This window comes from Ursus maritimus, unplaced genomic scaffold (genome assembly GCF_017311325.1).
Source record: "Ursus maritimus isolate PB19 unplaced genomic scaffold, ASM1731132v1 scaffold_24, whole genome shotgun sequence".
NCBI classification, from domain to species: domain Eukaryota; kingdom Metazoa; phylum Chordata; class Mammalia; order Carnivora; family Ursidae; genus Ursus; species Ursus maritimus.
Genome location: NW_024424897.1, coordinates 22,684,871 through 22,809,977, shown reverse-complemented (window position 1 = coordinate 22,809,977; position 125,107 = coordinate 22,684,871). Strand labels below are relative to the sequence as shown.

General features: G+C 50.7%; 4 protein-coding genes across 4 annotated transcripts in view; 2 read left to right on the top strand and 2 right to left on the bottom strand.

Annotated features, from left to right (window-relative positions):
- The window catches only part of NPEPPS (aminopeptidase puromycin sensitive), a 92,302-nt gene extending 88,561 nt beyond the window's left edge, over window positions 1–3,741 (bottom strand). The window contains exon 1 of the mRNA XM_040640730.1: window positions 3,377–3,741. Within this exon, the coding sequence (XP_040496664.1) occupies window positions 3,377–3,637 (261 nt within the window). The 5' untranslated portion in view covers window positions 3,638–3,741. The remainder of the gene's footprint in view (window positions 1–3,376) is intronic.
- A 27,062-nt stretch (window positions 3,742–30,803) lies between these two features.
- Window positions 30,804–40,363, top strand: MRPL45 (mitochondrial ribosomal protein L45). The gene is made up of 8 exons (XM_008688479.2): window positions 30,804–30,993; window positions 31,897–32,074; window positions 32,907–33,024; window positions 35,553–35,651; window positions 37,632–37,680; window positions 38,709–38,858; window positions 39,524–39,697; window positions 39,891–40,363. Exons 1-8 carry the CDS (start codon window positions 30,859–30,861, stop codon window positions 39,960–39,962), a joined length of 975 nt encoding a protein of 324 aa, XP_008686701.1. The 5' UTR covers window positions 30,804–30,858; the 3' UTR covers window positions 39,963–40,363.
- Window positions 40,364–43,789: 3,426 nt separating this feature from the next.
- On the bottom strand, window positions 43,790–59,522 carry GPR179 (G protein-coupled receptor 179). Its single transcript, XM_040640729.1, has 11 exons — window positions 58,453–59,522; window positions 57,045–57,153; window positions 54,859–54,946; window positions 54,215–54,450; window positions 53,365–53,433; window positions 52,900–53,009; window positions 52,357–52,592; window positions 52,025–52,163; window positions 51,287–51,392; window positions 50,585–50,731; window positions 43,790–49,211 (listed from the first exon to the last, which is right to left on the bottom strand). Exons 1-11 carry the CDS (start codon window positions 59,244–59,246, stop codon window positions 44,115–44,117), a joined length of 7,131 nt encoding a protein of 2,376 aa, XP_040496663.1. The 5' UTR covers window positions 59,247–59,522; the 3' UTR covers window positions 43,790–44,114.
- Window positions 59,523–65,477: 5,955 nt separating this feature from the next.
- On the top strand, window positions 65,478–96,457 carry SOCS7 (suppressor of cytokine signaling 7). Its single transcript, XM_040640728.1, has 10 exons — window positions 65,478–66,445; window positions 73,058–73,122; window positions 75,898–76,002; window positions 76,461–76,562; window positions 77,430–77,560; window positions 78,076–78,244; window positions 80,507–80,635; window positions 86,371–86,506; window positions 86,915–87,065; window positions 90,668–96,457. The coding sequence occupies exons 1-9, from the start codon at window positions 65,478–65,480 to the stop codon at window positions 87,033–87,035; spliced, it is 1,926 nt and encodes a 641-aa protein (XP_040496662.1). The 3' UTR covers window positions 87,036–87,065; window positions 90,668–96,457.
- The last annotated feature ends 28,650 nt before the right edge of the window (window positions 96,458–125,107 follow it).

Genomic DNA, 125,107 nt, shown 5'->3' with positions numbered 1-125,107 from the left:
CCAACGAGGGGCTTGATCCCAGGACTCTGGGATCACAACCTGAGCCAAAGCCAGACTTAACAACTGAGCCACCCAGAAGGCGCCCCTCAAATTTAACTTAAGACCATTTAGTGATCTAGCACAATGCTGCACAAGTTATTAATTTTATCACTTTTTTAAGTAATAAACAACCAAAATGACTGCATAGAAAATATGCAAGGGGTGCCTGGGTGGCTCAGTCAGTTAAGCACCAACTCTTGGTTTTGGCTCAGGTCGTCATCTCGGGGTCATGGGATCGACCCCATGTGGGGCTCCACACTCAGTGCAGACTCTGCTTTATCTCTCCCTCTCCTCTCCCCCTCCTCCCTTGCCCCCACACACTTACAATACCCCCTTCTCTCTTCAATAAATAAATAAATCTTAAAAAAAAAAAAGAAGAAGAAGAAAATATGCAGAATTTGGGCAGAAAATGCCATAACACAGGGTTGACAATAACATCCATTTAGGTGCCAAGTTTTAGCCTGCCAAACAAACTACTATATCTATAACTCTCCTCTAAGTGCCAATTTAGTCATCACCAACATGAATATTCTGTTGGCAAAGGCCAGGGATTGTCTACTATATCCTGACTTCTGGCCTTAAAGGATGAAGTTAATTTTTTTGGCACAGGTTAAATATTTCCATAAGAGAAAGCCCAATTACTGCATCAACCACAATACACTCATAACAAGGAATTGTAGCCACTCTCATACAAACATCTTATCTGTTTTTTAATGAATTATCCACAAAGCAAGAGAGTCTGAATTCAAAATAGTTAACAAAAATTCATTGCTCTCAAGTATCCTAACGTAAAGGGGGTGCAGGGGAAGGGTGACAATGTCCTATTTCTCTAGGCCCGTGGTAACACTTTTGCAAAACTTGCTGACCTAGACCACACACACTTATGTAAAAGGCAACTACTTTTAAAGTCAATGCACACTGACTAATTTCTTCACCTTCCCCAGGAGTCCACACCCCAGACCAGGTTAAAAATCCACTAAGTTTCTAATATGTAACCTGTACAAATACTCTGGGCTTATCATAAAATTTTGCAGCTAAAGCAACCAAGCAACTTGTATACTTTGTGTAATACGATTCCAACTGTTAGGAAACTGACCCAACACCAGTTATAAATCTAGATTTCTAGAGATATAATCCTGTCCACATTTTTAGATTTCCACAATAAGACACCATCTAATGCCACAATTCAAACTTACTGCTCCAATCCATGGATCTCAAAAACACAAATATATGCTTTTTACTACTGTTAACTTTTCACCAACATTAACTCCTTTACTCTCCCAAAGGTGGCAATCTGCACAATTAAAAAGTCCAATCATTCTTTAATAAAACCTGTTAGAATTCACTTTCATACCATCTTTCATTTGTGTGGCCACCTAGCCCGAAAAGAATTTCTGAAAAGAACTGCTCTGAAAAGCTCCTGTTACTAAAAAAGATTTATTTCCTTATATCAAATTAACAATTCCCTGTTAATATCTAGTATATTACCATGTGCTCCCTCAATGGCCCAAAGCAGCCTTCCACATATTTCTCATTACTTTGGAAAAACAAGGAGAAACCGGGTAAGGAGAAGCATGTCACTACATCTTGTTCTGTCCTAACACTTAAAATCATCACTTCCTAATAATCACTTAAAAATCTTTATTGACAATTTTTTTTCCTGAAAATTTTCTCTAAATATATATACCTCTCAAAATTATGAACCGGTGACACTAACTAATGAGGTAAAGAAATAAATGATTTTTTTCCTCGTAGTCTTTTCACATAATGCGAACTCATTCATCATAGGTCCTTCTTCCCGAAGGCTTGCCAAGTCACAAGACACACTACTGTTTACAATTCCTCCCATCTGCCCCCTGCCAATATATATCAAACACTCTAGTCACTTGGCTTAAATAAAGTCTCCCAAATAACCCTCTCAAATCCTAATTTAGACCGAAGATACACTCATTCTGATTCATATTCTTAATGGAAATTTTTAAAATCACTTGACTTTCCAAGGGGTAAGTTTTGCCTTTTGATGCAGCCGGACCCTAGGGCCCTCACGTTTTCACACAAGCACTCCATATATGACAGTACACTTTTTAATTCTACACTTTCAGACATATTTTCAATCTGAGTACTCAGCTTTCAAAGACAACTTCAAACTTTCAATTCATTCCAACACTATACATTTCTTTCATTTCACTGCTATATACACCCTGTTCTTTAAGGTTGAGGCCTACTGGTTTTTCCTCTCTGACTGCAGTAGAAAAAGAAATGAAACAATATATTTACCATCATTCTTTTTAAAAATAACTACTAAATAGTTCCCATTTTTCATCACCGACTTCACATAATACATCATATAACATAGTATGTCACAAATGTCTATTGTTCGGGATCTTTATGGGGCATCAGTACTAATAGTCTCCAAAATCAAATAATACTTCAGATAATGTTGGGGGGGGAGCATGATTCACCAAAAACTGCAATGGAGAGTAATGGAATATTTTCAACAGTGGTATGCTAAAACTAGCAGCTTCTTTCAGAGGAGAGTACTGCTAAGCAACCATCGCTGTAACAATAAATCCACCTGCTTCACAGGCTGCAAAGCTAGGAAGATGGGAGGAAAAGCGGAGATGGGGTCCTCCTTCAGCTTCTCTAGAGGTTAGGAGAGAACAAAGTCACTGCTGCACTGTCACTTGAGGGGAAGGGGAAGGGGGAGGGGGCGGATCATCTTGGAAACCCAGCCCCTGGGCCGGAGCAGGCGGGGAGAACTCAGCAAGGCTGCCTGGGATTAGCATTCTCCTTCTCACCCTCTCCCCCCTTCTAGAATCTCCCCTCCTCGCTAACGCGCGGCGGCCGGAGTCCCAGATGACCGCCCCCTTCCAATGTGTCCTCCGTGGGGCGTAGAGAGAACCAGAGAAAAGAACTGAGTCAGGAGGTTGAGACAGAGCGTGGACTCCGATGACCCCTCTGGCCTCCCCCAACAGCCTCCAGCCTCGCCCAGAACACTACCAAGCCCGGAAGGGCCAGGGGTCGGGGAGGGGACGCCCCGCACAGGTGTGCCCTCCCGGGGGGGGGATCGGGGGGGCCCTCGGGCAGGGCCCGCCTGCTCCCTCGGCGCTCCCCGCAGCGCGGCCCGGGCCCCAGCCCAGCAGGGCAGAGCACATCGGCCCGGGCGCCCCGCGGCCGCTCCAAAGGGGCGCGCCGGTCCCCTAGCCGGCCTCGCCAGCCCCAGGCCCTCAGCGCCCAGGCCCGCCGGCCCGCCCGCCCTCCGGCCGGGCCCCCAGCCCAGCCCGCGGCCTAACTGCTTGCCCCGAAGCTCGCCCTCGGCGCCCAAGGGTCGCCGTACCTGGGCGGCGGCCTCCAGCTTGCCCTCGAAGGTGAAGTCCAGCAAGTCGGGCTTGAGGCAAAGACTGTAGTTGATGGGGGAGACATCGGCAGGCAGCCGCTCGAAGGGCCTCTTCTCCGGCATCGCGGCGAGGCCCAGGCTGTGGAGGCGGCGGCGGCGGCGAGAGGAGCGGCTGAGGAGGAGAAGGAGGAGGGGAGGAGGCGGAGGGCCGAGGAAGAGCAGGCGGCGAGCGAGGGAGGGGGCGGCGGCTGCCAGCCACATCCACCGAGCGCGGGCGACCGCCTGAGGAGAGCGACCGGGGAGCCTGGGGGAGGGGGCGGGGGAGAGACCCAGCCGGAGCGCTCGGGGCCGGGAGGGAGGCAGTGCGGGAGCGGGCGGGCGGGCTGGCTGCCTACGGGGAAGGGGGCGGAGGGGAGGGCAGGGGAGGAGGGCCTGCAGGGAGGGAAGGAGGCGGTGGCGGCGGCAGCTGCGTGCGCGGCCCCGCGGGCCGGGCGCGCCCCCGCCGGTGTGCGCGCGCGCGCCGGGGCAGGGGGCGGAGCGGCGAGGGCGCGGCCGGCTGGGCGAGAGGGTTCGGGGTCGCGGGCGCGTGCTGGGGGCGGGAGGCGGCTCCCTGCGTTGCACCTGTCGGCGCCACTGGGGAGAGCGGACTCGTAGCGAGCCGGAAGGAGCCCAGAAGGATTTGAGAAGCGGAGGGAAGGCGTGTGAGGACCCACTCCCACCCCCAGCTGTACTTGGAAGTTGAAGCCTATGCAATTGGCCGATACAAGTCAGGGTAAAATGTTAAAACATCAATTGGGAGCAAAACCCCAAACTAGATTTTTACCTCCAGATCAGCAGAAAGCACTGACTGGAGGCTCTTTGGCAGTAATTATTCCTATTTTAAGTAGCAACTTCAAGAGATGGTTATGAAAAAATTTGTCAGAAAACCTTTAATAATCCAGGTTATTTAGACCAATGCGATCTGGACCTTGGAGGGAGTGATTTCGGAAGTGAGGAAGATTTTTGTTTCCATAGTTTAATGTTCAAAATAAGGTATGTTTCACCTTTTTCCCGTTTCATCTTTATTTCTGCTTTTTTAAACTAAAAGACCCTTTACCAATTATGGCCTCTTTAACTGTGGTTCCGCTAGTTCTGTAGATATCTCACAAGTTGGGCTGATACATATTTTAACATAAATGTATATTAATTATATATAAATATGTATCAGATGTTTATATTTTTTTAAGTGTCAAGGGCAAGACATTAATCCATAATCCCCACATTCCTTTAAAGAACCTTCTCATGTAGAACCCCTGAATTTCCAAAGCTCAATGCTGAATAATATATTGGACCAGCACTGTACGGTAGAAATACAATCGAGCCAACTAAGTAACTTTAAATTTTCTAGTAAAACATCAAAAAAAAAAAAAAAGGAAACAAGTGAAATTGACACATCTTATTTAACGTAACATATCTAAACTATCATTTCAACATGCAATCAAATAAAAAATAATGAATTTTTTTTTCCATACTGAGGCTCTGAAATGCAGTGTGTATTTTACATTCATCGCACATCTCAATTCTGACTAGCCACATTTCTGGTGCTCAGTTGCCCTGTGAGACTAGGGACCGTTGTCTTGGACACTGGGCCTCCCCTCTAGTCTTCTGAATCTTGCATACCTTTTAGGACATACTGAACAGCTGCAATCCTTTGAAACTAAGATGTGAGGTGAGGCCTTTTGTTACACATCTCTATGACCACTTCTAGGTCATAGAAATAATAATAAGAATAATTTTAATAATATGTTAATTGAATTAATAATTGAATGATAATGTATTGAATGTTTACTAAACACTTTTCATATTTTAATTCATTTAATCCTTTCAACAGCTCTTTTAGGCAGACACCATAATGCCTATTTTACAATGAGAAAACAGGCACACATAGATTCAGTGACTTGCCCAAAGTCATACAGCTAATTAATGGCAGTGCTGGCATCAGGACCCAGCAGCTCTCTCCCCCCAAAAATTTCACGGCAGCTTCCCTATTTTTCTAACTCTCCAGTTTCGTTTTATTCTAGTCCATCTGTATCTCAGCTTCTTATGAAGTTATTCTCATTATGCAAGTACCCATAAGGTTCCCTCTTGTCTGTTAAAGCATGTTTGATTTATTACCATTTAAGGCTCTCCATGAACTGTTCTTAGACTTGTTTTTCTTACCCTTTAACATAGATTCTCCAGTCTTAGCAAGCTAACCTGTATGCCCTTTGGCCCTTAGAGTTTGCTCATTCCCTCTTCTCTACCATTGTCATGTTTTATTGCTGGAAAGACCCCTTATCCTCTTGGCCAAACCCATACCCTTTCCTTCAAAATTCACCTTTTCCAGTAAGCCCTCATTGACTAACTCCATTCAACTCTAACCCCTTTCCTGTCAGCTCCCAAGTACTGGCTTTTGCTGATTTATTTGTACTTGTTCTGTAATTATACTTAAAAAAAAAAAAGATTTTGTTTATTTATTTGACAGAGAGAGCGCACAAGCCGGGAAAGTGGAAGGCAAAGGGAGAGGGAGAAACAGGCTCTCCACTGAGGAGGGAGCCCCAGGTGGGGCTCGATCCCAAGACGCTGGGATCATGACCTGAGCCAAAGGCAGACGCTTAACCAACTGAGCCACCCAGGCACCCTACTGTAATTATACTTTTAATTTGTTTTATATGGATATCTTTTCAAGATGTACTTCTAATTCCTTTATAACTGTCAGAACTGAGTTCTGAACAAAGTACATCTCAACTGTTATTGACCCAGCTAACCAATTGATCAAGAGAATATTTTACCCAGTCTGTAGCCTTTCCTTTATGTACAAGATTTGTGTCCCACAGAGAAATTATGTGAACCTAAGACTAGAGGTAAGAAACGATTTAAAAAACAAAAAGAAAACCTAGGGGCACCTGCCTGGCTCTGTCGGTAGAGCATGTAACTCTCAATCTCAGGGTTGTGAGTTCAAGCCTTGCGTTGGGCATGGAACCTACTTAAAAAAAAAAATAAATAAATAAATAATAAAAAATAATCACCAAGGCCATAGACTTCATAACAACATTAAATGTCACCCTGCTGAGAAAAAAAGGGAGAACCTTACCTGGCCCTATCCCTAGTCCCATGACCCAGGAAATTCCAACTCAGCAAGATAGGAATGAACCCGGATACTACCTGTAACTTGGGATTAGGGAATGGAAGGTTGTATATACAGTTCTTATAAAGAAGACTGGCTAACAATCAAATATACCCCAGGCAGTCTTCTCTGGAATAACTGAAATGAAGAACACAAGAGCTCTTGGAAATTCACTTCCCCCATGATGCTTCAAAAGGAGTGGGGGGGGGGCGGTGGAAGGGCGGTGCACAGCTGGGTGGCTCAGTTGTTTAAGGACCGACTCAGGTCATAATCTCAGGGTCATGAGATCGAGTCCCAAGTCAGCTTGAAATGTGCTTGAGAGTCTCTCCCTCTGCCCCTCCCCAGTATGCACTCTCTCTTTCTCTCTCAAATAAATAACTCTTCAAAATAAAAAAAATGAGTGGGGGGATTTGAGTAATGTCTCAAGGTCATTAGCCTTACTTCTAACAGATTTCTAGGTTTCTTGTTTAATGAAGCCCTTGAAAATCTCAATTAAAAATCCTATGCAAATTGCATACTTCAATAAAAAAGTTAAGAAAGAAAAAACTAATTAAAGTCATTCTAGGGGCACCTGGCTGGCTCAGTCGGTAAAGCATGTGATTTTTTTTTTTTTTTAAAGATTTTATTTATTTGACAGAGATAGAGACAGCCAGGGAGAGAGGGAACACAAGCAGGGGGAGTGGGAGAGGAAGAAGCAGGCTCATAGCAGAAGAGCCTGATGTGGGGCTCGATCCCAGATCGCCGGGATCACGCCCTGACCCGAAGGCAGACGCTTAACTGCTGTGCCACCCAGGCGCCCCAAAGCATGTGACTTTTGATCTCAGGGTTGTGAGTTGGAGCCCCACATTGGGTGTAGAGATTACTTATAAATAAATCTTAAAAAGAATAAAGTTGTTCTAATCTTAGGCACTTTTGTCTTTAGTTTTTACGCACTAACTAGTCTGAGAGTCTGAGGACACAGTCCCAATCTTACCACTGATTTTATCTATGGCCTAGAGCAAGTCTTATAATTTCCCTGCTGCAGTTTCTCCATTTATAAAGCAGTTAAGTGCATAATGCACGCTCTCCTCAAAGAAAAATATTACGTGACCTGTGGTTTAGGAATTTCTAAAAGAAGTCTATCATGTTCTTGGTGTCAGAATGGTCTTCATAGCAGGGAGTGCTAGATAGAGTTGGAGTAAAGGATATGTAGAACAAATGTAAATCGTTGAAAGAGATGTTTTGAAGCAAAGAGAATATAAAGGAATTGGGACAGGAAGCCAAAACATTCAAGGAGGAGGGAAATACATCCTGGCTGTGGAACATTGAAAGGGGAAGAGAAAGATGTGGAAGAATTTGGGAGACCATTACAAAACCCACCATATTAGGTCAAAACTAAGCATTACTGCTAGTATATAGCCTCCCTGACTTAGAAATTATGGCCTTCAATGTCAATTTCAAGCATGGAAATTATAACTGCAATTTCACTAATGTGAATCTTACCTGTAGAAGATAGTGAGGGGGTTCCCAAAGCCAGGGACACAAAAAGCTAGAAAGCAATCCGTAGGAGGCTGATGCCATGAGATCCCAGCTTTGACTCTTTGTAACTTAAAATGACTGTTGGAATGACTGTTGGAAAAGTGGGGAGTAGATGGAATGTTGCCTACCCATCCTGTGTTTTTCTTGAGGAAAGCAGATTAATTCCATATGCTTTAAAATGTACACTAGACTAAAAAAAAATGTATACTATCCTGATGGATACTATATATAACAGGTGATGTGCTTGTGTGTCTGCATATGTATCTAAATAGAGCTGATCCTTGAACAATGCAGGGATTGAGGCACAGAACCCAGTGAGTTGCAAGTCTGCATGGAACTTTTGACTCCCCCCAAAGTTTGCTAATAGCCTACTATTGCCTGGAAGCCTTACTGATATCAAACAGTCGATTCACACGTATTTTGCATGTTGCATGTATTACATGCTGTAGTCTTACAATAAAGCTAGAGAAAAGAAAATATTAAGAAAATCATAAGGAAGAGAAAATACACTTTAGTACTGTATTTATCGGAAAAAAAAAATCTATGCGTAAGTGGACCCACACGGTTCAAACCTGTGTTGTTCAAGGGTCAACTGTATATATATTTGAGGGTGGCAATATGACATTATGTCCATCCAAGTATGGCCCCCAGAAAAGGTCCTCGGAGTCAGAAAGAGTTTTATTTCTCTTGGTATCTTTCCATCAGGAAGTTGAAAATGTCATACTTTTCCACCTACCTAACTTCTTTCCTAGCTCCTCCCAGCTTTTTTTTTTTTTTTCCAGTACTTCAACTTCCTTTTCCCCAAGCACTACTCAAGGATTAATTACCAATCCCAAGTGACTGACAAGTACATGACTAAACCTAAGCCCTTCGTTGGTGATCTTCATATTGAAATGAGCCTCTTTGGCCGTGTGCTCTTAGGAAGGGTTAGCCACCAGTCCCACAGGAATATGAGTTAGGGAGTAAAAGCGACACCTTCTGCTGCAGGTAAGAATGCAGATGTCTGTGTCTGATGCGTGGATCTCTGGAATGCTGCAACATGTCTCATGGAATCCCAAGTCTTTAAAGGTTACAGTGTTCTAGAGCTGGCATGCCGGAATTGACTTAGCAATGTTGTTGCCTTGACTTCACATCCAGAAAAATAGTTGAAGGCTCAGGTTGAACGAGACCGGTGGAGTAGCCAAGAGGATTAGAAGTCTCAGCAGCTTGGCATCAGTCAGCCTCAGTTTCTCCACCCTTGGCTCTATTTCTGTTTGCTTTTCAAATCCCTGACAAAAAGAATGTACAAAAGGATTGGTCTTCACTCAATACTTGATGCTGTGCCTACCGAAGAGATTCATAATCTCAACCTCTGTCCAGCCCTAGGTTAAGGGTGGGGTGCAGAAAAGAGACCCAGGACATTAAGGTTTGCCAATCTGTTGGAATCATATCTTGTGGAGTGAGATTTTATGAGAGCGATTTGCTTTGGAGTTTTAGCCACAAATCTTAAATGAGTGAGGATGAAAAAAAAAAAATCTGCTGCTGCCAGCCTCCCTACAGAATTTGCATAGGAACCAAGATTAAGAAACACTTAAAAAGTGTAGGGAGAGCCAGAAATTGGCTTGTGGCCTGCTTATGCATAGGACTGAACTGAAAGTCATCTAGTCCCCAATAAACAAGTAATACCAGGGAGACTTTAAGGAGTGTATCTAAGCCTCTTTCATTTTCAGAGATTCTGTATTTTCTGGGAAAATAGTCTCAGTGTAGAGACTAGCCTTTGGGCTATGGTGCCTTCCCCCCCCCCCCAAATAAAATCTATATGGTGACATCTCTGTATTGTGAATTGACTCAGGAAGAAGCCAAAGAGACAAAAAGCAATTCAAACTGCTCAAATTCTTTCATCCTGGGAAACCATACCAGCAGATTTCTAGATATGATCTATTTTAGCTCAAAGTGCGATCACACTGTATAAAATATACATTCACTGAGAATGAGACAGAGCACAGATACCCTAGGGACCTGACATCAGGAATTAGGGCAGGCCAAAAAAAAAAAAAAAAAAAAGACAAAACTCTTTGGGCAACAAGGCACCATTCAAACATTCAAGAGACATTTATATTTTTCCTGCCCCAAACATACATTAACTATGAAGCAGAGACCACAATTTTAGGTACTCTGCGTCAGGAAACCCTGAACTCTTGCTGTGCCCTCTCCTGATATGTCTTAGTGACAAGAGATGCCAAAATGTGACATCTTTGTTTAGCCCTATGTACTTTTGCTAAAGTGATCCGTGACTGTCCTGTGTCAATTTAAGAGGACATCGCTATATGGAGGGGTGGTCACAGGATCAAAGGAAATGAGAAGGTGCAGGGCAAAAAAAAACAAGTCACTATCTCACAGAAAGTACTGTCCTTACTGTCTGAGGGGGTAAATCACTTTCTTTAATTTATAAGCCCCTTTTAATATTTTCCAGGAATTAGAATATTATGGGTTCTAGCCAGGTTAGATTCAGACTTGAAGTTTACAAATTACTTGTCCCGAAAGCAGGCACAAGTTTCATTCTCCTAAACAAGGAAATAGAATGGTAAAATCTTTAAGACCTTTGTTTTCCAAAACTTCTCCCCCTTCATGGTAAAGGGACAGAGAAACCCAATAAACCAGGTTACGCACACTAGGATTCGAACTTAAGTTTTAAGGATAGGCAAAGTAAGTTGGATATGAGTTCCTTTTTGCTCATTTTTTTTTTTTTATTATTGGTAGAGGGGGCTTCAAATAAAAGGGGATAAGAAACTGGCACAGGACAGAGATAGGTGTGGTAATATTTGCCCAAGGTTAACTGCAAGGCAGAGATTAAAGCCACGATGAGAAGCCTGACTGTTGTTCCCACCTCCTTGCCAAATATCCTTGCCGTCGTGGGTAACTGTCAGAGGACAAGTGTTGAAATATTAGAGAGATCACATGTCCTAGATTTTACAGGACAGTCCTGATTTCACCTATTCTCTCGTGTTGTTGCAGCCATGTAACTGTGCTAGAAATTCCAATATTCTGGCATTTGAGTTTTAAGAAAATGAAAGAAGCAGGGTTCCTGGGTGGCTCAGTCATTAAACGTCTGCCTTTGGCTCAGGGCCTGATCCCAGGGTCCTGGGATCAAGCCCCGCATCCGGCTCCATGCTCTGCTGGGAGCCTGCTTCTTCCTCTCCCACTCCCCCTGCTTGTGTTCCCTCTCTCACTGGCTGTCTCTCTCTGTGTTGAATAAATAAATAAAATCTTAAAAAAAAAAAAAGAGGAATCAAATATTTATTTTAAAAAAAGAAAGAAAATGAAAGAATCATGTGTCTGGGAGTCAAGGAGAAGAGGGCACATGATAGCTGGTGTCAAGCCCGGGTAACAGGAAGGAGACAGAAAGATCTGATTGCTAGAATAACCAGGCAGCTCAAATGAGGGTAACAGAATCCTGTGCCGCAGAGGATCAGCTGATGCTGAAAAGAATGCTCTCTCCATGAGCGTTTAAAACAGACTCAGCAATGTTGCTGTTTTCAACCCACCTCTGGAGTACTAGTACTCCAGCCTCCATCGGAAGCAGGCTTCCTACCTTGGAAACCTAATAGCTGAGACCTCTCTGACATAATATTAGTCTTATAAAGCAAAACAGTGTGGGTGATCCTTTAGTGAAAGGGGTGGGGGTAATCAAAAATACTTTCACACAGCAATTTTGCAGTCTTCCAATTGCTTTATAAAGTCAGGTCTGTTCGTTCCTCACTAGGAAAAGCAAACCCAGCAAGGGAAATGAGTTCTCGGGGTTGACACATCCATCTGGTTAATCCTAGGCTCTTAGCCCCCACACAAACCGTAGAGACCCAATATCAAGTATACCCTGTATTTAGTATAACTAATTCATGACCACTTGAAATAATTGGAAGTGCATTTAAAGGCTTTTCACAATATTTTTCAAAAAGTGTGACAGAGAGAGTAGAAATCCAGGAGCACAAGAAAAGTTCAGTCCTTCTCCTTTTCTCATAACTACTATTAACCTTGTAATTCCATGTAGTAACCCTAAAGACACATTTGCCTCAGCCAGGTTGGGTCTCTTGTTCTGCCCAGGGCTAGGGTTGCCGATGAAGTATAGGACGCCTAGTTAAATTTGATTTTCAGATAATACATAGTTTTTTTAGTATAAATCTGTCTCAGATATTTCGTGAGACATGTTCATGCTAAAAATACGCAATATTTGGAGGGACTGCTTATACTAAAAACTATTCATTGTTTCATCTGAAAGTCAAATTTAATTGAACATCCTGTATTTTTATTGGCTAAATCTGGCAACCCCACCAAGCAGTCTACTTTCAGATTTTGAAGATGGCAGCCAACGGCTTTTGCACTGTTTGATTTTATAAAAGGGAATTTTAAAATAGCTTCGTGTGTTTGCAAAAATCTTTTTTCTTGAGAGCCGATCGGCATTCTGTCATGTTTAGTTTTTTAGGCTATGAAACCCCCAAAAGGATTCTCTGTCTCCCTTCTCATTTCCTCGTACCCTAAGATATTAACCTTCATGGAAAACAGCATAGGTTCATACCGACTGGCTCCATTAAAATCAACTGGTCTCTTCAAACGTTTCAAATACTTTAAATACTTTTTTCTGAGATGAAATACCCATGTTCAGAATAGGGTGGGGATTGTGCCATATTTTATAAGAGAAATTGCTTGGAGAGTGATGTTGGCAGGATGGTGCGGAAGAGCAGCCAAATGCGGATCTACCGCACTGGGAAAGCGGTGAGGGTGTTTGACTTCTTTCTCTCGCCCTGTTACTATCTTGATATACTTTGAGCGTTGCCACTCACCTGCAAATGATGCAGGCAGACATTATAGACCTGATTCTGCCACTCCTGTAGCTATCAAAGCTTAACCATTTTAATGGGGGAGGGGGGAAAAACCCACTGTGAAGAATAAATATTCACAAGATTTTAATCAAGGAGGATCCCAAGAGACTCTCACATTTTACCATAACCCAGGAAAAGGAAATCTTTTCTATAATAATTAATCATTTGGTTCCTCAGAAAAATCATCTCCACTTGTTTTATTAAACATTTATTGAGTGAGTGTGTGCTCCCCTTGCTGTGTGTAAGCTTTTACTGAAGTATAATGTACAGACACAAAAATGGGCAAATCCTGAACATGCAGGTCGGTGCCTACTGACAGTTGTAACCACTACGTAACTACCGCTCAAAATAAGATACAGAATCTTTTCATCACCCTAGACGGTTTCCTCATGGCCCTTTTCAGTCAATCCCCACCCCTGCCCCCACTTCACCCAAGCAACTACTTTCTGTTTTTCTATCACCATAGATTTGTGTTGCCTATTGTTGTACTTCCTATCAGTGGAACCAGTCAGTATGTGTTTGGGGTGTGTGTGTGTGTGTGTGTGTGTGTGTCTGTGTGCGTGTGTGCACGCACATGCCTCTTTTATACAACCTAATGGTTTGGTCTACACATATTGTATGTATCAATGGTTCATTCCTTTATATTTCCAAGTAGTATTATAGGACTATAATTTATTTATCCATTCTCTTATTCATAGACATTTGGGTTATTTCCAATTGGGAGCTATTTTTTTTTAAAGATTTTATTTATTTATTTGACAGAGAGAGAGACAGCCAGGGAGAGAGGGAACACAAGCAGGGGGAGTGGGAGAGGAAGAAGCAGGCTCCCAGCATAGGAGCCCGATGCGGGGCTCGATCCCAGGACTCCGGGATCACGCCCTGAGCCGAAGGCAGATGGTTAATGACTGAGCCACCCAGGCGCCCCTCCAACTTGGGGCTATTATAACTAAGGCTAGCTATGAGCATTCTTGTACCATTTTTTGGCTACATGCCTTCTTTTCTCTTGGGTACATATTTAAGAATGGAATTGCTGGGTCATAGGTTAGATGTATATCTGACCTTCTAAGAAGCTGCCAAACAATTCTCCCACATGATGGTACCATTTTATACTCCCACCACCAGTGTATGAGAGCTCCAGGTTTTCCACCTCTTCACCAACATTTGGTGTTATCAGTCTTTCTTCAAAGCCCTTCTAGTTGTGAAATGGCATCTCCCTATGGTTTTCGTTTGCGTTTTTCTGATGATTCCTGATGTTGAGCATTGTCATGGTTTGGGTTCCCTTGGAAGCAGACTGAGAGGGAGATTAGTCAGCAGGAGGTTTTTTCAGGGCTCAACCCTGGTGGCATGGAAGACGAAAGCATGATTGGGCAGAGGAAGAGCTGAGCTGTGATGTAGTCTCAGAGGCTTCAGCTAACCCTACAGAGAGCGCTGAAACTGGGGTGACCCTTCAAAAATGTTTCGAGTTTGGGCAAGTGACCAGGATGATGAGTCATTGGATGCATGCCACTGTGTAAAGAAGGAGTGACCTTAGGCAGACCAGGGCTCTTCAGCTGAGCCAATCAAGCCCTGAGAGGAACTGATAGTTGAGGGCCATCCGTTGGCAGCCTTTTTAACAGCAGAAGAATAAGCCCTTCATTCCCAAAGGAAAATCTGGGTGATATATCACAGCATTTACCACAAGCACCCTTTCATGGCTTACTGGCCATTTATGTTTCTTTTTTTGTGTGGTGTCTACTTATGTCTTTTGCCCATTTTTTAATTGGGTAGTCTATCTTTTTTGTTTTTGATTTATAGGCATTCCTTATATTATCTGGGTATGAATCCTTGGTCAAGTATATATACTATGAATATTTTTTCCCAGTCTCTCATTTGTCTATTTGTTTTCTTTTTTTTTTTTAAGATTTTTTAAAAAAGATTTTATTTATTTATTTGAGAGAGAGAGCATGAGCAGGGGGAGGGGCAGAAGGAGAGGGAGCAGCAGACTCCCCTACTGAGGAAGGAGCCTGACATGGGGTTCTATCCCAGGACCCTGGGATCATGACCTGAGCCAAAGGCAGACGTGTAACTGACTGAGCCACCCAGGTGTCCCTAAGGATTTTATTTATTTATTTATTTATTTATTTATTTATTTGAGAGAGAGAGTGAGAAAGAGAGAGAAGGAGCATGAGCTGGGGGTGGGGCGCAGAGGGAGAAGCAGACTCCCCACTGAGCAGGGAGCCTGACACAGGGCTTGATCCCAGGACCTGGAAATCATGACCTGAGCTGAAGGCGGACACTTACCCAGCTAAGCCACCCAGGTGCCCCATCTACTCATTTTCTTAATGGTGTCTTTTGATGAATAGACATTTTTAATTTTGATGAAGTCCAATTTTTCAATTTTTTCTTTTATGGTTAGTGTTTTCAGTGTTCTGCCAAGAAATTTTTGCCTCTCTCAAGGTTGCAAAGATGTTTTTCTGCATTTTTTCTAGAAGCTGTGTGGTTCTTGTGCTTCTCACTTTCAAAAACAAAGTTTATTGTGAGGGAGTTTCTGTGTATAAAAGTATTACTTGCTCAATATAGTGAATTCAGGAATTTTAGATGAGCAATAAGAAAACAAAATGGGGGGCATCTGGCTGGATCACTTGGTAGAGCTCATGACTCTTGATCTCGGGGTCTTAAGTTTGAGCCCCACATTGGATGTAGAGATTACTTAAAAATAAAATCTTTTTTCTTTAAGATTTTATTTATTTATTTGAGAGAGAGAGTGAGCACGTGAGCACAAGTGGGGAGAGGGAGAGGAAGAGGGAAAGAATCCTAAGCGGACTCCCTGCAGAACGTGGAGCCCAATTGGGCTCAATCTCACAACCCTGAGACCATTACCTGAGCTGAAACCAAGAGTTGGATGCTTAACCAACTGAGCCACTCAGATGCCCCCAAAATAAATAAATCTTAAAAAAAAAAGACAAAATGAAACCAGATTGCATTAATAAGACATAGCACTTCTCAAAATCCTCTTTTCCTCTCTCCTTTTTAACACCTTATGCACAGGTTGATTGTTTGAAACTTCCCTCAACCAGCCCCTTTTTCCCGCTTCCCCCTTCCCTTCCTTCCTTTTCCCATCATCTCTTCCTCCCCACCCCCAGAATGTTCTGGTACGATTCGTGTCACGTTTCTGTAAATATCTACCTTTTTCAATGTCAATTAAATTAAAGCTGTATCTAATTTTCTCCAGGACCCTCATTTTACTCATTTAGCAGCAAAACATTCTTCTTGCCACGTGGGAGAGAGGAAAGTTGTGAAAACTCATCCTTATTGTATTTTTTCCTTACATATAAAGCACCCATATGAGCAAACTTATAGACAGATATATCTCCCCCCACACACATGTGATTGTTTCCTTAGGCTAAATGTCTAGAGTAAAACCCTAAATCAAAGAGCATGAGCATTTTTAAAAAGATTTTATTTATTTTTATTTTATTTTAAGTTTACTTATTTCTTGTAGTAATCTCTACTCTCAATGTGGGGCTCGAACTCATGACCTCAAGATCAAGAGTCACATGCTCTTCCAACTGAGCCAGCCAGGTACCCCAGGAGCATGAACATTTTTTTAAAGATTTTATTAATTAATTAATTAATTTATTTATTTATTTATTTATTGGGGGGAGGGACAAAGGGAGAGGGAGAGAATCTCAAGCAGACCCTGTGCGGAGTGTGGAATCCAACTTGGGGCTCAATCCCCACCAGAAGATCAAGATCTGAGCCGAAATCAAGAGTTGGACATTTGGGGCGCCTGGGTGGCACAGCGGTTAAGCGCCTGCCTTCGGCTCAGGGCGTGATCCCGGCATCATGGGATCGAGCCCCACATCGGGCTCCTCCGCTATGAGCCTGCTTCTTCCTGTCCCACTCCCCCTGCTTGTGTTCCCTCTCTCGCTGGCTGTCTCTATCTCTGTCAAATAAATAAATAAAATCTTTAAAAAAAAAAAAAAAAGAGTTGGACATTTGACCGACTGAGCCAGCGCCAGCCAGGGGACCCCAGCATGAACATTTTTTTTTTTAAGATTTTATTTACTTATTTGACAGAGATAGAGACAGCCAGCGAGAGAGGGAACACAAGCAGGGGGAGTGGGACAGGAAGAAGCAGGCTCACAGCGGAGGAGCCCGATGCGGGGCTCGATGCGGGGCTCGATGCGGGGCTCGATCTCAGAACGCCGGGATCACACTCTGAGCCAAAGGCAGGCGCTTAACCGCTGTGCCACCCAGGCGCCCCAGCAGCATGAACGTTTTTAAGGGTCTTAATACACATTGCCCAACTGACCTCCGGAAACGTACCGGTTTACATTCCTTTCAGCAATGTATGAGAATACCTGCTTCCACACCCTAGAGTGTTATTAGCTCTGTTTTCTTTTCATCTATGCCAATTTGGTAGGTGAAAATGGTACCTCATCGCTCTTTATTTTGCATTTCTTTGAAATGCAATTCAGGAAGAATTTTTTTTTTTTCCTATTGGCCATTTTTATTGCTTTGGTGAATCGCTGTGCACTTTACACTCTGTATTCTTTCACTTACACCCCCAAGTATCACATGAAGCAGATGTTACTATTCTCATTTTGGAAAACTGAGAAATGCGTGGATTAACTGACTTGCCTGGGATCTCAGTGGCTGGTGACTGGCAGAACCAGCGCAAGTACCCGAGTCAGCTTGACTCTGAACGGGCCATCTTTTCTCCTCAGCTTCTCGTGGTCTTTTTCCGTCAACTCCAGGGCTGATAGAATTCAACCCAAAGAATGGCTGGATCAAGAAAAGACCAGAGCTCAAGTTCCCATTTCGTTCTTCCCTAACACATGATGCATAACTTGGCCCACTGAAGAGCAGACAAGTTTTCATCACCTGTTTCATTTAAATATTAAAAACTTATTAATAGGCATGGATTTTCTCTTGATGGTCATCAGAATCTTCTGGTTTTCCAGCAGTCCCACCCAAATTCTTTATCTGTCTCTAGAGGCTCTCAATGCCTTAGTTTCTTCATTTGTAAAATTAGGTGTTGGACTGGATCATCTTTAAATTTCTTCCTAGGGGCACCTGGATGGCTCAGTCAGCTGGGCATCTGCCTTTGGCTCCAGAGTCCTGGGATCAAGCCCCGCATTGGGCTCCCTGTTGAGCTGGGAGTCTGCTTGTCCCTCTCCCTCTGCTCCATTTGTGCTCTCTCTCTCTCTCAGTCTCTCTCAAATAAACAACTAAAATCTTAAAGTTCTTTCTAGTTCTCTTTTTTCAAGATTTTATTTTTATGTCATCTCTATGCCCAACGTGGGGCTCGAACTCACAACCCCAAGATCAAGAGTTGCATGCTCCACTGACTGAGCCAGCCAGGTGCCCCAAGTTCTTTCTAGTTCTTAAATTATATTTTTCTATAGAAAAAGTTACTATGCTCCCATCTATCAGCTCGGCTAATGAGGGCTGCATCTAACAGTTTGTGACGTCTAGGAAATTCCCCTTAATAATAGTATCTACTGCAAGCTCTGACAAAACTTTAAAAGTTTCTTTCTGTGAAATATGATATACTCAATATCTAAATCTAAGTCAGCATGAGAGATCAGTGTTTAACTTTGGATGTTTTGTGTTTTATATTTATATTATGATGTTCGAAATGCAAGTATAACATTTTAATATTTTTCAACTTGCTTTTACAAAAGTAAATCCTAAATTACTTTAAAAAAAAAAAAAAAGAATGCTTTTTCCTTTCTGACCTGCCTTTCTGTTCTCACTGTCCTTTCCTTTCCCCTTGATATGTTGCATTATTTTCCAGAGGATGTTTCTCTCTTTGTCTCTCTGTTCCCTGGATTTGGATATCCGCCCCTCCCCACCCCAGTTTTGTTTCCATGGTCACATTCTGTGTTTCTACTTTTACCCTCTATCATTCTCTAGACTCTTTACCATCCTCCTTGCTTTACTGTTCTTCATTATTCTCTATGTTCCTCTCTGTGGAAGCTACAAGATAGCTATAAAGCCTGGAAACATAGCTAAAGCTCCCTTGCGACAGATTGAACCCCCTTGATTACTTCTTCTGGGGTATTCAGTGAAAGTGAAAGTCAAAGTTAAATTACACAAGACAAGGCATCACAGACTCATTTCAGGCATTGATAGGGAACTCAGCACTGCATGCACTGTGGACTGGCCCATGACATTGAAGTAAGCATTCCTATTGACCCTATGATGTAATGTTACTGAACACAGCATGTACGATAATATCTAGAAGCCTTTTATTATGTATATTCGCCTATGTTTCCAGGTTTCATGGCCACTTGTAGTTCAAGGGATTTTTTTTCCTTGCCTCTTCTCTCTGTGTTACCCGTATAAGTACGCTTTTCATTAGAACTGGCCTTTGTTGTAAGGATTAAACTTTGCAGACAGAACCAAATGCTTAAGTGGAGTCTATTGAGAACCAGAAGTTGTAGAACATTTCAGTTCTATTTTGGCCCTTCTATGTGTCTCTTAACGGCCAGAATTTCTGTCCCAATTAAGAGGAGGAAGTTACTCAAGAGAGGCCCCTTAGCACCACTCATCCTCCATTTAAAAAAGAGCATATCAGCCATGGCCTTTTTACTTTTTCTGAAACAGTCTGAGAAATTATTAAAAACAATAAAATACGTCTCTACAGAGTACTACTTCCTGAGGCCTTTAAATGTTTATCTGTCATTCCTGTCTTTCCTTTTTCACAATATCATTGAGAGACAAGAATGTATTATTCCCACAGCACGAAAGAGCAACTGGATGTACAGATCGGTTTTGAATTTCCAAAGCTTTCAGTCAGTTGGGCCAGATCTGAAACCAGAAACTGGGTCTCTCTGCTGGCCGAGTCTCTCGTCCGGAGCTTTTTATCCTCCGACAAGAAGCCGTCTGATTGGTGTAGAGGATGTGGCTTGCTTATTCACTGCTCTTGGAAAAGAACCTCTCTCTTCCTTCCCACCTTTTACTTCTTAAAAAAAAAAAAAGCCAGTACTACCCTCACTTTATTAAATAAGCAGGAGAAAAAATATAAAGAATCTATAGCGGCCTACCGTCTGGAATGGCTCAGGTGATAGCCAGCCACCTAGAGGAGGGAAATGGCTGCAGGCCCTGGCGAGATTTCCGGGATTCTTCCCATCACCAGCTGTCATCACAATTTCCAGAAAAACTGCCAAGAAAACGCAGGAATTCACATTTCATAGAACCCCCTCCCCCGCGCTGTTATGGACCTTGGAACGTTTCCCAACTGCCCTTTGCCCTCGTGCCCTCACCCCCACTCCATCATTCCAGATAAACAGGCAAGGTATTTGACCTCACTTGCGTTTGAAGAACTCCGCACTCATGGAGGTGCCTCCATCCTGCCAGAAATCCTTACGGAGACCTTTCCCTAATCTAGGATTGTGTTCTTAAAATCAAAACTCCCAGGGATGAGCGCCTTGTCCATACTTTCCCTTTCTCCTCTTGTCCTCTCTCACTCCAGACAATACACTCAGGTCTTTAGTACTGGGGTACTTATCACACTGTAGTAACCGGCAATGGAAGAGCTTATCTTCACCTCTAAAGCATGTGACTCATTCATGTTGTACCCAAACACAGCACAGCGCCTGGCCCATTGTTGGGACTCAATGAATGATTGTTGAATGGAACTTGCCTAAATTGGCCTTAGGCATCTCCTGAATTTCACAGTGCGCTGAGTTCCAGGGAAAATGAGACTCACTAAGCCAGCTGCTCCCTTCCTGTCTGGGGAGACCCACCCAGAGACCAGAACCGGGCAGCCACACCTCTGCAAAGGGAAAGGGCTTGACTGATGTCCCCTTCTGCCTGCGATCCCACCCCATACTTTTTCCTCTGCTGCAGGCGAAGTAAAGCTGTCCTGAAACTAGTTTTTTCCAGGCACTACTGTGGGGCAGAGCTGCTAATAGGACAGGCTGTGGGCTAGATAGGGATCAGGGTAAATACCGGAGCCTGAATTGTATCACGGGCATTGCTAAGAAAGGTTAGAATTTGATGAGGACCTAAGTAGGACTAATCTCCCAAGAGAGGTATCTATCTGTATGCAGGGGTTAAGAGCATAATCTCTAGAGGTCTCCTGTCTAGGTTCAAACAGTTTTTGCACTTTTTAAACCATGTGATCTTAGAAAAGCTACTCAACTTCTCTATACCTCAATTTTCTCACCCAAGAAGTAGGTGATACCTCATGATACCTTATGGTACCTGCATCATAAGGTTGGTGAAAGTATTAAATAGGTTACTACATGTTAGTGCTCCGTAGTGTTCTGACTAAGGAAGATGGCTTTGGATAGTAACAAGTTTACCCTGACGAGGTTTGTGCGTGCAAATGCAGGGCTGGGGCAGAATTAAGTAGGGAGTCTGGAGATAGCAGAATTACTTAGCACAAATGAATGAGAAGAATTTGGAGTGCAGGGTAGGGGAGCAATCACAGGAGAGCATAAGGAGGAGAAATGAGGGAGAAGGGAAAAATTAAAAGCAATTTCAATTTTTCACCAGTAGAATCGCAAGGTATCTTTTAAGAACAGGCCTATTTGATTTGAAATTCCTGATGTTGCTGAGATCTAAACCACCACTAAAGTAAAATGGTACAACTCCTTGGAGAGCAATTTGGTGCTATCAAAATTAAAACGTACATATCTTTTGACCCTTCAATTCTACTTCCAGGAATTTATCCTACCTTAGTACTTGCAAACAGATTCATGGCCTCTTTGTTTGTAATACCAAAAGCTTCAGAACCACCTAAGTGCCCATCAAGTGCATATCTACATTGGAATGGAATGGAATGGAATATTGGAATATCATGTAGCCACTACAAAGAAAAAGGCAAGGTTATAACACTATTCGTGGAATAGTACCCAAGCTAAAAAAGACAGCTCTATTGTGGGCAGAGTGGAAGCACCAAGAGCCAATGGGAGGAGCCATGCCAAAGTCCAAGCTAGAGTCTACATTTTAGAGGAATATAGACACATCATGTTTGGAGTGGCTGGTGGGGGTGATGAGGACTGGGTATCACAAAACCTCCCATAAGAGTTGCATGGAGGAAAGATCCCCATGAGAGCAGCTGGGGTATTAGCAAGAGGGAAGGTCTTTGATGATTCCTTTTAAAAACAGCTGGTGCTTGTGGCTATCCATATAGAAATTTGTGGTTGTGTGGTGCCTGGGTGGGTTTGGTTTGCTTCATGGGCTAGGGGCACATCAGAGAAAGGTGGTAAAGGAGCAGGAAGATGGGGCTAAGAAAATGAGGCAAAGGAGTTGTGCGTAGATAAACAGTTATGTAGATTTTTAACTAGCCTTTCAACTGAACTCAAAGGATATTGATTAAAAGATTGATATCAACAAAGAGAGGCCTCACTGTCCTATTAAACATTTTTAAAAATCAATAACTTGCATGATGATCTAGCTGGGAGAGATAATTAATAGAATGGATGACAGCAGTGAGATTTAAAATCATCTTGACAGATTGGAGCGAAGGGCCCAAATTGACAAGATGAAATTTGACAGGGATCAAGTGAAGACTTACATTTAGGTTTAAAAAAAAAAATCAATTGTACAGGAAGTAGTGGTACTGGCTTGGCAGCATTTAAAAAAATATATTTTATTTATTTATTTATTTGACAGAGAGAGAGAGAGACAGCCAGCGAGAGAGGGAACACAGGCAGGGGGAGTGGGAGAGGAAGAAGCAGGCTCCCAGCGGAGGAGCCTGATGTGGGGCTCGATTCCCAGAACACCGGGATCATGCCCTGAGCCGAAGGCAGACACTTAACGACTGAGCCACCCAGGCGCCCCAAGCTTGGCAGCATTTTATGTGAAAAAGGTTTAGGATTCACCAAACCCAATGCGGTCACAGTTTCATATGAAAAAACACCATGTCAACTCAAGAGAGGTGACAGTCTCACCGTGTTTCAAACTGGCCAGTTCTACATGCCCCATACGGAAAAAGACATCAATGAACTAGTATATGCCCACTGAGAGAACCGATTGGAGAAGGACCCAGTAACTTTACCAGGGGAGGAAGAATTAGTGGAGTTGAGAGATATCAGCTATGTGGATAAATAATAGCTGTCCTCAAATAGCTTACTTTGTCAAGTATAAGGCTAACAATAGGAAACTGACAATGTTCGACCATTGTAATCTATAAAAACGGCAATTTCATGTGCATCAACCTAAGTAGCAGAGGATGTAGCCTCATTTTATAATGTAGAAGAGAGCCAACGAGAGTCATTGGGTGACCAGGGGAAGCAAATATAACAGCAATATAGGAAGGCAATTGTCACAATCAGATGCTCACTGCCTTGCCCAGTTCTAGGTTCCCTGTCCTTGAGAGAGCCCAGGTAGAGCCGGGCGGACAGTCTACTGGGGATATGCAGAGTTTTCTGTATTTAGTGGGAGACTCTCCCTGAACCAGCCTCAGTCTCCATCTTCTCCAGCTAGACACCCAGTACAGGCACAACGTACAAGATTCCTGAGTGCCCTGGCCATCCTGCATTCTGAGACATCTTTAAGGGAGAGCACAAAATTGGAGGGGGGAGGTACACCGGGAACAAAGAATAAAGAGAAAATTCTGAGGTGGGACAGCCAGGACAGATAAGTACACGAGAAAGATATAAGAATGGGGAGGAAAATAAATCCTGGCTCAGGGTTAGGAGGAAGGGGAAGGTGTGGTGCGGCTGGGCCGGGATTTTAGGTTTGCAGATCTGATATTCTTTTCAGACTATGGAGCTTGGGGTAATAGCCCTGTAGCTTTCTTCTTCCCTTCCTATGGCTCACTCTCCCTTCCTCCCCTGTAGGCAGCCCTTATGGAAACTCTGAAACTCTTTTTCTCTTTTCTTCCAGATGGGGAGCTCTGGCAGAATGTTCTGGCCTGTGTGCAATGACTCCGTTCTCTCTGCCAAGGGATAGAGCTAAAATCTGCTTTCTTGGAAACCAGCTAATGTCTTTAGGAAGCATGACCCTAGTTAGGGAGAGATTGGGAACCTTGAATAAAGGGGAGGGTAAGAAAATAATGTCCAGCGTCCACTGGCACAGTGACTCACAAGGATATTAGGATCTAAATACCAAAAAAATGATTTAAAAATGGAATCTTCGGTCTTGAGACGTAACCTCACACAGACGACCACGCTGGTCTTCTCTGAGTCTTAGATAACTCTCAGAGCGTTTCCAACAGCCTGTGGAGGCTTTCCACGGGACAGGTAGTGACAGAGACACGTATGACACCCAGAAGCACATTACCATTGATTTCCTATTGAACCCTCGGGAATTTGGGGGTTATAAGAACTTTCGTATAGTCCAGAAAGCCCAGAACGTTGCATCAGTAACTAGGCTGAGGGAAAGAGAATGGAATTTGGGGTGGGGTTAGGAAACCTGACTTCAGTCCCCAGATAGGCCCCTGACTCACTATGTGATAATGACCAGTCACTTCCTGGCTCAGCGTTCCAGTCCCCTTCTCCCTTCTCCCCGGTCCCTGTCGCTGTCGGAATAAAACAAAAGAATGATTTTCTTCTCTCTTGAGAAAGCGAAGTGTGATTATTTCTATAAAAGCAATCTGGAAAATAGCCAATCCCATAGTGTAGCAATGTGAGAGGATTTTGTTCATTTTATAACCAATGTAACCTCCTGGGGGGGAACATAAAGCCATGAAGACCTTCTTCTTTGTTTCTGGGGATCCTCAGATGAGGATGAAGTAAGTAGGTGGTCTGCTTTCCTCTTCTGTCCCTTCTGCCTCCTGGGATGACACGGTCCTGTTGCTAAGGAGGGCTTCTGGAAAGAGATTTGGGAGATAACTGGGTAACACCCAAGTAGGTCAGGGAATGAGTCAGGGCTCAAGGACTCGATACCAACCTCTCCCACTCCTGCCAGGAAAGCTCTGGGGTGAGACAGATGAGAGAGTTGCTGAGGGGCGGGCCTCACGGCCGCCTGCCCTGAGGCCTCTGGCTTGCGGTTTCACCCTGGTTTGCCCTGCAGCTGTAACGTGTCTGCTGACACGCAAGCCCTGACAGGCCTTCCCTCCCCCTTTCCCAGACTTCTGCTCCGGCCCAGAACCAGATGGCACGTCCCACCCTAGAAGTGACTATGAGAGAACAGAGAGGAAAAGGGAAGAACAGAACCAGGTGGAGAAGTGATGTTCCAGAAGACACAGGGCAAAATACAAGAGGCTTTGGTCTCGGAGGTGAGCGGGAAGCAGAAACTGAACTCACCTCCAGGGAAAGCAGGATAACAAGAGGGCAGAAGGGAACCGTGGGCTGACACGGGAGTCTTGGGGAGGGGGCTGTAGTTAGAACGCGACTGAGGGCTAAGCCTGAGGAAGACCCAGCAGCACCTGCCTGGAAACCTGCAAGCCTCCAAGCAAAATGGCAAATGGTGACATTTCTCGTTTGGAGGTACTCAGCTCTGACAAATCCATCTCTCTTTTCCTCAGCGCCATTTCCAGTTTGTGGCAATTCTTAGAACTCTCCTCCAGGGCAAGAGCAGTGTTAGTCACCTACTGTCTACCAGTCACGTTTCCCTGTGTGAGTTCACTCAGGGCTCACACCAATCCGACGAGGTCAGTTCTATGATCCCCATTTCACAGATGGGTGCACTGAGTTTGGAAGTGGTGGGTCCAGGTCTGTATCAGTTGCCAGAGCCCTCATGGATTCCGCTACCCCAAGCTGCCTTCGATTTGAAGTCAAATCGAATCAAAATGATGTGAAAGGAGTGGAGGCTTCTGAAGCCTTCCAAGGAGCAGGCAGGTGCAGAACAGGTAAGGAACAGTGAGCAGAGATCTCTAAATCTCTGAACGTAGGTATTTGAAAATCCTGCAACAGTTAGGATTGCTAGGCCTCCCCGCAGCCTGAGATCCCAGCGCAGCCTTGGTACCCTCTAGTGGAAGTTTTCTGCATTCACACAGCTTCCCTGGCTTCAACCCCAAACTGCTGGGAGGGAAGCCCTCATTCAGTCCCTGGAGAGCGTCCCAGAAGAATGGTCAGCGGGAAGATATATGTTTCTATGTCAGGGTCTGTGGGGGGCAGAGGAAAGAATCCAGGCTGGAGGGGAGGGGTCCTGAGCTCCTGGTTGACAGGGGGCCCTAAAGGGAGTCCTCGCTGGTATATAAAGAACGCAGACCTTTACATTATTAATAGGAGCTCAGTACACAGCGCATGGGACTTTGGCTTTAATGGCTCTAGAAAGTGACTTTCTTTTAATGGGCAAAATTAGTGATCAGAGACACCAAATGACTTGCCTGAGGCCACAGCGGAAGTCGATGTCAGCAATGGTGGGGCTATATCCTTGTCTCCTGCCTCCCAACCCTGCCTTCTTTCCACTTCATCATGCTCCCCTATTTGTGGGTTGATTGATTTTAGCCGTAAGTCAGTGTGCATACAAGGATATGAAGTTGTATGTATGATCAGGGAATTGCTTTTGCCCACAATTTATTTCCCGCCCGCAATCTGTACACTTTGCCTTCTTTTGTTCATCACGTGTATAGAGTGCCAATTATTGCCAAACATTACTCTAGGCACTGCTTTTTAAGTTTGTGGACCCTTCCCCAGGGTGCCCCGGCACAGGGGAATAGGCTCCCAAGCTCCGGAACCCTAAGCTTATGGCCCTCCAGGCAGCCCTCCTGGGGCGTCTTCCCCGGGTTCCCGACGCTAAGGTGTTCGATATATTTCTGTCTCCCTCCTCCTGCAGAGGTAATCCCTGAGCACGGAAGTGGGTTAGAAACAGATTACTCTGATCCAGGGGCTTTACCCTCTCCTCCCTGAACGTGGCACTCGGGGGGGGGGGGGGGGGGGGTGCGGGTAGAGCGGCAAGTCACAAATAGCCTGAAATTCCCTTTTAGGATTATTGCTTGATTTAGCCAGCTGGGGTGAAAGGGGAGCAAGAAGAGGCAAGGTATTACTCCTAGATCGAGCTTGAACAGCAGGATACAGGGGCTTCTTTTCTGGAGGAGCCCGATGAGCAATATTTCTTCCTAAACATACCTTTAGAAATACAGAGTCTGAGGTGGGTAGAAAAAGGTAAAAGGAAACGGCCTTTGTCCTCAGCAGCGGGGATGAGCGGAGGATGGATGAGAAAGAACAGCGAGCAGAAGGTGGGCAGCACAGAAAGAAAAGGTCACTTGTGGGCTTGGGAACTACCTGCATTTTGGTGGTCTTAGCTTCAACAGAGGTGAAAACCGACACCGAGGGGAAAAGAGCTAACACACAGGGCTTCGCCTGAGGATTTCCAGTTCATATCCAGGTTAAGGGACACATCGTGTCATATCCTTGCTTTAGGGACAGTGCCCTGGGATGGACTCTGGGGGCAGGGATGTTGCCTGTGTCCAAAACAAAGGGCAATTACACTTACCAGGACTCTGCTAGGCTCTGTGTATACCTTCCGGGACCAACACGAGGCTTGGGAGCAGCGGCCATAACTAACCAGAGTGGGAACGTGCATTAGCTCATTTAATGAGTTATTAACAATTCTATGATTTAAGTATTTATTTTATTTTTATTTTTTAAAGGTTTTATTTATTTATTTATTTATTTGACAGATAGGTAGGGTATGGGCGGGAGGGGGTGGGGAGGGGCAGAGGGAGAAGCAGGTTCCCCTCTGAGCCGAAGGCAGATGCTTAAGGACTGAGCCACCCAGGCACCCCTGTGATTTAGGTATTTAATTATTCCCTTTCTATAGGTAAGAAAAAGGGGTGGAGCTAAGATTAAATTCAGGCACTATAGTGTTCTTAAGTACTATGTGAAATCTGTAGACTGTTAACTCTCAGAATGACAGGGAAGCTTTGCTAACATTGTTAGCTAAAGATTAGTTGGGAACATTTCTTGATAAGTCAGAAATCTTGGTTTCCTCTGTCACTTTATCTTGAACAACTCACTTGTTTTGCTTTTCATGCTTTCACTCAAGAGAGGGAAGTACAATATAAACACATGGCAAGCTTATTACTTGCTCCAATCCAAGTATCACATTGTTTACTGTAATCAATAAATATTGTAATCAGAATCTTCCAGTTCTCCAGAAGGATTTTCTTCGTTCAATTCAACTGTGCTTCTCCTAGAATGTAGGTCACCAGGCACAATTGCAGAAGTTCCAATCTCTGATGTCATCTGCCACTGGGAGGAGGAAAAAAAATGCAAGTACATGTCCCACTGCTCAAGGGAGATCCCAACCTCTTTGGCTCCATTGAAAAATTTCAATAGGAAAACAAGGGATTCCAGGAACCCCCTGTATTTGGAGAAACAGGAAATCAACTTTGCTCTCTGCCTTATCATATCCCATCTGGGATTCCACTCATCCATTTATTGAATAAATACATATTTGAGGGGCTCCTGGGTGGCTCAGTCATTCAGCATCTGCCTTTGGCTCAGGTTGGCTCAGGTCATGATCCCGGGGTCCTGAGATCAAGCCCCTCGTTGGGCTCCCTGCTCAGCGGGAGCCTGCTTCTCCCTCCTCCCACTCCCCCTGCTTGTGTTCCCTCTCTTGCTATGTCTCTCTCTGTCAAATAAATAAACAAAATAAAATCTTAAAAATAAATAAATGTTTGAGTGTCTACTAAGTGCAAGACTGTTTTTTGCAAGGCTGAGCTCCCAACCACCTTACTCCTTCCTCTAGTTGCTCTTATTTTGCTTTTTTAGAAATGTGAACTACTAGGGTTGTAGGATTCAAAAATATCCTTTCGGTGTTTGGTGTTATTTCTCTGACAGACAGCTCCCAATTTTCCAGGGAGTTAATGAGGTAGGAAGATAATATGAATTTTCCAAATGAGCAGCTATTTAAAAAGTCCCACTTATGATTCCTCTCAGAATGAATTAATTGCTATCAACTCCCCTTATTATTTCATCCAGGGTGATATAGAATAAGTTTGCATTCCCTGAGAAACTGATCACAGGGGTGCCCGGCTGGCTCAGTTAGTAGAGCATGTGACTCTTGATCTAGGGGGTGTAAGTTCAAGTCCCATGTTGGGTGTAGACATTACTTTCTTTTTTTTTATTTAAGATATCTATGTATTTATTTATTTGAAAGAGAGTGCACAAGCTGGGGGAGCTGCAGGCAGAGGGAGGGGGAGAAGCAAACTCCCCACTGAGCAGAGAGCCCAACAACTGGGATCATGACCTGAGCCAAAGGCAGACACTTAATTGACTGAGCCACCCAGGTGCCCCAGGTGTAGACATTACTTAAAAATAAAACCTTAAAAAAAGAGAGAGAGAGAAAAGAAAAAACAGAAAGAAAAGTAAAATCTTAAAAAAAAAAAAAAAGAAACTGATCAAAGGGCAGACAGAGGTGATCTGGGATGTATTGGCTACCATGTAAAGCCAATATAAAACTCAGTGATGTAGGAGATAATCTCGGATAGACCATCTCAGTATTCTTTTTTTTTTTATTAAAGATTTTATTTATTTATTCGACAGAGATAGAGACAGCCAGCGAGAGAGGGAACACAAGCAGGGGGAGTGGGAGAGGAGGAAGCAGGCTCATAGCGGAGGAGCCTGATGTGGGGCTCAATCCCGTAACGCCGGGATCACGCCCTGAGCCGAAGGCAGACGCTTAACCGCTGTGCCACCCAGGCGCCCCAACCATCTCAGTATTCTGTATTAATAACCACTCATCATGGAATGGAGTTTCCTCACTTTGGTAGGGAGACCAGTAAAAAAAAAAAATCGCATTTTATTTTCTGGGCATAGAGTCTGTTAAGAAATAAAGAGCTCACTCTCAGTTAAATGCATAATAATATACATTCTTTAACACATACATATAGCACCTAATTGCATGTCACTATTAATGTGTCAGGCTATAAGTTCAGGGCTGTGGCTGGAAGGGACAATCTTACCCTTGAATAATTTACAGTATAATTGAGAAGCTGAGATTTAAGGCAATCCTGAAACCCAAAAGTAATCGCTCTCCTTTGATAGTCCATAGCATTTTATCTGGACTTTCATGACAGTTCTATTCCAGCCTGTAAGCTCTTGTATGTGCATACCACAAGCTCTTAACTCATTGCAAAATACTCTAGGTAAGTGCTCAATAAACACGAATTGGCGGAATAAGATAAGAACCTACAGCTAAGTGTGGAAAGTGTTTGGCATTCAGGAATGATTACAGCATTGGATTTTCCAGGATGATCCCAACATCATAAATCCTTTAACAACTGAACGTGAAGCAGTACAGCATAGTAATTAGAGCATGGTTTCTGGATTCAGTCTGCCTGGATTTGAATTCCAGTTCCGACAGTTATTAGCCGTGTGACCTTAAATACATTACGTGTTTAATTTCTCTGTGACCCAACCTCATACCTAAGAGTATTACTCTTGTTTGTGGTGAGGGCTGATTGAGTTAATATATGCAAAAAGCTTAGAAAATTGCTTGGCACCTGGTAAACATTTCTAAGTATAAGCTATCATTTGTTATGAATAAACCCGTGCTTCTTTCCCAAAAGGAAAACAAGAAATGTTTTTGTCAGTCCATATGTCTTTTTCTTCAAAAACACAGTATTATGTTTGTTTAATAAACATTGTAGGCATTAATCTCTTTAATTTGACAGTAAGAATTTTCTTCCCACGGTTCAGATTGGGAAAAGTAGCGCTGTTTAAGGTTACACAGCATATTGAGGTCAGATACAGATCCAGAAACTAGTCATTTTCGTTCTCTCTGTGACCAAAGTAGGCACTGAAGAAAAACATTTGTCTCCGAAGGGCAATACCTTTTCATTCTTTAGGGAATGCAAGCAAGTTGCAGCAACACCCCAATCTTACAAGAATGCAGCAACCCCTAGCAGCCAGAAGGCCTGGAGCGCAGGCGCAGCTCGCGCTCCAGCGCTCTCCGGCGCGTGACAGCCGTGCGCTCCACGCCACCCCCAACGCCTCTTAGTGCGCACGCGCGCAGCCCGTTCTCTACCCACCCATTCACCCCACAACGCGCACGAGCGCGTTCGCGCCGCTCACACTTTGGCGGAGGGCGCGCGCCCTGGAAAATTCCACACCCGGGGAAGCTCCACCCCTATGCGCCCTCTCCTGTGCCCTCGGCCCTTAACTCTTAGTCCCCATCCCAGCGGCCTTTGCGGGAACAAAATGGCAGCCCCCATGCCGCGGGGGTTGTTTTGTTTATCCAAAGCTTTAGGATGGTGGTCTCGTCAGGTGGGTAGGGACCGGGTGGGTAGGATTCTAGAGGCTGGAGGAGGACCACAGAGTAGAGGGGAATACTCGCTTTGCAGTTGTCCTTCGTGGGCTTGGACGATACAAGTCACACCCAGTTACGGAAGAGTTTGTGGTCCACGGGACCCAGCTACTAAGCTAAGTGGCGGCGTGCGGAGAGCCCGTAAAGGCCACGAGGACAAGCAAGTTCTCGGGGATGAAGTTTCTACAGTTTGCTCTGGGTCTGTCTGGCGGGGAGGTATTAAAGGGGAAAGAAGTCATGGTTTAGAAGCTGGGCTTGCTTCCCCATGGTTCTTATGCATGCTCTAAATTGAACAGTTAGAAAGGAGGGAGTCTCATATTGTCAGTGTACCTGACTGAGCAAAACTCACGATCAGAGAGAAAAGAGGTCTGGCCTTTAAAGACGTTATTGATCTTTTGGGAGCTAGAATGACAGAGTAAAGTTTACAGTTAGGCTCCCAATAGAATGAGCAGGATGTAATCCGCGTAAATATAAGGAGATGCCAAGAAGAGGACTTTTCTTATGCTTTAATAATAGCATTCCTCTCTTTTAAGTGTTGGGTTGATGTTTCAGTTCCCCATGGACTGAAGGTTCTTTGAAAGCAGAAGCCTTGCTTTAATCAACTCTGCATCCCTGGGACTTGGCATAGTCGTGTACTATGGAACGTACCAGAGGAAAGCCTTTAGTAAATGTTGAGTGGTGTTAGTAAAGGTTGCTTAGGGGCTTCTAGTTAAGACATCCATGAGTGTTTCCCCCCTGATATGTGGCTTTATAATTGTTCTTAAGTCATTCTTTGGATGTGCCCTTTCTATCTTTGCTTAGAGTTTGTTCAAGATAGATTTCTTTCCAGGTCACCTTTATCCTAACCTTTTCCTTTCTTACAGCCAGTCCTGGTGACTCAGTCCACAGTTGTAGTTCCAGTGAGAACTAAGAAACGTTTCACACCTCCTGCTTATAAACCCAAATTCAATTCAGAAAAGGAGTTTATGGAATTTGCCCGGAAAGCAGGATTGGTCATTCCTCCAGAACGTTTGGAGCGTCCCTTACATCTGGCCTGTACAGGTGAGGCATGGTATTTCTGAGACCCTGGCCGAATCTCCTCCTGTCAGAGATATTCTGGAAAATGGAATGATTTGGACTATGATTGACTGTATTTAACTAACTACAAAATCAGCTCAGCCCCCAAAATGATTTACTTTATGTATACTATATTGTTAAAATATTTATTTATTTATTTTAGAGAGCATGCATGTGAACATGAGTGGGAGGAGGGTCTTAGGGAATANNNGAAAGAATCTCAAGCAGATTCCCCAGAGAGCTCAGAGCCCGATTTATGGCTGGATTCCACAACCCTGAGATCATGACCTAAGCCAAAATTAAGACTCATATGCTTAACCGACTGAACCACCTAGGCGCCTCTCTTGAGGTCATCTTTGATCTTGCTTACACACCTGTTCTCAGAAGGCAAGGGTGAAATTTCTCCATTTTGTACAAGAAGAAATTGAGGGTCTGAGAGAAGACTTAAATTATCTTATTCTGCTTTTTCTAATGTAACATAGTTCCCTCTGTGTGGAAGTCTACTTTATAGCCATGTACCTCTCAATTTTATATGACCTCAAGATGACTTTTTCCTCAATTTTTCAATGACTTCTTTTCTTCTTCTTCTTCTTCTTCTTTTTTTTTTTTTTTAAAGATTTTATTTATTTATTTGACAGCGAGAGACAGAGAGGGAACACAAGCAGGGGGAATTGGAGAGGGAGAAGCAGGCTCCCCTGCCGAGCAGGGAGCCCGATATGGGGCTCGATCCCAGGACACTGGGATCATGACCTGAGCCGAAGGCGGACCTTAACGACTGAACCACCCAGGAACCCCTTCTTTTCTTCTTTCATTACAGCTGGTATCTTTGACGCCTATGTTCCTCCAGAAGGTGATGCTCGCTTGTCATCTCTTGGGAAGGAAGGACTGGCACAGAGAAGTGAGCGATTGAAGAAGAAGGTGGCATCACAATTGTCGTAGGTGTCGGAGAAAACTGGAAATCAGTATTAGAACACAAATATCTTGTTGCTGCTTTGTTCCAGGCAGGCCATCTTAGGTGCATTGGGTTGGACATAACTCCTTTGATAACTTGACAATATATTTTTCTCTGTAGTAGAATTTAGTTAATGTAGAAGAATATGGGCTTTTTGATTCTTAGCCTCTCAGCCTTCATTGGTATTTTTGTCATATCAGGGAGGTGACTTGGAAGTTTGTAGAACACTTTTTTGATCACATATTTTAAAATTTAAAATAATAATAAAAGCATATTTATATGGGAAGTACCTTAAAGTTTAACTATAGAGAGTAAAAAGCCAAAAAGGGTCAAAAAGACAGACGTGTTTTATGGAGCTAACTAGGTCTTAACTAAGGAGCAGAAGCCAAAACCTTCGTAGTCTCTTTTTTAGTTGAAAGGATGGGAACATTTAGTATTTACTATTCAGCGGTTCTGTGGGATTGTTTATAGATTTCTGTGTAGAAGCATATTTAGTCTTTATTAATTCTTCATGTAGCCATAATTTATTTCTCTAAATACAGATATTATATCACCTTTCCATTAAGCCTCTTCTGTGGTTCCCTGTTACCTGAAGAATAAAATCCAGACTTCAGTGGTATTCACAGCTTTTTGTAAATCTGGCTTTTGTCTTCCTTTCCACGGTCATCTTCTTATTCCACTTTTCTCGTCCTAAACTTCAGCATTTCCAAACTAATTGCCAGTTCTTTGACAGTATTGTGTTATGACTCTGTGTCTTTGTGCATTCTTCCCCTTGCCTTGAAAATGTCTTTTTCCTCCTCCTTTACTTGATAACTCCAACGCATTTCTCAAGAACCAGTTGAGCATCATGTCTGCTTTTAAGCCTTCCCTTTTAAGCCATCTCCCTCGAGCTGCTTTTACTGTAATTCTAACTGTGCACTTACTATTTCCAATAATTGTACTGCGATGATTTCCTCTCATGTATTCCTCTCTGGGACTGTGACCTCGTTGGTGGTAGGGTCCATGATGATGAACACAGCACATGTGGCTTTATCATGGAGTTATCATTTAGGGGAGGAAAACAGCCATTAAATACTGATTGCACACAATTAAATAATTACAGGTATGGTGAAGTATGAGTGCTGTGGGATCACATGACAGGGAAAGATAACTTGATCTGGGAGTTCAGGGAAAGCTTCCCTGAGGAAATGACATTTAAAGCTGGGACCTAAAGGATTGCTTGCAGTTGGCTAGGTAGAGGGGTGTAGTGAGGAATAACATTCTAGGAAGACAACAGCACAAGCAAGGCTCTAAGGTGGAAAGAGAGCGAAGGGAGTGTCAGATTTTGTCAAATGCTTTTTCTGTGTCTATTGAGATGATCATGTGATATTTGTCCTTTATTCTATTGATACATTGTGTTACATTAATGGATTTTTGAATGTTAAGCCAACCTTGCATTCCTGGGATAAATTTCACTTGGTTACAGTATTTCTCATCCTCCAATATATTTAACACTTTGAAGAGATTAGAATTCCCTGTTTACGTTATTGTAACTATGAAAATACTGCTGACAGCTGAGTCGTGCAGTACATGGTCATGACTTTTCCTGCGTATTATTTTTTTTTTTTTGGAGTTAAGTGTGTTTTTGTTTTTGTTTTTCTCATTTGCTTACAGAGCCTCTAGTTGTATAAATTTCTTCTCAGCGCATTGAAAACATTAAGTATTTTATTAATTTCATCTTCAAGAAGAAATCCCTCCTGGACCTTTCTTACCTGTTTCTATCTGGACTGATTGCTCTTCAGGCCCACTGTACATCTTGGGATCTACTTCTCTCATCCTCCTGATAACTCCTGCTGTCCCTCTGGTGTTGTATTCCCTATTTCCTGGATTTTATGTCTGTCTTTCATGGTTTATTCTGTTATTTTGGTGGAGAACATTCCTCGGCAGCTTCCTGCGAAAGGGCGCATAGTAGATACGTGAGATCATCCAAGTCTAAGAAACACTCTTTTACTCTCCCACTTCATTTATAATTTGCCCAGGTGTACAATTCTGAGCTAAAAATAATTTCCTCAGTTAATAGAGCTGCTCCATTGTCTTTGTAACTTCTAATGTTGTTAGTTAGAAGCCTGATGTCATTCTGATTCTTGAGCCTTTGTGTAAAACTTGTGTTTTCTTTCTTAGTGCTTATAGGATGTTTTCTTTCATGCCAGAATTATGAAATTTCACAATGAGAAGTCTTGGTCTTTCTTTAGAATGATTTAAGTGTGAGTTAGAAGGTCGAATTTATAGGACTTGGCACATTCAGAAAACGATGATTGAATAAGTGGACAGACGTTAAAGACAGTTAACATAGCTATGAATTATGGATATTATATGAAGTCTTTAGAAATGATTCTTGGGGTGCCTGGCTGGCTTAGTTGGTAGAGCATACAACTCTTGATCTCGGGGTCGTGAGTTCAAGCCCCACATAGAGCTTGCTTAAACAACGAAAAAAAAAAAAAAAAGAAATGATTCTCATACTTAATTTTACAGAATCCGGAAGATAAGAGAACATGATCCAAATTTTAAAATAAAGGACTTCCCTGAAAAAGCTAAGGATATTTTTATTGAAGCTCACCTTTGTCTAAACAAGTAAGTGAATTCTATCTTATACCTGTTTTGTTTTCAGTGGCTGTTATTCTAGGCACAGATTTTTTTCCTTTGGTTAAGAGTTCTAGAGTGACCTAGATAGGGCTGGGTGTGTGTTTGAGCCAGCCATTCGGCCCCAGGTTCAGTTTTCAATGTTAATTTCTTATCTTAGGAATTCTTACATCATATAGGTATCATAAATTCCGTGTCCACATCTGTGTATAACGTGGGCTTAGGACTTTAATTTTTTTAGTCCCCTGCCACTCAGCCCTAGAGAGAAGCTTTATCTCTCTACTATTTTTGTAATCTTCCTTTGTTGCAGGTACAGGACACTTGAGGGTCAGAGCTTTGTGCAGGGATCTCAATTCCAACTCCCTGCTCTTTGAGGGTTCAAGGGTTTAGGAAGAGTCTGTTCCTAACCATCAGATCCTATTTCTACCTCCCTTTAATCACCCCGTATGCTGTCATGATGTCAGGTTGTATTCTTTCCATTCTGGTTTTAGTTCTCTTTCCTTTTAGCATCTAGGAAACTTACCTTTCTTGGGGACTAGAGCATTTTAAAATGTATCTGTGTTTGTGTGTATTATATTCCGTCCAACATTTCTGGATGTTCATAGTGGGAGTAGTTTCACATGAGCTCAGTCCATTATGTTGCCAGAAACAGATGTCTTCCTTTTATTTTCCGTTGTAAGTTCTATTGTAAATGGTAAATGAACTCCTAGACAAGGAAATTTATTTCTACTGAACATCTCTAGGCCAGGGTAGTGAGGAGGAAGAGTTCATTGGGAGGTGCCAGGCCCGGTGGTCATGGTGGCTGTCATCACCACTCAGGTTAGTCCAGTCTAGTCTAGTCTAGTCTAGAGCTACAGTGGGGGAAATGACCTTTTCTGTTAGGAGTAGAGGTGCAAGGGAAGCACGTGGACAGAACTAATCCCTTACCCACTCTGGGATTAGGGACAGGACTGTTTGAAGGAACAAAGATTTAAACTTCCCAGGAGGTATTAAACTGTGGGGGAAAAGTCCTGAATGTGTATCTGAAAGGTATTCACTAATTCAAGCCTGATCTTAGGTTTATTTGAAACCCCTCAGCTAGGAACCTTCTAAAATCCTGTATGTCCAGGAGCTTGGGGTTTGCCGTCAGTTTTCTTACTATTACTGCATAGAATCGGTGTGACTGGGTCATTCTGGTAGCAGTAAAGACTGGCGGATGTGGGGTGGGCTGGAAGGAAAGAACCAGAAAAGACAGCTGCTTATCTTTGGCTAAGCTCACAGATAAGAGTGTAAGATGTGGGGGGGCGCCTGGGTGGCACAGCGGTTAAGTGTCTGCCTTCGGCTCAGGGCGTGATCCTGGCGTTATGGGATCGAGCCCCACATCGGGCTCCTCTGCTGTGAGCTTCTTCCTCTCCCACTCCCCCTGTTTGTGTTCCCTCTCTCGCTGGCTGTCTCTATCTCTGTCAAATAAATAAATAAAATCTTAAAAAAAAAAAAAAGAGTGTAAGATGTGGGGCACCTGGCTGGCTCAGCCAGTGGAGCATGTGACTCTTGATCTCAGGGTTGTGAGTTTGAGCCCCATGTTGGTGGTAGAAATTATTTAAAAAAAAAAAAAAAAAAAGTATAAGGTGCAAGGCCAATCCAGTTGGTATTGATGATGTGTCTGTGGTAAGAGGAGATGAGATGAGCTTTTGATTTTTTGTGGTAGATTTGTGGGGGGTCTCTTGCCCTTCTGAGAATGTATGGTAACTTCCGAGGAACTTGTTGCTGCTCCTGAGATTCAAACATAACTTCACTCTGCAGTTAGAGCTCAGGGTCCTTTAACCCTGTTCATCTTTGTGTGCTCAGGGCTTAGCATATTAATCCTGGCTTACTGTAAGTGTGCAGAAAAATGTTTGTAAAAAGAATTGTCCATTTTTGAGGGTCATTTTCAACTTTTGGAAGGGGTATCATAAAGCAGCAGCCAGTGATCTATATCTTTTTCTTTTTTAGCTCAGACCACGACCGGCTTCATACCTTGGTAACTGAAAACTGTTTTCCGGTAGGTCCTCAGCCTCCTTCGAACGGTGGGATGCCTGAATGGGCAGATTCTAGACATCACCTCTGGTTTCTTAAGAAGGATTGGTTTCGCGAGTACAGGAAGTTTAAGGCAAAAGCTGAGGTCCCATTGTTTTTGACTGAATGGTACGGACTTGACCTGGACTTTGGTAAGGGCCATGCGGATGAGGAAGGAGGAAGTCCCACAGCGAGCAGTGCTGAAACCTCAGGCTATGGGGGCTGAGGTCAGGGCGTGGACCATATTAGGTCGCCCTGTGTGTGCCTACAGTATGATAAAGGGTTTAGCAAGCGTTCACGAGGCTCACATAGTGTGTTAACCAGGTTGCTAGGTACTTGGGGCCATGCCCCAATATGGGGACTTTGTGGTTCAAGAAGAGCTTCAGTTTCTATCAGTTCAGCGTCATCTCCCTGTGGTCCACATATGGACCCTGGTCCTTGCAAGCTAGCCTTTCTATTCCTGTGAAATCCCATTCTTCAGTGCTAGCAGGTGAGGGGGGATAAAACAACATATATGCAGTCAACAGATATATGTGCAATAACTAGCAGGTTATAAAAGTGTAAGGGAGGGGTGCCCAGCCAGTTCTGTCGGTAAAGTGTGCAACTCTTGATCTCAGGGTTGTAAGTTCGAGCCCCGTGTTGGGTGTAGAGATTACTTAAAAAAAAAAAATCTTTAAAAAAGAAAAAAATTTAAAAAAAGTGTAGGGGGTAATGGTATATTAGATAAGCTGGCATTTTGGAGTCTGGTTTTCACTGATTTGGGGAAGGTTCCTTAAGGTAGGTGGGTCTTGAGTTGTTGATTTGGATGAAAAGGGTCATTTCGAGGTTGGCTTAAGCAATAGCTTGATCAAAACTTGGGAAGGAGAGAAACAACAGGCACAAGAAAGCCTTTGGTGGGATATGTTGCACGATAGCTATAGTTATTGCCGGAGGTGAGAACAGGTGTGGAAGGACGCACCAGCTTTCCTAAAGGAAAGGGAAACCCCAGTTGACCTTGTTCTCCTCTGCCCTCAGGACATGGTCTGGGACATCACCTATAAGACCGTCCGCTGGAGCTTCATAGAATCTTTAGAGCCACCGCAGGTGGTTCAGGTTCGCTGTTCGAGTATGCTGAACCAGGGCAACATATATGGCCAGGTCACTGTCCGCATGCACACCCGGCAGGTAGAGGCACCCGTCTGCTTTCTTCCTAGCTTTTCTGCACTCTCAGGTTGGGTACCTATCTCCGGAGTCCTGGGGACAGCTTCCCAAGACTGGGCTCTAAGGAAAGGTTCACTGTGGTCTTCCTTGCTCAGTCAGCGTGCTCTACCCACTGCTAGATGTTAGCTCGGCTAAGACAGGTGTGAGCGTACTCTCTCGCACCCTTCCTGATCCTCCCCCATCTCCCCAGCCCTAGTCAAAAACCCTCCAAGAGTAAAGTGTCTGTAGTCCATCACTTATTTAGTCTAGATTCAGAATTCTGAAATAAATTTTTCTACCCATTAAAAGCTTTTGTTATGGTTGTTTTAAAATGGTTGTGTGGGGGGCGCCTGGGTGGCTCAGTTAAGCGGCTGCCTTCGGCTCAGGGCATGATCCCAGGATCCTGGGATCGAGCCCCGCATCGGGCTCCCTGGTCAATGGAGAGCCTTCTTCTCCCTCTCCCTCTGCCTGTCGCTCTGCCTACTTGTGCTCTCTCTCTGTCAGATAAATAAATAAAATCTTTAAAAAATAATAATAAAATAAAATGGTTGTGTGGCATAAAAAACGAATTAAAAACAAAGGAAAGGAAAAACAAAACAAGAAAACCAGCTCTGAGTACTAACAGGCCAGATTTGCTTTCATCCTTGCAGACTCTGGCCATCTATGACCGGTTTGGCCGGCTGATGTACGGACAGGAAGATGTGCCCAAGGATGTCCTCGAGTATGTTGTGTTTGAAAAGCACCTGGTAAATCCCTATGGGAGCTGGAGAATGCATGGCAAGATCATTCCCCCATGGGCACCCCCTAAGCAGCCCATCCTTAAGGTAAGCATAATTTAAGAGAGCTGGGGCTGTGCTTATGCCATCTTAAGCCACTCCTGTTGGGCTCCACCTAGTGGAGAGAGGTGGTGATGCAGCACCAGGGAAGGGGCATCCTCCGTGGAGGAGGTGAGGGTGAATCTCTTCTGGGTAAGTCATGGGCTAGGATGGTAGGTAACTCAGCTTCCTGCTCTTTCAGACGGTGATGATTCCTGGGCCCCAGCTGAAACCCTGGGAAGACTATGAAGAGCCACAGAGAGTGGCCCCATAAGCTTCAGCTATCCTGCAAAAATGACTCCAGGGTTGAAGCATGGGGATGAGGTGGCTGGACGCTGTGGAGTCTGGAGCTGTGAAGTCCATCATCTCTCCATCATGCTGTAGAAAGATCTACCTTTGTCCTTTCCTGTCCTGCTTGGGTGTTTCCAGCCGTCTCCTTGGCAACCTTGGCTGATGGCTGGGCCCAGGTGGGTGGGTGGCTGATACAGCCGTGAACCCACTACTTCTTCCTTTTTAAATTGTATATCTACCTTCCGAGTCTCAATGGAAAGTATGTTTCGGATACCTGTTTTTTCTGCAGCAGAGACTGTCAGGAGCAAACTGGCAGAGTTTTCTTTTTAATTACAATGCAGGGATTAGAGTTTAAAATAAAACACTGTCAGGGTGTTGGACAAACTGTGGTGGGTTGTGTACCTGTCCCCGGGCTTAGGCTAGAAGTAGACCAGAGGGCAGAAGTGGAAGATGGGCTGAACTGTGAGGGATGTGGCTTCCAAGAAATCCAGACGTGGGAAACATAATTAGTGTTCATTGAAGATTCAGGGTCTTTTCTCGTATACTGACTCACCTAATCAGCATTTGTATTTCATAGAAGAATGTAAATCCAAAGCTGTCATTTATTCTTCAGCCTTTGGATTGTGTTCTCAATTAGCTGCGTCCTAGTGTGGTCCCAGGAAGCCTGGGAGGAGGCAGGGACCATGGGGGAGGTGATGCATTTGGGAAATCCATCTGTAAGACTTTGTTCCCTGATTTCTAGCACCTCTTGGAGATGGTGACTGTTCTTTCCAGCCCCCATTGGTAAGGCAAATGTACTGGAATATGAACCTGTTTTGAGCGAAGCAACCTCGCCCCTCCTTGTTCTGAGCTCTAGCTGGGCTGTCAGGAGGAGGGTGTGGGACTTCACCTGCTTGTGTGTCCTGGGTGATCTGAGGTATGACAAGGGAAATCACTCTGTACCAGCAGCAAGCTTGGCTTGTACTATTACTTTAATCAGCCCAGTGTGGGCGCCCCTTAAAAAACAGGACCTTTATTGTCATACTTTCTATCTTCCCAGCCTAGAATTTTCTTTTAATGAGTCTGTCACTTAATGAGTCTGTTCTTTTTTTTTTTTTTTTAAGATTTTATTTATTTATTCGACAGAGAGAGATAGCCAGCGAGAGAGGGAACACAAGCAGGGGGAGTGGGAGAGGAAGAAGCAGGCTTCCAGCAGAGGAGCCTGATGTGGGGCTCGATCCCAGAACCCCGGGATCACGCCCTGAGCTGAAGGCAGACGCTTAACGACTGCGCCACCCAGGCGCCCCAGGATTAATCTGTTCTGACCTTATCCTGAGAGCAGAATCCAAAGAAACTAGAATCAGGTCAAGAATAAACTAACTCCTTCGGGTGCCTGGGTGGCTCAGTCGGTTGAGCATCCAGCTCTTGATTTCAGCTTAGGTGATTATCTCGGGGTCCTGGGATCGAGCCCCAAGTTGGGTTCCACACTGAGCAGGGAGTCTGCTTGGGATTCTCTCTCTCCCTCCCCCTATGCCCCTCCCCCCACTTACACACTCTTACTCTTACTCTTTCTCTCAAATAAGTTAATTTTAAAAAAAGAAGAACCAACTCCTCAGTCTCTCTGAAACTACCATTTCAGCAAAGCAGCCAACAGACCAGTCCTCACTGGGGAAAACTGATGTTTTTACAACAGCCACTGAGTGCAGACTACGGGAACGAGATGTGTATGCCTAGGGGAGAGACAGCACTGGTGGGTTAGTCCAAAGCAGCCAGCCACTCTTGATCGTACTACTTAAGTCTCAACCCTTTTGGCTTAAAATGTACATCAGTTTGCAGCATTTCTGCTGAAGTGAGGTTTGGCCACATCCTATTTGCCTGAGCCCTGGATTAAGGCAAAATGAGAAGGCAAGTGCTCTTGGCAGGACCCACAGCTGGGGAGTACGGAGTAAGGGGAAGTGATCCAGGGAGGGTAGGGAAGCGGAGAAATGAAAAGACGGCACTTATCGGGCACATGACCGATTGATTTCTCTGAATATGGAAAAACTGCTGCAAATGATCTGTTGCCCCCACTCCCCTAGATCTGTCTCGGGGGTCTCCGGATAATCCTGAATAGCAGCTAAGTACTAGCTGCCACCCCGGGAGCCAGAGGATAAGTGCAATTTCCATTTCCCCCTGGGATTAGATCCAGCGGAGCAAATGGCCCAGATGTAGAGGATTGGCTCGAAGGGCCGGGCAGAGACCGTCTGCAGTGCCAGCCACAGAGCTGGGGACTAGCTGAGAATTAGGCAGACCACCCCGAAGGCCTGAAGGCTGCAGTGTGGTTACCTCGGGCTTACTCTTGTTCCCCTACCTATCTACTGTGCCCGCTTAAAAACGCTGGAAAAAGAAAATCACCATAATGAATAAGCTAGAACTAACTGCAGTGGTCAAGGAAAAGCATTTTTTATTTTTTTCTCCATGGTTTATTTCACAGCAGGGGTTATAGGAACAGCTTTTCTGTTCCCAGCTAGACCAGACCCAATTAACTTGTTCTGATGTGTGGTCAGCAAAATTCTCATTGGCTTAGAAGCGGTGAAGTTAACTAGCCAGAGCCCAGAGCAACAGTACGCTTTAATTACTGCTCTGAAATCCCAGGGCAAGGGACCAGGTAAGTGGGAGGGGCTAGATACGGGAACAAGGGCATCTGGTCCCTGAAAGACTGGATTTTTCCATTCCCTGTTTTTGGAAATGGAGCATTTTGCTGCTTTTTCTGGCGAAGTCCTGAAGCTGCCCAGAGTATTTATATGCAGACTCATTTTTTTCCCCATTGGTATTTGGTCTCCTTGTTTTCTTATTCTTCCCCGTGAATGGCGTCAGGATCTATGCAGTTAGAGGGTGGGCTTACTGCCGTCTTCAGGGCCCCTGCCAAGCTCTGCCGTGTTAGTCTGCCTGCTCCCTCCCCCCGCCTCACCCCTGCCAATGCCGGGATTTTGACCAGTGCTTTTCTCCTTCCTCCTTTCCCTCTGATAGATCCTCTCATTCCAGCACTGTTCTCCAGGACCGCTTAAGCCAGGGTAGCCTGAACGGCCTTGAGAGGATCAAGCAGAGATGCCACAGAGGGCAGTTCTTGTGCCGGCTGTAAACAGGACCCGCTGGCTTGCTTCTTGGGAGTACATGGGCCTCTTGTTACTGAGCGAATGACTTGGAGTGGTTCTCACATCAGAACCAGAAACTCCCCTGGGTCTGGTTGCACTGACAAGAGAGAGGGGTCCCTTAGATGACAGCCCTGGAAGGCTGGGAGGAGAACGAGCCAGTGAGGTGAACTCGAGATGCAAAAGATGGGGCAGAAGTGGGGAGGAACCATCTGAAAAAGCTAGCAAGGGACACACTCCTTAAATGGAGAGGGTGTCTAGGAGGGAGGGCACCCCCTGGGCCAGCGTGGGGAGGACTTGGAGCCGCTGCCTTTCCTCCTGTGCTCTCCGTCTCTGGTGTTGCTTTGGATGCCACGTGTTGATAAGGAAGTGAGAGTGCTTGATTGGCTCTGCGTCAGCAGCCGAGCGGGACAGGTGTGAGGATCAATGTGTCAGGAACTGGAGATCCAAAGTCAAGATGGCAAGGTCGTTAAGGCATTTCAGGCCCCTCCTGAGCCATTTAAGTTTTTCCCGGGATTTATCTTTGAGCTTGAATTAAGTGGCTTCTCAAGCTGCCTATGGTCACCTTTACAGACTTCCTCAGTCCCTAGTGTTGCCAGTGCCTTGCGTGGTTTGGTTTCTTCTCAAAAACTAGTCAGAAAAGGAGGTCTCTTTATGAGAAAATGTGGGCTGGGCCTGCTGACTCCTTTCATCCCTAACATTGGCTGCTCAGGCAGGTGTCCAGACACAGCTCGTGCTGAGTCCTCTAGCTGGATGGGAGGATTCCTTAGAAGCAGAGGGTCTGGTCTTTGCTCTCTGGAGCAGGAACAAAAGTGGGAAGTAAAGAGAGGATGAGACTCTGTTGGGGTCTGAGCTGCACCCGTCTCGTATAGGTCGTCTTCAGAATGAGTTGACTTCTGGCCTTGTTGGAGAGGGGAAGTGGCCCAGTGTCTCTGACTCAGCTCTCCGGGAACACGTAGGACTTGGAAAGGACCTTGGCTCCTAAAAACCAGCCACCCGACGTTTGACCTCATGTGATGGAGTTGTTACTCGCAGTCCCAAGGATAGACAGTTGGAGGGGAGAGTTCTTGTGGAGCTGTAGAAGCCCCTTCTCCTTGGTCTTCAGTTAAGGAGGAGGACTCCTGCGCCTCCCCTTCTTGGAGACGTGGCTCTGGGGCTGAGCTGGTCCTCGGCCCATGTCCTGAGGCTCCTTGGAGCTCTCTGACACCTTCCAAAGTGAAAGTACTGGCTGCCTTGCTCACCTGAGGGCGGGGGCTTTTGCTTTCTGGAAGGAAGCTACCTGGAGGTCTGTGGACTAAAAGGCATGGCGGGTTCTCAGGGACCGTGGGGAAAAATATCTCTGTCTGAGTTGCTGTTAAAGCCAGAAGGCCGGATTCCTCAGATGGGGCTCCAGTTCCCTCCCAATCACAGATGTCTGCCATGGTGCCCTTTATCTTATTCCCTTCTGGGTCTGTGACTTCCCACTGACACAGCTCTGCTATCCTGCTCCCCACCCCGCTTGCTCCCTGGGGACTGCCTATGGGTTGGCCAGTGTTGGGAGCATCTGGCTGGGGGAAGGGCGCCCCCGAACCTGTGCCTTCCCGGGGGCAGACTGTCTCCTGCTCTCCGCTGGCTTTTGCTGCTTCTTTGCAAAAGTGTTCTTCAGTCCCTCCAGATGCTGCCTTTTGAAGGATCATTTCTCCCTGCCCTTGGGACTTTCTGTCCACCTCTTGTTCCAGTCCCCCTTTCTCTGCAGCTTCTTTAGTCACCTCCCAAGGGCAGATTTCCGCTTCCTTAGCAGATGGAGCCTCTTCTGCTTCCCACGGACACACTTCTGCCACCTTGGCCCCCACACTGCCTGCTGCCTCAGAACGGCCTCTGTCAGGAGCTCGCGGGGCTGGTTGTGGAGACAGCTCCCTGCAATCCTGACTCTCCCAGGGACACACCGCCTCCTGTTTCCCATCTGCCTTCTCTGGCTTCTGAACCGCCACAGCTTTGGGCTCTGGTCTTCCGGGGGCTCTCCCCTTCTCTTGAGGTTGCCCTTTTCCATCCTGGCTTGCTGTCCCTTCATCACGGGCTCTTTCGGTCACCTCCCAGGGGCAGATCTCGGCTTCGGCGCCGCCGTCTGGTTTCGGCGCATCCGAGGCGGGAGCATCCCGCGGGCACACCTCAGCGAGCCCGCCCCTGACGCTGGCCGGTGCCTGAGAGCCAGCTTTAGGTTGGTCACAGCCCTGACGGTCCAGGTCAGAGAAAGCGTCTGCCGGGGCCGTGCCTTCCCATGGACAGATAGACTGTAGCTCGTTGCTTGCTTTCCCCCCGTCTTCAGCAGTGAATTCTCCTGCTTTTGAAGATGGGTTTTTTTCTGGGAGGGAGCCCGTCTTTGGGTCTTGTGTCGGGCCCCCTTTCTCTGCTGCCTCATCCCTCACTTCCAAGGAATGTCCCTCTGCCGCTTTGCTACTCATGCTGAGGGACGAGTCTGAGACCTCGGGGCCCTGTGCAGAAGGTTCCCTCAAGTCCTTCTCCCAAGGACAAATAGCTTCCTGCCCTTGACTCAGTTTTGTCTCCCATTTTGATGTGTCTTCTCCCAGGGAGGTGAGTCTGTCCTTTTCTAGAGTTTTCTCCCCCTGCCGTGCTGAGTCACCGCCCCTCTCTTGTTCCAATCCCATCCCAGCAGCTCCTTCATTCACCTCCCAGGGACAGATCTTGGCTTTCTCACTGGTCGGCACTTCCTCCACTTCCCAGGGGCACACCTCAGCTGCCCTGCAGCCCACGTGGTCCAGTTCCTGGAATCCAGCGTTTGGTCTGTCTGTGCCCAGCGTGTCTGAATGCCAAGAGGAGCCGCCTGGATCCAAGCTTTCGCAGGGACAGGCTGGCCTGTCTGGCTTCTTTGGAGCCGTAACAGCTGTCTCACTGGGTCCAGGACGTGCAGAAGCCTTTCCTGTGTCGTTTGGAAATTTCCTAATGGCCTCAACTCCCAAAGCCCTTTCTTGCCCTGCTCCAGCACTCACCTCCCAGGGACAGACCTCAGCCTTCTCAGCAGGCATGGTGTCCTCCATGTCCCATGGACAGATCTCGGCGGGTTTGCTTCCCACGCTGCCCGACGTGTGGAAACTGGCTCTGGGTCCGTCTATGTCTTGAGGACCTGGTTGGGCGGAGGAGCTGCCAGGGTCCACATTCTCCCAAGGACAGACTGCTTCCCGCTTTTGGATCTGTCCCTCGGGCTTTTCCCCAGCTGTGCCATCTTTGATCCCTGACATTCCAGGCGCTTTCTCCTTGTCCTTTTGAGATTCTCCTGCTTTGGCTGTCTGGCCCGATGTCCAGTCCTCTCTTATTCTTTCGTTTACCTCCCAAGGACAGAGTTCTGCCCTGGCAGGTGTTACTTCCTTCAGCTGTGGCCCGGGATCTTCCCGGGGACCTACCTGCATTGCTGTGCTTCCTCCGTTGCTAAGGACCTGGCCACCAGCTTTGGCTGAGGAATTATCTAGACATGGGCTGGAGGGCCCAGGGCCTGAGCTGTGCCGGGGACACACTGACTCCTGCTCTTGACCACTTTTCTGCACCGCTTTCCCAGTTTGTTCTCCCATCCCTCCAAAGGGCCCTTTTCTGGAGGCTTTCCCCTTTTCCTGGAGAAATTCTCCCCCTGTCCCCTGACTCAGCATTTCCTTCCCTACTACCTCATGACCCAGCTCCCAGGGACAGATCTCTGCTTTCCTGATAGGAGCATCTCCTGCCTCCCACGGACACACCTCCGAGATGCTACTACCCAAACTCCCGGAGCACCCAGGGGTTCCCGGGGCCGGAGTAGAGACTGCTGAGGGGCCCCGGAAGTCTGTCCTCTCCCATGGACCAAAAGACTCCAAGTTTCCACTCAGTTTCTGTTCTTTCCAGAAGGTTGCTTTCTTGGAGGTTTCCCGCTTTTCCTGGGGAAGCTTCTTCACTCCCTCCTGGTATGGTTTCCCATTCTGTCCCTCGCATGCCTCCCAGGGACAGAGTTCTGCCTTGGCAATGTCAGGGCCTGTGGCTTCCCGCTGATGCTTCTCCACCTCTCTAGCTTCTCTCGTGCCCACCGCCTCAGACCTGCCCCTGGTTCTGTCAGAGTCCTGAGAGGCTGACTGAGGGGACGGACTCCCGGGATCGGCACCCTCCCAGGGACACACGGCCTCCTGCCCCCTGACCAGCCTCTCTGGCTTTTTCCGAGCAACAACAACCACATTTTGGGGCTCTGACTTTTCCGAGGCTTTCCCTCTCTCCCGGGAGTCGTCTAGATCTTGTCGTAAAGCCCCTTTCTCAGGGGCCCCTTCGCTCACCTCCCAGGGGCAGATCTGGGCCTTGTAGCCACAGTAAGGCTGCCCCGCTTCTGACTCAGGGACTTCCCTGGGGCATATCTCTGCCATCCCACGGTCAGCACCGCCCAGGGGCTGGAGGCCAGTTTGGGGCAGTTCCTGCCACCCAACAGGGGCTTCTTTTGCGCTCTCAGCACTTTTGTCCCCAACTGTGCCCTGCCGGGCTTGCCTCAGTGTAGGAGACCCTGCTTTACCTGCTCTGTCTACTTTCCCCTCCCCTCGACTGTGGGATGTCCTCCTGCCCCTGTCTTCTTGTTCCCTGCTGCCCTCCCTGTGGCAGACTTGAAGCATTCTGCTGGTGTGAGCATTCTCTTGGTTCTGGAGGGACTCCTCATCGTCACAGGGTGCAAGGGCGGCCTGCTTACTCACCGCCTTGGGCCGGCCTAGCCTGGGGGATCTGGGGCATGCCCCCACACCCTCTCCTGCAGCTGTGCCCTTCTCCTCTGCCTCAGGACTCCCTTCCCCGCTCTCCTTCTCTTTGTGAGAGCTCCGAGAACGGGTCAGAGCTTTGATAGCCAGGCCTAGACTGTGCATGGAACCCTGCTGAGCAGGGGTCTTGAGGCTGTGGGATTTCGAGAAGACCTTGGGCTTGTCCTCGTCCCCCTCATCAGCTCCCCCTTGGAGACGTCCATCCTTTGTGTCCACTGCATTCTCCCCAGTGCCCCTTTTCTCGACTGCAACAGAGAGGGCTCTCCAGAGCTTGGCCCGAGCTGGGGCAGGGGAGAGGCTGCTTCGCTCTGGCCCTGAGGGGCCTTCTTGAGCCACGCTTCCTTTCTTGACTGGCAGTTCTGCATTCTCCCAGGGGCAGATGAAGGTGAGTAAGCTGGGGCTTTGCGGGGGTACGGGGACTGGTGCCAGGGCAGGGACCGGGGTTGGGATTGGGGCTGGGGCTGGGGCTGGAGCTGGAGCTGGCATCAGAGCTGGAGCCAAGGTGGAGGTGGGGGATAGCATCCTTGGCTCTCCGGGCCAGGCTCCAGACAGGGCCATGATGGGTGTGGAGACCTGGTGCTGGACCGGTGGGTGAGGCAGCCTTCTCGCAGCCTCCTCCTGAAGCCTCCTGGCAGCCGTGTGGGAGCTGTCCACACTGCGGCTCTTGGCTGGGGAGGGTGGGGCTGACAGGGGGGGCCCTTGAGCTCGCTCCAGCCTCCTGGCCGATGGCCTCCTCACTGGGCTCGCCAAGGCTGCCTCGGCCTTCTTTCTCTCCTCTCGCTCCTTGGCCTGCCGGTAGGTCTCCTCCAGGTAGGCCTGGCTGGCCACGAGCAGGGCCTTTTCCCTGGAGCCTGCCACCACACTGAGCGACTTCTGCAGGGACGTGGGCCGGGCCTTGGGGAGCCTCTCGCACACCGTCAGGTTGTGGGCGCTGGCTGACCTGAAACCCAGCGCAGGGGGCCCCTCCACCGACTCGCGGCTCTCCCTGCTTTCCCTCGAGGCCCTCTTGGTCAGCTTCCTGCGCAGCAGCGAGTCGAGGAGCGGCGGGTCCTGCTCCCGGCGGTGGCCCTGGCGGTCGTGGTCATAGGTGCTGCGGGACTTGCGCAGGGCCGGGGGCCTCTCGGAGTCCTGGAGGCTGGAGCTGAGCAGCCGGCGGCGCGAGGAGCCGGGCAGGCTGCTGCGGCTGGGGGAGCCCGAGTCCCGGGAGTGCTGCCGGGCCAGGGCCTCGGGGAACTCGGCCAGGTACCTGATGAAGGAGCGGCCCAGGCCCTGGCGCGAGCCGCCCCGCTTCTTAGGCAGGTGCGGGTTGTTCGCAGCCATTTCCTTGGTCTTGTGGACCTCCAGCTGGGCGTAGAGCTTCCTCAGCTCGTCCTGGGTGGGGGGGCGCGAGGGGAGCAGAGCCCCCTGTCAGCTGGACGGGGAAGCTCTCTCCAGTCCCTGGCTGCCCTGCCTCGCCTGCCCTCCGGCCATTACTTGGACCATTTTCTCTGGAGCCTTTCTTTCCCACCAGGTTGTGTCCCTTCCCTGCTTGGAAAACTCTCAGAATCCACCCTTCCCCTCCGAGCCACACCTGCTCGGCTCTGAGGATGCGGGGTGCGCTCCTTTCTCTGGGGAAGCCACCCGCTTGGGGGGCAGGACGCCTGGCTTCGAGGCTGCTCACCCAGCCTGTGTCTGAAGGCTGTTTTCTTGAGCTCTCAGAGTCTCTGCTTCTCTGAACTGACGAGAGCTGGCTGCCTACCGCTAGCTTCCTTAGGACGACCACATGAGATCGATGGTGTGAAAAGTGCCCTGTGCAGGTGCAAGTGAGGGAATGGGACTTCGAGAGGCTTCTCCTTTGGATTTCTCCCCAGAGCCAGCAGCGGGAGAGAGACTGGGTGCTGCTCCAGAAAGTAGGAGGTGCAGGGTGACATTGCTGTGTCTGGGCGCCTCCACGCTCCCTGGCCTCCCTGCTCGACTGGGGCCTCGGTTCAGCCTCTTCCCGGGTGTGGGGGGGTGGCAGAGCCCAGACGGTGAGGAGGACGTGGGGGAAAGACAGGCGCAGGCAGTTGGGACAAGGAGGGAGTTGGGAGATGTAAACAAGTCAGGTGTACAGGGAGGCCCCAGTGGAGATGGAGGGAAGGGACAAAATGACTTCCCGAGGTTGTCCCACACCTTAGGTTTTATCAAACAACAGGCTGAGACCACCAGGTTTCCTTATTTCCTACCCACTGAGCTTCTGATCTGGGGTCTGTGACTATGACACCCCTAAGCAGCAAAAGGAGGGTAAAGATGCCCTCCTGACATAAGACTCAGGAAAAACTTCCTTTCTCTAAGACTGCCGAGTCCGGGGAACAGGTATCCCGCTGTGGAAATCTCTGGTAGCCACTAACCGCCTGAACTCCACACCCCGTAGCTGGCCCTAGGGTCACCAACTGCCCCAGTGTGCTGCCCCTCATGATGCCCCTGCTGTGTGGGACTGGAGCTCCACCCACGGCTCTGACTCTCACTTGCCAAGTGGCCTGGGCCTCAGGGATCTGGGTTCTGGGCCTCTGGCAGTCTTTCCACTTCCATGATGTGTGACCTCATCTGAACAGAGTCAGGGGACGAGGCCTGGGGCAGTGGCGGAGAAGGGAGGGAGGCAGGTTGTGGAGAGAGGGAAAGCGAGGGGCAGCGCAGGGGCCCTGGGGCGGTGCACAGCCCAGGTGGAAGGGCAGCAGTGATCTGGCCCAGTCCCCCAAAGCTAACATCCAAAGGGCGGCCCATACCCGAATGTCTCCGGGGTCCAGGCTGCGCTCACTCCAGGCTGAGGCAATGCTGCTGTCCAGGTAGGAGCCTGAGCGCTGCAGGTCCAGCTCGTCCTCATACACCTCATCCACCATCTCCTCTCGGGGAGGAGCGCCCGGCTTCTGGAACTGGCCAGGTGGGTGTGATGGAGGGGAAAAGAGTCAGCTTGGCTTCCTGTTTACTCCTATTGCCACTTGCCCCGTGGAATCCATCTTTACTTTGGGAATCTTCACCCCCTCTCTAATGTGCAATTCCGAGGGCACGAAGAGTTTTGCTCCTCCTCATGCTCCCTGATTTTCTTTAGTTCAGAGACCGGGGAGTGTGGGGTCCCATGCAGCTGCCCCCACAATTCCTAGCTTCAGCTCCCTGACCTCTCTGTAACTGCTTCCAAATTGATTTTTCAGAGTCTACCAAACCAAACTACCAGCCGTGTTACAAGGACCCCTCCAGCCCTAGCTCTGATTTCCTTTGCCCTGAGATGGGAGGCAGAGAGGTAACAGCGGCTTCCTCCCCACCCTCGCCCCCCAACCGGCTACTCGCTCAGGCTCCTGTGGCTCAGCCCGCTCACCCCAGGGTGTCATCCTCACTCTGGCCTGGGGAGGGCGCTGCGGCGGCAGCGGATCCACGGTGCCCTTGCGAAGGGGCTGGAGTCTGGCTCACGACCAGGAGGGGGAAGACCTCACCTTAGGAATGAAGATCAGAGCCAGTGTGGTGGTGACGGTGCCGTGGGTGTGGAAGAAGAAGAAGAGCAGGGTCCAGTCTGGGTGCAGGGAGGGAACCAGCGCAAACCTGAGGGCGGGAGGTAGGGGGATGTTAGCTGTGGGTGGGAGTGGCCCTTCCCCCTCACCTGTCTCACTGGCTCACCTCCCAGCCCCAGCCCCAGCCCTGATCTCTGTGGAGGTTCTGGGTGGGTTGAAAAGGGCACTTTTCCTTCTTCCTGCCCTGTGGAGGATGTAGGTCCTACCTCAAGGCTCCCATTAACCCCCACCTCCGAGAAGCAGTCCTAGACTACTCTTCTCTGGTTGCCTAGAGCACAGACTCGTGCTCCCCAGTTCTGTTATAGACCGCCCTGGGGGTTGATTCTGCCCCCACCACAGGGCCAAGTGCTTGTGAACACTCAGCGGACCTGCTGCTGCATCGGCTGAGGTGTGAGAGGGTGAAAGGCAGGGAGAATTGAGCATGTGTGGGAAGGGGCATGGTGGAGGTGCTGGAGATGTGGCTTAGGAATAAGAGAAGAATTAGGAGTGGGCATGCTTCCTCTTTTGGGGTGCAGGAAGAGTATCTGTGGGGAAGGGAGAGAGCTACAGATTGGGGAGGGGGTTGCCTGCCCCGTCCTGCCAGGGCAGCCGGGTGGCGAGGCCGGCTGTGGGATGGGGCTCCCCGGCCTGGGAGAGGCGGGGGGCCGGAGGGCCTGTCCTCACCTGGCCGCGTGGAAGGCGGCAGAGAGCAGCAGCTCATTGTGCAGGGCGATGGCCAGGTAGCGCGGCTCGCGGAAGGCGGAGGGGACGGCCCGGGTGGCGCAGCAGAGGAAGCTGCCCCCGCACAGGAGCAGCGTCTCGGCTGTGGGACCCGGGGCGAGAGTCAGGCGCCACGCGGCCCCTTTCTGTGCCGGCTGTGCTGGGGGTGGCGAGCCGGGGGTGGGGAGCCTGGGCCGGGGACCGGCGGCGAGGCAGGAGGACCGGGAGGTCGGGAGGGCGCCTGGAGGCGCAGAGTGGAGGGCCAGGGCGAGGCGGGCTCAGTGGAAGCAGCTCACCCACAACCATGATGTAGTCCCAGCGGTCGTGATGGCAGAGGTAGAAGTGACGGCCCGTGGGAGTGTGGCCTCGGGTCACCAGGGGCGTGTGGATGCCTCGTTCCAGGGCCCCCACCGTCCACACCACCAGGAAGCCCAGCACGAGCAGCAGGAGCAGCCCCAGCCGCTGCAGCAGCCGCCCATTGCTCAGGTGGGGCCCCCGCTGGGCCGAGCGAGACAGAAACAGCTGGAGCACCCTGCAAGGGTGTGGGTGGCGGACAGGGGCGTAGGCGGAGGACCAAGGAGAGGGGGCCAGGTCTCCGCCACACGTGCCTGTCCTCCTGTCTTTTCCATGTTTGGCTGTCTCTCTGCCCCCCAAAATGTTACATGCTGGGGAGGGCTATGGTGATGGGGCAGGCCTGGGGCAGGGGCGGCGGGCAGGGGGTCGTGCGCAGGGGAGTAGAGCAGTTAAGGGTCTGGCTGGGAAGAACTCCACTGCATTGCAAACGAGCTGGGGCCGCCTGGAGTGAGCAGCACCAGGGCAAGGTCTGCCCCAGACCCTACCTATAAAGCTTGAGTATAACGGTGCCGTAGACAGTGGTAAAACCCAGCAACCGGACCCAGCGGAGAGCGATGCAGCGGAATACACTGGGCTTGAAGTACAGGATGAAGACCTGGGGGGGCGGGGAACAAAAGCTGCTGTTCTCCAATGCACTTCCCCTATCCGATCCGCTGATCTTCCTAACAGCCTTCCCGTGGAGGTGTCATCACCTCCATTCCTCAGAGAAGCAGCTGAAGTATCAGAGAGGTTAGGTCATTTGTCCTAAGTCACACAGTAGGCCATAGAGCTCTTTACAGCCCGGACTCTGGCTCCAGAGCTCACCAGGCCAGCCTGCCATTTGTAGATATGAATACGGGGATGCTGAGGTCTCTGAATCTCCCTAAGAGGGCAGAAAGGAGGAAGGATTCCGGGGTTTGGAGGGTGCAAGGCAGGGATCACGTGGGGTCAGACTCTGGCCACAAACTCACAGGGAAGTAGAGCAGCAGGGTTCCAAAAAGGATGGCTTCCAGCAGGATGACTCCCGAGGCCCGGATCCTCTGTGAACCCAGGAAAGAGAGGCATGTGAGCAGGGCAGTGGGAGGGCAGAGCCTGGACGATGGTGGGGGAGAATCTCAGGCCTGTTTTAGGGGTCACTCGGTGGCCCTGGGCTGAGGCCTCACCCTGTAATATCAGCTCTGCCCTCTCCGTCCACAGCCACGCCCCCCACTCCCACCCCAGGCTAAGACCAAGGTTGCACATAGCATCTGTCCCCCAGCCGGGGCCTGGCTGCAGACCTGGGCTCCAACACAAGCTGCTGGAGCTAGAAGGGCTCTCACGCGTTCCCCCAAACTTTGAGTCAGGCTGCTTCTTTGTCTAGGTAACCTCTTCTCTGCCTGGTAACCATTCCGTTGACCTTCAAGCCTGGCTCAAATGTCACGTTCTCCAGACAGGCTTTCCCAGGCCATTTCAAGCAGGACAACTGGGTCCTTTCTCTGAGCTGCCATGGCAACCAACACACACTTCCATCCTTGCCTCTGTTCTGCTGGGTTGTTATTTTCTTTATACGCCTGCTTCCTCCGTCCAGCCTGGGAGCTCTAGATCACGTCTCCCTAGCACCTACACAGTGTTTCAAATCAAGTCCAATGCCTGTATTTTACAGGTGAGGAAACAAATCTAAGGCAGTGGGGTCCCTTGCCCAGTGCCACCTAGTGGGTAGAATTAAGACCAGAACCCATTTCTTCTGAGTTCTAGTGTTAGGGAGACTCTGGCCCCTCGTCAATGCTAGGGACCCCAGCTAGGGAGGACGCACGTAGGAGAGCGATGCGGGGCCTTCCTTGCCTTGCTCCGGCGGCAGCGGTAGGACACTAGCATGCTCAGGAAGACGGCCAGCATGCAGCAGGCCTGGCAGGCCAGCACCGCCGCCCGTAGGGCCGAGGCTTCCTCCACCAGGCACGGCGTGGCGTCCATGCAGCTGGGGCAGCCCTCAGCACACGGCTCGCACCGCAGCAGCCTCCCCGAGCTGCCGCGAGGGGAGCCAAATTGCCCAGGAGGCTGGGCGGCACCGTCTTCTGACCCTATAAAGAGCAAGGTGGGTGCAAGGAGAGAGTCGTGGCGGGGCGAGGCAGCGTCTTCTCCCACTGGTCACCATGGCCCCCTCCCTGCCCTCCTACGGTCTGTCACCACCGGGGTCAGGCTGGCGAGGGGGAAGAATGAGGAAGTGGGTGTTCCCAGGGGAGGACCGGGTAGCAGGAAGAGCTGATGCCCGGCGAGGGCTCACTGCAGGCTCAACTTGCATCAGACTGGCGTGTTATGGGCTCATTTTCGGAAGGCGCGGACACCTCTCATTGCCCTGCCTGCCTCTCCTGTTTCTCTCGACCTCCTGCCCTTGCCCCCCAAGACCCCTCCCAGTGTCTCACCCCAGCCTTTTCTCCCCAGATGCCCCCTCCCCCAGCCCAGCCTGGCCCTCACGACAGTTAACATACCCCCAGAGCGGGCTGCCCCGTAGAAGCCAGGTCGGCAGCGGCAGATGTAGTGGCCAAGGACAAAGCCCTGACTCTCCAGGGGGACACACTGTGGGGATGACAAACACCACAGGTATTTATATGGGGCTTTCCCTCCTGGGAAGACATGGAGGGTCCATGTACCTTCCTATCCACGGCACCTGCTCCGTACGAGGGACCCCCACCAGAAAGCCTCCCTAGTCCTTAGGAAGCCTTCCCTCTCTGGAAACTCTACTCTATCCCCGCCATTACCTCTTTTCAACAGAGTATGGGGATAGATCACCCTTCTATTCTGACCGGCAATGACAGGAGCCTCACAGGTCCCACTTCCCAGTGCCCAGCTGTTGCTAAGCCGAGGTGCTGGGGGAGGTGGAAATAGGGAGAACTTGGAGTCCAATCACACCTGTGTGCCAACGTCCTGCTTCAAAGGGTCCCCATCAGCCTCCTTCTTTGGCTCGCAGGTGGGTTGAAAAGGCCCCCACAGAGGAGCAGCTTCCCCTACCAGGGGCCATCTGGCTTTGGCACAGGACTGCTTTCCCCAGCCCTAATGCCAGGCTAATGCCAGGCTGGTGGGATGCCAAGGCCAGCTCTTTATTCCACCTCCGTCCATTGATGTTTGCCCAGCAGGGGACGGAGCTGACCTCAGAGCCGGGCAGGGAAGATGAGCACATGGATGAGGTCAGCTCTGCTGTGGGCAGTGGTTAGGGACAGACCTAACAGTGGGACAAAGGAAGGGGTTCGCCCTGGGAGGTTCCATATCAAGCACCTGGCTTCACCTAGAAAAGTTACAGGCTGGTACTTCTGAAATTGTGGCCCAGCTTCCCTTCTCGCCTGGAGCACTAGAACGCTCTATGTTCCTGCCACCGTCTGCACAATCAGACCAATGTGTACTGAGACGTGATGTGGCTGGGTTTAATAATGCACTGAATAATGGAGCCCTTCTCCATCCCTGGACTTAAAGTTCCAAAAACATGTGCCCTAAAGAGCCAGAGATGCCCAAACCCGCCCCACCTCCCAGCAGGCTGCAGGGCTCGCCTTGGCTTCAGTTCAGCTCAGGAACGACATGCGGTCAAGTGAAGCCGTGGAGTAGATTAGTTCACTGGCCTCCCAGTTTCTCAGTCCTGGGCTTGCAGGATTACCAGCCATTGCTTTCCATTATCCAGATTCTCTTGCATCCATGGCTTTGAGTCTGTTGGCATCTGGCTTGGGTTCTATCACCTTTACCAGTCCCAGAGCTCTTCAAGCTCCTTGTTTGGTTAGATTCCTCCCGCACCCCAGCCAACAATTACACTTAGGAACCCAGCTCTGTCGACACAGAGAATGTGGTCCAGGAAAAGGAAAGGGAATGATTAATAGGGGCTCAGGAAGTGGTCCGGGGGTGGATCCTAGAGCACCCAGTACCAAAAGGGAGAGCAGGCAGGGAGGCATACTGAGATTTCCAAGGAATGTGGGGGGCTATCTCCAGGGGGGACTGGGGAGTAGGCTGTAAGTGTCCTCACTTTTTTTTTTTTAATGTATGCTCTACGCCCAATGTGGGGCTTGAACTCAAGGCCCCCAGAGATCAAGAGTCACATGCTGTATGGACTGAGCCAGCTAGGCGCCCCTGACTTTTTTTCCCCAAGATTCATATTTTTTATTATTTCTTCAACTTTAAGTGCCTATTATGTATCAAGCAGGAGGAGTTGGGAATTTTTCAGAAATGACCATCAACATATCATTTCTGAATTTTCTTTTTTTCAGTTTTTATTTTTTATTGAAGTATTTTTTTTTTTTTTGACAGTAAGTGTCCTCACTTTTAAATAGCCTGGTATCTCAGGGCGCCTGGGTGGCCTAGTCCGTTAAGCATCTGACTTCAGCTCAGGTCATGATCTCAGGGTCCTGGGATGGGCTCCTTGCTCAGTGGGGAGTCCGCTTGTCCCTCTGCCCCTCCTCCCACCCCATGCACACACACACTCTCTATCTCAAGTAAATAAATAAAATCTTTAAAAAATAAAAATAAAAAAATTTAAAAGACTGGAATCTCATTTCCGACTCTCTCATCACTAGGGATTCCCCTGAAGCCCTGAGGCTGGTATGTTTTGGTCAGCTGCTCCTGGGAGCTGGGTGGTGGCAGGGATAGGAAAGGCGAAGGGAGGCAGGACCCGAGTGCCCCACCCCACCGTCCTTACCTGGGTGCTGTTGAGGTCGCACAGGTGTGTGTTAGAGTACCAGCCTGGCCCACTGGCACACTGATTGATGTCCACGCTCTGAAGATCTACGTCCATCTGCACCTGCCCCCTAGGGCAGAGAATTGGCAGTTAGGGGTACAGTGAAGGATGCCGAGGTGGACATGTGTCCTTGGGCCCCAGACCAGGGAGCAATGCAAGCTTTGCAAGCTTTAGCAAAGTGGTTGCAGTGTGTCCGGAAAGAGGACACACCTGCATTCCATTTCTCCAGTGCTCCTAATCCTCACTGTTCCTGTGGGCAACACTGTTCTCTGTAGGTTGTTCCCCGACATCCCTCGGCTTTCCAACATCCTAGCATTTCCTGTTTCTATTAATGGGAAAACGGAGGGGGGCATGTCAAGACATGTGAGAGCTGGGGCTTGGATGATCTGTCTGAAAGGGATTTTCACACTTATCCACTGCGTGTACACACACACACACACACACACACACACATGCAAAGGCACTGAACTCAGCTATTAACCACCCCCTCACTCTGCCCAAACCAGATCTGAACTGAGCACAGCAAAGGGACTGTGGAATGGAGCTGTGTGGCCAAAGTGCTCCCAACCCCTGCTCTGGGCTGAGTGGGGAGAGCTGACTAGGGGCCAGGCTGCTGGCTGGCGGGAGGGAAAGCCTGCTGGGAGCAATGAATAGGGACACATAGCTGGAGAAAGGATGTTGATTGTCGCCTTGCCTTGCAGTTCCGTGCCCATTTGCTGCCCCCTTCCCACCAGGGCTCCCAATCACCTCTTTATTCCGGCTGAAGGAGGAAGTCAGTTATTTGAAGAGTACCAGTCAGGGTGGGCAGGACTGGAACCTACCTGATGTAAGAATATAGCCACTGGGAGTGACCCTGGGGACCTGGTCAACTCCTAGACAGAAAGGGCAATGAGTGGTTCCAAGCTTCTCCCCCACCCTGAGAACTTTTCTTCCCTTGGAGAAGCCTCCCTTCATAGTTCTCGGTTGCTAGAGAGCAGCAGGCTTGACTCCTGGAATGCCCACCTGGTTCCTCCGAGATGTTGTGCATGGCCTGTCCCTGTCACCCACACTAAAGCCCTCTCCTGCCTTCTACCCACCACCCAAACCTGGGGCCAAGACCTATGGCCGGCTGTACGCACACATATGGATATATCTCCGTAAAAGTGGATCGAGTCCTACGCACTATGTACACTCACACCTGAATGTGTTAACAGACAGTTACGGATTCCCAGAGTCAACTGCAAATAGACACAGCTGAATGCAAATAGACGCATCTGTGCCCCCCAGATACATGTGTGCGTGCCAAATGGCCCACGCACAGCTGGCTGGACTCGGGGCCCCCACCCCCACGTACCCGCCAATGCGTCAAGGCCTGCACAAACCTACTTACCTGACCTCTGGGCTGAGGTCTGGCTTGAGTCCATAGAAGGGGGCAGAAAGTGTGATAAGCCAGCCAGGACGGAGCTGGCCCTCCTGGCATTCCAGGAAGGGAGGAGACAGCTTCACGTGCTGCATGTCCCCCACGTAGCCATCCCCCTGCGGCCACTTGGGGCTGCCAAGGCTCCCTAGGTCATTGGTCAGCACGCGCTTCTGTAGGGCAGAGGTGTCCGGGGCCCCGGTTGGGCTCTCCACCTGTGCTCTGCTCCTAGACAAGTCCTGAAGGATGGTCTCCTCCCCCTTCCGGGTGGCCTGCAGGGCCAGGGGCAGGTGGCTGGCCCCTGGTGGAGGGTCAAAGGTCAGAAAAGCCCGATATGCCCTTGGGTCCCCCTCGGCCACGCTGCGGACCAGTGCCTGGTACCATTCCACATCTTCCTCCACGCTGGACTCGCGGATGTCGTTGGCCTGCAGCAGCATGTTGAGGAAATTAGCGGCCTGGGCAAGGGTGCCTGCTGCCCTCCATAGCACTGGGGGGAGCCCTGGTCTGGCTCCTGCGCCGAGGGCTTCGTAGCGCTCACTGCAATTAGCCCCCCACAGCTGTTGGGCATCTCCAGAGTAGAGAAAAGCCAGGGCTGCCTCAGCCCCCTCTGGGGGCACTCCCGTGGGCACAGACCCCAGTTCGACTTGGGAGGACAGAGGTGGCAGAGAACGGAGGGGCCGCGGACCCCCCAGAGCCCAGCTGCAGAGGAAACAGCAGCCCAGCAGCCCCCACACGGGGTGGGGCATGACCAATGCCCTGGTGCCCATCCTCAGGGCAGCTCTCGGGTCCCCAGGGGTCCAGGCTGCCTGGGGGATCTGGTGGCTCAGGAGAGCCCAGGCAGAGGCTAGCTGGCTCCACGCCGCCTATCCTCGCTTTCTCTCTTCCTCTCTCCCTTTCTCTCTCTGTCTCTCACGCTGTGCCGTCTTGCCTGTTTTTCCTTCTCTCTAACGTCATCAGCTGGCTTCTGGATGGAGGCATGAGGGCTCTGCCCCTCCTCTCTCAGTGTGACCCCCTCATTGCAAACCCTCTTAATCCTGGCACCACCCCTCTTCCCTCCGCCTCTCATCCAGCATCTAGACTCCCTTCCCCCACTCCCCACCCCACATCAGCTCCAGAGAGAGATAAATGGGAGGGGAGAGAAAGAGACCAGTCGTCCTCTCCCTCCCTCCCTCCCTCCCTCCCTCTGCCCTTTGCTCCATTAGGAGAGATGGGCAAATCCAGGATGGGGCGCCATAGCAACCGCGGATGAGCTCGTGCCCCTCTCTCCACCCCTCTGCTCCACTCAGCCTCCTGGCAGCAATTGCGACGGGCATGATGAAGGGCCAAGCTGTGGCTCCTGGCAATCCGCTCTGGCTGCCGGTACCCCCCTGACACAGTGCTGCCAAACTGGAATTTGAGATTGGGGGTGGCAAGGGTGGGGAAGGGAGCCTCATATAACCACAACCAATCTTTGTACAAACTGTGGCAGTTTATGAACCGTTGTTCGTGTGCGTTAACTCAATGACTCTTCCCCACGAACACGTATGGAAGCTCAATATTCTTGTCCCCATTTCACAGATGCAGACACTGAGGCTCAGAGACTCACCCGAGATCACCTAGCGGCTCACTTTAAGTTGAGACTCAAACCCAGAGCTCTGGGTAACAACCACAGCAATGGTGTGTGTGTGTGTGTGTGTGTGTGTGTGTGTGTGTGTGTGATGGGGACAGGGAGAAGAGAGTGAACAAAGTTTTGCTTCTGCTTCTTCCACATTTATTTTGTCGTCCTAAGTCCTGTCTTCCTGTCTTCATGACAAGGTGCTGCCTAATCTCTCTTGCCCCCCCAGTTTTCTTATCCCCCACATCCTGCCCTTCGTCGGACACAATAACTGGTGGTCGGGGGTCGAGTTAGCACCTCCTTGGGTCCAGAAGGGTGTCAGTGCTTTTTTTTTTTTTTTTAAAGATTCCATTTATTCATTTGAGACAGAGAGAGAGAAGTACAAGCGGCAGGGAGGGGTAGAGGCAGAGGGAGAAGCCGACTCCTCACCAAGCAAGGAGCCTGACGTGGGGCTTGATGTGGGGCTCGATCCCAGGACCCCCAGATCACGACCTGAGCCAAAGGCAGACGCTTAACTGACTGAGCCACCCAGGCGCCCCAGAAGGTGTGGATTTTTTTCAGGTAGCCATAGAACAAAGCTCCCGCCTTCCTCTCCCGCCGTCTTCCATCCCTGCTGTGCTCCCCACCCCCCGGAGATCTGGTCCCACATACACAAGCTGTCTCCTGGCTTCTTCCTCTCTTGCTCTGCCCACTCCCTCACACCTTGGACGTCCCAGAGCCCTGACTAGATGGAGGAGGGGACGGGTGATGGTGTCTAGAAACTCGCCTTGCTTTACCGGTGGGCTCTGCAAACAGTTCTGCGTTGGATCCCAACTGGGAACATCAGAATGGGAGGGAGAGGAGGGGCTTGAGGGCAGCCCCCCAGCAGAACCCCTGTGATGGCAGAACTGGAATGGGTTCTAGCCCGGACCTTTCTCCGATAGAGAAGGAAACTAAAACTAAAACTGCAGGCTGGCACAGTTGACCTTCTCAAAGCCACGACGCCGGTGAGCGGAGTCAGACCCATATGGCGCATGCATAGCTCTCTCCTCGGCCCCTGTGATTCTGTGTGCTGAGAGAGAGGGACATAGGGGAAAGGACACCCATTCCAAGCTCTTGGTCTTACTGGTTACTGTTAGCGGAAGGCCACAAACACACTATACGAAGACATAATAATAATTGTTTTGGTCCCCTGAGAAGCTTTTCATAATAATAACTATTAACGTATGTGTTGTGTTTTAGCATTTCTGTGTAAGTTTTCATTTAACCCCAGAAATGCCCCTGGAGGGGGATTGTTATTGAAATCTTTTCGCCAATGAAACACAGGTTCAAAAAGACCAGATTATTTGCTCTTGGTCATCCATCCAGGAAATGGTGTGATTAGGACTCCAAGTACCCGGCAAGCTCCAGGGGGCAGGGACGGTCCCTGTCTCCCTCATCACTGCACCGTCAAGGCCTAGCCCATTGCTGAACGGCCACTGCTGAGCACCGGTTTCGGTTCTGAGTTTTTCTCCCCAAACCTTTGAAACTAGGGCCCTACCACTTCAGGCACCACCTAGATAGGCCTCAGTGAAAGAAATATGTATAGGCACAACACCCGTTCAACAAAGACACACAAATCCAACTCATACAGAGATAATACTTCTGCACTTGAAGCTTCATTTTCAGTGCTTTTTCCCAGGACGTGGGCTACAGGCCGGACACTTAAGGAAATGGAGAAAGGCAGTATTCCTTGCTCTACCTTTGAAAGAGCTTGTGTGTGTTCTCCCGTGCCTCCGTGAGCTCTGGCGCAGTGGAGATACCCCAGATGGGGACACGGCAGGAGGGGACGTAGCTTCCCTCCCAGGCCAAGGAAGTAGCTGGACAGCAGAGGGCGCTGCAGAGCTACAGACCTTGCATTCGTGGGCTCCTCTGTTCTGAGGCCAGGGAGGTTTTCCAGAGACAGCCAGGGGTCTTGGGTGGTCTTCTTAAGCCTCAGGTGTTCTTTGATCCCATAGCAATTACTCTTCTTTTCTCAGAAATCTGAGTGACACCTGCAAAGTAGGTGAAGGAGAGGGAGTGGTTTTCAACGCTACTGCACCTTTTCAAATCGTGTGAGTTTAGGTAAATAACTCTCTGAGCTTCAGCTTCTTCAGGCCCTGCAGAATTAGACATGAACTTGTGTCAGGAGCCCCTTGCAAAGCATGAGGCTGGACAACCGGCCCACGCTTATATTTCAATGGTCCACTCTGTGACAGGCAGCGTCTTCGATGGACAGGCAGTCCATGATGGGCAAAAAGCAAACCTGGCTCCTGTCCTTGTGGCATTTACAGCTTAGTAGGGAAGACAGATTTTAATCAAATAACCCCATGGAGAGATGCAAATTCACAGCTGTGTCGTAAGTGCGACAAAGGAGTGGTCTGGGAGCTGGGTGAGGAGGACGTTAAGGACCCAGGCAGGGAGATTTCCCTGAGGGAGTGAGGAGTGAGTTCAACTTAAGGATTTGTAGGCATTTACTAAGCAAAAAGAGAAGGAAAAAGCCCTTCGAGAAAAGGGAATAGCTTACGTAATGGCCATGTGTGTGTGAGCCTTGCACGGGGCTAGCGGAACTTCAGGGGAGAGAGAACAAAGTGAGGGCTGGTGAGAGATGAGGCCAGACAGAAGCAGCGGTCAGATCACACAGGACCCCATAGGAGTTTTCCCTTCAGCCTAAGGACGATGGGAAACCACAAAGGGTTATAATCACGGGTTATAGATGAATTTCCATTTTATTTTTTAAATTTTAATTTTATTCTTAAGTAATCTCTACGCACAACGTGGGGCTTGAACTCATGACCCTGAGATCAAGCGTTGCATGCTCTTCAGACCGAGACAGCCAGGCACCCCGACAAATTTCCGTTTTAAAAAGCTCTCTCTAGGGGCGCCTGGGGTGGCACAGCAGTTAAGCGTCTGCCTTCGGCTCAGGGCGTGATCCCGGTGTTACGGGATCGAGTCCCACGTCAGGCTCCTCCACTATGAGCCTGCTTCTTCCTCTCCCACTCCCCCTGCTTGTGTTCCCTCTCTCGCTGGCTGTCTCTCTCTCTGTCAAATAAATAAATAAAATCTTTAAAAAAATAAATAAATAAAATAAATAAAAATAAAAAGCTCTCTCTGGCTCCAGGACTCACACCCTCCTTGCTCCAATGCACGCTCAAGTACAAAGTTGCTAAGTTCTGCTGGCTGATCCTTCCTCCTTACCTCTTGCATCCCTCGACATCTCTCAGGAGACAACTGCTATGGTTTCCTAACTGATCTCCTTGCCTGCTGTCTCCAGTCCAGTCTTCTCCCTCCCCTCCTATGCAGCAGGCTTTAACTTATTTGATCTTCACAGCATGTCTGCAAGGAAGTGAAGCAGCCGACCTCGTTCCCATTTTGCAGATGAGAAAACTGAGGTATGAAGGTGCTGTGGAGCAGGCTCATACAGGACTGTGAAAGCCAACTGTTAAAATTTCAGGAATTTTGCTAGCCAGTTGTGAAACACAGCCACTATTCAAAATTAAATTACACACAGTTATAATCAAATGATGTTTAAAACAAAGGGAAAACAGTTTCAAAACTCATCACTTTCGAATAATTTTACTCTTATTATTTACCTTTGTTTCTGGGGTTGTTATTGTATCTGTACAATGAAACTATCACATAAGGGTATGCTACCGCTCATCTCTTTCTGACTCCTTTTTTTTTTTTTTAAGATTTTATTTATTTATTCGACAGAGATAGAGACAGCCAGCGAGAGAGGGAACACAAGCAGGGGGAGTGGGCGAGGAAGAAGCAGGCTCATAGCGGAGGAGCCCGATGTGGGGCTCGATCCCATAACGCCGGGATCACGCCCTGAGCCAAAGGCAGACGCTTAACCGCTGTGCCACCCAGGCGCCCCCTCTTTCTGACTCCTTATTCAGTAACTGTGTTCTGAAGATTGAAATCAACCATGGTGGCAGCATTTACACCACGGACGTCAGCAAATGCTACAAATCAGTGCCTTGATTTATTGTTTTGTCGATTATCTAGATTGAAGAAAGTGATGGAGGAAAAGTTAGTAATTCAGTTTTAATGTGTTATGGCTGTAGCCATTACATTGTGAATAGCACAAAAAATAAGGAAATATATTTTTTAAAGATTTTATTCATTTATTTGAGGGAGAGAGAGGGAGAGAGAGCACACGACGGGGGAAGAGGGGCAGAGAGAGAGGGAGAAGTAGACCCCCTGCCTAGCAAGAAGCCCCACTACCCCACTGCAGCTCCATCCCAGGACTCACTGGTCATGACTTGAGCTGGAGGCAGACACTTAACCCACTGAGCCACCCAGGCGCCCCAAGAAAGCGAGAGAGGAAAAGTTAGCAATTCAGCTTTAAATTTAATGTGTTATGCCATAGCCATCACATTGTGAATAGCACAAAAATTAAGGCAATATTCTTTCAGTATTTGAAAACCGTTTTCTGATTCAGCAAGCAAGTCACTCCCATAATTGACAGTTGAGACCGTCTTTATTTTTTTCACTTTCCTCTTACACTGACATTGAGGAAAACATCAGCTAACATTCATGCTGCATTCCTTGGTCAATTGAAACCAGAGGTTGGCTACCCATACAAGAGTTTGACCAAAACCAATGCGAGGATTCCTGAGAATCAGTTGGTTATAGAGCATTTGCAATTGCATACTATTATTATCATTCGTAAATTGTGTGCTATATATCCTTCACATCAGTAAAATTTATGATAAACCTATGCACATATATATATATATGCATACAATGCCCTCTTCCCCCCAGAGAGCTGGCTGTTCAACATTGGTCAGTACAACACTGGCTCTAGAACACACATTATTCATGTGTCATTCCGCAAACATTCGCTGGATGCCAGCGGAGATAGTCAATGAAGAAATGACTCGGCCACGGTCACACATGGCAAGCGGCACAGGCGGGACCACATCACAGGTACTCCCAAGGCCAGCCGCTCTTGGCCAGGACCAAACCAGGCTTTCCAGGGCCGCTCCCCCTGCACCAGGGCGGGCGGGGCGCCTTCGGCCTCAGCGCCCGGGAAGTGAAAAGCAGGGGTCGGGGCAGGGGACCAACGGCCAGACGAGAAGCAGCTCACGGCCAATAGAGGGCCAGGCTGCACTCAACGTCACGCTTCGCGGAGGCCAGCCCGAGCACGCCCTGAGGGAGGGGGCGTGGTCACAGCCTTCCGGAAGTGACGCCATCCGGGGGCGGTCCTCGGCGGTGGCGGCGGCGCGCGGCCTGGGCTCGCGCTGGGCTCCGCGCGCCCCCCGCACCCCTCTATGAGGCAGAGGCCGCGGCGGCCGTTAGCGCTGTCGCTCCGGGGGCCGCGGCGGGCGGGGCTCCGGCGGGGCCCGGCCTAGTCCCCACCCCAGCCCGGCTCCCAGCCGCCCGCCCTCCTTCCCTCTCCCCGATGCAGGGGGCCGAGCTCCGGGATGGCGAGGCGGCGGCGGCCGCTTCGTACCGCGTCCTGAGCCGCCTGCTCGGCTATGGAGAGGCGGCCCCCGAGCCAGGCCCACCGCCGCCGCCCCCGGGCCATGGCCCCCCGCCGCCACCCTTCCTCGCGCGGCCCGGCCCGCGGGGCTCCCGGCCGCCGCAGCTGATGGTGTTCCGCAACGTGGGTCGGCCGCCGGAGGAGGAGGACGCGGAGGCGGCCCCGGAGCCGGGACCCTCGGAACTGCTGTGTCCCCGGCACCGCTGTGCCCTGGACCCCAAGGCCCTGCCGCCGGGGTTGGCGCTTGAGCGGACCTGGGGCCCGGCGGCTGGACTGGAGGCGCAGTTGGCGGCCCTGGGGCTCGGGCAGCCGGCGGGGCCGGGGGTCAAGACGGTCGGTGGGGGTTGCTGCCCGTGCCCGTGCCCGTGCCCCCCGCAGCCGCCCCCTCCGCAGCCCCAGCCGCCTGCTGCCGCCCCGCAGGCCGGGGAGGACCCCACGGAAACGAGCGACGCGCTGCTGGTCCTGGAGGGCTTGGAGTCGGAGGCCGAGAGCCTGGAGACTAACAGCTGCTCGGAAGAGGAGCTCAGCAGCCCGGGCCGCGGAGGAGGAGGGGGCGGCCGGCTTCTGCTGCAGCCCCCGGGTCCTGAATTACCCCCGGTGCCCTTCCCGATGCAGGACTTGGTCCCCCCAGGGCGCTTGGGTAGAGGGGAGCCGCAGCAACCGCCCCCGCCCCCGCCTCCTCCCGGGCCCCTCCGGCCACTGGCGGGCCCTTCTCGGAAGGGCTCTCTCAAAATCCGCCTCAGTCGGCTCTTTCGCACGAAGAGCTGCAACGGCGGCTCCGGCGGTGGGGATGGGGCCGGCAAGAGGCCTTCTGGAGACCTGGCTGCTTCTGCTGCGAGCCTGACAGACGTGGGAGGCTCTGCGGGCCGGGAGCTGGACGCGGGGAGGTGAGACTGGCTGGAGGGCTGCCTGACAAAACTTCCTTTCCTTGTTTCATTTCCCTTTTATTCTGCTGCGAACGTGATTCTGACAATTCTTTGGGTGGTTTTTCATAAGGAGGCATAGAGACTTAGGGCTAAAGGTGGGGACATCGCCCATTGGGTCAGAGCTAATTGCGGGAACAGTTAAGAGTTCACTGGTTAAGAGTTCACTCTGGTGACATTTCTCAGCTGGTTAGCATCTCCCCAGTCGGGAGATGATTGAAAACCATCCTTCCACCCCCACCCTGGCCTGGCATTTAAAGTTTTCTGAGGTGTCTGTCTACCATTACATCTGGTAGGGAGGTTGCTGGAAATGTTTGGTCTTTGGGGCACAAAGTTGGTGTTGTCACCATGTTGCTTATTATTCTTTCTGTGTACCCCACCCCTTTCACACTCATGCATACAAATGATGTGACACGCTTGTGCAGTTGTAGGCCAGCAATTGTTCGGGCATCTCTATTCAAAATCGTAGTGTTTTCCTGGTTGGTTTCTTAGATACACTTGGTATCTCGAGCCCGTGTGCTGACCACCGTCTGTGAGAATAGAAAATAGTTTGCCCTAAAGCCCATGTGAGTATTCTAAGCGAGAGGTATAGACACAGGTGCACGAGTTCTAGGCCACTTGATGAAAATTCCAAACTTAGACGTTGACCTTTTTTTCTCTGCATTTCTGAAGGGTGGACAGCACTGTGGCATCCAGTGTTAGGTCTGTATATTAGTTTAAAAAGCTGTCAGCTTTTGTGTCAAGAAGTGAGACTTCCCTTGTGGTAACCGCCGTTGTGGTTTGCACTGCTGAGTGGGTTCTGAACAAAGATTGGAATTGGTTTCGGTGCAGCTCATATGACGGATTCTTGAGACACACTGGCAACCACAACCCAAGGCTGAAGAACGGGTAGACGGATAAATTTGAGAACTTTACTGGGTACGAGAATCACGTGGGGAGCTTTGGGAAAAGATCAGTATGTCTGAGGGCCCAAGAGTTTGAATTTCTACAGAGCTTCCCACATGACCCCGAAGTATGACCTGGACTGGGACCCACTCATCCTTGGACTTCTCCTTTCAGGGCAGTTAGCGTGCTCCCAAGAGGAAAGTGTGGGGTCAGTTTTGAGTTTGCTGCCCTTTCTGAACAGTTGTGCCAGGACATCATCTTGGGGATCAGACCCAACCAAATTCTCTAAAGAAATCAGTAGGTTGACGTGTGTTGCCCCCTCAGGTCGACCTATGTTTCTGCCTTTGCTTCTCACGTGAACTTATGCTGGGAGGTCAGATCTTAAAAAATGTGTGGCTGCCGAAGCAGCTTTTTTTGTTGTAGGCTCTGCCTTCAATGCTCCACTTACCAGTATAGATGAAATTCTCATCAGATGGGGGGAGGGCAGGATGGAAGCTGTGGGTAACGACATAGGACAGACTGCTAATGTTCTTGTGGTTTGTCTTGCCTTTGTTCCATATTGACCAGGACTTGGTCTAAGATTCCAGAGACACCGAATATGAGGTGGGCGTGACATTAGCTGCTACGTCTAATAGATTAGGAAGAGGAAAAGGCATATAACATTATACGGTTTTTTGCCTTTGGAAGCAGAATTTAATGGTCATTGGCTGCTCTGTTACCAACCCTCACACTAAGCACAATACAGATTTCTGCGGCAGAGCAAATTGGGCTGTAGCTCTGCAAAGAAGCTTAGTTCAGGGCACTGGAGAATTACATTTTTTGGTCCAAGGGCTTTTTCTGATGAATTGGAGAAGAGCTAGGTATTTGTGTAGGAACGAGTGGTGGCTGCTATTAGGAGGCAGCACGCGGCACAGAGAACGTGAACATCTAGAGTCCGCTCACAACTCCAGCATCTGTGGAATGTAGGCCAATTTTGTCGTCGTCTTGCTTCCTCTTTTTTTTCCATCTGTAAAATGGGAGTGATTCTTGTCTTGTTCCTGTCCTTGTAGGAATAGAGTGAAGACAAGAGAAATTGAGATGGACTATTTTGTGCTTTCGGAGGAGAAGTAATACGATTGAACTGGTAATTTTTTTTTTTTAATGCTTAGGATTTGGTGCTGCTAGATTTGCTTGTTAGCTTTTCCACAGCTTACTATGTGCCAGTCTTGTTGGCAGCCTCGCCGCTGTGAGAAACTTGGTAAGTCTGGCCAGGGTAGTTGTGATTTCTATGGATCTGCACCTCCGAAGTCCGCCCTGTTGGGAGGAAGGATGAGTTTGGAATTTTAGCTTGTTCTCTTGTTTTGATTGGTAGGGACCTGGAGGCTGTGAGAAATGTCAGTCTTTGCCAGAAGGTATATGGCCTCCCTCCTTATTGTTGGTTGGAGTTAATTATGAGTCTCTGCAGTCTTTGCTGTATAATTTGGGGCTTTTCAGTAACCTCTGGGTATGGTTCTCTTTGCCTTTCTCCACATCTACCTTTCCCACAGCTATCACTAGAAAGTACTTCCTGCCGTCATTTTATAAGGCTTAATAGTTTCCATATTTTAACATGAAGCAAACCTTTAGTTCCTTTCAGCTGCTTTAGAGTCTGGTAAATGGACCTGCCTGGATATACTGAGTCTTAAGTCTCGTGTGAATTAGCTTAGAGAACCCTTTTCAAGGGAAGGAAGAAATGGGCCCACCAACTAATCAGGTTTCTGTTCTGGAGAACTGGGCTAGGCCTTGTAACACACATATGTTGGAATTCAAAGAGCTGGGCTTGATGCCTGTGGGCCTCGGTGTGATATAGAATTGCTATTTCAGGAAAACCAGTGAAGTTCCCTTGTCTTTTTCACATATGTTGAGCTGATTGTCTTCCTTTGTATTTGCTGAGAAATAGCATTTGATCTAACCTTCTAAAATCATCACATAATACACACATGATTGGAAATGGGTACCTTGTTCGTTTTTCAAGGTTGGTTTTTTCCGAGTTAACAGTTGAGATTATTACTGGCAGTCTTCGTAATTGTCAGGTGGGAAAATGGAGAACAGTTCTGTAGTCCTTTCCTATCTATTTGTTTGGAAAAAAGATAGAATTCTGGTAAGAGAGGCGGGCTGCCTTGGCATTAGTCTGGGGCCCTGCTGTCGTGGACAGACCCGGCAGACATGAGAAAGCCTTTTCTGTTTCCTCGGGTCTTCAGGTCTAAGGGGGTCTTTTTGAGAAATAGCATGACGTGCTGAGAGCAAGATGATTTTGTGGCGTGTGCTGAGGAAGTTCTGACTTTGGGTTTGGGTTTTGGGTCCATACTCCATGGATCTTTTCAACTCTCGTGCCACAAGGTAGTTGTGGTTGGCCTCTTATCTTTTGGAATGAGCAACCTAACTTCAGAAATCTCTGTCCATTGGAGCCTGTATCTTTCACTCCTTAACATTTTCCCCGCTAAAATCATTCCAAGGTTTTAGACCTTGGACCACGCTTCTTGGCTGGCTTTTCCCCGGAAGTTCCCTCCATAGGTTCTTCGGTTGGTGTAGGATGGAGTTTTGGATCTGACCTTGCTGCACAGATGTCTGTGTATTGAAACTACAAATGAACACATGGTTTGTGTGCCTGCAGCCCATGAACAGACACTGGCTTATGACGTGTTGGAAATGGCACGGGCTGGCTGCCTTGGCGCTGTGTGCTCTAGCAGGCGCAGGGGTAAATTGTGGCCATCAAACCTGGCTTTTGGACATCCGAGTTCGGGCGTCACTGTCGAAAAGGACATGTTGAAGTCTTAGGACATCAGTAGAAGGGGTTTATGGACAAGGGAGAGGGAGGACATTGTTATTTCATGGCTTATATTTTAGGTTTCAAGGAATTTGAAAAGGGGCCAGTGGTTTTATCAATGGTTGTCGGCCCGTCTAGTCTAATGCTCGTAACACATTTTATCCCACGGATCTGTTGCCGCCCCGTTAGTAATTTGCAGAGTGGAAATGGACAGAGGCATTCTGTCTGCCGTCTGTAGCACAAGCAATGCGTGGCTGCAACAAGGAACTGCTGGCCCCAAAGAAGACCTTTGCCTCAGGTCTTCTGCTGCCCCGTCCTTTTCTGCCAGCTGAGGTATCTCCCACCAGATCCTACCCCACCTTCCCTCTCAGGTCTTTCTGCTGCTAAGACGCAAGCGGCCCACTGGCAAAGTTAAAATGACTTAACTTTGCACCCAAGTGCTTGTCAGGGTGATCTGGGCAGGAATAAAATAACACGGGGATGTAGTATAGAAGGATTAGTTAAAAATGTTACTGGAGCTGAATCATTCATGTTGCTTTCCCAAAACGGCACATTCAGCATAGACGGGCTTTTATCGTTTTAATGCTTCATATCTACAAAAGGAGATACATAAAGTGTATGTGCTATAATAATAATGAATTGCATACTTGGGTACCCACCACTAAGCCTAGCAAATAGAATGTTACCAGTATCTTTGAAGACCCCTGTGTGTTGCTTCCTCATTACATCTCTTCCCTCCCCCACGTAACCACCGTCCTCAATTTTATGTTAATCGTTCCCTTGCTTTGTTTTTTATAGTTGTCTAGATTGGTCTTTTCATGAATGACTGCCATTAGAATGCGCTCAGGATCCTTGAGACAGAAACTGCTTTGGATTTTTTAGTTAGAGTCTACCCGAAGAGAGAAGGAAGCACTTATTTTTATTATTAGCCTATCAGCCCCTAGACCTTCTACCTCTTCAAGCTTCCAGCCCTGAGGCCCCCTTATTTGCCAGAAAAAGCCATCCCAGGGCTCTCAAATGGCTCTGCCCGTGTTCCGATTCTGATGTATTTCTTTTTCTAGATCCTAGAAACTCTGATTTTCGTCTGCAAAATGCCGGGGGTGGGGGACAAGAGGAGCCGCAGTGAGAAGGCCCCCGCAAGATGTGTGCATTTGGGCACTGCCGTTCTTCCGTGCTTGGCACTGAAGAGACTCGTCCCCAGCATGGGCAGATGGCAGAGTAATGCAGCTTCCTTTGAAAAGAGGCAAACGGCCAAATGGCTGAGGTGTGAACCCTTTGAGAGGCCAGTGCTTTAGGTTTCTGCTTGCTGGGTTTAATGTTGTACCCACAAGTTATCAAATAAAAATCAGCTTGGAAGCTCTTCAGTCTTAAAGTTCATGTCCAGCGGAATTAACTTTCCATTCCAGCCCTCTGGAGCGTTGGAACTAAGCTGCAGACTGTCATGGGCAACTTCTGCAAACAGAGGACTCTGTGGTTGTGTCTTGTTTCGATGCAGCCATGTCACCTGTGTGTGCCTTGGGTGGGGCAGGCATGGAAGGCACCATCGCTAGGTGGGAAGTCTCAGCGTGGAAGAAGTCGCAGAGGGAGTGTGAGATAGGAATCCAGCGTCTTGGCTGTCTCTGAGTAAGGTCTTCACAATATGGTTTGGAAATTCTGTTCGAAGGGAGTCTCGAGAAGCTTAGACATCTGTGTTAAAACAAATGCGTAAAGATCTTCCAAAGTCAAATAATTTAAATAGGGTTTCATTTTGGATTTTCTATGCGGCTTCTCTGTTGGTGCGTTTGAAGTTTTATTTAGTCCTTCGGGTGAGAATAATTTTGGAAGGTGAGCCAGGTAGAAGGCCTAGAGTCAGGCACTCAATTCTTGGGGTTTTTTTGTTTTTTGTTTTTAAGTCTGGTTTGTTGAGGTATAATTTATGACCACCTAAAATTCACCTTTTTTTTAGGTCTCCAGTTCTATTAATTTTGGCAAGTATATGCAGTCATAAGCTCTGCCGCAGTCCAGAGAATAGCATATTTTTATCACTTCTGCAAGTTCTTTCCCTTGTAGTCAATTCAGTCATCCTGAGGTGAGCTTTTTGAGCTTAGCACATTTCTGGCCAGAAAGTCTTTGTCAGAATCTTTTGGATTTCTTTCATTTCTCACTGAAAAGCCAGTTGAAATTGGTACAAAGTGAAGTTACCTTTGGTGTATCTTTTCACAGGAGATCTGGGTTTTCCAGCTGGCTCCCTGGAGCAGCATCCGAAAGTCATGGGGAGAGCTATGTGACTGGCAGCTCAGAGAGGGGAAGGGGCCATTTTCTGTGGGAGCCAGGCAGAGCCCCTAACCTGAGGGGGGGTCCCCTTGTTAGCTGATGGCTTTGCGCCATGGCTTGGGGGCATTTGTGTAGAAATCAGGGATCTTAATGGTTGAACATTGCCTGTGCTTCTTGTGCCATTCTCAAGGCCAGGTCTATTCCGGGGTTCCCTTTGGGACCTCCTGCACCTTGGGGCAGGGCCATTGGAAAAGCATTTACTCCGAGACAGCACCTGCTCAGGTCAAGGGCCATTCTCTTGACTCCCTTATGAAAATCAGCCTTGCATCTGACTTCCTCCCTCTAGAAATGGACTTGCTAATTACCACTCAAGGTGTTTCACTCTTCCATTATGCTGGGTGTGGAGAGATCCAAAGGGATTTCTCATTGCTTTGTAGGCTGAACTTTGTAGCCAAATCTACTTAAGAAATTGCCTGAATTATTACATTCTCCCCTTTACATTTTAGGGTTTATTACAAAAGTGTTGTTGACAGTGACTAGGATTTGCTTGGTTTTTCAGTGCATCTAGAATTGAGTGTCGTGGTGACTTAAATGTGTATGTGTTCATTCCCCCATCCTCCCTTTTATTCTGTGTGTGCTTTCTCACCCCCTAGGAAACCCAGGTTGACAAGAACTCAAAGTGCCTTTTCTCCGGTCTCCTTCAGCCCCCTGTTCACAGGTAAGGGTGATTGCTCTCTTTTTCTTCTGACCTCTGAAAGCAGGAGTGTTCTGAGACCTGTCAGGGAACACTTGCAGATGCCCCGCAGAGCGAGCTTCCGGGGGCCTGAGGTCACTTCCTTCATTCCATGCCCTCTGGGTTTGGGGCGAGGCTATTTTTATGGTGTGGAATGTGTTCTTGACTTTGGAGGCTTTATAGCTGGAGATAGAGATTGCTCTCTGGTAATTAGGTGGCCCTGGCAGGTACACAGTGCTTAGGTCAGGGTCATCACATGTAAATTTAAAGTAGGAATTACAAATATATAGGCTCACAGTGCATAAAGGACTCTCTAGAAGTCCTACAGTTCCTGTCCCTGCTTCCGGGGGAGTTCATGGATGATCTGATAAACATGACCCACGATTATCTGGTCTATTTTTAAAGACTTCGGGCAAAGGGGATTACATGAACTCTTGTCTTACCCATTTTAAGGGCCAGGAGTTCTTGCAGCAACAGCTGCAACTCCAACAGGAGTTCTTCATTGTGTCTAATTTAAGTCTTTCCTCTTGCAGCAGGGAGCACAGTTGCTCAAGCAGGAAAGTGGTTGGATATTCTTTGGGCAACTGCCTTCTCCTTAATGGGGAACTTGTTCAGAGAGGGAGCCTTTTCGTGGTGTCAGTCATACACGAAGCTCCTGCTTGACTAGGCGGTAGAGAAGGTGTCTGGCACACCGCCTCCAGTCTCAGGAGCAGAGTACTCCTCATTGTTCGTGGCTCAACCAAAAAATCCTAATTTCATACTCCTTTGGAGATTGTATCCCTCAAAAAGATGACTGGAAGAATTATGATTTAGGAGTGGACATGTCCAGAAGATGGTCAGCATGCTAGTGGGACCCCCATTACCACATGGACTGCCGTGAGTTGTCAGAACAAGTGAGTTGGTGTCTGTAATAGGCACAGGTGGGGAAGGAGGCCTCCGTTCTTACCCGAAGCCCAGAATTAAAGAATCCTGTCCTGTAGCAGCACGTCTTTCTCGTTAATAATTGTTTCCTCTTTAAAGTGAGGAACGCTCACCCACAATTGTACGTTCAGGTTTGGTGTTTCTATTTCAGACAGCCCTAGCGCTCTTGAATTACATCTTTCTTTCTTTTTTTATTTTTTAATTACATGTTTTATTTGAGTGCTATGCAGTAGGGGCGCCTGGCTGGTTCAGTCGGTTAAGTGTCTGCCTTCAGCTCATGTCATGATCTCAGGGTCCTGGGATCGAGGCCTGCATTGAGCTCCCTGTGCAGTAGGGAGTCTGCTTCTCCTCCTCCCTCTGCCCCTACCCCTGCTCATGCTCTCTCTCTCAAATAAATAAATAAAATCTTAAAAAAAATAAGTGCTATACCTGTCATCCAGACCTCTCACCCTTCAGGAAACATACTTGTCTGGGCTCACTGTGTTGCGCTGGGCTGCTAGGCTCTCAGTTACTAAGCTATGTCATGAGTCTGGGTCCAGCTTCTCAGAGCTTCCACTGATGACTTTTAGCACAGATTTCTTTTTCTCCTTCCTTCCTTCCTTCCTTCCTTCCTTCCTTCACCCTCCCCTTCATCCCTCCCTCCCTCCTTCCCTTGCCTTGCCTTGCCCTGCCTTGCCTTTCCATAAGCTCCATGCCCTACATGGGGCTCAGACTCATGACCCTGAGATCAAGAGTCACATGCTCTACCAACCACACCAGCCAGGCGCCCCTGGCAGAGCTTTTCTGTTTATCTTAATTAGTGCTCACGACCTTTGTAAAAAACTGCATTAGATTCTGAAAGCCCAACTCTTGGCCTTTTAGAGATATTGGTTACCTCATTTTATTAACTGGGAAATAATAAAATTCTGGCTGAGGGGCTAATTCAGCCTCCTGAATGAGAAAAAGTTGTTGGAAATAACACCCTAAAGGCCAAATTAGAGAAATCTTGAGAGTCCTTCCCCTGTGGGTCAGACCTACCAAAACTTGTCTATCAACCTTTGTTATAAAATACCCTTTACCCTCTGGTGACTGAAGTGGAGAGAGGGTAGATGGGCATGGATGGCAAGAAGGAGGGTATAAGGCAGAGAACAGAACTGCCTGATAGGCCAGAAGTAGGAGAAACCATGTGCCATCCCCCATCGAGCTCCTCTGGAGCTTACCTGATTTGGCTGACTGCGGAAGTACTTCATTACTGGGATTATAAATGCACTTTTTGGCCTTTGTAGCCTCAGCTATTAGGAATTAGTTGATATGTGAAATGGTTGGCTCTCTTGAGTGAATATTCTGGAAAATCTAGATGTAGAAAGCCATTTAAGAAGAAGCTGGGGCTCACCTTGGGACCTTTTTCTGCATTCAGGTTACCATGCGGTTCTTACATTTTTCTGGCACTTTCTTTTCATGTCCATTTGGACTTGTAACAAGCTGCTTGTCTTGCTCCCTAAGGCAGAAATTGATGCACACATCTGTAAACATAAATGCTGTGGGTTCCATTTGAATGAAGACCCCTTGTTAGGGTTACATAGTCAGTGGCACAACCACAATTAGTTGGCCTTTCCACTGTCAATCCCATGTTTCTGTCCTAAAGAATCCTTGACCTTTAACAGGACCAAGAGATGATAGAATTTAAAATTGACTTCCCAGGTGTTTGGGGTGATTCCAGCTCTGGGAAGCATGAGGTTTTGAGATTTTTGAGAGCTGGGGACCTCTGCCCTTCCTTGCTTGCCCTTTGCTTTCCTTTGCTTTTGGCCTCAGCTGCGGGCAAGGTGCTTCCGTAACATGCTTGCTCCGTGAATCCCTCAGGTGAAACTGTGTCGCTTGTGGACGTGGACATCTCTCAGCGGGGCCTGACCTCTCCACACCCTCCAACTCCCCCTCCTCCTCCGAGAAGAAGCCTCAGCCTCCTAGGTATAGTCTCTGCCCCTCTCTGCCTTCTTGCCTTAGTGGGAGGGGGTGAGCTATAGGGACCTGTTGTTCTTTTCCAGGAGCCAGCAAGCTCCTGGGTTTCTAATAATGACCCAATTATTCCCTGTCCCTTTCTCAGCACCCTTTTCCTCTCCCTAAGCAGTTAAATGGGTCTCTTACCTGCATGCTGTAACATTTACTGTCCATACGTTGATTAGACCTGTATTTATCTTGCCCTGAATCTACTGTTCGTAGACTGCTTTAGGAATATCCTTACATTTCTGCTTTCAACAAAGGAACCCAGGTTAAGATGATTGTTGCCCTCTGTGCAAAAAGACAGGGTGAAGGTCAGGCCATCTTGCTCCAGAGGGCAGCCTGATGCTCCTTCTCCCTCTCCTCTGCTTCACCTCACTCATCTGTGCTCATGTTTCTGAACCTCTTGCTTCTGTTCTCTCTTCTAGATGATATCAGTGGGACGCTGCCTACATCTGTCCTTGTGGCTCCGATGGGGTCTTCCCTGCAGTCTTTCCCCCTACCTCCGCCTCCTCCACCCCATGCCCCAGGTTAGCTTAGTTTAGAGGCAAGCCTTGTAAAGGTTGGGAGTATGACGTGATCTACTCTTGAAGGATGGGAGACGTCTATTTATGGAGATAATAGGACTTATGAGAAAGCTTAAATCTTATCCCCTTGGCTGGGCCAGAGCTCCTTGGAATTGAGGCCAAGAACTGGTTTTTCTAACCCATTTTCCCTGTGGAGGTGAATCTGACTTTTGTTAGGGGATAAAAGACTATTGACTTTTTCACCTCTTTGCTGCTGAGACTGCTTTGCGATCTCTGAGTAGATATCACTTAGGAGACTGCCTTAATTTCCGAATGGTGAGGACGTTTAAGGGTTCAAAGTTCTCTGGTGTTTCTAAGCTTTTAGTATTTACTGCAGCCTTGTAAATAAGTACCAAGCATTTAGTAGCCCATACCTGCTTTGCCAGCCTCCAGTACCCCAGGAGTAAAATGAATGAAATCGGCATTCTTTTCTACTTGCCTGGCAAAATCGTTCCTCTTCCTGGGCAAGTAAGCGAGTCACTATTTCCAAGGCTGCTTTACCGGCGCTTCACCTCGAGGTGGGAGAAGCTGGAATCGCTCTAGGCTGGTGAAGCCCCTGAAGTAGTCACCTTAGTCAGGTTAGTGAGCAGCGCCCCTACCCCTCTCTTGGGGTCAAACTCCCCCACCCATCCTTCACAGCTTACACGAGCCCACACAGCTTTTTGTTACAGCCCATCCAGCTCCTTTCCACCGCTTCGGCTTCCACCCTTCCCAGCTTAGCTTCTAATGCCTCGCCCCTCTTCAGTTAGCATTTCTGTTTGGGGAGGAGGGTCTGCTTGCGGTTGGGAGCAAGGAGGGTGAACAAGTGACCGCCGCTCTCTTGCCCTGCAGATGCATTTCCCCGGATTGCTCCCATCCGAGCAGCTGAATCCCTGCACAGCCAGCCCCCCCAGCATCTCCAGTGTCCCCTCTACCGGCCCGACTCAAGCAGCTTTGCCGCCAGCCTTCGAGAGTTGGAGAAGGTAGGCGGTGCCCGGGGACTGGCGGCTGGCCTCCTCTCCCACTCTCCTTCTTCTGTCCTGGGCTCTCCTTTTCTTAGTTTTAGAGGAAGAGTGGTTATCTTGCCTCTATATTTACGGTGCCAAAGCAATATGCTGCTCTGGTCAGTTCCATAGGGGACGTTGTAAAATCGAATCCTGGAGAAAAACCCTTGAATGTGGTGAAGAACGGTCGTGGAGAACTGTTTACATAGTGGAAGCTGACTTTGACAGATTAACTGACCCAGTTCCCTCGTCTTTTCTTTGTAGGGCCTTGGTAATGGGATTGTAGGCTTACTCTTCTGTTACTTTGGAGGGCTAAAAGAATGAGCCTGCTGTTCACTGCTAATGGTTAAGACACTCTTAGCAGCTCTTGCCTAGTGAAATGTTTTGGAAGTGGTGGGAGGGTGGGGGTTCTCCTGTGGTAAAATAAATTGTGCTGAAAACGGGCACATATCCCCCATCCTGTGAAGTACTTGACCACCTCTTGTCTTTGATAGTGTGGTTGGTACTGGGGACCAATGAACTGGGAAGATGCAGAGATGAAGCTGAAAGGGAAGCCAGATGGCTCCTTCCTGGTACGAGATAGCTCTGATCCTCGTTACATCCTGAGCCTCAGTTTCCGGTCACAGGGTATCACCCACCACACGAGAATGGAGCATTACAGAGGTAAGCGGTGCTGCCGTTTGAGGACAGCCTTCTTCCCCCTTTGCCGGTCTCTACTCTTACTGTCTGGCCTTTTTGTGGGAAGGTTTTATAGAAGTGGACTATGGATAGGGAGGAAAATCTCACACTCCGTTGAATGTTGTTATGGGTACTGGTTTCAGTCCTAGAAGCAATCTTGGCAGGGGTAGGGAGGAAGGTGAAGGTTCTGTTGAAAAGTATTCTCAGCATTTCTCTCTGAAAGAGGAGGGCCTGAACAAGACTGTCAAACAGAGCAAAGCCGGTAGAACTCTCTTGAGAGAAGGAAGAAATAACCTAGGGCCATTCCACAAATTCTCCCAAGCTCTGTTCATAATTAGACCTAATGAATGATGTCACTTCAACTTTCACGTCTATGTTGGTAATTGCTGTATCTGTGTCTACTAAAGAAAAAATAATTAGACCTAACATGTAGAGAGTTCTTTTAAATCCTGTACACAAAGAGGAGAATTTAGTGTTCATCCTGTGACCGTCCTGTAGTGAATTTCTTTGCCTGAGAGTTGCATCAGCTCTTCCTGCCAGATAGCGTGGTGATAATTTCTTTAGGTCACCTGTGTGGTCTCTTAGGAAAGAGTCATCAGAACTCAGAGACTTTGTGGGATCAACATGCTTTAGACTACCTGCCTTCCTCCCTGGGGGGTCCCTCCTCCTTTGTGGTCAGCTGGTGCTGAATGCTGTGGTCAGGTCTAGAAGCTGCTTTGTTCAACCCCGCTGTCTGGATTGACTTTGCATCGTGGCATTCTGTGTTTGACCTGGGCCGGACACTCGTGACCGTCAGCGGTGGCAGAACGACTGCCTGTGCTACAGATTCGAAACGTGGTGAGAACGTTGGGGAGCTTGAGGGGTCAGCCTTAAACGAGCTGCGTTAGCCACAGCCTCACAAGCACGCATCCCTTGCAGGCTCTTCTCAGCCGCCACCACGTCTTTTCTGCTCTCAGCCATTTTGTGCTGTATCTGTTTGGTTTGCTTCTCATGTGAGGCAGGAAGTAGCGTGTTAGGCCAGCATAGCTTCGTCCATGGTCTCCTCTGTCCCCACCCCTGCCTTAAAGGTGCATGAAGAGAGAGGCCCTTCAGTCTACAGACCTAAGCATTTGTTAGATAGCTGGGGCGTAGCCTGCTGCCCTCTCTCCCGCTATTTCCAAAGGCCACAGTCAAACCGGCAGAAAACCACCATGCAAAGGAAAGCATTTCAGAATGAAGTGTTTTTATCAGTCTGTGAAAATGATGAATGACGAGGCCATGAGAATGAGGAATAAATGCCTGACCTCTAGGTCCCTGATAGGCACGAGGCCGGGAAGGAGAGAACCTGCAAATGGTGCTCCAGTTACTTTTTGTTCAAAGGGGCTTTTCTTCCTCGAATAAATAGAATTTTTAATAGAAGCCTTGTGGGTCTTTCGGTTGCCAGTTTGCAGTGGAGCATTTGTCTTCATCTTTTTAAGTGATACTGTAAGAGTAGCTGGAGAGACTCGGGTCTGTAGTTCTCTCGGATTCCGTCCTTTTGTGGGTGATTCCTTTGCATTTAGTGCTTGAGTTTTTGGTTTGTTTTTAGTCACGGGAGTTTGGTTTCCCTTTTGCTTTTGGGACTCTTAAATTTTGGGGTGGGATCTTCGCAACATACTGTGGGGGTGGGTGTGGATTTAGAAGTTAAAGAAGAAAAGACTTAGGGGTGCCTGGGTGGCACAGCGGTTAAGCCTCTGCCTTGGGCTCAGGGCGTGATCCCGGCGTTCTGGGATCGAGCCCCACATCAGGCTCCTCCGCTGGGAGCCTGCTTCTTCCTCCCCCACTCCCCCTGCTTGTGTTCCCTCTCTCGCTGCCTGTCTCTATCTCTGTCGAATAAATAAATAAAAAATATTTAAAAAAAAAGAAGAAGAAGAAGAAGAAGAAGAAGAAAAGACTTAGAATTTGATGTTTTGTGCCTAACACATGAATGAGTGGGACTTGCAAAACCCCTCTTCCTTTCTTTCCTCGACTAGTCCGTGAATGCTTGAACACAGAGCTTCCTGAGGGGATGGCATTAGTGTTCATACTAATGTCTTATGAAAGGCGATTTCTTTCTTTCCGTTAATTGTGGAGCAAACAGGAACAGGTGGCCTCAGGGACCTTCGTCTGACAGCTTGCCCACAAACAACCCTCCCAGAATTGCGAATCATTAAAATGTTCAAGTGAGCTTCCCAGATGTTTTAAAAGTAAGTTTTTACATCTTTACCTCCCCCTGATTTTCCATGGCAGGAACTTTCAGCCTGTGGTGTCACCCCAAGTTTGAGGATCGCTGTCAGTCAGTGGTGGAGTTCATTAAGAGAGCCATCATGCACTCCAAGAATGGGAAGTTCCTCTATTTCTTGAGATCCAGGGTTCCAGGTAAGGCTGGAGTTACGTTGATTATTTAACTTCCTTGGGTGTGAGGCAGTGTAGCATCAGAACGTGTCCCCCTGTCTCCCAGAAGAAGCCACGCTTACTGAAATTGTTTTTCCTGGCTCTTACGCCAGCCAGTCTTCCTGGAGTCTGGTGGTTAACCCCCTGCTCTTGAACATTAATCCTTCAGCATGTTGAGAAGGAACCTTTGCCGCTCTGACCACACGAGTGAGATAACGGGTCCCACCTCTGCTGCCCAGGCGTCATGTGAATATTTAGCGTTCGGACGGGTCTCCTTGTCCCTGATCCGGGCATCTCACGCTTCCATGTGAAGCAGAGAGGTGAGAACTTGCTCAGTCTAGCTCTACGGGAACAGGGAAGGTAAAAGAGTATTCACTAGAAAGGCCACGGTGTCAAGGAGGCTGAATTCAGTGGCAGTCTGCTGTGGATTTTGTCCATTCGTACTAAACTTGCTATTAGAGAGTAGATCTTGTTGTATCTTACATCTCTACCAGCGTTCAGTATAAAGACATCTCTCTATCAGGGAGCATTGGGAAGTTCCCATCCTTGCTGGTGTGGTTATATAGTCTTTCTGCCCACTAAATAGGGAGCTATCTGTATAATCTCTACCAAAGGGACAGAAGGGTTGTTTTGGGGGAGTCTGTCTGCTTTTGTAGGGTTGGGGAAAAGCAAAATGACAAGCATATTAATTGAGAGATTTGTAAGATACAAACAGAACTTAAAATGAGAACTTCATGCATTCCCAGTGAATCAAATTAGGATTCTTAAACAAACTGTGTGCCAAGAAACTGCTCTAAAAAGAAGTTCCAGGGGAGCCCCAGGCAGAACATCAGTAACAGGATTGAGCCAGGTTACAGGAATGTGTTTTATAATCTTGGTGATTTAAATAAGGCATGACAGGGTGAGAACTGTATTAATTCTCACTTCGTTTCGTATTTGCCTCAGCGCTGTCAGCACAGTTGGGTCTCATGCAGTTGACTTGGTTAAAGGGAAAAGTTAGAATCCTTTCTTACAGGAGTTGACTCTAGTAATTTTTAAAGTTTGTGGCTTTTGGAGGTTATTTATTTAACAAACTTTTATTCTGTAACTCAGTATCAAAAATAAGCCACATTTCTACCCTCAGAGAGCTCATAGCCTCAAAGAGAGGACAGGTAGGAAGATAAAGGCGAGAGCACATGTCGAACTCAGTACAAGGCATGGAGGTCGGCGTTGGGTGACTGACAAGGGCAGGGGAGGCAGCTCTTTTTATGGGTGAACCAGGGAAATCAGTCCTCTCAGAATTCTGGAACATGTGTCTACTTGTAGGGTATGTGAGAGACCTGCGGAGTCTTGGACTCTCTGCGATATCTGGTTTCACTCTACAAAGGTGCCCTGTCTGCAGAAGTTTTAACTAGGATTCTTGACTTTGGTGAGGGCTGGAACTTGCAGCGGTTTGCTCCTGTTTATTGACTGTGTATCCTCTGCTGGTTACTTTGTCGGGTTCTTTATTTAAACAGCTCTCATTTCTTACAAAACCCAAAGTTTGCTAATAGATTGGTCTGCTTATAGATAAGACCGTTTTCATCTGCCAGTGAAGAAACTCAGGCGGAGGCTCAAATGTGAAGCCTCTTGGCTGCTCAGCGCTGAAGTCAGCATGCAGACGCAGGCTCAGCTGACCCCGGGTCCTGTGCTTTACGTGCCACCAGTCTGTTAATGGGGGAAAGGGACAGCAAGCACATTGAAACCCGTATTTGCTGAGGTTTGTGGAGACTACGTAAGGAGGTCAGAAGTGTGTTTATTAGTGGACGGTCTCTTTCTCGGCCTATGAGGAATGCCACAGAGAGGATATCTGTTTGCACTTAAAACTGTAATCAAACCGAGAAGGCAAAGCGGAGTTAGTATTTGCTCCAAGACTGTAAGTGATCTGTCTTTGTGAGGGATTGGGACAAAAGGCAAAGTCCGTGTTCTCCTTTACCATTGTTTGCTGTCCTCCTTCGCTTGTCATAGAAGTCTAGGCCTTCTGTGAGGTTGATTCTGTGAGGGACTTGGCTGAAGAAGAGGTAGTGATTAGCATTTGGATTGAGCTTTCTCAGCCTGCACCAGGGATTTTAACTCAGTAGATTCTAAAAGGAGCCTGTTTACTGAGACTTCGGGATGATGATCACCCAGTGCCTACAAGGGGCCGGGTATTATTTCATGTAGCCCTTACAGAACCCTTTAAAAGGGATACTGCAGTCTCTCTTCTTTCTTTACTTTTCTTTTCTTTTCTCTTCTCTTCTCTTCTCTTCTCTTCTCTTCTCTTCTCTTTCCTTTCCTTTTTTCTTTTGTTTTCTCTCCTCTCCTCTCTCTCTTTCTTTCTTTCTCTTTCTTCAGATTAAGAAACAGGTACAGTAGGGTGCCAGGGTGGCTCAATCGGTTAAACGTCCTGCTCTTCATCTCAGCTGAGGTCTTGATTTCAGGGTTGTGAGTTCAAGTCCCACATTGGGCTCCATGCTAGGCGTGGAACCTACTTAAAACACACGCTCGCGTGCATGTGCGCGCACACGCTCGCGTGCATGTGTGCGCACACGCACACAACAACTGAGGTACAGTGAGTTGCAGAGCCAGGGTTCAAAGTCACGTTTTCTTTCCAGCTCAATACTAGAGCTGGCTGCACTAACAGGGCATGCAGACTGGTGTTAAAAGGATGCCAGGGATCATAGGAATCATAAAGCTAGGGCTAATGGGAAAGTTCTGGATGGTGGCAAATAAGCAGCAGAATGAAGGAAATGAATTAGAATAAATGGAGTAATTGGCATCAAGGGAGGGACCTTAGTAAAAATAAAAATGATGGCACCCGATCTTGGTTTCCCCCTTACTTCTTTTTAGTAATGGAGTGTGGTCGTAGCAAATCTGAGGTCACTGTTTGCACCTCAGTCTGGTCCATTCCACGGTTATAAACCAAATGCCTGCCGCCCCCAGGCCGCGGTCTCAAAAAGAGAGTATGATGGGATTAGGGCAGAACCCTTGATGCTGTTTGAGCCAAAACTCAAAGTGAGCTCATCCTTCTAGTTGGGAGGGTCTTCATCATCTGTGATGTGCATGAAGAGAAAATACTTTTTTTTTTTTTTTTAAGATTTTATTTTTAAGTAACCTCTACACCCAACTTGGGGCTCGAACTCACAACCCTGAGATCAAGAGTCGCTCGCTCTACCGACTGAGCCAGCCGGATGCCCCAACACCTTTTGTTTTTTAATGGCACTTTGAATTGCACAACTCTAAGGAAATTGGTCTCTCTTTTATAACCATCATTAATTTTATAATTATTGGTTCAGTGACAGGTCTTCCCTGTATCCCAGGGTTTCTTAATTCTGCGCTATTGACATTTTGGCCTAGAAAATTTGGGTCTTCAGGGAACAGTTTGGTTTGGCAGAAAGACCTCTGGGTGAAGGCGCTCAGGCTTGCAGGAGATTTGTCACCCCTAACCTGGTCCTTGTCAGGGGAGAAAAAGCAGTGACGTGGCCGGAAACTGGATTGGTGCCCAGGACCCCTGGTGTGAAGGACCAGAGGAAGGTTCCTGATGACCACTGTCCACCTTGCCCTCTCCCTTTCTGCTGTCCTGGCATCTTGTCCCAGATGTATTTCCGTTTCTAACCTCTTCCGTTACGGTGCTGTGTGTGTGAGAGCTCCAGTTGGTTGCTGTGTTTGGGGGCAAACAATAAATGGTCGGGTCGACACCAGGGAACGTCAGAGAATTAACAAGTTTCAAGCTGCTATTTGTGAGCCCAAGGCTAAAAGTAACACAATTAAACAGGCAAGGATCTATGGGCATTAAAATTCAAGTAGGCAAACTATCAGATAATTTTATGCTGCTTATTATCCTGATCTCTTTAAGCACAAGTCCAGTAGTACTGTGTCTTTGGGAATAAATAATTAGATATATAAATTACCTTTATCTCTGAAACATCATGTTGAATTTAGCGTTATTACAACCCACCCCCGAAAGCCTTCTGTTTGCCATAGTTTAATTTACTAAAGATTATTTTTTTAAACATATGAGAGAGAGGGTAGATTCAAAAAGGCGAGGCCTTTGAACCCAATACCATTTTAAAACCACTTGAGTTTAAATATGTTCAAGAGAGAAATCCACGTGTAATTTTTTTTTTTCTTTTTTTAATAGTGTTTGAGTGGAGAGGACCAGTCATGTGGGTGGAGGAGGGCTACAGGGCTTCAAAGGATAACCCCGAAGATTGAAGGGAGAGGAGCAAGGAGAGGACTGAGAGAGGCTGGTCATGAACCAAAATGCTAGGGCTCTCCTGGACGAGGGGAAAGCAGAGGGTCCGGTGCTCTGCGGAGACGCCTGAAGAACCCTCCTCTCAAGTTCTGTGGGCTCAGCTCTTCCTCAGACAGAGCAGGTGCTCGTGGCGGGCCGGCTTGGTTGGTTCTGTGCCGCGAGCAAGTTCTCTGAGCCTGATAGGCCTCAGTTTCTTCATACGTGAAATGGGGTAATTGTGATGCCTGCCTCGAAGTATAGTTTTGAAGACTGAGTGAGTGAGATGTTTTTAAGTCAAGCCTACTTGCTTAGTAACAGTAGACCATGTATTTTGACTTTTTTCTTTTTTAGAAAGTCTGTTATCAGTGACCATGCAGAGGCTCTGGGAGGCAATCTGCAAGCTTTAATTTTTTCTTCTCGTGCCTTCAAATAAAATTTTAAAATGTTTGAAATTAAACTCCTGAAACAGTAGATAACGTTATTTTCCAACAAGTTGTGTCTTCAGAATGTCTATTGATAGGACAGCGACTGAGAAAAGAATTCTTTCAAAGATTTTGCAACTCAGATTCTCTCTGAGAGCAGTTTGCTTATTTACCTTCTGTGGCCCCTTTGTTTATTGAAACCAGAATATTCTTTGTTCCCTTGGACCAGTTTCAGTGTCCCTGCCATTGTGGATGTCCCCGTGCTGCGGCACTGGCCCCTGGGAGCTGGACCTTCCCAGCACCAAGCCTGCTGATGTTAATGAAAGCAGGGTGTGGGGCTCCCGTTGGGCCTGGTTGGCGTCAGTCAGCAGGCACTTGGGCACTGAGTGCTGCTAATTCCAGCCTCCCCAAGCTACTTTAAAAGCATCATCTTTTTTTCTGTTCCCGGACCCAGCCTAAAATTTCAGGAGCAAGAGGGGTGGGGGGAGGCAAATTGGGGGTGGTGTGTGTGGTAATACGAGGGGGTTAAACCTGCTGGTCCTGGCTTGAAGTAAATGGCAGGAGTGTTAGGCTTGTAGCCTTGATCCCAGCCATCGCCTTCTGCTTAGCAGCCTCTTGTTGGAATTGGCTGGGGACCCCTCTGAGCAGCCTTTCTGAGTTCTCCCCTTCAGAATGCTGCTAGATGCGCCGTCGAAGTATCCCCCATTCCTAGCAGGGGTGCTTTGATTCCTGCTCTTCGTGGAGAGCCTCAGGCCTGGGACTGGCCACTGGCTCCAAGTAAAGTCTCTAGCGTGGCGGGTTTCACTGGGCTGTTCTGAAGAGCGACACTCCACTGTGAAGACTAGCGCTAGGCAGGCCCTTGGCAGAGGAGAATCGAGACCCTTGAGTGAAATACAGTGGTAATGCTTCCGCAAATGGAGATCAGTTGTGGAAGGGAGCTTTTGCACAGAACGCACATGTGAACTATAAAGAAGCCCTATTTCCCTTCCCTGGATTCGCTTCATAAGGGGAATTGTAGTTAGCTGCGTTGTTCCTTCTGAATGTGTCATTGGTTTTCATTCTTGAAGGACTGCCACCAACTCCCGTCCAGCTGCTCTATCCAGTGTCTAGGTTCAGCAATGTCAAATCCCTCCAGCACCTTTGCAGATTCCGAATCCGACAGCTCGTCCGGATAGATCACATCCCGGATCTCCCACTGCCTAAGTACAATGGGGTCTTTCGGGTCGGGGCAGGGGTGGAGGCTTAGTTGGGAATGTGAGTGAGGCCTGCCCGCTGATTGCACAGGCAGAGCCTGGCGCTGCTCGCGGGCATCCTCCTCTCGCTTCTCGCGTGTCTTAACACCTAACTCTGGAAGTGTCACGCGGCAGCTGGAAGGGAGGAAGGTGTGTGTGTGTGTGAGCCTCCCTTCTGCAGTCTCTACAAAGAGTGGAGTGGAGGTGGTAAGAGGGAGGGAGACGGAACTATAACAAGTGAGAACGTGGCAAGTTTCTTAGGTCGGCCGAGTTTTTTTGTGCAGTCACAGCCACATAGGGGTTGAAGAAGGAGGAAGGCTTGAACAGAGGTGGTCTTTTGTTTATGGTCTTTGTAAGTAACACTTCATGTTTTTCGCAGACCTCTGATCTCTTATATCCGAAAGTTCTACTACTATGATCCTCAGGAAGAGGTGTACCTGTCTCTTAAGGAAGCGCAGCTCATTTCCAAACAGAAGCAAGAGGTCGAACCCTCCACGTAGCGAGGGGCCCCCTGCTGATCGCCACCAAGGGTATGAGCTCTCTGCCTCACCGTCCAGCCGGGTCTCTTCCCAGACAGTTACCGTCCTGCGCTGGGCCTCGCCCCCCTCCCCCACACCCCGTGTGTATACTGATCCAGGCGCAGATGCCCAGAGAGTCACCAGATCTGATAATGGGGTCCCCAAGGGGGCACATATGCCAAATGGGAGAAGAGCAGATAGACACGAGGGGCTTGAAAAGTATTTGCCAAGCAACGTGCAAGCTAATCACTGAATATAGGCAAGGAGGAGGACACACAGTGTAGCTAAGTGTGCGGCCGTCTCTCATACTTTGGCCAGTCTCCGTGCCGTTGCACAAATGACATGTGAAACAGGAAACCAGAGGGGAAGAAGACGTCATCAGAGGGAGCGCAGACGTGCCTTTCATCGCAACAGGCATGCACTTCGGTGAGAGCTCCCATGTCCAGGGGCTTGGAATGTGGGGGTGAGCAAAACGAGCTCGCTCTCCCATTCCGAGTTCCACCTGGACCACTGAAGAATAAATTGTTGAAAGGAGTGAGTGAGTTCGCTAAGGAATTCGTCTACCTCAGAGGCTCTTCAGAGCGCCCGTTGCTGCACTAACTGAATTCCACTCATTTATTTTCCCCATAAAATATCTTGGAATACTGGTTCGTGCAGATGGATTCTGATTAGTCTTTTAAACTGCCTTCGTGTAGGCATTGAAAGATAGAGGTGAGTAGGGAGCAAAATTGCCAGAGAGCTGTGATTTTGGTAGCGTGGGTTACACGTAAGATCTCACAGTCTCGTGATCCACCAGGTGTGGTGACCCCCTGTCTCTCCTCTTCGTGTAGACTGTCCTCCTTAAGCACTGAACACGTCTGTTTGTCCTCCAACCTTCTCTGTTCCCCGGTGCCATCTCCCACACGAGACAAACTAAGGGGAGAACCCGCAGAGGGACGGTCTGAGAATGAAGGCTGTCTTTATCTCCCCACGCTCTCTGCTCTCTTCATAACCGGAGAGCATGATGACTGGCGTTTAGGCCCCACGGGTTTTCCTGGGCCATGGCTAAGGTGAACCCAGCTGTGTGCCTCCCCTCTTAGCTCTGGAAGTCCCTGATCCTATGCTGTCGGGGGAAAGCATGTGAACTGGGCTAATAAGGATTAACAAGGGGAGAAGATATGAAAGAAGAGAGATCAAAGAGATCGTAACTCTTGGGGCGCCTGGGTGGCTCAGTCATTTAGCGTCTGCCCTTGGCTCAGGTCATGATCCCAGAGTCCTGGGATCGAGCCCCACATCGGGCTCCCTGCTCCGCTGGGAAGCCTGCTTCTCCCTCTCCCACTCCCCCTGCTTGTGCTCCCTCTCTCGCTGTGTCTCTCTGTCAAATAAATAAAATCTTTAAAAATAAAAAATCGTAACTCTGGGAGGCTACAGAGCTTTAACTTGAAGCGTCCTGGACTGGGTGTACAACTTCTTGTCATGTCTTCAGTGACCTGCAAGTTGTATGCCCTTGGAAGCGACTCCTAGAACATACAAATGTTCTGATGTCTGGGAGGATTTCTCTGCTTGGTGGCTTTGCCGTTGAAGTCAGGACGGGAATTAGGTAGGAGGGAACCACGGAGGCGCGTCTACACTAACACACTGTGCTGGAGTAATTAGGACCTGTTTGTTAGAGCACCACCTCTGTGGCTGCTGTGCCTTAGGAGGAACCGTCCCAAACAGCACGTTCGGAGGTGGGCTGGGCGTGGTGGAGGCCTTCTAGCTTCAGCATATGGGGACTAAATGACTAACTCGGAGCAGAGCAGTTTTCGGGGTGAGAGGGGCTTGCTAGCTGAAAGCAATACGAAGGAGGAGTGGTTAAGCTTACTCCACGTGGCTCCAGGGCACGGGGCCACGATGGTGTAAGGCATAAAGAGTGGAGCTTCCGTCCCGCTTCAGAAAGACTGCTTTAACAGGAGAGGTCCAAAAGCGGAGTGGTTTCCACAGGCCCGCGGGAGCCCCCAGCTGGCTGTGCCTTCAGCAGCTCTGCCGACTTGCTAAGTACCCAGTGTGGGTCGGGAAGAGCGTGTGAGCGAGTCAGTCTATGGCTCTGGCCTCGCTGAGCTGCAGCTCTCAGGAGAGACAGACAGCAAACCTGTCAAGACGTGAATAGGCTAATTGCAGTTGACTGTACATGTTATGAGGAATAAGCAGCTGGCGAAGTCTAGTGATTAGTGGTGGGATAGTGGTACTCAGTGTGGATGACCGGACAAGGTCCCTGTGAGGAGGTGTCCTGTCGGCTGAGATCTGAACAGGAGTCAGCCGTGAGAGGATCTGGGGGCAGAGCATTCTGGGCAAGGGGTCCAGTGAGCAGAAAGGCCCTGAGATGGGAAGGAACTTGGTCTGATGAGGTATAGGCCAGGGCAAGCCATTTGTCATGAGTATGGGGGGCGGTCATGTATGGGCAAAGGATCGAACTGAACCCCCAGGGTCTCTCTGCTATGTGTGACACCAGGATTGTTGTCTGTGGCAGAGAATAAGCATCACGCTGTCCTCAGTCCTGATTTAGACCTCAGGGCCCCTTGAAAAAAATGGAAGTAACACTCCTAAAAGGAGAGTTTTTATGTTGTAAAATTTGGCCCTTACGACTTCCTGTTGGTCAGGCTGATTTTTTTTTTTAATTTTCTATTTTTTTTTTTTTTTAATTTTAATTTGGGAGTTCTGAATGGGCCACTTGGTCTGTGTGTGCTGTTACCTGCGGTGTTTCATGTCAGGATGCTTGGAGTCAGAGGACAGAAACAGGTGGAACGATGCCCTTCTTAAATCAGAAGGTAGAAGCCGCATTGTCCTTTCACTCTCTTCAGTAGCCAGAAGCTGCAGAGACACATAGCTGTTTCTAGCTGGGCTCACCAGGGGTTACTCCAGTTTTGTTTGTTTTGTTTTTAAGATTTTATTTAGGGACGCCTGGGTGGCTCAGTTGGTTATGCAGCTGCTTTCGGCTTGGGTCATGATCTCGGGGTCCTGGATGGAGCCCCACGTCAGGCTCTCTGCTCAGTGGGGAGTCTGCTTTTCTCTTTCCTTCTGCCCCTCCTCTACTTGTGCTCTCTCTCTCTCTCTCTCAAATAAATAAAATCTTTAAAAAAAAATTACTGAGAGAGAGAAAGAGAGCGTGCGAGCGGGGTGGGGGGGCAGAGGGGGGAGAGTCTCAAGCCGACTCCACACTCAGTTTGCTCTCGTCGCTCTCAGACCGTGACCCGAGCTGAAATCAAGAGTCAGATGCTCAACCGACTGAGACACCCAGGTGCCCCTTTTTTCTTTCTTATTTCCTGGAGCAGGTGGGCCTCGGCAAAGAATTGGGGGGAAAAGTGGGTGGAAAATTAAGGGGTACGGGACAGGGAAAGAGCGAAATAAGGTGATACGATAGAATATATTTGTCAGCTATTTTAGGAGGTTTTTTTGGCGTCCAGGTCATGGGCTGCTCAAGTCCCCCAGCGAATGCTGCTGCTACATCCTGGGCCAGCACCAGTATTTGTGGAAACCTTTGGCTCTCCACATTCCAGTTCTCCTTTTGAGCTGTACTTTTCCACCTCCAGAGGCTGGGCTGTTCTCCATTTGGTTCCTCTCCATTGAGCCACTCATTTTTCTCCTTTTTCACCTAGGCATTTGGTTGCCAAGCTCCAGTTTTGAAGAACCAAATGAAGCTACTGTGGAAGGGGGAGTGAGGAGAAGTGAGGGAATTGGAAGGGCTGAGATCCTCCGTGCAAAGACTTCGGTTCCCCTCGCAGCCCTGGGGCTTGGAAGAAGCACACAACCACACTCTCCGCGCGGGGGCGCCACCTCTTCCCATCCAGCCCCCGTGGTGTCCCGGAACTGGACGAGCTCCTTGGAAAACTGGAAGAAGTCTCAACACTGTTCCTTTTTTTAGAAGTTTTGTTTTGGTTATTTGCATTTCTCGGTATGGAAAAGTTCCTTTAAAGGCAGCTGGGGTTTGTGCCCATTGGACTGGAAGTGGTGCCAAGGGTGAGCCGGGTCCAAAGGAGGGGAGGGGAGGGAGGGGATTGCCAGTGACGGTCACGCAGCTGGTGCCAAAGGCAGAGTGCGAGTGTTCACCATTGACGATGAGGAAGGGAAGAGAAGGAGTCAGAAGTGCAAATCGAGTGGGAGTTTCTGAGGGATGAAGACGCCCTTCTCTTTCGGGAAGGAAAGGAGGGTGGGTAGCCTCGAAGGGAAGATCGCTGAACAGAAACTGGCAAAGGGCCTCTGCCGGGGAAAGTAGCGACTCCTCACATCCTTTCCTTTGAAGGTTTAGGAGCCTGGTTTCCGAATCACCTCTCCTAGACGCTGTGTTAGTTTTGTCGTACTGAATTCCTGAGTTTTGTGACCTCAAGTCAGTCCTGTTCTTCCTCCACCGTCCACCCCTCCCCTTGAGATTCAACTGTACATTTCACTCTGATCATGGTAACATCATTCCTATTGCTTCTGCCAGCTGTCAGGGCAATTGATTTTCTCATCACCGGAGCAGTCGAGAGCCCTAATCGTGAGCTGCTAAAGTTAATGGAGCATGCTTCCAGGTTCTTAATGGCAAACTGCACCCATGACTTAGGAGTCAGTGTTACGTACCTCCATGTGTCTGTCAGCTAGTGAGGGGGAGTATGGAGGATGGGGAGAAACGACGCTCTCGTGCTAGCGCTCTTCCGAGAAGAAGCTCTCCAGCGTCTCAGCCTTAATGGAGTGTCTTTGGATCAGAGAGGAGGAGAGCATTGCATCTCATGTTTTTAGGTTTATCCCTGTTGTCCCACTTTTGGGACGAGAGGTAGCAAGGGCTTTTTTATTTTCCTGTGTTCTTTCTAGCAACCCAAACATTTTCCTGAGTCAGATCCCGTTTGCCCCCCTTTCCATGGGAAGCATGCCCGATGCTGATTTGGTAGTAGCCCATCTTCCAGGTGGAGGTGGACGAGGAGGGAGGGAAAACTCCAGCGTGTTTCAGTGGTCGTTGGGTTTTTCTGAAGCGGGCCATTGTCCAGTCGTATGATATTATGAGTTCGCTTTTCTATAGAGTTACTCCGGGGAGAGGTTTGCTGTTAAGATGTGAAAATTGAGCTGTTTGGGTCTTTATGGCTCTTTTGTAGTAAATGTTCCATTACGCTGCCTCTTTTGGTTCCCCTGTGCTTATATCTGCCTCATCTCGTGAGATAAATAATATCGTCAGGTTTGTGGTTTCCTGATGGTTCAGGGTGAGGCCCTAGTGTCTTGGTAATTTATAGGACTGCCTCATCTGGAAGCATTGGCCTTCTGCCTTACGTCTTGCATGGAATGACCAGTCTTCCTCCTTGTAGCGGAAGAGGGGGGAAACTTGCATTGTTACCTGCCTGGAAAGAGGAGGTCCGCAAAGTGAGCTTTGTGGCATAAACACAGCCCACCTCTGATTGGTCGTGAGGTTCCTCTTTTCTCCTTGGATTCCACGGTGGTGTTACCAAGCAGTGAAGACAGTGATCCCAGAAATTGGCTTAACCTGTGAGTCTTGCCTCTTGAGAGTGCAGATTAACTTGCCGTCTTGCAGAAAGTGCCACCCAGCAACAAGCCCGTAGTCTGCAGTCCCGCAGGATCCTTGAGTGGCTGACGGACAGCTATTTGGGTTTTTTGGGCTTTTTTTTTCACACCATTTCAGCCACCCATAATTTTAAAATTCTTTTTTATAGTGTGTTTTAGTGTGTTTGTCTGGCTCTGGGCTAGATGCTGTGGGAAACACAAGAAGGGAAAGACCTGATGTCTGGCCTAAAGGGACCTTTTAAGTGACTGCCGCACGTGCAGCAATTGGAGAATGACTCTGTGTGGCAGCAAGAACCAAGGGCCGTCTTTAAAGAAATTCAGATGGGTAAGATCGGGGTAGACCAGACGGTCTGGGAGAGCTCTGTGGTAGTGAGGCTTTGGGTCCTAGGCGAGGGTAAGACAGTGAGACAAGAAACACATGAACAGAAGCATGGAAGCAGAAGTCTGCATGGTGTCCTGAACCGGACACAGCCCCAGGTTAGAGCAACCACGTCAGTCACTCCTTTCTCAGGCCTGCAGTTTAGACAGAATCTTCCTAGTCATCAGGCAAGTCTCAGCGCTGAGGGCTCGTGATGGTGAAGTGGAACCCAAAGCCAGAAGTCACCTGGTTCCTGCCCATGGCCAGGGACCTCACCACTCTCAGCACCGTCCAGGGGAGGGAGGCAGAGCCCTTGTACCTGCCTTGTGGTACCAGGGGTTTCCACTGGAGAATTCCTGCAGTCAGGCCCAGAACCAAACCAGCCGAGGAGGCATGACCCAACCTCACCACCATCCTTCTTTCTCCTCCTGGGAAAGGGTAGTGTGTCCTTGTCCACGATCTGTCTGTGGGCCAGTCACGGCCCAGGCTGCAGCCTAGTCCTTCTTCTGTAGAGCGGGCTGCAAGACAGAGTTGCACAGGGAGAGACAGCCTCCGTTGGGGGATGAGGAGGAGGAAGAGGCAGTAGTGGGGCAGCGCTGAGGGACCCACCTTGGTCAGAGAGCAGAGAGGGAACAGGAGCGGTGGTTCTGCCCCCAGCACTGCCCCTTCGTCTCTCCAGGCTGGACCCACTCCTCCTTTGCCAGTTCTGTGTCGTGCTAACTGAAATGCAGTCCACAGAGGGGACTCATTCCTTTTCGGTTGTTGTATTTTAAAGTCACAAACTGGAAAAGGTTCTCACCTCCAGGGACCCATCATTGATTTCCTAGTTGTTAATGGGTCCTTGCCTGTGTGACCCTCCCTTGTTAGTGATTGATCTGCTGTAACCTTCCTCAGGACAGGTGTGAACCACTGTGAGCTAAGTGACAACTACTGCTACAATTTGCTGGTACTTGAAATTCACGTGCTGTGACAGGAGCACAGAGTAAGGAGGGTGGGGCTTTGCTGTGAGGACTAGGTAAGTGGGCAACGACGGGGAGTTGGGGACCACTGGCGATGGCCTTGGCCTGGCTGCCAGCCTGTGCCTAGATGCAGTGAATGTGAGCCACGGACGGCAGCACGCAGGCTGCCGAGAGGAGAGGAGAGGAGAGGCGAGGAGCTCGCCCTCACGGTTTCTACTCCTCCTGTCCTTCCTTTCCCCGGGGGCTGATGGTGTCGGCCCTTCCTGGGGGAGGGAGTGTTGTGGAGACGGCTGTGAACACGCCCACAGTGCGCATCCAGGAAGAACGGGGCAGCCGGGAGGGTGCTGAGTGCTCGCACGTCTACGTGTGAGGCCTAGAGTAGAGCTGGGTGCCCTGGGGTGCCCACCTTCTTGGCCCTCACCCTAGGCCCCCAAAAGAGCAAGGCTGCTTGAAGCCCTCGGGTCCCAGCAGGAAACGGGGCTAGGTGGGACTTTTCCCTTAGCTTAGACCCTTCCCTGCTGCCTCTCTCTCGGCTTTGAGCCCTGAAAATGGAGGGCGAGGCACTGGGATTTAGCTCTATGGCTGCGGGAAGGAGACCTGAAAGTCGGCGTGTGTGTCTGTGTGTGTGTGTCTGTGTGTGTCTGTGTCTGCACGCGTGTCTTCATTTGCAGAGGTCTTGCCACCAGTTGGGATGTTAGAAGCATCTCCATTGTGGGGAGACCTGCTATTTGTTTTCCACTTTTAAGAGAATGACATGCCCCCTGTCCCTAAGGGAGGAGCGTTTGAGTTAGACATTTTCCCTATGGGAATCCTCTTGGTTTGGTTTGTGGAGGGGGTGGGGGGTGGATAAATGATTTTTATCTCTAATTGTCAACACAGCTGTTCTTACACTGAATTTGTGCTATTGCATACGTGTAGCCATCTTTCTTTTCACTGCAGCAGTGTTTATCAGTAGTTCAAAATGATTTATTTGCTCCTGGGGAGTAAAATCTTTTTTATTAAAAAAGAAAAAAAAAAAAAAAGGGAAGAAAGCAAAGCGTGGCTCCCTTCCCCCGTGATAGCTGTAGGATTAGTGGGCCTCAAAGCTCGAAGGCAAAGTTGAGTCTGCCAGTCTCCGTGACCTGTCCTGTTTTGACATCGGGGTCTTCGTGCTCAGCACAAACAGAGAGAAGGCCCGGAGAAGATGGAGAGCAAAGCTTTGGGAGGAGTGAGGTGGGGTTTGGACCGTAGAGATGGAGACACTGGGGACTCAGGTGCTGCAGTTAGAAAAACCGAGTAAGGAATTGTATTTAAAATATTGATTCTCTAATCTGCCAGGGAAAGACCTTTCTTTACATGCAGATTCCATACTGTCCTTGTCCTTTTCATTGCTTCTTGACCTTCCTGGTAGGTGCCGGCCCAGTTTCTTCCCATCCTGCCCTCCGTACCCCTTCCCCGCCATTCCTTCCCACTCCCATCTACCTCTGGGAAGCCAGTCCCGCATGCTGAGTCTGACTTGCCCTCACGCTCATTTCATCTTGGTTAGAGGGTACCTGGAGCCGCTCCCCCCCACTCCCCTGAAGTGCCAGGAGGCACAAAGGGGCAGGTGAAAAGCAGCCAGCCGTGGTGGGAAGACATGAGTGTCTGGTTGCAGCTGGACTGCAGTCTTTGCTCCTGGAGAGAGAGTGTGAACAAAACTGAGGACACTCTTGATCGGAACCCAGGAAATCACACACTGCTCCGCCCAGCTCAGGTGGGGCGGGCAGGCTGGTCTGGCTCCTCCATCCCTGGTGCTCCCTTGAACGGGGACCTACCCCTCACCGTTCGGCCCAGAACCTTTCCCAAGGGACAAGCATGATCCAGGCACCGTTCTGTGGACAGGCCGGTCACGAATGCCCAAACTGGGGCTGCCCGTGGCACAGCCACTGCTGTACATTTTTTTGGTTGTTTTTAAGAAACTCCATGAAGAGGGGTGTCATTCCGGGCTCAGGGTGGCTGCCAGTCCTTCACCAGAAGGGGAGCCACACCCCTGCAACCACTCCTGTCCTCGTGTGCCCCCCCCCCCAAGCCAAAGTGTGGCCTGGCTTTTGTCTTCCCATTTCGTTTTCCTCCTCTCCCCCCCCTTTTTGTGCTTAATTTATTAAAATAGTTGCTGTATAATTTATTTTCATAAACTATAAAAAATTACTAAATGGTTAAAATAGACTTGCAGGCCAATCTTAAATGGGGTGGGAGGGTCTGCGGGTGGGGTGGGAGAAGGGAAAGATGTTTTGATATAAACAAAACAAATGCACTTTGGGTGTGTTTTGGTATTTTTCTGGGGATAGATGGGTGGGTGTTGGGATGTCCCTGTAGATTAGTTCCAGAACCGGGTGTTTGTATATACTGTATCAATAGGCATGTGTGACTCTTACAAAGGGACGTTAGTAGCTGCTGCAGGTCCTGTTTGGAAACCCCGTGTACAACTCCCAGTTTTTTGTAAGTGTCGGTGCGGGAGACATTTGACTCTTGTGTTTGTATCTCCTTTTTATGATTGCTGTACTGACCCATGTCTTTTTGGGGAGGGGCGAAAAGAGATTTGAAATAAAAATGTTTAGAAATTACTTCATGAGATGTGGGTTCATGCGTGTCAATCCTTCTCCCATCTCCTATGACTCCTCACACCACCAACCAACCCTGTAGGGTCAGAGGGCCCAGCCCTGGTGACTGGGGCATCTCCGTGATGGGAGCCAAGCCAGACCCATCCAGAACTGGTCTTGTCAGAATTAGAGATGTTGGAACGTTCCCCGGGCCGATGGCCATTGCTCAACGCGGCTTTCTCCTTCCCCGGCAAGTACAGGAGAATTCCAGTGCCCGCGGCCTGTTGGTTGGTGAGCGGTGGTGTGGGGCTGTGGCTAGGGAGAGTGCGTGCGCCCCCACAGCGGTCAGTCCCCGTGTTTCCCCCAGTCCGCAGGCAGGCGAGGTTTCTCATGCGTCTGACCTGCCTCCCTCCAGCCAGCCCCGGGCCTCTCGAGCGGTGCTCTTTGGAGAGCAAAGGAACGGAATGGTTCTCTGATTGACAACCGTGTGTACTCGGAGCCACTGGGAACTCCCCTCTTCACCTGCCCACCTAATCCCTCTCCAGGTCCCCCACTCGGGGCAGGAAGCATGTTGCGTGAGCTAAACCCCAGTGTGGGGGAGTTACGTTTTCACAGGACTGGTTGGAAGTGCCGCCCGGGGGTAGCGGGCGGGGGGAGTCTGGGAATCCCCACTTGCCCCAGTCAGCTCATCCTCGAGTCCCGGGTCCTCATTAGGGTGAGACAGTGTATCAGTTCTGATAGCCGTTCTATGACAGCGTGAATTCCTTTTTTTTGCTTTTAAGATTTTATTTATTTATTTGACAGCGCAAGCGGGGGGAGCGGCAGGCAGAGGGAGAGAGAGAAGCAGTCTTCCTGCTGAGCAGAGGCCAGCTCGGGCCTCCATCCCCGGACCCTGGGATCATGACCTGAGCCGAAGGCAGACGCTTAACCAACTGAGCCACCCAGGCGCCCCAACAGCGTGAATTCCTGATGGAAGTTTTCTTCCCTTTTAGAAGGAAAGGTGCGCCAAGCTACGAAGGGCAGACAACACTACGAGGGAAAACGCTTAACTCAGAACCAGCAATTCCAATGCCCTACTGGCCGCCGTTGGCACACAGTCGTCCATCACGAGGACTCTGCTCACCCCATCAGTCTAGAGTGTTCGTGTGCATTTCTTCAAAGAGGAGCAGGCTTCATTTCAGAGCAGCATCGCTCACAGTCAGGATGACTGTTAGGTGAGTTAGCAAAGCTAGGTTCTGGAGCCTGACTTGGGTGGTTAAGCCCCTAGAAGGAGAGGCATTCTTTTGGTAACAGCTCCGAAGAAATAAATAACACGGCCCCCTGCCCGCCTCTGCACCCCCAACACCCAACACCACCCACGTCACCCCGTGTTCCTTGGCCATTCTCTTTAGCCACCACCTTCATTCTGTCACCAAGGCTGTTCCATGTCACCTGTCAGTGCTGCCTGGCTGTGCGCCTCCCCGACTAGGATGCAACCGTGAGCGCGTGGCAGGTGGCGCCCTTGGGTCTGGGGTGTGTCCCCGAGGGCGAGGATGTGCGGGAGGGTGAGCTGGGAACAGGGAACTTTCGGTCTGTCTTGGTTCCCTCCCACCTCTTGTAGTGTGAGCATCTTGTGCTAGTGATTCGAGGGCCTGTTGGTGCCACGTGGGTCCTGGAGAACAGCCCTTTCCATCTGGCGCTCAGCCAGAGGCGCGGGAGTAGACTCCAGCTCGGCTGAGTCTCCGCAGGCCTCTCGTGGAGCCCCTTCTGAGCGATTTCCAAGAGGAATTCCGACCAGCCTAATCCCACACGCTGATCCCCGTTTAGGCTGCGGCTTCATCCGGCCTCCGTTACCATGTCCTAATGTCCCCTCTTCTCACCTGGGCAATTCCAGCAACTTCCCAGCTGGTCTCTCTGCGTCCTGTCTCCCCTCTCCAGTCCTTCTAAAAAGTTCTTCCCAAGAAAAGACGTGCTCAAGTCACTTCCCTAGTTGAAAATCAACGACTCGGGGCGCCTGGGTGGCTCAGTCGTTAAGCGTCTGCCTTCGGCTCAGGGCGTGATCCCGGCGTTCTGGGATCAAGCCCCGCCTCAGGCTCCTCTGCTGGGAGCCTGCTTCTTCCTCTCCCACTCCCCCTTGTCTCTCTCTCTCAGTGGCTGTCTCTGTGTCAAATAAATAAAGTCTTTAAAAAAAAAAGAAAAAAAAAGAAAATCAATGACTCATCCTAGAGAAGCAAATCTTCCCTCCTCATCTTGGCATTCAAGGCTGTTTCTCCTTCACCTGCCACACCGGCTGCACTCTGGTCGTGACACACTCAGTGTCCCCAGAGGATGGCATCCCGTCTCCTGCCACTCCACCTTCGCTCATGCCGGGGGACTCTTACCTGTCACTCTCTCCACCTGGAAACTTGTCCCTCAAGGGTTTGCTCCAGGGTCACCTCTGAAACTGTCACCAGCCACTTGCGGCCAAACGCTCCTTCCTCTGCTATCGTTCATGTGTCTGCCTGCTTGCTCATCGTGACCTCCGGCCTGGGAGGAACAGAGCCTGGGTCCTGCTCAGCTCTCTCTCTGCCCCTGGGGCCGGCCCAGTGGAGTACACGAGCCAGGGTGGTGGTGGTTGAGGGAAGGTGACATCAGCCCCCTTCCCGGGAGTGCTGCTTGCTCTCCCAGTCAGCCCGCCTCGAGCCTGGAATTGCACACAGGACAGCCTGATTGCGTGGAAGTAGGGGTTCTTAACTACTAAATGTCATCCTCTTCAGAATTGTCTCAAGGGGTTGGAGTTCTGGTGGTTGAAGTAGGAGTGTGAACGATGTGACGTGACTGTAACTCAAGATATCCCAAAGGTGGGGTGTTGACTGGCGCCGACAGTGTCAGAGGGCCAGAGCTGCCCTCTGGTGCAAGATGCTCCCCCCACAGGGTCAGCGGGCTTCGTCCAGGGACCCGACATTGCATGGAACCACCCACGGCCCCGTGCTGACTTCTCCTCCAACAGAAAGTCTGCATTTACAGAGCTCAGCTCAGGGGCGCCTGGGTGGCTCCGTCGGCTAAGGGTCTGCCTTTGGCTCAGGTCATGAGCCCAGGGGTCCTGGGATCGAGCCCCACATGGGGCTCCCTGCTTCTCCCTCTCCCTCTGCCTGCCACTCCCCCTGCTTGTAATCTCTCTCTCTCTCTCTGTCAAATAAGATCTTTTAAAAAGAGAAATAAAGAGCTCGCTCAAGTGCCCTTCTTCACATCCTGGGCTTCTGGCCTCATCCCACGTGGTGTCACAGCCTGGCTTTCCCCGCCCACTCTGAGAACTTGGTTTTGTTTCTGGGCCTTTATTCCGCAAATTCGGGGGCGATGAGACAGGTAGAGCATAGGAGAGGCTACCTAGCTTTATACTGGGAGGGAAAAATAAGTGTGGTCAGGTCACAGCTGAGCTTGGGGGGAGTTTGGAAGGTTTGAAACGGGGCAAAGGCAGCAGCCATCCTGTGTGGGAGATCGGTAGAGTCAAAATTTCAAGAAGTTTCTCTGTACTGGGCGTCATCTCCTGGTGCCCCTTCCTGCAGCTGCCTCCCTCCCGCATACCCTGGTGTCAGTGAAGGACAGAGCGCTAGGGCTCCATCTCCTTTTCTTCCGGGTAGGGCACTCTTTCTCTGAATGGACACCGTCTGTAGAAGTTTGGACAGGAGCTCTTACTGCTCGTGGACAGTGGCTTCTGTGTCTTGTTCATCTTCCGCTCCGTCCCCCGCCCGCGCAACCCGGGGCTGTGCCAGCACATGGACAGATGCCTCCCGAACATTGGCAAAGCCAGCCAGGCCAGACATGGAGACGGCACTGGGGGAAGGCCCTCTGCACTGGAATCACCTTTGGGGCTGAATGGGGGCCACCAGCCTGGAATGGGGTTCACGCGGGAAGCCACCTGCACAAGGAGAGAACCCGGAGTGCCTTGTGGAGTCTAGAAGAGGCGTCAGGGGAGGGTGCCGTGGCTCTCAGCCAGAGCGAGGGTTTGTGAGCCTGAATCACTCTGGCAAACTTTTTTTTTTTTAAGATGTATTTATTCATTTTAGAGGGAAGGAGAGAGGGAAAGAGAGAGAACAGGAAGGAGGGGCAGAAGGAGAGGGAGAGAGAGTCCCAAGCTGACTCCGAGCTAAGCGCGGATCCTGACGCGGGGCTTGATTTCATGACCCTGAGATCACAACCTGAGCCGAAACTGAGAGTAGTAGGTCGCTTCACCGACGGAGACACCCAGGTGCCCCAGGCAAACTTCTTAAACTTCACACTCACCCTGGGACTAAGACACCCTCCTAGAATCTCCAGGGGTCAGGTATGGGGGGAGGGTCGGTAAGAAGAGTGGATGAAAGGTCTCAAATGCGTCTGACGGGTCCTTGGCCCCCTCTCCGTGCCGACACCCACTCGTTCGCACGCCTTGCGAGGACCCCGCCCAGCACTTGTGGACCTGGGTTGAACATCGCCTCCACTACTCGCCAGTCATGTGATCTTGGACAGTCTATTTATGCTTCCTTAGTCTGTCTTGCAAAGAGAGAGAGTATTTTTACTTAGCTCCTGAGTGAGTAAATGAGATAATGCATGTGAAATGCCTGGGACTTCTTCAGCACTCAGTAAATAGCCGCAGGCACTAATTATTATCATTATTAGTGGCATTTGGAAGAGAAGGCCTGAGAGTTTTGGCCTTCTCGAAAGCAGAAGGAAAGATGAAAAGACTTCAAGACTGTCCCCGAGGCTGCAGTGAGGGGTGGGTTGGGGGGAGGAGGGAGGGAAGGTTGCTGGAGAATAAGTGAGGGGTGGCGGGCAGGTGGTGGGAACAGGTGGAACTGGGTGAGTTGTTGGGCTTTTCCTGCCACCTAGCGGCTGCTCTGGGCTATGCCACCCCGCTGTCCCCTCGGGTCTGGCTGGGCAGCAGTGGGGCGAGGCTGGGTTCAATATCCCTGAACGCAGTGTCTCCACTCCTCTTCTGCTGCCCCCATTTAATGCCCTGTCCCCTCGGAGACCCTGGCCTGTGACACATCCTCCACATGGTCCTGGCGTTCGGGACAAGATTCCTTTCTCCTAGTGGAGGGAGAGAGGGAAGGCTTTGTTCTCTTGGCTCCCGGGCAAGAATGGGGAGCTGGGGCAGACACCCCGGGAACTGCTGGAGACCACCCCCAGGCCCCACCCTGCCCCCGCTGGCTTGGTGGCTGCCCCAGGGGAATGCTCGGCCTCCTGGCACTGGGGCCCCAGACCCATCTCGGTGACTGCCTTGGGTTCTATTGAATTCTATTAATAAGGTGTTACCCGTGCACGGAGACTGGGTCACGGTTCTCCTGAGCTTTCCCATCCCACCTTCTCCAGAGAATTTTGCCTTTGTCTCCAGGATGGGAGGAAGGGGACAGAGAGCTGCAGGCTGAGCACCCCCCACCCCCACGTGAAGGGCGCGCTGGGGGGGCCTCCGAGCCAGCTCCGCCTCTGGGGCTCGTCATCTCCCTCCCCTGTGGGAGGCGCCAGCCCCTCCAGGAGGCTGCCTGGAATGATGTCCTACTTGCATCATGTCTGGCTCCTCCTTCAAAGGCAGCTGTGCCTGTTTGGTGAGGGGTCTGACCTTGGGTGAGGGGCTTCGGGAGGAGACTGGGAGCTACATGCTGGGCTGCGGATCCAGGGCCAGGCTCACACAGAACCCCTGCCTCCGCCCTCCCCACCCTCGACGCCCACTTTGCCTCTCAGGGCCTGGTTAGAGCCTCAGCTGCAACCAGGCCAGAATTGCATCATTCTTGGCTTTGTTCACAGAGCAGCCGGTGGAGGAGTGGGGCCCGCGGTCCATGCCCCCCCCTTCCTGCTCATCTCCTTCCACTCCCTCCTGGGTAACTCTCCTCCTTCCTCCCTTCTCAGGCTCATGGCACCCCCACCCCAGGAGTCCTCTGCCTGACGTCTGCCTGACAGTGGCTCTCAGATCCCTTTCCGCCTTCTCCTGCTCCCCAGGGGAGCCCGTGAGGCTCGAAGGCAAAGGGAAGGAAGCTGGGGGGGGCGGGGGGGGGGGGGAGCAGAAATCAGCACCAGGCTGGAAACGGCCCTCATCATTTCTGTTCCCCACCCAGTGGAAGGCAGATGCCACCCTCAAAAGAAACACCTGGTTGTAGCCAGGGTACGGTCTCCCAGAATTTGGGAACAAGGTTAGAAACTGTCACCTGATACACTAAAGCTAAGACATAATCAACCTAAGATGAATTAACTCAGCTCTTTGTAGAAAGTACTTAACTTTTATTGATGGTTTATGAGCCTGTCAGTGGACCAAGAATGTTCTTATACCCCCATCCCAATCTTCCATCCTCTCTCGGCTTATGGATGAGGAAGCTAGAGCTCAAAGATGAGTGCTCCTCGCAGCTACTGAACAGCAGGTGTGGGACTGGAATCTTGGTCAGTCTCCCTCCAGTGGGGCTCACAGCTTCTCAAAGACATGATTAGAAAGCTCGGTGCTGACCAGACTAGGATTTTTTTTTTTTTACCCCCTAAAAGGAGGTTTTTGCCCCAGACAGTTATTAAGAGACAAGACTAGTGTCCTCTTAATCTTATGAAAAAGATTCAATAAGATATATGTCAGGTGCCCCGGGCTGGGCCCTGTCCCCACCCCCTTACTGCTGCCCCTCTGAGGTAACGCTGTGGCTGAAGATTCTGGCCCATGTGGCGAGGAGCAAGAGGAAATAAAGAGCTGGATCTTGTCAAGGATCCAGGCTGCCAGGGAAGAGGGAGGACTGGGGGCTGTGCACACGGATCTTTCAGTTCTCACAGGGGCTCTCTGCTCGTGGAGCTTCCTGCAGGGCTCATGTGTGTTGATAAAATAGCTTTGGGGTTTAGCAATCTAGCTACCGTGACTTTGGCTAGTAGGAGTCTATGTGTTAGGGCCGGCTCAGCATCTTTGGGGACAGACAGTTCTCAACCTTGCAAAGCCCAACCCCAGACTTTAGGTCTAGCCAAGCAGCAGCTGTTCCAGAAGGCCATCGTGGGTGGCTGCTGCCGCTACAGCCACCTCCTTCTTCTTGTTTTCACTTCCCAGGGGCTGCTTCATCCCTGAAAGAGAATCAGAGGGAAACAACTGGGAAGGCTGGAGCCTGCCTTCGCGGCCCCTGGCCCAGCTTCACCACGACCTGGGAGAGGCGGGGTCAGGGTCTGGGGCACGTGCTTGCTGCCTAGCACTGTTCTCAGTCTCCTGTCTCTCTAGCCCAGGACAGACTCCGTCTGAAGAGACAAAGGGCCCCATTGACCCTCTAACCTTGTGACCCCCCCAAATCTGTCCCTCCCCTCCCCAGGCAGCCAGCAGGGCACTCACTCACTTGGGTAGCAGACAGGGGCCATGAAGCCGCTAAGAGGGCATGGCAGGGAAGCCAAGGTGGGCGGGGAAGACTGGGAGTGCTTGGGGAGTGCCCACCAGACCCCTGAGAAGACGGGAGATCCGGGATGAGGGGCTGTCAGGACTCCTGGCTGCAGTCCCAGGAGCAGAGCTGCAAATACCCTACAGGGCCAAAGCGTGGGAGGACTGGGGGACTCCAACCTCAGCCCCAAGCTGGGCTGCCCATGAGCTCAGGGCCTCCCCGGCCTGCATTCCTGCCTCCCTCCCTCCAGCGTGTCCCCCACACCCAGCCTATAAAGCCCCCTTTGTCTGGACCCACTGAGGATCTTAACTTGCCCCATCTCAGCTGCCGGCCCTCTGCCCCCTCACCCTCTGGTGCCCAACAAAGAGGCCAGGGTGCAGTGAGAAGGGGCGAAACCCCCTTCATGCCAGCCTGGGCACTGGCCCAGGGGGTTTAGGCGGCCAGCCCCGGCCCACCGACGCTCCCGCCCTGCTACCCGCCTCAGGGCAGGTTAATTCCCACCCCTGTCCACCCTGGACTCCACACTCCTGGGCAGCCTGCCTGCCTCTCACATGCCTACTCATGTGATACCGCCCTCAGCTGGGCCCTGCCCTGTCAGAGGCCGGACGGAGGGGCAGCGGGCAGTCAGGAGCCACCTCTGGTGGGGGGGGGGCGTCTCTTTGCCACCTCTTTGGTCTTTACCAGAGTGGGTGGCCCCACGGCCACTAGTCAGGTGCCTGGCTGGCATCGGGGGCTTCAGATGACCCTTCTCTGGCAGTGGGCAAACAGTTCAGCCCCTTCTCCTGCTTGGCAAATGCCTGGAGCATGGCACAAGGTCGGTGGGCGACAGGAATGTCCATCTCTGCTCCCCACACCCAGCCAAGGACCTCAGAACACATTTGAATAGCGGCTGGATCCTGGCAGCATGGAGTGGCGCCTCCCCACCGTCTCCTGTCCTCACAAGGTCACAGGATCCAGACCCCTGCTCATAGGGTGGGGGCCAGCGCCGCGTCTCCCCGTGTGCCAGGCTCTGTGGGTGTCTCTGACCTGCTCTCAGGCATCCCACAACCCCTAAGGAGGGGCATCAGCTTGGGAGACAGTGGTCTGGGCCCTGGGGTCAGCTCTGTCACCAAGCTGCCGTGTGACCTCATGCAAACCTTTCTGTGGCCCCTGGAAAATGAGGGGTGGGGCCCTTCTAACTCATAAATCTCCAAAAGGAAGAGAAGGGCTTCCCTCGGAGGGCGTCCTCTCCGGAGGGACAATGGCCCCAGGACAGGGAGAACCAGGTGTGCTGGCAGGGATGCGCCCCTGGATGTGAGTGGGTGTGCATTATGCGCGTGTGTGATTGTGTGCGCGCGCGCGGGTCTGAGCGCGGCCGCTCCACCCGCGGGTGGGAGGGGAGGGGAGGGGGCGGGGCCTGCGGGGCGGGGCGGGGCGGGGGTCTGAGCGGCTGACAACCCGCGCTGCTCGCGCTGGGCGGTCGCCGGGTTGCCGCACCGACAGGGCGCATGGAGTGGCCGCCGCCCCCGGCGCCCCCCGGGGCCGGCGCGGCGAAGACGGCGTAGCGGGCAGTAGCATGGAGCAGGTTGGCGGGCGCGGGGCTCGGGTGCGTGTCTGGGAGGGGAGGGCGGGGGCCGTGAGCACCGGGTGAGGGGGGACGCGCCGCGGGGGAGGGGGTTGGGGCGCTAGGGCTCCGAGCCCGGCGGGAGCCCTGGGGGAGGGACGGGGCTGGTGTGACACTGAGCTGGTGGGTACACACACACACGCGCGCGCACACACACGCTGACACACAGGGAGGCGCGCGCTGCCTCTCCCCCCACCCGGCAGAGCAACCGCCTTTAGAAGCCCCCCTCCCCACTCGGTAGGGTCTCGGCCCCGGAGGGGGCTGCAGGCCCTATGGAATAAAGGCGTGACAGGAGGCGGAGGAAGCTCTCCCCGCCAACGACCGCCGACCCCCTGGTGAGCCCTCCCGACACCGACGCGCAAGCGGCTCCCTCCCCCACCTACACATGGAGGGGCTTCTCGCAGCCAGGCTCCCCCTCCTCCCCCAGTTACAGCAGCTGCAGCAGCTGCTGCCACCATTTCATGGCCGTGAAAAGATGGGGTGGGCTGGGCAGCTTCCGTATATGCCCCCCAAATGCAGACTGGCCGCCCCAGCCAGGCCCTGGGGGCTGTTTTTTCCTTTACACGGTCTGCATCAGAAGGGGCAGGGGTGAAGCCTCCCTCACGTTGGAGCTCCTCACCCCCTCCAGGGTGCTCAGCAAATGGAGAAGGGGGGCCAGTCCCCTGCCGTGAGTGAGGGGGGCCTCTATCCTGCCTGGCAGTCAGTCTGCTGCTCTAAGAGGGGCAGCAGCCTGGGCAGGAGTGAGGGGGCTGCTTTTGAGGTTGTCTGACTCCCTTCATAATCCTGACTTGGTAGGAGGGCTTGGGGTGGGGTCTGGAGTGGCGGGATTTTCTGTTCTTGGGTGTGCCTTTGAGTGCAGGGCTTAGCTGCACTCCTGGGCTCTTTGGGGCTGCTCTGCCTCGAGCAGTGGCCTGGGGCCCTGGGCTGGGAGACCCCTCCCCTCCGGACTGAGTGCAGGCCCCCTACCTCTGGCTGGCTCTTGGGTTGTCTATGATGCTCATGAGGAGGGGTGAGAGGAGGACTGGAGGATGAGGAATCAGGGGAGGGGGTGATCCTAAGTTCTGGGGAGGCATGAAGCACTCCGGGCATCTTCCCTGGGCTGGGTGTGATGTTTGGGGCGGAGTTGTGGGCTGGTCTAGTCTCTAGGCCTGTTTGGCATCTTGGTTGTTAATTTAAATGGCCAGTGGCAGCACCAGGCCTGGCAGGGGGAAGGGGACTCCATTCATCATTATCTGCTGTTGCTGTCCTTATCGACTCTACCCTTGGCTCCACTCTGAGTGCAAACAAGTGGAGGTAGGGGGACAGTACTAAATGTCACTGAATGGTGTACATTAAAACAGTTAATTTTATGTGAATATCACCTCAATTAAAAAAAGAGAGAGGCAGGCTAGGGACCGTCACTACTTTCTACCTAGAGGACCCTAAATGCATCTCCCTGGGAGTGCAGCTTGGCCTGAATTGCTCCTAAAAGCAGCCCACGGTTCCCCCCTCCCCCATCAGCCTTCCAGACCTCTTCTGGGGGTCAGCTGTTTTCCCTTTCCCAGAGGACAGAGCCTAGCTCCCCTGTGCCCTGGCATTGCGGAGGGGAGGAGAGAGCTGGAGGAGAGTAGGACATTGGGCTCCTGCCCGCCTCCATCAATGGGACACTGGGAGGTCTTGGAGATCTGTCCTCTCTCTGGGCTGCTGTTGAAGTCCCTGCCAGCTGTGCTGAGCAGTGGCTTTCCAGGTCCTTTCTAGGTGTCCTAGGACACCTCTGCAAACAACACAGTAGTCAGCCTGTCTGCTAGACTGTGAGACACGCCCCCCCCTCCAATGGGGACTCTGATGTTCAGCACAACTAGGGAGGTGCCCAGGCCGGTGTTAATGTCTTAAGGCAGCCCCAGCCCTGCTGGCCCCGTGGAAGTCACCAGCTTTCTGGATGTGCCGGAAGCATGGTGTGTATGGGGTGCTTCTGAAACCGGAGCTTCGTTCACCACACCAGGGGAAGCTCCTATTTTAAGTTTCCCATGTGCTGAGACCTCTTGTAAAGCGAAGAATCCTTTTATAGTGCAAGAACCGCCCCAATGTGTCTGTGTGGTATGCGTGGATTTTGGCATGTAGGGTTTCTTCAAGGGGAGCATGCCTGGAATCTCTCACAGGGGCTGGAATTGCCAGGTGGGGTGGGTGCCTGGACGGAGGGGCTTGCCCCCTGTGCTCAGTGCCCTGCCCCTCTTTTCTCCCCATCTAACTCCCCTCTCCCTCCCGGGGCTGGCTCAGAGCCAGACAGAGGAGAGGGAGCAGCTGCCGGGGATTTCCAGAGCTTCCAGGGGGAGGTGGGAGCTACCCCTCCCCTCCTCCTCCACCCCTCCCCTCCTCTTCTCTTCCTTCCCTCCATGTTTCCCTCCTCTCCCCTCCTCTCTCTTTTCCCCCTCTCCCCCTGCCCCCACCCACCTCTCCTAGAAGGGCAAAATAGAGACAAGGAGGAGAGGGGGCCAGGGCCCTCCTGTGTGCAGGGCTTTGGTAGAACTGGGCAGGCTCTGGGGGTCTATGGCAAAAGCAGGACTGCAGGCAGTTGTTGGAAGAATTTAAACACCCTCGCATAGAACCTCAGAATGTAGCATCCTGGAGCTGGGGAGACACTACCTGGCTGAGGTCCTCCCAGAGGGCTCCTGCTTCATAGAGCAGTGGCTTGGCTTCGGACTTCACCAAGTTACTTAACTTTTCTGAGCTTGTTTCCCCATTTATATAGTGGGGCTAATAATACCGATTTTACAGTGTTGTCACGGGAAGTAAACGAAACCGTGTCTGTAAAGAGCTTAGCACACAGTAGGTACTCAACACATTTGAACACATCTTGGTGATGTGTTAGGTGATGTCACGGTCCATAGAAGTCATCTGTTAGCCTTGTACACACAGTCCAGGCCACGGGGTCCCCAGTGACCCAGTGTCACAAAGTTGGGAGCCTGCAAGGGCGGAGACCCCAGCCCAGGGCCTCTTCCTCTCCCCGCATCATGACAAACCTGGTTCCGCTGAGGGGCTGCTGGAGAACGGCAGGACTGGGCATCTTTCACCCATCCCCCGCCCCGGTGTGGCTTGTTTGCCCGGCTGCCGGCCCGGAGAAGCTGCAGCCGCGCGCTCCCACCCCCAAGCCAGCTGTCCAGAGGTTGCTGGGCTGGGTTCCCAGCTGTTTGGCAGGTTACCAATGCCCCTCGGCCCCAGTCAGGCTAGGGGGCCTGTAGCCTCCCTCCCCGAGGGGTGTTCGGGTGGGATTCCTAAGGGACCTGGCGGCAGGGAGGAGGGTGGAGACTGGCGTCCTCTTGAGTGGCCCGTTGCCCCACCCTACACCATTCAAGATGCTCAGCGAGGTCCACTCTGTGGGATGCCTGGGGCTTCTGCCGGAGCCCGGGCCCCACGCCCTGCCCAGCTCTCAGCTGCAGGCCTCCTTCCCCTGCCGCTCGCCAGTTGAGGGCCTTCAAGGTCTAGGCCATACACGGCCTCCCAGGGCCCCTGCCTTCTGCCCTCATTATGGGGGGCCCCTCTTGTTTTCCGCAGTGCGCTGCTTGCACCACACTGCAGCACCATCCCAGCCATCCTTCACCGTTTCTTGCTGTCCCTGGAATCCAAGCGCAAAGAGGGCAGGCACCTCCACGGTCCCCACCGCCGCACACGGCGGTTTGCATGTACTCAGCGCTTAATAAGTATCTTTTGTCTTGAGTGAACTGGGCTCACGCCTGCTTTAGAGGCGAAAATTTAGGTGGGGGGGGTGGGTTGCTTTCAGGGGACAAGCAGGGGACAAGCGGAGGACAAGCTGGGGGGCTGAAAGCCAGAGGCCCAAGAACAAGCCTCTCCTGAGCGATCCCCTCTAGTCCTGCCCTCCCGCCCTTCTCCACCAGGGGGTGCTCTTTCCCCTTCCGTGGAAGGGCCCAAGTTGTTGTCCAGGGTTACCGCCAAGGCCATGGATCCTATAACCCACCTTCCACCCACTCTTTCTCCTTTTCAGCCCTCGGGGCACTTTGAATCCATTATCAAGAGTGAGCCCCCAATGGCAGGGAGGCGGAGAAGGCCTTATTGTTGTCATCTTACAGAGGGCAAAACAGGCTCTGAGAATGTCCTTTTGCTCAAAGACATACAGCGACCAGGTGGGCAGGATGGGAACCTGAACCCAGGCCTTTGGACTCTCGGGTCAGTGCTCCTTGATGACACCATGCAGCTCTTAGCTGGCTCCTGGGCCAGGTCTGATCCTGGCTGTGGACGGCTCTGGGCTGAGGACTCCTCCCTGACCTCCGCCTATGCTCCTCTCCTGGCCCTCGCTGGATTTGGGGGACACACGTTCTTCCCCTGGAATCCCAGGCTTCTCCTTTGCTCCACTCATCACCCCCTCCCTCTCTCTCCTGCCCAAGTCTTGCCCACAGCTCACCTGTGCCGCTAGCTTTCTTAACAGGCCCGATTGCATTGCCTCACCCCCGATGCTCTTCCTCACTGTGTAGTCTGGCCTCTGCTTCCACCAGTCCCCTGACAGTGCCCTCTCTGCCCAACACAGCGCCATCTCCTCGGGCCACCCGCCTCCTCTCAGTCCTCTCTGTCTTCCTCACCTGCCCCGAAAGGTGGTGCTCCTCAGGTCCTGTCTAGTATCCTGTCTCCTCTCTGTATTGTCCTTGGAGAATCTGAACCACACCCCTCGTCTACTGATGACTTCCAAAGCCACGTCTCCGGTTCAGGCCTCTCTTCCAAGAGATAGACCCAGAGTTTAAGCTGCTAGTTCCTACTCCCCTGGGCAACACAGCCTGTGGGGGAAGTGTGTGGACTCTGGAACCCAAATGCCTGGATTCAAATTCAGGGTGGACTTGGGTAAGATACTCAAGCTCTCTGGGCCTCAGTGTCCTTATCCATAAAATGAGGATTATAATATCTGTTTCAAAGCTCCTTTGTAAGGCTGAATTGGAATAATACATACAAAGGACGTACAGTGCCTGGCATGCCTCCCTCTCCCTGAGAACACTCCAGATTTTTCCATCTCCTTCCTGCAACACCCAGTTGGTCACCAAGTCTGGGGGCCTCTGATGTTTCTTGCCCTTGCCCTAGTTCAGTGTCTCCCCCCTCACCATCCGCATCTCCTCGCAGCCCTCCTTCTTTCCTGCTCTAGGCAAATCTCCACTTCAATCCCTGCCCCCGGCCAGGCCAGGCTAGAATTGAAGTGCCTCAGGCCCTGTCACTCCATCGGCATATCCCCGCCCACGTTTCCTTCCTCATCTCTCCATGCTTCCTGCCCACGTACGTACCCTCCTTACCCTCCACTTGGCTCCAGCCACATCACTAGAGTCTGCTTTCTCCTGCCTTTGCCTGTGATAGTCCTTTTCCCTCCACCCCCCACCTCACCCATGAAGCCCAAAAAGCTCAAGGCCACCTCATGCTGGAAGTTTTCCTCTGCTTCTCTGGCCTTCCATTGCTCCTTTTCCAAGCTCTCGCTATAGAGTCAGGATTGGTAAGACTAGGATCCCTCAAGGGAAGGAGCTAGGTCTTATCTCCATATCCCCAGGGGCAACCTTCACTCCTCCACCCCTTCCTATATTCAGATTCCCAATAAGCATGTGTAAACCAGGAAGGTGACTGGGCTGGGGGAGGAGCTTAGGAAGAGGGGGAGTATAAGGAGGGTCCTCAGGGAGGGACCCCTTCCCCCCATGTTGGGCTCTGCTTCCAGGACCCCCAGAGAAAGAGACCAGGGACTGAGACCCAGGAAGCCTGAGGGAAAAGAGAGGAGGAAGAGGGGCTGGAGAAGATTGATGGGGGAGGGCCAGGACAGGATGGGGGTGCAGGTCAAGGTGCAGGAAGAGGTGGGAAGGGCAGCAGGGTGGGGGAAGAGCGCACTTTCTGGGAAGTGGGAGAGGGTGGGGGAGGTGAGCGCAGTGCATTGTGGAGGGAGGAATTCATCTGCTGGCCCGGCGTGAGCTCATTTCCTCTCACTGCCTCCCGCAGTGTCTGAGGGCATCAGGCTCTGGAAAAAGTGAGCCAGGGGCACCCCAGCGGTCACCACCCTGCTCCCCTCCCCCACAGCCTCAGTTCAGTCTGGATCCCAGGTGCCACTGCTTGCCCCTTACAGGGACAGCCCGTTTGTTCTGAGAGGAGAGGACCCCTGGGCCAGGGCGGCAGCAAGCCTTGGACCACTGGAGCTACAGGACAGAGGGAGGTAGACACAGGAGCCTTGTTGAAAACCAAGCAAGACAATACAGGCGGTACGATGGGTTACAGTTAGATAGCAGGAAGGACTTCCCAGAAGAGGGGGACAATTCCAGCTGCATGCGACCTTGATGAAGAGAGGTGGGGAAGGAAGAGGAGTCATGAAGTGCCCTCCCGTCATATATGAGAGCATCCCTCTCCATGGAGTGCCAGGGAATTTCAAAGAAATTAAATAAAGCATAAGATTTAAAAACAAGTCAGTATGTCCTTCCTCAGGCTCACAGGAGTAGGGATGGCCTAGTTGGTGTCTGGGCCCCTCTTACCCCCTCTGAGACCTGAGTCCCTGGTCCTGGGAGGACTTGGGGCTGGTGATGGTGGTGATTCCAGTGGGCAGAGTCAGCCTTCCACTTTTATTGCCTGCCTTACCCCAAACCTATTCTTATCTATCTGTGGCCTCTGCCTTCTTTTCTTCATAATCTGGGTGAAGGAATACAGGAGCCCTTTAAAACTGCAAGGCGGCACGGGAAAGAGGTAAGCATAGGCTATAGGAAATACAGGAAGTAAGAAGGATGTCAGTTAGACAGCAGAAAGAACTTTCCGGCAGAGATGAAGGACTGTGGGACTGTCACTTCCCGGATCATCAGGAGATGGCCTGGACAGGTCCTGCTTGGGGACAAGGAAATGAGGAACTGGCTGCCGTCCACTGCAGAGCAGATCTATGAGCTGGTCCAGAGGCCTGAGCCCCAGGCTGGCTGGCTGGGGGTCTGAAGGGCTGGGGCACTTGCCAGCCTCTTTCTTCCAGCCTCCATGCCTCTGCCTCCTTGGGGTCCTGGACTGAGACTCTGCCTGTGAGGGGGGCCCTAGACAGAGGGGCTGGAGCCCCTGAAATCTCCCTCCCGCCCCCACTCCCATGGGCATCACCATCTCTGTCCTTGTCTCCAGGAGTCTCTGGACGGAAGGCTCCCCAGGCCTTTTTCCGTCCTTCCCTCTCTTTAATCCTGGGTCTCTTTATCTTTGTCTCTGACTTTCTCTGCTGCTCTCTACACTGTCTCTATCTTGTCTCTGCCTCTGTCATTCTTTCTGTGTCTCTCAGCCTTTGTTTCTGACCACCTCTGTCTGGCTGTGTTTCTCTCTGCTTCCCTCTCCCTTCCTTCCTCCTTCCCTCTCTCTCCCTGTGCTTGTTCTGGGTTGGGTGCCCTTGGCCTCTTTCCTCGACCAAGGATCACCCATCAATTTGGACCGGTTCCCGGGAGGCCGGCCCAAATTGTCTCCCCGGACCACCTCTCTTCCCCAGGCTGCGCTGCCCTCTAGCTCCACGGCCCGCGCAAACTCCTGCCTGAGCCCCCTTTACCAGTCAGCTGCCCTGGGGAGAGGCGGCGGGTGCGCCCCGTCGGGAGCGCAGGGGGAGGAGCGAAGGGGCAGGCCCCGGGGGGTGAGGGGGGAACACTCCGCGCTCGGCCCCGCCCCCTCCGGCCCCGCCCCTCCCGGGTCTCTGCCCGCGCCCCCAGCAGTGCCCTGGCCGCAGAGCCGCCGCTGCCGCCCGATGAATGGAGTCGCCTTCTGCCTGGTCGGGATCCCGCCCCGCCCGGAGCCCCGGCCCCCTCAGGTGAGGGCGCTGGGCCAGGGGAGGGGGGCGGATCCAGGCGCTGCCGGGGAGCTGGCCGCAGGGCCGGGGTCGCGGCGCCCCCGCTTGGCGGGCACGGCCTGGGGCGCACGGCGCGGGCACCGCGGGCACGGCTGCAGGGAACTTGGGCTGGTGGCCGGCCGGGGAGGGGGCCGGAGCGAGAGGTGCCCTGGGCAGGGGGGCGGGAAGGAGGAAGGCTGGCAGGGGACCGGGACGCGTGCGGGGCTGCCAGGGCAGAGGACACCGACCAGGGCGGCGGTGCCAGGTCCCCCGCGGCCGGGCAGCGGGGGCGGGAGGCCCGCGCCTTTTGTCCGGGTTTTTCAGGCGGGGCGCCTGCAGCCGTTTCCTCTGCCCGAGTTTTCGTTTTCCGTTGGCGAGGCCCCGGCACAACTGGAGGGAGAGGGAGTGGGGGAGGGGGTTCCCGGAGCGGGATGTCCTTGGCCACTGCGGCCGGACACCCCCCTCCCCGCGCCACACTCGCCCCCTGCCGGGCCGGACCGCACGACGAGCTTCAGGGAGCGGGTCTACATGTAGCTCCACTGGCTGCTGGGGAAGAAAAACAGGCCTGGGGACCCCGCGTCGCGAAGGCTCCGCTGCGCTCCCCTCCGCCCCCTCGGGCTGGCTGTGGGTGGGTCTGGGCGCGGGGTGCCAGGGGCATTACTCAGCGCTGGGCTGCTTTGCTTGGGTTCTTTCATCTGCCAGCTGCTGAAGCTGGGGAGGGGCCAGTTAGGGCCTCCGGGCCCCTTTGGAGCCAGCCCCCTACCTCCGAGCCCGGTTGCCCAGTGCTGGAGTACCCCAACACTGCACCACCCTCCTTCCCAAGTTGAAGGGCTGGACACTGTCAGGCCAGTCCATTCCCAGGTTGGAAAAGAAGTTCCCTCGGGGTCCAGGTTGCGGTCAAGGTCTGGGCTGAGGCCTCTTCCTCTTCTGACAAGGCTAGAGGACTTAGTGATGCTCTTCCTCAGCGGCCTCCCCTCCCCTCCCCTCATCCCATGTTGGAGCTGGGGTCTGGTGCTTTGCAAACTCTCTCTGAGACTGGTGTGTTTCTCAGAAGCTGGATGTGGGCTCAGTTCTCCCTCAACCTGCAGCTCTCTTCCCGGACTCTCCCTGCACCTTTTCAGCCAAAGTCTTTCCTAATTACAAACTTGAAATTCAGGATGGACAGGGGGTGGGGGTGGAGGTCATTAAGCCTGAGGCCCAGGGATTCACCCCTCACCCCCAACAGCACATACTTCATCTCCGCCCCCCTACCGTGTCCACCCCCACCCCAGGCCCAGCTGGGGGTGGATGGGGTTTGATTCCATTTGGTTTTCCCCCTCTGCCAGGGCAACAGCCTTATTCCCAAAAGTGGCTGCTCTCACTGAGAGGCGCTCATTAGCATGCGATTTGAATCTCCATTACATAACCAGTCATTTCGCCTCCAAACACAACCTGAAGGCCCCTAGCCCCAGCCCCAGCCTCATCCACTTGCTCACAAGGTGGTTGGGTCCACCCTTACCTAGGTGACTGGGAACCCCGGTTCCAGCATCTGAGGCCTTACCTTCCCCTTGGGAATGATAAGAGCAATAAATCCCTTTTACCTTCAATGCTGGATTCCAGGACCTCAAAAGCCCTGTGAGCGGGCAGGGTGGGTGTTAGGGTCTGAGGCCACACAGCAGTGGTGTCAGGGCTAGAATCTGGGTACCCTGATGAAATGCTGGCATAAGGTGAAGCTTTGGGGAGGGGTGTGCTGTTAGGAAAGTGGCTTTGGGTCACCATGGGCAGTGGGGCAGGCTTTCAAGGACCCCAGCCCAAGCAGAGAGGGACCGGACCCAGGGAGTAGGCCTCGTGCTGGGCTGCCTGGATGGCAAAGTCTCTGCCCCCCTCATCAGGCTTGCCCTGAGCCCATGGGGAAGGGATGCAGGAAGCCCAGCTGGTCCCCCAGGGGTGCATGAGTTTTGCAGTGGATGGGAGTGGGGATGAGGGATGGTGCTGGTTGCAGAATAGGGCAGGGCAGGAGTGGGGAGGGGCAGGCATCACTTCATCCCTCATCGCAGGGATACCTAGAAGGACTATCTGGTATATAAGGTTAAAAGAGACTACAAAGAAGGAGCATGGACTAAGTTACAGTGTGAGGGACTGCGGGTAGCTCTTCAGGGGGACTTGTAGGGAGAGGCTTGCCAGCTGCAGCATCCCAGTCTGGCCTGGAACATCGCACAAGGAGGTTCCCTCCAGTGTAGCGGGTTAGGCAGGTCCCTGTGACCCTGGATTCCCAGTGTAGGAATCTGGGGAGATTCATAGGGGATGCAAATATATTCAAATAAGTGTATACGTTAGTGCCTGAAAAAAAATGTGTTTTTAAGGAGGCGGAAATTGCTCTCATAGTACACCTGATAGTTATAAAATTACTTCATATAATCCTCACACCACCACTGCGATGTGGGTACCGTTAGTGTCCCCATTTGACAGTCGAGGACACTGAAGCATAGAGAGTTGAGAGCTTGGCCAGAGTCACATCACTAACCAGTGACAGAGCCAGGTAAGGAAGGGGGCAATCTGGCTGCAGACTCCATGCTCTCACCCTGCCATCCTGTTTCTCAGACTTTCCCTTGTCCGTCTGTCACTCCCACCCTAAATCTGGGTCCATTTGGGCCACAGCTCAGGAACAACGTTAACCTCTTGCTGGATTGGAGCTTGGTTGCTTGTCATCAGGGTGGGACAGGGCAGGGGACTGGAGGCCTCAGGGTGGTGAACCCTTCCGCAAGACCCCCACCCCAGCCCAGGCCAGCCCATAGCCCTTGGACTGTGGCTCAATTCATTGGTGTTTTCCTTCCAAAGGGGCATCAGCCCTGCTCTGTTGGCTACAGGGGTTCAAAGGTGAGATATTGGCTTGGTCAGGGATTTGGACAAAGCCTGGTTTTAATCATCCTGCTCTCTCTCCCTCCCCAGAGACAGCCATGAATAGGGCCTGTGGGAGCTGGCTCTGCCTTTCCCCAGCACCCCCCACCCCCTTCAAACAACCCGCCTTTAGATCCAGGCCCCCCTATTTCATGTGAAATTGTGCCAGCTCTTTAGCAGGGCAGTGCCAGTCAGTACCAGGCGAGCATCTCTTCCCCCTGCCTCAGTGGGACAGCAGGCTGAGATGGCCCAGGGACCACACTTGGGGTGAGTTTAAAGCTCTGCGGGAGTGGGGTTATTTGTTACCTGTCAGAGTGGGTCAGGACCGGAGGGGTCATCTTGCCCAATTCCTTCATGCTATAATGGGGAAACTGAGGCCAGATAGTGCCCAAGGTCAGGTGGCCTGTGAGTGGTGGACATGAACCCAGATGTCCTGATTTCCAGACTCCGAGGCCTTGCTTTTCTCCACACGGTTCTGTCCATGGTGCCCCCCCCCGCCCCCCCTCAGTGCAGGGTTCTGGGACTGGACCTTGGGACAGAGGGAAGGAGCAGGGATGAGTGGACAATGTGTCCCGTTCATCTCTGTGTCCCCAGTGGCCAGCACAGCGCCTGGCACAGGGCGGCTCTCTATAAATATTTGTAAAGTGGAGGCCAGGGAGTAGCCCTGCCCCTGGCCTCCCAGGGTGCCCTGTGCCCAGCTCTCCCCCCGGCATTGTGACAGTGGGTCTACAATCAGTCTCCCCCAGCATCCTGGAGTTACTTGAGGACAAGGAAAGTAATAATAGGAACCACTTCCATAGTGCTTACCACTAGGTAGGTTGGGACCTTAGCATTATCCCATTTCGCCGATGAAGAAACTGACACCAAGAGATTCTGTGGCTTCCTAAGGACACACGGCTAGTAGTAAGTGGCCGAGCTGAGGAGTTGGCTGTGCTCTTAACCTCATTCCAAGCAGCCCTGAAGGTGTGGTGTTTGTCTCCGTATCCACAGGGCCAGGCATGCAGCCAGTACTCAGAGAATGTTTGTTGACTGACTGGTTGACAGACTGTGGAGAAACCACAGAATCCTATAATCTAACCCTTTGGAAGTAGCTGGAGTTGGGAGTCTTGGGAAGGCAGCCTAGAGGCACACCCCTGTGTTATCTGTGCCAGGAGTGTCCGATATAAACCCAGAGAGGAAAGGAAAGTTCATGCCCTGTCGTGGCTGCCTTCAAAGGCTTAACAGGGGCTGCTGCCCCGCCCCCCCCCCCATTCTGGCTTCTCTCTTACTCTCACTCCCTCCTTCTGTCCCTGCAATTCTAAGTGGGTAGTGCTGAGCAATGAGCACATGCGAAAAGACTATGGGCAGGATCGACGAGTCCTGTTCCTTTCTCATCTCCCCGGCCCTGAGATCTTCAGCCCGATGCATCCCCTTGGTGGAAGATTCTGCCCCTTTCAAACTGGAGGGTAGACGAGTATCTGGTTGAAGGCCGGCTTGTCATGGCCGCCCACGCACCTTTCCTTCACGGGGGGTGGTTGAATTTCCAGCTACCTCCAGTCCTAAACCTTAGGCCCAGGGTCATCTCCTCCAACCTCCTGAAACCCACGTGTCCCTGGGTAGGAGACCTCTTTCCCTCTGACTATCCCCCCTGCTCCCCATTTACTGGTCTGAAATCACATCCGTCATCCGCCATGTCCAGGCCACACTTCATCTGCTGACAAAGGCTGGCAGGGAGCTGGCTAAGAAAAAAGAAGCCTCAGTGTGGAGATGTCCTTCTAATATACAGTCAACCATCATCTTCTTATCCCCGAAATAATCCCTCAACGTCGTTGAGAGGATTAAATGAGGTGATACAGGCAAAGTGGCTGACATTTGGTAATCTCAACTGTTAGTAGCCACTACTGTTAAACAGATGAGAATCAATGCATGGAAATGAGAATGACATACTTTTGGAGCTATAAGGAGAAGTCAGAGCAAATGAGCTGCCCCCGGAGGGAATGAGGCTCCCGTCGGTGGAGGTGAGCACGCACAAGCTGGACTAGAAAGAATTCAGGCACTGGGTGAAGGGTTGAAACAGAAACTTGAAGGGCCCTGCTTTGGGATCAGCACCGCGTGGTAGGAAGTTAGGGGAGCAGGTGAGACCTGGTTCCTGCTGCAGGGTACCCGGGAGAGAGGGCAGAGCCCCAGGCTCCTGGGAACATGAGAGGTTGACTGCTGTGGTTGGGGGGCTGGGAGGCTCCTCTGAGGAGAGGGAGTCCTGGGAGGCTGCCTGGAGGAGGGTGGCTGTGGTTCTGAAGAATGGGAGAAGGGGGAGGCCATCGCAGGCCTGGGCAGGGCTTGGGGGTTGCGTGGCAAGGAGGCAGCTGGGTTGCCAGTCCTGAAGTCAGCTCCAAAGCTCCTGGATGCCCAAGAGGGGTATGGTGGTGGCGGAGGGGGAACTGCTGCCCCCCGCCCCCCGTGCCCCAGCCTCTCCTGAAGGAGGGGCCAGGGCTACTCCCAGTGGCAAAGAGCTGCGGCCTGTAAAGAGCGGAACTGGGGAAAGAAAGACTTCTTATGCCCAGTGCATTTGGGGGCGTCTGGGGGTTGGGGGAACAGTGGGGCCTTTGTCCCCAGCCTCCAGGAATCTGGCCGAGGAGGAGCCGTCCCTGGTCTGGCTGGGCCCTCGGCAGGCAGGTCCTCTTTGAAGTGACCCTTTCAAAGCCCAGCCTGAATCCCTGGGAGGAGAGACAGCTCAGGGCGGGGCCTGGGGATGACTGAGGCCCACAAGCCAAGCATGGACCCAGACCCCGTGCCAGCCTCTTTGCGAAGGCAGGCTGGCAGGAGGGGTGTGGGCTGGAGGAATGTGGCCAGGCTGGGGGGACATGTGGGAGCCATTTAGGAGGACAACCAGTCCAGGGGGCTTGGCTGCCAAGCGTGGAAGGGCAGAGTTCACTTTGGCCCTGTGCCTGGTTTCTATCAGTCCCCAGATCGATTTCTGTCTGATTCTGGGCTCCTCAGTCCGCAGCTGTGTCTTCCTTCTAAACTTCCTCAGGGGCATGAGAACACTCCTTGGAGAGACTCTGGTGCTGGCACAGGACTAAGAGCGCCCGGTAGGAGAGACAGTGGCAGTCTGGCCTATGGGAGCTTTTCCTGCGCCTGAGAACCCCCCAAAAGGCTGGAGTGGAGACCCCCACCTTCCACCACAGTTTCCTTCTTTCTCAATGTGGAGGAAACTCTGTATTGTTCTCCAAGAGAAAGGGAGGGAGGGAGAGGGAAGCCAACCAGAGAGGGGACATCTTTGAAAATTTCAGCTGGAGGGATATTAGAGGCACCCCCCCCCCCCCCGCCTCCACATTTGACTCATGGGGGAGCTGAGGCCTAGAGAAAGGCCAAGGCCAAAGTGCAGAGGCAGCGGGGAAGGGACAGGCAGAAGTGGGAGGAGGATAGAGGGTGGAAGCCAGGTGGGAAGGGGTTTCAGGTGGCTGAGTTCTATGTAATCGCAGGGTAGTGGAGAAGTTCCCAGAGTCAGCTCTGCTCTGCTGTGATTCCGTGAAAGGAAGCAGAGGAAGGAGCGGGTTGCTGTTGGTGGGGTTTTTTTGGACTGAGCAGTGGACAATGGCACCTTGACAGCCCAAGGTGAGAACCCTACCCCACCCTGGGGCTCTTTTCAAGTTCAAGGCCCCACACCCTGATCTCTCGGGGCATCATGGCAGTCTCTGTACTTGCGAAGATTCTTTTAAATCTTCCCTTTCCTCTTCTGAGGGTGTGGCCCCTGGTTCCTCCCCAAGAGAGGGGAAGGAGGAAGCTGAGCACCCCAGGCCCTGATGGGGGGCTGTGGGCGGTTCTGGTACTCTATCTTGCACTGGCATCTGCAGAGATGAGCCTTCATTAACTCTAATGAATCCTTGGCACCATGCCCTCCCTCTGCCTCGAAGTTTCTGGTGGGGGTGAGGGGGCAGCTGAGATTGAACCTAGAGCCCTGGAGGTGGTGGGATGTCTGCAAGAGGGAAGCGGGAGGCAGGAAATGGGGGCCAAGCAACAAGGCTGAGACTGCTGTTGGGACAGAAAAAACAGCCCCCCTTCCTTCCCTACTGGGACCTTTTCCTCTTCCAGTGGCTCCCAGACTCTTAGGTCCCCACCAAGCTCGCTGAAGTGTTATCTGAGAGGCTGGGTGTGGCCTGGGACAGTGAGGACATTCCCAGACCTGGCATATAGAGAGCATCCCACCTCTCCCTAATTTCATGGGGAGCAGGAGGAGGACCTGACTTCAGGAATTGGAAAATCAGGCAGCGCCAGATCTTAATGCAGACCAGATCTTCAGGCAAACTAACCTTCGCTCATCTGGTGACCATTTTCTATGGACGGTCTGTGTTCCCAGCTCTCTCTGTGGGCCTTGGGATCTGGATAAGTATGACACAGGCTGCCCTCAAGGCGTTCATTGTCTGCTTTTCCTACCACCCAAAAGTTTCACTAAGATTTCATAACCACGGGTTCTGAGATTTATCTCTACACTGTCTGCCTGTCCAGAGCACCCTTTGCTGCCCCCTGCCAAAATTACTAACGTAAACACAGCCTGGCCTAACTGAAGAGGCAGACAGAAGCAGGCACAAGGGAATGTCTTCACCGTGACTTCATCTGAGTGTGAATGTGGTCACAAGGGTGGGAAGAAGAGTTTCACGATAGAAAGAGTGTCGATGGGTAGAATTGCCTGAGGGGTTAGTGAAAAAACCAGTTGGTGATAAGATTAATCTCCTTTCTCTCATCTCCTGTTTCCAAACCTATCGTTAAGTTGAGGATTCTTTTATGAAACTCCTTTTGATCATTTTCAAGGGCCATCGCGCGGTGGTTGTATATTTACTGATACTAGAGCTGAGACCTGGAGAGGGTAGACAACTTCACCGAAAGTCAGCTAGCATCTGCATTTAAGTCTGCGTCTTTCTGAATCCTAAGCGTGTCCTGTGATCACTGCTACATTCCTTGACAAGAAAAAGCCCGGAGGTCACCCACCCCATTCTGGGAAGGTGGACCCTTCTCCTTGCCCCCAGCTGAGCCCTGAAATCCAAGGAGGGGTTGATGTAGTGAAGGAGAGGGGAGGGCAGACGTAATCTGGTGGTCGATGCAGGCAACACGATTATGTTCTGCTTCTCTGTGACTCTACTGTGTGCAAGGGTTCACCCTGTGTCTGCCTGGAATCTGGGTTTGCTCTTTAGTGGTATAGGGGTGCCAGGGGTGCCAGGGCAAAGCCCTTTGCCTCTTCTAAAGGTGTTCCAGCTGTTCCAGCTCTGAGTGGAAGAAGGCTTCACTGGGGAGGTGAGGCTTTCCAGGGCTTGAAAGATGGCGGGGCGGGGGGGGGGGGGGGGGGGGTGGCTGTAGAGGAGAGAGAGAGGCATTCCAGACAGAAGCATCCAGCATGAGCAAAGGCAAGGAGGTGTGAAATAGCCTGGCCTCTTGTGGCATCAGTGAGTGCAAGACCAAGTGTAGAGATGAGACTGTCAAGGCCAGCGAAGGCCAAATCCTACCCCTCCCCTCCACCATCATGGCAGATCCTCATGCCATACTAAGGAGCTTGACTTCTCCCGTAGATACTTTGGAGCAGTGGAAGCAGCAGACCAAGTGAGAGATGATGAGGGCTGAAACTGGAGGTAGGGATGGAGAGGATAGGTAGGAGTGGGATGTATCACCCTCTTCCCCTTTCCAGAAACTTGTCATACCATCTCTTCCCCTTGTCTGATAAAGCCTTCCCTGCCTTCTCTGTTTTTTAAACTCCTATTCACCCTTCAATGCCCAGTTCAGATATCCCACCCCCACCCCATTTCCTCAAATATATGGGGACTTCCTCCTCTGGGCAGTAAATCTTAAGCCCTTTGAGGGTAGGGACATAGTCTTGTTCATTGCTTTATCTCCAGCTTCTAGACAAGGACCTGTTGACTGAATATTGTTGACTGATGAACAAACATTCCCATAGCACTTGGTATGCATTGTGAGAACACATAATAATAATAGGAATATTGGTGACAACTAACATTTTTTTAAAGATTTTATTTATTTATTTATTTATTTATTTATTTATTTATTTATTTATTTGAGAGAGAGAGCCTGATTGGGGGGAGGGAGAGGGAGAAGCAGACACCCCACTGAGCAGGGAGCCCGACTTGGGGCTCGATCCCAGGACACCAGGATGATGACCTGAGCTGAAGGCAGACACTTAACCGACTTAGCCACCCAGGCACCCCACAACTAACATTTATTGAGCATTTCTGTGCCAGACACTGCTGTGTCAAGCATTTTGCATACACTCTCTCTTTAATTGCCACAACCCGGTAGGAATAGATTATTTCTGTTTTGTGATTGTAGAAACCTCAGAGAGGTTAGTAACTAGTCCAAGGACACACAGCTAAGAAGTGGGCAAGTTGGGCTTCAAACCCAGATTCCTCTGAATCCTGTTTAGGAATGTTTATTTTTTTTTAAAGACTGTATTTGTTTATTTGAGAGAGCGAGCACAGGGGGAGTGAGAGGGAGAAGCAGACTCCCCGCTGAGCAGAAAGCCCACGGGGGGGGGGGGGCTGGCACTCAATTCCAGGACCCTGAGATCATGACCCCAGCCGAAGGCAGACGCCCAACTGACTGAGCCACCCAGGCACCCCTGTTTAGGAATGTTTACACACTATGCGTTACAGCCTCTTTATTTGTTGCATGCCTGTCTTTCCCTAAAATCAGAGATTGTTTCATTAATTAAAAAAAAATCCTTTGTGGACTACTGAGCTCAGGTTTGTTCAGCAACTCGTATGTGTCAAGCCCTCAACACTGAGTCCGCTCAAGGGCCCCATTCACAACTGAGAAGACAGAGACTTGGAGAGGGAAGAGACTTGACTGAGATCACAGAGCTGGGACCTGATCTGGAGCCTTTTTGACTCCTCACCCTCAGTGACACCTACTCAATAGTCCCAGGATGGGACTGGGGGCTGGGCTCTGAGGTTGATTGACTTGTTTAGGGACACACAAGGGGCAGGACTAGGCCAGGGACTGAGTCTCCTGCCCCTAGGCCAATGATGAGCAAAGCGAGTCCAGAGGCAGACCTGGGGGCCCTTGTAATTTCCCAAGTGCCAGCCCTCTGTCAGACAGGTGAGCTCCAAGGGGGTGGGGCTGACCCGGCGCTGGGGTGGGAGGGTCGGTGTCTTAAGACGCCAGAGCCTTACAGGGCCTTGACGGAAGAGGGTGAGAGGCCTCCACCGGGCGCACAGCGTCAGTGGGATATCAGCCACGGGGTGACCCCGAAGGACCTCCAGCCGCCGGGGTGGAAGCGGCATGAGCAGGGGCCAGGCTCGGCGCCGGGAGTGGGCACCGCCTCCTGTGGAGGGCCCCTCCGGCGCTCGTTCCCAGACCTGCCGAGATCAGCCAATCAGATAGGCGTGCTGCTCCCTATTTGTATTTCAATTTGCATGACCACACCCCTTCGCTCCCGCCGCTTAGCCACGCCCCCCAGCGCACCTCCCAGGCCCCCCGCCGCATTTCTGGCCCCCGGTGCAGGGCTGGCGTAGGCGGGGTGGGGCTGGGGGCTGCGGGGCGGGGTGGGCCGACCTGGGCTGCCAGCCTGGCCGCACTATTCATAGCTCGGGCTGGCGTAGTTCGCATACTTGGCGTTTCTCACGTCTGGCTGGCCTGAGGCTGCCGCCCCTCCGCGCTCCTCTCCCCTTACCTCCTCACCGCCTCCTTTCCCTGCCTCTCCCCCCCCCCCTTCGACCTCTCTGCCAGTCTTCCGGAAATCTAGAGGTGGCCCAGCCCACAGGAGGAAACTGAGGCCCAGAGAGGGGGCGTGTCTTTCGGCCTGGCCTCAAGGGAGAAACTGGTAGTAATGAGGCGTGTAATGAGGTGGCTAAGAGCCTGGGCTCTGCCCGCAGACAGACCGGGGCTTGCGTCAGAGCTGCCACTAGCTGCGGGACCCTGGCAAGTTCTTCAGCTTGCGGTCGGGAAGTTTTTTGGAAACAGTCAAGCTGAGACCTGGAGAAGGGATCTTCGGTTAAGAGAAGATGGGGGAGGGGGAGAGGGATCTGTGGATGTGGGGGGCCAGCCCTGCCTGGGTGGGCAGGGGCCTGGCCAGCTGGGCTAGGGGGACAGACGACACTGAAAGGGGATTGGAGCAGCTTCCCTTTTCTCCGCACCTCTTACTCCCTTATTCCAGCACCCCTACTTTCTGAATCCTCAGAAATCCAGTGGGAACTGAGGAAGGGGTAGGGGTACAAAAAGATGGCCAAAGATCTGAAGCAGCCCCTGCCCCAGATAGACTCCTCCTGGAGACAGGGTTCTGGCCAATGTGGACTCTCTCTGGAGAGAGGCTCATTTATTCCTTCTCATTCAGAAACAGTGTGCCGAGCACTCTCATATACACACCAACTCAAGAGTGATGTGAGATGGTATACAGGGACCCGGCCCAGCCTAAGGTCCAGAGGAGGTCTCTCTGGGGAAGTGGCTTTTTTTTTTTTTTTTGCTGAGAACTACAGGGTGGATAGGAATTAATTAGGGTGTGGTTTGGTGAGGCAGGGAGGGAGCTGGGGAAGAGAGAACAGCATTCCAGAAACAGCCTGTGCAAAAGGCCTGGGGCTGGAAGGGTGCATGGTCCCTAAAGGAACTGGAGGTAGACCAGGGTAGCAGAATACAGAGGAAGGGGGTGTAGTGGGGTGGAGCCTGGAGGCACGTTCCTCAGGGCCTGGTGGCCACAACTTTAAAACAATGGGTCTGGACCAGAGGCGTGGTGGCAGCTTGGAATAGAATGATGGACATGGTGACGTGGTGAAGTGGATAGGCTCCGGAGACATTTGGGAAGCAGGGTCCCTCTGATGGGTGGGATATGAGGCTCTAGGCCACAAAAATTCTCATTTATTGGTTCCCAGAATGCTTTCCCAGCAACTTTGACAGGCTGCTATCCCTACCTTCATTTTGCGGCTGAAGAAGTAAGAAAGCCTGAGGGACCTGGAGGTCACACAGCCAGAAAAGGGCGAGGGCCAGTACCAATGGCAAGTGTGACGCTCTTCCCATATCAGCCTTCATGCTAGGATAGCGATCTCTACCTCCTGTCTCCCACCCCCTCAATGCCCCTGCACCAAGCGTTCCCTACCTTGTACCAGACGGGGGCGGGGGGGGGG

Excerpts from the sequence above, each read along its gene's own strand:
- GPR179 (XM_040640729.1), bottom strand. The coding sequence starts at position 59,246 with ATGGGCACCAGGGCATTGGTCATGCCCCACCCCGTGTGGGGGCTGCTG. Across the intron at positions 52,593-52,899 it reads GTTATACTCAAGCTTTATAG|GGTGCTCCAGCTGTTTCTGT; the intron begins GTAGGGTCTGGG and ends ACACCCTTGCAG. Across the intron at positions 51,393-52,024 it reads GCCGCCTTCCACGCGGCCAG|GTTTGCGCTGGTTCCCTCCC; the intron begins GTGAGGACAGGC and ends TCCCGCCCTCAG.
- SOCS7 (XM_040640728.1), top strand. The coding sequence starts at position 65,478 with ATGCAGGGGGCCGAGCTCCGGGATGGCGAGGCGGCGGCGGCCGCTTCG. Across the intron at positions 66,446-73,057 it reads CGGGAGCTGGACGCGGGGAG|GAAACCCAGGTTGACAAGAA; the intron begins GTGAGACTGGCT and ends CTCACCCCCTAG. Across the intron at positions 73,123-75,897 it reads CTTCAGCCCCCTGTTCACAG|GTGAAACTGTGTCGCTTGTG; the intron begins GTAAGGGTGATT and ends TGAATCCCTCAG.
- MRPL45 (XM_008688479.2), top strand. The coding sequence starts at position 30,859 with ATGCGCCCTCTCCTGTGCCCTCGGCCCTTAACTCTTAGTCCCCATCCC. Across the intron at positions 30,994-31,896 it reads TAGGATGGTGGTCTCGTCAG|CCAGTCCTGGTGACTCAGTC; the intron begins GTGGGTAGGGAC and ends CCTTTCTTACAG. Across the intron at positions 32,075-32,906 it reads CTTACATCTGGCCTGTACAG|CTGGTATCTTTGACGCCTAT; the intron begins GTGAGGCATGGT and ends CTTTCATTACAG.